A 144,179-nucleotide genomic window follows, 5' to 3' on the forward strand; every position below is an offset into this window, starting at 1 on the left:
CTGCTGCCACAAGTTTGTATCCCCTTGCGACTGTTGCCAATCACAGAAGCCTTGATAGCCCGAGTCCAGACATTTGCGACAAGTCCAGTTCTTGTTCATAATGAAGTTCCTGTCTTGATTTAGTACTTACTCTTGTCTTTGTTGCAGATCCTCTGACCTGATTGTGCTCACCTTTGCTTGTTAACCCCTGATTGTCTTTGTGTAAAACCCCTGGTGTGTTCCCTTGTGTCACCTTGTAAGAGCAGTCATTATTGACACATTTTCTAGTGTTTGACCTTAGCGTGACATTTTTGATCATTGCCTTTTTCGTTCTCCCTGAATTGTTAGCCTCGCTGATTGATCACCTGTGCACCAGCCCAGTGAAATAAATTGCCTTTTATTGAACTCTACTCTTGTGTAAGCCTGCATTTTTGGGTCCATTAATCTGTAAGGTTCCGTTATTGAGCAAGTCAGAGAGAAAGTGAGGCGAGAGAGAGAGCGTGGTGTTTATAAGCCGGGCAGAGCCTGCCTGGAGCTGCCCGGGGTTAGTGACACCCATTCAGGGATATGTGAAGGTGAATTACTGTGGTATTTGCAGCAGAGTTGTTTTTTAGAATCAGAACTCTTTAGGAGGTTAAACTCGCTTTACACTAGCACAAAGAAAAACTAGACTTATTTTTCCTGTTTAAAATGCATATTGTGTTTTCATGCAGTTCTTTTTATTTTTTTTCTGCCATAATTTACATTTCATACTGTGCAAATATTTATTTTATATTTCACAATGTGTTGTGCTGTTCCCTGTAAACAAGTCCTACCACACATCTTACCTTAACTAGGCAAACTTTATATATTCTTCTTTTGCTGTCTTTCTTTTTAACTGTATGCACTTTAAGGTGGAGCCAATAATTTCATTGTACATTGTATAATGACAATAAAGGCACTCTATTCAATTCTATTAAGATGATTAATTATATTTAATTATTATAAATTAATTGAAATACTGTTGCAATTTTCACTTGTGTCTTTTGGTCTTCACGCTATTGTAATGGCCAAAACTCACACATCAACACAGGAATTTCCTTTCCCAGTTGTATAAGTGACGGTGAACATGTCACGTGCACTCGTTGCATTTTGGAAAGGCCAGATAGTAAGAAAATAAAGAGTCATGGGTTGACTTGGCACAGTGAACAAGTCAAATATCATTTTTTATAACGCTTATGACATCCTTCTTTGCCCAGAAAACCTCCTGCTGAAACATCATCTTACCCATTGCACTGGGAGAGAGACACTCAAGCACCTCGTGAAGCTGCACAAAGGCCCGAGGGGATGGCTGCAACTATTGGCGCCATGACCAAGTACTTAAGGTAGTTGCTGAGAGTTTCTCCTCCGCCATAAAAAAAACAACAGGCCCCACTGCCTCCCCAGGAAGCAGATCACATTCATCAAGGCAGGAGTGCAGCTCAAACTGTTATCCAGTCGAAGAAGTCTACAGAAGTTTTCTAGGCCATACTCTCTACACTCTACACCCTGCTGAGCATGAGAGGGTTGCTGAGTGGAACAGCAAACGACAGCAGACAAAGCCTTAAGGTGGCTGTTGATAAAGAGGCGTTATTTGAGGCCTAATGCTGTTGGGACGCAAGTCGGGGCTTACTCTACGAACTACATGGTGCCAGACCTCCCTGGCCTGTTCAATGGTCACGCCTGACCCATGAATGGGCCCGACATGAGGCTGGGCGGAGACAACCTATGAACCCAGAAAAACATCACTGAAGACACGTCCCAATGCATCCCCAAGGTGTATCTTTAATCTTGAAATGTTTGACACCACTCTCAAAAATACAGAAGTTAATAAACTTTCAAATTAGTGCTTGAACCAGATGGGCGGTGTTACGATTCATGTGACCCAGATAATAGGTGACTTTTAACCGAATTGCATCTGAAGTTTAAAACTGGTTGAAAATGAAAAAACCTTCACAAATGTTTCTTTTAAGTGTTTCATTACACATACACTTGAAATAAACAGAGCGCTTAGTGGCTCAGCTGGTAGAGCCATCGCTGATGTGTCCTTGGGCAAGACACTTAACGCTGCATTGTTCCTGATGCTTCTGTGGCGGTGTATGAATTAATTAATTAGTTACTTGTGTTACATAGCAACCACTGCCATTAGTGTGTAAAAGGGTATGAATGGGTAGGTTTGACATACAGTGTAAAAGTGCTTTGAGTAGTCAGAAGACTAGTAAAGCACTATATAAGCTCAAGTCCATTTACCATTCCTGAGGACTCTTGTCATTTTAAACTGGTTATGCTAGGTCTCTCAAGGTCACTCTTTATATTGTAACACAGAGCAGTGTCAGCAGAAAAACTCTGACAAGCAAATGTTGAAGGTAGGAGACCAACTTGGCAAAAGTGGAGGTTTAAGGGATGATCATGAGGACACATTTTCTGAACTAATCCAGATGTTGAACCAGTAGATGTTGCTGAGTCCTGGGATGCTCTCGTCTCCGCGATCTCGGCCAGCTCGTTTCATTCCACATCAGAGTGGAATTGTTGTGACCACATATGTATAAATGAGCCAAGGAGGGAAACACCCCGTTTTGGAACAACTTCTCCAAACAATCCAGATGTGAAATAACCCTACATCCAGATTACCAGTGCTTTAAATGGGATTACATGCTAAATACTTTGTCCGCAGTGAGCGCCAACATCAACACAAACTGAAAAATCCACACAGCTGTTTTGAAATAAATATTTAAGAGCTATTTGATGAACCATTTTCTAAGTATAAAATCCTTTATTTCACAACTTTGGTATCGACTACAGTCTGTCACAGAGACTCGGCAATAAAATGGTAAAATATTCAAAAGATATCTTAAGAATCAAAATTATTTATATGCATAAATGATTATATTTCAGTTAAACTATTGCAGTTCCTATGATATTCTGAATCCCTATAGGCAGCCCCTTACATCCCCATATTTTGTTGGTGTACTTCATATTACTATCTTGTAGGATCAGCTTGTTAGATTGTGCTTGCAAAATAATTAATAGAAAAAAAAATTGAGTGCACAATTACAATAACTTGTGTTCACACTCAATAATTAACTAATGCACACAAGATAAATGTATTCTGTACCGAAGAGAGAAACTTGTGCAAAGAAAATATCAGTTATCAATATATATTAGTTATCAAAATATTTTTTGCTTTATTTTGAAAAATCTGCTTTCAAGATACGATCCATTCACCAATTTGATCTGATCCGTTTATGTTTGGAAAACAAAACCTTGTGATGTTTGACGTCTTTTACAGCATCACATGACTAATTCATTTCAAATTTATCAGAGAAATAAGCACTTGAACACACATTAGCAAGATTAGAACTATTTACTATGTTATATGTATGTACTCGTTTTTAGTGCAATAGCACTGCCCTCGCACAGCAAGGAGGTTCCTGGTTCGAATCCCCGTTGGAAAGGAGTCTCACTGTGTTGAGTTTGCATGTTCACCCCGTGCAAGCGTGGGTTCTCTGTGGCTACTCTGGATTCCTCTCAGAGTCCAAAGACAGGTTTGTCAGGTTAATTGATTCTAAAACTGTCTGTAGGTGTGAATGTTAGTGTGGCTGGTTGTGAGTCTCGAAATGACAGACCTGGGATACACTGGCAACCAGTCCACGGTGTACCCTGTGGCCCCGCCTTTCACCCAATGACAGCTGGGTTCGGCTCTAGCCTCCGACAATTGTGAACGGGAAAGTGTTGTAGATATAAATATATGTAGATGTATGGAAACATGTTTTTTAGTTTGACCTGCCAAATTTGTTAACATGGAAGTGGACTGCTTTATGAACTGAACTTCCACCAGTGTGATCAAAAAGCTTTACATTTTGGCTTTCATGTAATCCGTCTTTGAGGGCAGTCTCTGGTGAGAAAGACGTGAGAAGGCAGAGAGTTAAATTATTAAGAAATTATAAACAAATGAGCACGTGTTATGTGACAGATGCAGTTCATTACTTTACATGTCTGAACCAGAGGTCATTAAAAAGAGAAACAGTAGACTTATACTTTAAATACAAACAGGTTCCTGTTCAGGCTGGTCTTGTGAATGTTGGACACATAGAAGACGACAGTACACAGAACATACACCAAAGAAGAATTAAAGGGACTTTTTACTCAGTTCCACATCATCAGCACCATAAAATACAAGTAGTGGCAGTTTATAGTATACCAAACATACTGTATGTGCAACTAAAACAAAGTACAGTACAGGAAAAATCAATCATATTTGAGCTACATTGGCAAAAAAATAAAATAAAAATAAAGAGACTCATTGATAAGGCATGGTATTAAATAATCCTACAGCATACAAAAACACATAACTGTTAACAAACGGACGACTACTGACAATCAGCTGATTCCACCGAGGTGAAACAGGTCATAAAATAGCACCATTCAACTTGGAGAGATTAAGGCCTTTAATCAACACACACACACACGCATACACACAAACGCACGCACGCACACACGTGAAATGTCATCAACATATTATCTGCACCAGGTGTGAGGGCCAACAGGGTCCTGCTTAATGTCGCTGTAGTTGTTTCAAGTTGATGCCTTTTTGAAAACTGTGTTAACCCAAAAACATGGATCAACTTTGACATTTGTCGGAACAAATGTGATATTTAGTAATGGTCTGGGGTTCAAATTGCCTTTAACATTTTAACTGAATTGTCCACATTGGTTTGGTAGTGTGAATGCTCATGTAACCCCCCAGAAGTGACGTCATCTTTAACGCCACTGTCGAGAACAGGGAGCGCGATGCTGCCTCCCGACAACACAATGATTATTTGATCTTTCTTACACGTGAATGATGGATCCTTGTTCGCATGCTGTACGTAGCAGGCAAGTTAGAGCCAAACACAAGTGCATACTGAAGACACATTACTCAAGCAGTATCCACGTGATCAGATCACTAAATTCACATGTTGATACCAGTTATATACAGGGTCTATACGTCATTTGGTTTACTCGCAAGACTAAGAAAACCTTCATGAAGATGAAATAAAAAACTGATAAAAGCCTGCAAAAAACCAAGCGAGTGAAGTCAAACCCTATTAGCCCTTTAAGTGTTAGTACATACGTGTTTTGAGTTTTAGTGGCTCACTGACAGAAATGGTCTGCAGGGTCCAGATGAGGTTTAGCAGCAGCTGTATTATCAGGAAAGCCATGCCTACTACAGTGGGAGGGGACAGGCTCATCCAATGAAGCTCTGATGTAGTGTTCAGACCAAAAGATTTTCAGCAAGTTTGATGGCAAGTAAGTTTAACAGAACCTGTGACTGTTTGTCCAGATATGTTGGACAATCAAACAGTTCATGTCCCATCTCCTCCTTGATCTCCAGCTGCGCCATGATTAACCATCCTGCTGTTTTTCAGCTTGACCAGGTCACAGTTTGATGGCCTGTTAGCTCGGATCAGTACCGCGATTTCTCATAAGGACACCAATTACCAGTGTTGTTTTTCAGCTTCGGAGCTCCCGTCTATCTGTTTCCACTGAGTGACTGTTTCGTTGTTTGTAACATGTCACACTAAAGCCAGCTGAGATCAGTGTTACTTCAACGCTATGAACCCAAAAGAAACAGATTTTACTGAGATTTAATGACATAAACGGGCTGAACGGATGCTGAAATGCAATTTTTATGAAGAACAGTCTGGAGTCAGGATTTGTCAGGTCTGTCTGCAAGATGAGAAGAATTTGTTTTTTACTTGTGGGGCTCAAATTTGTGCCAATTGTATGCAGCTCTTAGAGTTCCAAAAACTGACTTTTTTTTTGCTATTTTTTTAACACAGTCTATTATTTTATTATTACACAATATCTTATTAAGAAAAAAATATTGTGGAAACTTGTTAACTGTCTTGACCGCACAAGTTATTATCGTGTATTATAGCCCCAAAGATTATAACTTGTGGGCACAATATAATAAAGAGAAATCAAGGTGTGCCTAAATGTGATCATCATCATGTGCACATAATTATATAGTTTCCATAAGATAAAGCATGGTGTTCCACAACATAATTCAATTGTGGGCAAAAAAAATAACTTCTGTGCAAACGATAATACAAAATAATGATCTTGTGCAAGTTATCATATCATTTGTGCGCACAACTTAATAAACTAAACTAGATGGCACATTAAACCATTATAAGCGTGTGATGAATTCTTTCTTTAACCTCAAGTAAAGTGGGACACGTTGGACTTGGCTGTGGTGACAGCCAAGGTCAACATTAACCACGTATGACAGGTTCATGTAATGTTAGCAGATACAGCTACATAGTTCTTTAAGCTCTGTAATCAGGCATTTCATTACATGTTAATGTCAAATTGTCCTCACAAAGACATCATTAAGGAGATCAACTTTGCATTAAAGCTTTCATAATTGACTAAATAAAACTTAATGACAATATTCATTAACTATCATAGAACTTCCTTCATGTTAGTGACAGTGTCACGGAATGACTTAAACATACCACATCAAATAAAGTGTTACCGATTACATTTTGTGACTTTTGGGACGGCATTGTCTCAAGTAATCACCCTGCAGGAAAAGACTTTTGGTCTGAACACACATCTGGATCTTTTTTTTCTGCTTTAACAGGATACTTGTAGCTGGATTTGTTATCAGCCAAAGTGTTCATGTTATCATTACAGCAAACAGTCTGATGTAAGCAAAGTCAAGGGAAGTGAGTCATTGAATCGTTAGGTCACGTGGGAGCAGCCTCGTACATCAGACTCGTGTTTCTAAACACTACAAAAAGCCGAGCAGGCTAAAGTGTCAGTTCTCTCTTCTCACACTGAACCCAGCATTCATATTGGGTTCACCGCTAACTGCATAAAAACAAACATTTGGCACTGATGGTGATCCAAGAGATGACTAAAAAAAATCTTAGGTTAAATCTGAGTAATATTATTTGCGAGAAAAGTTAGATCACCGCCTTAAACAAGACAACCACGTACCCTCAACTCCTCTGCTTTCAACACCAGTTTGGTTGATTGGCTGTATTCTTACAGTATTTCATTATGCATTAGCAAATAATATAATAATACTTGAGTATCATAATTATATTATATGTAAACAATTAACTTGCTTTTTTTTTAAATGCAACATTTGACTATAATACAGTACAACATAGTAATAATAAAGGAGGGAGAGACAGAGAAGTCTTCTTTCAACTCAAGCACATATTTTCAGTCATTCTGTGCAATAAATCCCCCTGAAGTGGAATTCTAAATACTCTCCCATTTTTTTTTTTTTTTTTTTTTTTTGGTGTACAGCAAAGAGAAAAATAGGACATTTTCAAGTCTTCATCAAAATTGGAAGCTTATGAGCCCATTTAAAAACGTACACTTTCATGTACCTGCTTTTTTCTTATTTAAATACAAAAAGTTCCATCTTTCATTAACTGCTTTTTTTATAACATTTACCAATATTATAAAACATTTACAAAAATGGAACGCTGTTTGGAGAGAAATGTGGTTGTGCTGTGGTCATTAGCTCTTGTGCAGTATTTTCTTGGCGTAAAAGTCCCTACAGGTGTCACAGCAGCGCTGGTACCACCTCATGTCCTGGCACAGGTTCTTCTCTCGTACCACGCGACAGTACACTGTCCACTGGTCCCCCAGGCATTTGTAGGTCAGAGCAGCTGTTTGGCAGGGAAAGAAAAGGGCAGTGAGTCAGTTTTCTATGGTTTTTAATTACCTTCCAAGAAAATGAACACTCGCTTTTTTTACTATCTTGGAATTTTAGTTTAATTAAAATGTTTTATATCTTTTTTCAAAGACCACATATTATTGAAATAAGTTTGTGGTCTTTGTACTTGTTTTTTTTGTAATATTAAATTACAAAGAATAAATTGTTTTAATTCTGCCTCTTTTAAAGTTTCAAACAAACAGATTTTAGGAATATGAAGCTTTTGAAGATTGTCTGAGTGATGACATCACAGTAAACAAAATACTAGTACATGGAAGACCATTATCTATAGCAGTTTAAGGCTTAAGTCTGAGTTATTCTATTCCTGTCTATATCTATTCAGCAGATTTCTGTTGTTTAAATTCCAATATCAATTAATAAGGATAAGGATAAACGTTATTGATCCCCCAATGGGGGAAATGTGGGTGTTACAGCAGTTCCAAAAAAATAATAAATAAATAAAAAAATAAAGTTTAACTTAGAACAGGTCTTGACCAAGTGTGTCATTTCCCCTTTAAAAATGTTTTCCATTCTCCACAATGATTATCACAGTGAAGATTCTTCTCCTCCCCTGTCATTGTTCCTGCAGAGATCAAAATGAAGCTCAGAATCTGAATGCTGTGACGCGACATGTCTTACCGAGCCTGGGAGAGGTGATGGTGTTCACATTGATTTTCTCGTTGCAGGCACCTTGGTGACAGGGTCGGTAGGTCGGTGGTCTCAATGTCGATGGACAGTCGTTACCATGACGACCGGTCACTTTGTGCATACACTGAACCACTCGGGACTGCAGGCCCTTCCCACAGGATGCTGAGCACTAAAACAGTCACATAAAAGGTGTCAGCGTGCTGGAGGCTCCTTTGAGGGCGACTCAGAGGCTTCTTACGTAAAGCTCAAAGCTCAATCAATTCGTGGACCCATTTCTTTGGGCTTGTTGGACACTAACAACAATCGACTTTACTTTGTATGTGATGTCTGAATTCATCCTGAGGAGATAACAGCTGGGATGATCCCCCCTCCTCCTTCTCTATTAATGTGTGGATGCTTTTCAACAGGCAACGCAGGCAACTGCTTGGGGCCCACACCAGTAAGAGGCCTTCGAAGACTGAAAAAACTAGCTCAATATGTGGACTGCTAGATTCTAGGATTTTAAGATGTTCCTTTTCAACAATGGAGCATTTGTCCATCTGTCTCCACTGAGTGGCATATTCACGGCTCCCCGCAAGAAACATGTTGTCTGTAATCTGGCTTAATACAGCACGTTGTAAACAAATACACAGACTTTCCTATGACTTTATCGGAATAAACGTTTGAAGAGGAGAGCCAAAATAAACCATTTCATAGAGGCAGTATGAAAAATAAAACATTCCTGTGAGTCTTGGACAGGACATACAAACTTTCAATATGTGAGTTTCCTGAATGAAAGTATATTAACACCTTATTTTAAACTAGGGTGGGAATCAAAACCTGATTCCATAAGGAGCCAGGTCTGCATTTTTCAAAACCCAAAAATGTAATAACCTTTGAGCGTATAAATAATGCTTTCTGGTATCTTGGGTCACTCCACTGTAAGGAAAGTAGCTATTGGCTGTCCTGAGACTGGCTCGAAGCCGCTAAATGATGCGATCACCTAATTTGCATAATTGCTAAAAAAGCATTTAATCAAAATGGAGGGTGTAGAAGAAAAATAATATTTTGGGAGAGACAAAAAGGCAGTAAAAAAAAACATAAATATGTTTACAACTACAAATTAAATCCCTTGTGTTGATCTTCAAGGTTTTTAAGGTTTTTTGCCATCTCAATAGGACATCACTTCTCAAAATAAAAAGTCGCTAGATTTGTCGCGAGTAACTTTTGATAAAAAAAAATTATTCACCAAGAGGATATGAACAGTCACCAGATGTAGCAAGAAAGTCTCCAAGTTGGCAACACTACTTGGGTGCTGTGACGTAACATTACACTATCCATCCCTCGCTTTTTGTTGATTCAGTTTCTTCAGACGTCTGGACCTTCTTCAGACTTCTACATGTTTAAAGCAAGTTTCATTTTTGCACACGCTGGATTCAAGTTGGGTATGTCCAAATAATAACAAAGGAGCATGGTAGTCCTACTCTCTATATAAAATGATTAATTTATCAGTGGATTAATGGACTGTTAACACAAAAGTTGGCAGTGGTAAAGCTGGGAGTTTTCTTTTCGTCTTATATCCAAATCACACGTGATCAGAATTTTTCATACAGGCCACTTCATTAGCACGAGAAGTGTTAACACTACTGCAGAGTGGTGCCAGTAAACCATAAGAACCATAATACCTGCTTTCCTTGGTGGATGGTCGAATCCAGACAAATACAAAGTGGGAATCTTACCACATATCTGCACCTGCATATGAAGCATGCTGGTCTGAAGACAGACGTACCTTGGACCAGTCCCCAGTCTTCCATTCGTAACATTTGGAGAAGTCCTCACAGGGCTCCTCTTTGGTGGGCTGGGACAGTGGATCACACAGATTCTGAGGGTTTGTACACGACACTGTCCGTCTGCGAACCCCTTCACCACAGCCTGAAGAACACTGCAGGGGGGTAACGGATAAAAGGTAAATAAAAAGAAAAATGATGAGGAAGCTATTTGGTTCAAAGAGATATTTTAAAGCCCAACTGAGTTAGCTTTATCTTTTTGTCGGCACCTTTTATATCAAGATGAAGATTTTATTAGGACAAAAAGCTGCAGGAAGGCCAGTCCCCCCCCCGACCCCCCCTTAACGACAGAGCCATGCATTTGTACTACATGCAGATTGTGGGTTAGCGTCGTCTTGCTGAAGTAATCAACTATCAGGCAGCATATGTTGCTCCAGAACCTGTAGACATGGTTTTGCATTAATGGAGCCCCCATGCCATTTGTACTAAACCACCCCCATACTATAAAGGATGCATGCTTTGGAACTGAGCGGTGAAAGCAAGCCAGATGGTTCCTCTCATATTCATCCCTTAGCATGCAGTGTACAGGATTACAAAACAGAAAGTCTATATGGATGTCAGTATGACTCAGATGACCTCGGGCCTACAGAGGCGGCTGCTATTCTGGAATCTTTAAATTATATTATGTTCTGCAGATGATGAAAACCCCAGATTCCTTGCAATTTTATGAATTGTTGCCCTATTTTCCATCAGTCTTTTACAGAGTAATGACCCCCTCTCCACATTTACTGCAGATAGACTCAGCCTCAGTGGGACGCTCTTTTTATACCTAATCATGTCACGAAATTGGAGTCAGTTAACTTCATTAACTTAAAGAAGTTCAGGTGTTTTTTCAAGCATTTCACAATGTTCCAGTTCTGTTGCCCATTTCACAACTTTGAAACATGCTGTGGACTTCAAATTCAAATGGTTACATTTATCTAAAAGTAATGCAATTCCCCTTTTCAAATGTTATCAAGTTGTCTTCATAATATTATGAATTAAATATGGGCTTTACATGTTTTGCAAATCGTTACATTACTGTATATGTTAACAGAGGACACTACATCCCACTTGTTTTGGAATGGTGCAGTAGCTGCATTTGCAGCTGCTGGCTGAAGAAATCTACTGAAGCAAAGAACACAACATTGGACCTTCATGTAGACCCTGAAACATGTAAAACAATTTAAAAAAGAGACTCTTTTTTCCCTTTTCTAAATGCTTTAAGTTGGTCTCAGTGAGCTCAGTGTGTTTGGTACCTTGGACCACTCTGAAGCCTCCCACACTGTGAGGCACAGTCGACCCTCACAGCCCTGAACCACCGGCGGCTTTCCTCCCTGGCAGTACAGATCTCTGGTGTGGATGAGGGAGCCGTTCTGCAGGTGGTATACACAGACAACATCCCTCTGCTGCAGACCTTTACTACATGTGACGGAGCAGGGACCCCACTCTCCGGTCACCCACCTGTGAAAAAGACACAAACAGTGTTTACAGATATCTGATTGCTTAAGGTCTGAATGGAGAGACGATGAGTCTGAGGTGACTAAATGTAATTTCCATCCCATTGGGGGATCAATAAAGATAATCCTTATCTTTAATTTAGCATAGATTGTAATTGAACATAAACCATGGGTTAAAGAAAGAAGCTGTGTGGTTGAACCATACATTCCTCACACAGACAGACAGACAGACAGATAGATTTCCCGATCAAAATGAGTGATCACAGAGTAAGTGACGTATCCGAAAATAGCCAAACAAAGAAAAAAACATTTAATGCTGACAATACATTGTCTAATAATGCTTATTGTAACTCTTTATGCTACATGCAGTGAAACCACTTGAACCCTGGATTGAATTATTTAAAATACTGAAACTACTTGAAATGATGCAGGTTTTTAGTTTACAGACAGTTGCGTTCAGGTACTTAGGCCCTTTTACAGGAGCTCAGCTCACTTCTTTTTTTATTATTATTTGAAGAGCAGAGGTAGGTGTACTTAGCCTTAGATGCATATAGCCTTGTGAAGATGTCATACATCATTGAGATTCATGAAGATTAATTTTTATTTGTAGTTATAAAGCATAGTTTGAGTCACAATTTCTTGGGGAGGAGAAAAGTTGTATCATAAAGACTGTTTTTTTATGTGAGATCTGTAATCCATTGCACCTCTACGACTCATACACGTTTAGGACAAGGTCAGCAAAGAGGTATGTGCTACTGCTCTGTATACAGGGGGCGCCAAAACCAATACAAACAAAAGGTTCTCACAGGAGACTGAGCTCCTTGATTCATGTGATGGCAGAAGTATTAGAAATATGTCATAAATAAGAATGACATAATCTGTTATTTCTTTCATTAACACATTGTGATACAGACATACCTAAGCTCATGTGACTTATGTGACTATATTTATATTTTTACAGCAGAGTTTAAACCTCTAAATGGCAAAATCTGCAACAGAAATAAAGAGCATAGTAAGTGGCTTGTGCACTTGCTCCATGTACAGAGGCCGCAGTCCTCTAAGGGTTCAGATCCAACCTGGAGCTCCTTTCCTATGTCATTCCCTAGTCTCTCTCTCCTTCTTTGATTTCTGACACTATCCATTGTCCTGCCTCTAAATAAATGCCTAAGAAGCCCAAAAAGAAACCTGAAAACAAAACCCCCCCCAAAAAACCATTACATTGATCTTTTACGTCCTCGTCATGTCAAGTGATAAATGTAAAAAAGTATGGCTTACAAAAACAACCATCCTGCATGCTCAGTCTAACACTGCTCTGTCTTCATCAACAAAATATAAAACAGAAGCTTTCTGCTGGTATCTATCCCAACAGGATTCTGCGATTTACATGTTCATAGAATAATAAGAGTGTTGGATTAAAGTCCTCCAAATAAAAGAGTACATTGTAAGTGTGATTGGATTAAAGAATCCTCCAGGTGTAGATCTGCTAAAGCTTCTTCCACCAGCCTTCATCAGGACTCACACAGGGTGACAAAGCTCCTTATGCATGATGTATGAATGTAACATTTCTGAAGGTGTCAAATCTACAGTATGACTCCAATCACACCTAACTTTTACACCAACACTAAAAGGTTTTACTGACAGCATCGAGTGACACACTCACCCTCAGCTTCTGATCGAGTGTACAGTTTAAAACCTCAAGATATCAAACAAATTCTCACAGTCGTTTGACTGAACACTTACATCTGTGTTCAGAGCAGCTAACACCCATTCACAACCCAGCAGCAACTTCAGAAACATAATGTGTGTGTGTGTGTGTAGGTGTGTGTGTGTCTGTGTGTGTGTGTGAGTGTGTGTGTGTGTGTGTGTGTGTGAGAGAGAGAGAGTGTGTCTTACCTGTACTGGCAGGGGTGAGAGTTGCAGTGTCGTACTTGGGGATGTGGTCTGTTCTCAGGTTGACAGTAGCTATCGTTGACCACCTCCATGGTTTTATTGGCGATCCTCATACAGGAGACGACTGTCCTCCTCTCACCTGCAGACACAAACACATGCATGCACACAAACACACACACACACACACACTCCAAGTTACGTCCCCGTTCTGTCAGAGTAGCTCACGTTGAAATACTTGTGACCATATCTCACTCAAGGACACTCAGCAGCTTTTTGGCACTTCTGCAGTTCCCATCTCTCTTCAGCTGTGAATGGACTTCAGATTGTTTAGTGCTTTTCTAGTCTTCTAATCGTCACAGTCATGCCTCATTCATGCACCGATGGCAGAGGCTGCTTTCTAAAGTGTTCATCAGTATTAACAAATCCAATAATACACATGCAGACGCCGTCAATGAAGGAGCCAGAGGAACTTTGGGGACAAGATCGAAAAACCCCAACATTCCACCAATTGAGCCGCAGCCTCCCCAATACTTAAATACAATACTAAATCAATATTTATTTATCCTTGCTTGTTAAAACAATCAATTTCAAATAAAACCATTTAATCAAGTGAAATGAAAAAGGGAAACATATACCTTTAGTGTATGTTTGCAAATGACAGCAACAGTGTAGGTGTCTGCTGTTCTTTACACATGAACCTTTGTTTGTTTTAATTATGTTTATACAAGTCTTTACTAACCCTAACCCTATTCTGCTTCAAATGAATGATTATATCAATAATTTGATGTTTTTTAGGCTGTCTCTTTTTTTGTTCATTTGTGTTACCAGTGTTTGGAGAGGTTTATTAGTGTGTGTGTGTGTGTGTGTGTGTGTGTGTGTGTGTGTGTGTGTGTGTGTGTGTGTGTGTGTGTGTGTGTGTGTGTGTGTGTGTGTGTGTGTGTGTGTGCACTCCATTATCATATGCATCCATCAGCTCGAGGCACAGCGGGAGTTGGAAAAGTTTTGGAACCCCTGTCCCATAACAAGTCTTCAGTTAGTTAACTTCAGGTGTCATGTTCAGTTTATAGATTTCTCTGTTAAAGTGAATAGTTTTTACATCTTCAAATCTCTTAACCTGTTGTCATCGTCTGCTTTCTGCAACGTCAAATTAAATAAACTTCTTCCACAGATTGATATGGTTACATTTAGTCCTCCTGAGTCTGTGATTGTCTGTTCTTATATTCATACGTCTATTCCATGGTTTGGATTTTAGATATTAAGAAACAAGATTCATCCCTCCATTATCAGCCTGATAAACTTGATCATTTAGATAAACATTTAGAACATGTAAGAGAACAGAATACAAAATGATAAATAAAAGAACTAAAGGAAAGAATCACAAAGTATGTTTCATATTTAAGTAGAGTGAAAGTCGTTCTCTTACTGAATACTTTCTGGGTTTCTAAACAATAATTTGTGTTAAACTTGAAAGTTCTTCAGCGGGTGTGTTTCTCGTACAGACTGTCTTCATGAATCAAGCTGCATCATTGGTTCTCCTGTGGAGTCAGCTGTGTATTTACAGAAGCTGATCAGCTGCTTACCATGATGTCAAATCACACACGTCCATGGGATGTGAAGCAGATAGTTAAACTCTAATCCAGCATTAAAAAGAGATGAAGTGAGCAGTGGTGGGCTCGCCCCCTGCTGCTCTACAGACCACTAATCCACGAACACCTGACCTCATCTCCTGGATGAGAGCAGCCGACTGCGACTTCAAAGTGCTCCTCTCACATACATGTGCTTTGAAATATTTTGAGCGCTGGATCCCAATATTACAAAGAAATAAGAGGATAAGAGGAGCTGCTCAGGAGATCAGCAGCAGGGTGCCTGGCAATTAGGTTTGCCCTCTGCTCTCTGTGCGTATGTGAATGAGAGCGATAGAGAGAGAGACAGAGCTGCACACAGGGACCCCTGCTCTGTCTAACATGCTGTTGGTAATTGGCTCGGATTAGCCACTGGCTGTCTCTCAGTCCAAACTCTCTGATATTCTCCCCCCGTCCACTCCAGACATGGCTCCAGTCTGCACATTCACAGCCGTCGCTGCTTACAGGGGAAATCCTGTTTCATAAACTGGGGCCCTGGTGTACTAACAGCTATGAACTTACTACAGTAGAATACTTCAGCCAACAGCCAAAAGACAGACAGTTTTTGGCGACACAATAATCCTTTGTGCAGTGTAGTAGTAGTCGAGTCCAGGGTTTGGACCCGAGCCCTGGTTTTCAGAACATGTGACTCAACTCGGACTTGAGCACTGATGGCTCGAATTTAGGCTTGAGCATTGAATCCATTCAGACTCTGGCACAGTTTAGTTAGTTGTTAGTTTTTTTTGTAAAAGGCACTGATGATACGCTACAGAAAGACATGATAAGACTGATTCAAGTGTTTATGTGGATGAACGTTCATGTGCAGTCTTGTTCAGCATCAGTTTGTGCATTGTGATGATGCCCGGATTGGAGACATTTTACTGTGGATTAGATGAACGACATCATATCATGTACAACTCTGAACAAAGAGGGCTGCGTTGCATGTATGTTTGAGTTTATAAGAAACCAATCCCACTGCAGCATGCGGCCTGTCAGTTCACCAGCGACCAACATTTTTCATGGCCGTTGTCAGTGACTGAATCTACACGCCCTATAATCTCAGATGCACCCTGAGGTCATGTTCACACCTGACTTCTTTCATTAAACTGTCAGCGCCTTTTTTTACATACAACCCTATGGAAAAAAGGATTTGTTATTTTTGTGTTGATTCATTTGAGAGTGAAATGCAACCTTTCGTAACAGGCCTGTTCATAAATGAAATGTAATCGTGCAGACAGTGTGTGCACAGAGACTGTGTTTGCTCTGCAGTGTAGTTAACCCTTTGTGTGATTTAGACAGTATCTTTTCATCTCATTTCCACAGGTTGAGCGAGCTAAATAAGGTGATCAATTATTTTGAAAATCAAGCCCTAAGTGATTGTAACTCCAACAAAAATCTAAATGTTTAGACATCATATAATCATAAAGCCCATATGAGCTCCCTCAGTCTAGTTATAAACCCACATTACTAACTTGATATTTTTATGTTTCATTAATGCAATGAAAGATAACGATACCAACGTTACTATCTTTACACCACCTCCTTTGCTTGTGTGCTCCCTCACCACTCATATCCATGTAAGTAGCTGCAGATGTATTGTCTCTTCTATTTTAAAAAAACACTCTCTCCTCTCAGTTTACAGTCATGAAGCAGCCTCTTGCAAAGACAAAGAACCTAATAAGAGAATGTTCTTCAAGTATTACTCCGTATCCTTACAGAGTGAAAAAACTATAGTGTATCCAGCAGACATGAGGTGAATCCACCACAGCTCAGTTTGTCTCTTTTTCATGCTGAATTACAGTTTGTCGATCTGCTTTAGATCCCATGTAGAAAAAGAGCACACAGCTTGGAGAGGAACATCAATGCTTTAAGACTGGATGCATTGTTATTTCTTTATACCAGAAGTTAGACCTGGTCGTTATTTCCACATTTGCACAAATGGTGCACGCCAACTTGTGAAAGTTTGCAGCCTCGGTACATGAATCGAGTTATACAATTTTTTGCACATTTCAAATACATTGTTAAGTTTTAAAGAGAAAGACTGTATATGCATTTTGTTGTTATACTCATTGAAAATGTACAGTACGTGAATTCTAATTTTAAAAAAAAAATTGGGGGGGAAAAATGTTTTAACAGAAATAAAGTTCTGTCATGTCCCCCAATAAAACTCTGAGGTTGAATTTTTGAATTTCAAAGCATTTCAATAAGTGCCCTATAAAGGGTTTATGTGTTTGCTTTAAAGTGAGCTGATGTACTGTGGATGTGTGCATGTATGACATGTATAAACGTATGCATTAATAATGTTCAGCATTGATCAACTGTATGAGTATTAAAACACTGTGCCTTATAAGACTGTTTTGTTTTCATGCTGCTCGATGAGAGAATGAATTTGCATCAGTCACAAGTCAACACTGTTTTATTGATGCAGAGGGCTGCTTGCTACATTATGAGATAAAAGTGTGTTACCTCCTCCACACTGTACAGTGCAGTCCTGCCAGCTGCTGTGAGTCCAGATGTAGAGGTACTCTGGTTCTTTCTGCTCCTCACTACTCCTGTCCTGCGTCAAGTTCATAGACACGGTGTACTCATAATGGATCCCGTAGCTCTGGTCATGGAAAAGCAGCACCTGAGAGGACCACAGTTAAAGAACTTACTGACCAAACATATCTTTTATCTGCTTTTAGGATTCTCCACAGAACATGAAGGAATAAGGTTATACCCCAAGCCAGCAAACCTGCAGCAAGTTCCGTTCAATGTGTCACAAAGTCTGTTGAATTAATCCTTAGACCTCTACACTAGTATTAGTTGCTTTGTTTTCAGTTTATGGCTCTATATTTTGTGCTGGAGGTCTGGCTTGTGTTGTACGTAGCTGCTGGACTGCTTACTTCTTTTTATTTCATTCTACATTTTGTTATATTCGCTTATTTACTATTGTTTGTTTGTGAAGAAAAACTTAAATGAAAGTCTGGGAAACTAAAATAAGACACAATGTAGCTTTATTCATGTAACTGTAATAATGTAACAGTTACTGTTTTGTATTTGTCTGACCTAAACATCAAAAAAAAAAAAAAAAAAAAAGAAAGAAAAAGAAAATTCCAGACAATTAATTTTTCAAAAATGTTGAAGTACTGGATTCTCTGTCAACAATGTCAGCAGCCAGCCATTGTAAGTGGTTTTAAGGCACCCCCTGCCCCCACAGCTATTTTGCCCCTTATCCCTTGCTTTGCCACCGGCGCCTCTCTCCATGGTCATGGTCACCATTATTAAGAGTCACTGAAATTATCCTCATGCAGGCAGACAGAGGTGAACGCTCCATTCTGGGTCTTCTTGATCAAACAGCAGCCTTGACACCATCAATCATACCATTTTATTTGACAGATTTCATAACTGGGCTGGCATTTCTGCTACAGCCTTAAGATGGCTTTGATCATATTTCAGTAAAAGGTATCTTAGAGTCTGTATCAATCACGTTGCGTCCTCCTCTGCTCGTTTGCCACTCGCACACTCATCAAACCCTGACCTCCTTTGCATCCCACGCTCCAAATGCAAAACTAAAGGTGATCATGATTTTGCTGTTCTAGTGCCTTTGGAATCAAATCCATCAGAGCTTTAGAATCTAAGGAATGTTTCAAAATGCATCGAAAAAACTCACCTGTATGGACAAGCCTTCATGTTGCTGTCAAACCCTGCTGCTTGTGCTTCAGGTGTTCCTGTTTTTGCCCCATTCCTATTTTGCCATTTGAAATTCTGATTTATTTCTGTACATTTTTTCTCCGTTTACCAGTCATTTTCTTTCCTTTTTGGTAATGTACTTTGTAACTAAGTTTCAATAGTCATATATATTGTGTTACTTTTTTTAAAAATTTTACTCCTTTGTAATGTTTTAATTTGTCAATTTTATTAAAACCTTGAGAAATTTTGGATTTGATCATATGTATAACTTTTTCATTTGCATATGGGTCTTACAATGCAGTTCTTGTGCAGGGCTTTACATTGTCCACTAATTAAACATAGACCATTAATTATTCAACCTCAATGGAACATACAGACAAAACATAACAGTATACAGGTGTATATCTAATCTACAGTCTAAAGGTCCGTCCTGTGTGACAGCTGTGTTTACCATCAGGTGTAGGGGGGTCTTAGTGGGTCCCTTGGCAGACATCTTCTCCCACAGTCCTCTCCTCACGTAGCGCACGGTGGTCCCAGCTAGCTCAAACTCTCCTGGGAGCTCGATCTTCCAGTCACTGTTGATGGACCTCTTACTTGAGTCTTTCAGGGCTGTACAAAAGACACAGGAGGTCAGAAGAAAGAGTGACGGAGACACACACACACACACACACTGCCCATGTTACATAATGGATGCATTATGTTGATAATGGACAAAAAACCTGTCTAGTGGCATCACTGTCACATACTAAAAAAACACAACCTGTTAAGTTTTGAGAGCTTTATGCATTTGAGTTTCCTTAAATTAGTTTTTAATTATATCAACAATCTGGACCCTGAACCTCTCTCCAGACTTGTTCAAAGACAGAACTGAATCAGTGTAACAAGAAGCACGGTGAATGGAAACTGTAACATAACAACAACGTAGAACTACATTTGGTCAATCAGATCCAAGGTGGTTAACTCTGGAACACATAACAAGCACAAATAAAATGAGTTTAGAATATGTGTATTGTTATATTGTTGTGCATGCATCATATTATGTTATTGGGTTTTATGTGATCAAATCTTATACATTTTACTCTGTTTACACAAAGGCCCAACTCATGGACATAAGTTGGAATTTAGCAATAGCTGTATACTCTTTACCCAGCACATCAGTTTTATGCTTTGTATTGAAACAATGTTAAATTACATTATATCTATTAAATAAATACATTTAAATTCAAACATTAATCCTTTATTGTCTTCATCCTCTGTGACTGTGTTTCTGATAATTTCTCGTACTTCATAAAGATTTGTTGGTGAGGGTTGAGGTGATGTGCTGCACACAGTAGGATTGGTGAGGGCTGAGACACTGGCAGATGAGGAATTGCCAGTCGTTGTGATTGTCCAGGGTTCCTGTCCAGTTAGGAGCCAGAGTTTAAAGGCCCGAGAATAGAGATTTTTTTTCAGTTGGTAGGATGCGCATGTTGTCGAGAGTTTAATGATGACCAGATTGAAAGAGTCAGTTGCAATAAAACCCAGGTCAATGCCTCATGTGGTTGGGCAGCTGGTGCAGCTGTCCATGTCAGAGACAAAATTGCTGACTCGGAAAGGTCCTTGAGAGCCACAGCTAAATCAAGCTTGAGCAGGTAGGATGACATACAGCTTTGCATTGTTTTGCCTGCACTTGATGGGGGTCTGTGTGGGAAGAGGGGTGCCCAAAAGCCAGCAGTGATGCGATGAGTTTGTGATATTAGATAATGTTGGCGCTGCTGATGTATAAAAAATGAGCAATGTAACAAACAGCATGAATCTCATACTCAAACAGACCTGCTGCCACCTGCCAGCTATGATATATACAGTGACATCATATTGTTGTGTTCTGTTACTACTCTGATGATAGCTTAGCGGTGGAGCGTCTGTGACCCTCCTTATGCCTTTACGTGTTTTTACAGGCCAGCAGACAAGGCATAACATAATTTCCTCACTGGTGTCCTTTAACACTAAACCACTGGACCGACCAATGTTGAATCGTCAACCTCATCCATCTGTACAGACCTTGTGTCCTTTTAATCAGATTGGAAATAAATCTGATTGCTGTTACTTAAATGTCCAGCAAAACAAAAGCAAAATTTGGCTGTGAAAGTGGGGCTCGGTTGGTATACAATACGATGAAAATAAATGGTGAAAGGACCGTAATCAACCTTCAGATAACCTTAAGACAAGGGTTAACGAACAAGCCAGAAGTGGTTGATGACTATTAAAAAGAAATATCATAAATGTCTCAAAAATGTCTCCAACCAATCCTGAGTTATGAACTTCAGAAGAACTGGACTAAAAGACACCCAAAACGTTTCCAATCCATCAATTCCAATAACAAATTAATGTAAATGCACATTCGCTGTATTCAGTGAGGTGCACCATTGGCAGAGGCTGATAAAACCTGTTAAGTTACTTAAGGTCATGTCTTTTTTTTAATGCATTTATTTAGTATTATTGTCATTTCCTGTTATGTACTTTTGTACTTACCCTGCTGCTCATTTTCCCACCTCGTGTTACCTACTCTGATGAAGCACCGTGTCTTGTTTTCGCCTGATTGTCTGTGTATATAACCACTGTGTGTTCCCTTGTGTCTCCTCAGTCCAGTGAGTTCTCTAGTGTTTGACCTTTGTCTGCCTTTCTGACTTTTGCCTACCTCTCTTGGATTTGTTTGCTTAGGTTTTTTGGATTGCCTGTGTACCGACTAGGTCTGTTTAATAACTTTGCCCTTTCGTTGTATCCTGCCTTGCGCGAGCCTGCATTTTTTGCTGTTGTTGATCAATTCAGTAAAAAGGAAATCTTCTCAAAGATTGGCCTCATTACCAAGAAAGCTATGTGATGGTTTGTCCTCCACCACTTTGATCCGTCTGGCTCCTGCAGGGATCACTACGGCCTCGATGTAGCCTAGTGGAAATACAGATATGATCATAAAATGTGAACCCTTACAGAGACAAAGTAGTGAAGAGCACAACAATATTACGACATACAGAGATGGAGACGGGGACAGGCTGGTGACTTCTGGGTAATAGAGATGAACTATCCTGGTCCAAGGGCACCTCAGCAATGCTCAGGAAGTGAACTGGCACCTTTCCAGATACCAGGCCAATTTCCAGACTTGTTCCACACCAGTGTCTCCTACCCTAGCCTTTGACAGGGTGATTATAAAAACCCATCTGAAGTAGGCTGGGTGTTGTTCTCTGCCATTACTGTGTGGAGTACATTAGAAGAGTGACAGAGAATGGAAGGACTTAATGCACATAAACTCCCTGGATGAACTCTCTACTTGGGGCTTGATTTTTCAAAAGCTATAATTTCAGATAAAAATGATTGAGATTTGGTAAAACGTATCGGGTATCCAGCTCACTTTTTCTCCGAGTCCAGGTAACTGGATTGGATCAACCTGATCCAGGTACAGACTCTTTATGATGAACCAATCCAGATTACCTGAGCTTAATACTTTGCTCAAAGGGGGCGAAAAAAAAAAAACATGAACTCAAAAATCCTTCCCGCTGATATAAAGTATAAATATTATTTGTTTGATGTTGATGCTATTCGGTGAAATATTTTACCAGGACAAGCGTGGAGGCTTTCGTGTTTCACCTTGACAACAGCACCAATCAAAGAACCTTCAGAACATGATGTTGAGTTCATTTTACTTGAGTCATCTCTGCCTCACAGACAGACACCAGCCTCTCCTGCACACACATTTAAAGGACAGATACTAATAATACTTACCAACACATCAGAGTCACACAGTTACAGTTACACACCATGAGGACACTTCTGACCGACACTCTGCCACTTTAAGGTGACAAACAAAGACAAACTGACAACACGACAGCAAACATTTTGCCAAATGAACACAAAAGGATGAAATGCAAATCATTTTGTGGACTGTACAAAACATTTTGCTTCTTTAGAGGTGATGTTATAACAGTTCTGCTTTTAGATGGTCTGCTACAAAGTCCACAAAGACAAAAAACATAAGCAGACAACTAAAAGAACAAACAGTGCAATTCAACAGTAACAACATTGTTCAGCTGTTGAAGAAGTTGTTGAATTTTTTGATAAAGAGTTGCACTTGGCTTAAATGTTCAACTCCGGAGGTTGTAGCTTGTTTAAAATACAATCCAAAGTTTATTTCAGGATATACTCTAAAGACAGTCACTACACCTAAGCAGGACTCCAGTCATATTTCTAAAAGGTGATACAATCAACAGTTTGTTAACTTTTTCTTTGTCCACTTCATGTGCAGATGTGATGGTTGCATTTCAAGCATTGTGTTTATTCTACAAAACTTTGTGAGCCTTGTTCTGAAACTGATCCGGCACAGATCTTTTCTCAGGGTTCGGATAACTCCTCTCCACATCAACAAACACACCACCCCTCCTACCGGCCCACCAGCACCATCCAACCGCCCACCACCACCCTGCACACCAACAGTTACACACAGGCGGCCATGGGTTCACCTGGGTTTACACACAGCAAATACCAAACGTGTGATGTTTATACAGTACTCAAATGTCAAACTTGAAACATTTCTAAGGTTTTATTAGAGTCGACCGTTTTCTCCCCCTCCTCTGCTGGCAGGAGCAGCAGGGAGAAGGAAACACTTTGGATGAAAGGAATGTGTCCCTGGCATAACTTTCGTCTGGATAATGAGGTAACGAGGTCAAACATCTGCTTATGTAACTGTTACAAAGCTTCTTTTTTTTATACTCAGACTTAACCCAGGGGAGCCCACAGATAACTGTTTACATCATCTACCTACAGTGAATCACTCTGACAGAGCAGGAACACACACACACACACACACATACACACAGTGCATGCACCTTACATGAGAAACACTTGGGGACAGCTCTGGGTTTAGCCATCACACAGGTAGATACCCTCTTACACTGCCTAGTGGTGACTGGAGGACAAGACAAGGAAGTGATCACATGTCCTGTGGACCACACCAGCATGTGCATGCAGAAGTGCACACACACACAAACACACACACAAGTTCCCATTCCTCTGGGATTAGGATCCTGCTGCATAGAGGGAGGCTGATCATTTCAATTGTTTGAATGTTGCTGCAACATGAACCAGACGTAAGCCTTTCAACATTAGATACATTTGATTTCTGTGTGTGTTAAAGGAATACTTCGCCCATTTGCATTAAGCTTTGTATCATTCGAAACCTGGTAGTATTTTTCAATGGTCGTGCGTCCAGTCCTCATTTCCCCCTGAGAACGGAGAGCTCTGTATTTCTTGTCTTAGAAAGGAGCCTCAGATGACGGACGCTGTGGTTAGAAGGGGTAACACTCCATCGCTAGTTTTCCACCCACTGAAGCTACAGACCTAACACAGATCGGTGGGTGGGACCTCACTGCCAGAATCTAAAAGCGGTCAAGAAAGCTATGCTAACAAGCTCAGTGGAGAAAGCTAAGAAACCGACAATGGCGAGAAAAACTCTTCAAACTGCGGTGCTGTGCGTTCTGGGAGTTGTTGTCTTTCATCCACATGAGCCAAAAAGAGAATTTCTGCCTTTTCTCAGTGCAAAAGGCACCGACTTCAAACTTTATTTCACATTTCAACTATGTATATGACCCAATTTTCAATACACATTCATGCTGCAATGGGTGAAGTATCCCTTTAAATATAATTTTCCCATTTTTATTTACTGGCTCTTTACTACCAGCCAAAATTATGAACATCATGTCGTCTGACTGTTACCGCGAACAGAAGGACTACTCTCGAGGATATTCTAGAGCAGTGGTTTCCAACCTTTTTCCGGTCGTTACTTCACTCTGACTTCACAAAACTCTGGAAAAACATACTGTACTGCTTTTTACTTAAATTAATTTGATTTCATGGAATAATCTTTTTGACTGTCTTGCATGTAAACGTTCATTTTTGATCATATTTAGGCTTTTTCATTTATATTATTGTGGACAGAGGAACAAAGGCTGGCATGACGTTTCTTCTTAATGGATAACAGACGGACAGCGACTCTGCAAGTGTATTGTTTTGGTATTGGCTATGGCCTACAGAATATGTTCAAAACATTTTAATACATAATATATTTCTTACTGATTAATAAATACAAATAATAAGTGACCCCATTTGAAGTACCGTAATTTCCGGACGATAAGCCGGAACTTTTTTCCCAGGCTTTGAACACTGCCGCTTAAACAATGACGCAGCTAATTTATGGATTTTTTTGGGCTAACGAACTTCATGCCGCCAAAACATTTGGCCTTGTCACATCGGACCGATAAAATTACCTGCATTACATGCATTTAAAGCGCCACTCCGAGCTGAGTGGAAGGCTTGGATGACTTGCGGCGTGAAATAATTTACTAAAACTGACTGCATGCGAAGAGCAACTTTTGCTCAAGTCTACCTGTGGATCTTCACAGCGTGGAGCAGTGTCAAAAAAATCACCAACAGGTTTTGAAGGCTGGACTGCTGCATAATGAAGAGGACAGCACAAGCGCGAATTTGCCTCAAGATGAAAGTCTGACAGTGACAACGAAAAAGAGACTGAGGAAGTGAGTGACGAAGTGATCTCATGTTATAATGTGGACCCCTGTGGCTCATCGACGGCCTATATGTTTACAAATACATTTATTTACTTATTTTTAGCCGGTGTGGATTATATCCAGGTGCACTCAATAGTCTGGAAATTACGGTACATGGGGTAGGGACTCGTAGGTCGGTTAAGCTTGTTCTCGACTATTCCAGTTTAGATTTGACGCCAAAGAGGAATCTAAAGCATCGTATTCTGACGCGTTGGCTCACTGACCATGCTGTCTTATTTCAAAGTCGGGAGTGAGAATGGCCTTATTGACTTATGATTTCTTTCTAGTGATCAAAGAGTAAACAATATGACACCCAAACACACACACTCACCCATTCCTTTGGTGTGGTTAAAGTCTCCTCTCACAATCCTACAGGAGCGCCCGTCTCCGTTACACACACCACAGCGGTCCTCTTTGGCTAAGGAGCCGATGATGCCGTCACAGCCGATTTTCTGATCACAGAAAACAGGAAAAAAACATAGCCATATAAATTCACTGATGTTATCCATGTCTTATATCTCTCTCTCTGTGTAAGCGCGACACTCTCAGATGTCTGACAGGCTTAATGTTTCAGCCTCAGATGTAGCCACTTGGATGAAACCAACTATTTTAAATGTTTTAAACTATTTTAGTTAATTATCACTAAATCCTCATTCATGCTAATTACTGCTGCGTTCAAAGAGACAGCTGAATAGCTTTTTTGTTGACCTACTTTTAGCTGAAGTTAGATTTAATGTTGTACTATGACAGTAGATTGTCTTTGAAACAATGTGTTTTTAAGGTAGACAAGTTCACAGGTTGAGATTAGAAACATTGTCAGAATCCCTCACTTCTGTGGCACAGATTCATGAGCCTCTCTGGACTTTCTGCAGCCACATGAGGCCCTCTCCAGGCAGACTTCCAGGGTCCTTCCCGGGTCTATTTTCATAGCTTCACTAAATATATTGCTCTTCCCTTTTCCTGTCTGCTTCCTTTTCTTTTCTCTCTCCCTCTCTCCTTACCAGTGTTTTCATAGCATGGCTGATACTCACATGCCAGGCTTACAAAAACATCCATGACTCCTCCTCTTCCTCCTCCCTCTGTAACCTCAGAATCTGCATATTTCTCTCTGACTCCACTCTCTAACTTCTCCCCTGTTTCTCCTCTTAGGTGTGACACAGAACCAGTGTGCACCTATCCATTCAAGCAATTCATGGTTTAGTGTCTGAAACACTGGACATGTGGCTGCAGGAGCAAAACCCTATCCTTCTGTTTGTGAGATGACCGACTCTGCCAACTGAGCCACAGCCGCCCCAATGAGTCTACTGATGTGGATTCAGGTCTAATATTAATAAGTCAACAGGTCGGTCTCATACAGAGCTTTGCATATGCACACTGGGTCTTCGAAACATTAGACCATAAATGGAAATTATATGATGATATTTTCATACCTTGGTCCATTTGGGCTCAACAAACAGGCTGCCCCTGAAATCTTCTAAGTTGCTTTTTCACACCTTAACCTTATGAGGCAACATGTATGTTTAATATTGTACATGGTCCCTTTACAAACTGCAGTTAAATGCATTTTTGCAGACACATTCACTTTATCATCATAAGAGCAGAGAAGAACTTACTGGTGAACAAAAAAACATAGTCATGCAGATTCATCAAATGTACGGAGATTGCACTCAATGTGTCACTTTCTTGCTTGCAGTGAATATTCCTGAGTATTTGAATGAAAATGTGTCCACATGCAGCTCAGCTTCGTGCACGTCACGGGTGAATGCAACAAACAGTGAACGCACCTAACACTTTATGTACTGTACAGGCAACACATTACCAGGCCAAACAAACGATCAAGGCAGAAGTCAACTGCCAACCTTTGTGTTCTGTGATGTAAAATGATTGATGTAGTCTGTGTTTGTACGAGTGATGTAACAGCTGTTGTGTTGTCAGAATATCAATCCAAAAGCCATTTGTGTTTTGTGGTGTCAGAAAGATTATGCAGCAGCAATAACAGCCCTTTCATGGCTGCTGGCCTCAGAAATATGAAGAATATATTTAACCTAACAGTCAGTATTAAACCCTAAAACACCTAATATAGTTAATATATCACTAAATAAAATCCCTATTCAAACAGAAAACACTGCAAACTTTGAATGTGTGCTTCACCTGAACGTCTGCCGAGGGATCTTCGAAGGAGACATGAGTCATTGCTGCGATGTAACAATTTTGTAAGCACATATGCGTCATGATAATTGTATCCATATTACAATTTCTGGACCGTCCCCCCCAACCCCTCTCCCTCTCTCTCTCTCTCTCTCTGTGTTTGTGTGCCTGGGCAGGGATCAGGGGGAATTCCTCACAAATGTTTCACATCCAACATTTGCAAATAAACACAAACGACTGGCTGTAGTCAAGTCATGAGATCAGAATAAAGTCCTCATTCCTCCGTACGGCGAGCTATGATTAAGTGAATGAGGAGCTCAACCATTCCCTGTGGACATCACAGCTTTGAACCGGGATACATGTTTTTAATCATTTCATGACTGACGATTTTTTTCTGATTACAGTTGTATCAAACTCTGCACAGTTCACTGGGTGCACAAAAGACTCAAGTTTTATTTATGGATCCGTCTTTCTTACAAACAGCAGCCTGTTGAACCAGTTGGACAAAACTTCTCTCTTTAGTTTGGGTGTATACAAAGCCAAGAGTTTAAACCCATAGACTGTATGAAGAATGGATGGCCCAACACGTCATATAACCCATTTGGTTATATGACATGTTGGGCTAACGCCACCCCTTTTTTGTGCTTGTAGCAACTCTGGGTTGACTTATTGATTTTCCATTTTCGTGTGATTGTTTATTGAAGCCAGATCACCATTAAATACGTTTATTTAATGAACAAACTGTACACTGTATATATACTGTATCTTACATTTAGTCATCTTCTAATCGAGAAATAGCTACTGTACTCTACTCTCTCACAGCTGGCTTCATCTCCTCTTGTCCTCTATAAAGTGTGTATGGATCGACTTTCCTGCAGCTTCCAGCTTCTTTAGGCTGACGAGGTCCAAGTTTGATGACCTTACAGAGAGGATGAGTACCAGCGTTCTGTTTCAGCTGTGAAGCTCCTGTGCATCTGCCTCCACTGAATGACAGTGTCACTGTATCTAACAAGTCTGAAATCGGTTTTTACTACAGCGCTATGAACCCAAAATAAACAGATTTTACTGATGCTGATATGTAATTATGAATATTTTCAAAACTCTAAATTGAAGAGGAGGCCAGCAAACTTTTAAAATGTCTGGTTTGGACGTACAGCAAATGTGTTTTTGAAGCAGACTGAGGACATGAGGAGGAGCTTCCATCTGGATCTTTTGATTCACCTTGTTCTTTTAGCATGAGTGCTAAAAATATGGGTTCTCTCTGACTGTACCTCTGAAAAGCGGTATGGCCAATCTGCTCACTGTCAATCATCAAAACAGTTGAGACTTAGAGGAGAACTACACGATTAAAACGTTTCTGTCGTGTGTGTGTGAGTGTGTGTGTGACAGAGGTGCATATGGACGATGCACCTCTGTTTATCATTCTTCTCTTGAAAAATAAATCCCAGGGGGGTCTACATCACCTCTAAAAAGTTCCATATTATACCACTTTTAGGGTTCATATACCTATTTTATGTGTCTACTAAATACGTTCACAATCACTAATGTTCGAAAAAAGGGTGCGTGTCTCTGCCTCTCTATGCAGGCTCACTCATCTGCCTGTAGTTCTAATGCTCAGAATCTCCCACGAACAGAAACCCCCCCCCCAAAAAACAACAAAAAAAACCAAACAAACAAAACCTGTGCCAAGTCTGATCTGATTGGTCGGACGGTCAGCTCCGAGGGAAGCTTGTGCTGGCTACAATGAGCCAATGAGCTTGGATCAGTGACATCTTTGGCTTGTGATGTCACAAAACAAAGATGATCGTCGTCGCAGACTTTGAATTTTGTGTAAATAGATGTGCCTAAGACACCTAGAAAATACACTAAAGAGCCACCAAGCCAAAGACACTCTGATTGTAATACATGTTAAACCATTATATACAACATGACTGTTCAGCAGTGTGTACATCTTGTGTACGTCTTTGTACCTGACACCTCCCGTTAACACACAGGTCAGCCTCGTACGGTCCACAGGGCGTTCCGTCCATCACTCTGTCAGCCATCAGCACCGAAACATCTCGACCCACCGGGCTGCAGAACAACACACATGGCTTCTCTGCTCACACACACACACACACACACACACACACACACACACACACACACACACACACACACACACACACACACACACACACACACACACACACACACACACACACACACACACACACACACACACACACACACACACACACACACACGCACATACACACAGGATGTAAGGCAGACAATTAAATAAAAAAACTAAAGGTGAGCTATGCATGCATTTTTATATTTCCTATGTAGAGTTTGATCTCGTGGGGAGCAGTAATTACTGCTGTTAAACTGACTTTTCAAGATGGGACTGAATGGAGATTTTCTGGCTTTTGCAGACAGCTTTTGAGAAACCTGGTTGTGTTTTCCACTTCTCATGCAGGCTGCAGTGGTAAGATGTGTGTGTGTGTGTGTGTGTGTGTGTGTGTGTGTGTGTGTGTGTCTCACCATCATTAATAACAGCAGTCACCATGCTGCCCTTCTTCTTGCTGGCATGGCGGTCGTAGGAGAGACACTGCAGGTCTCTGAAGCTGGGGGCCCCTTTAGGACAAGGGGGTCCTTCACAGGCTTTGTGCTCCACGCTGGTCCTCTGACAGTGTCGCCCACCAGGACCAGGACTAAGCACACACACACACACACACACACACACACACACACACACACACACACACACACACACACACACACACACACACACACACACACACACACACACACACACACACACACACACACACACACACACACACACACACACACACACACACACACACACACACACAATTCATTTAAAAAAAAGAGCTTGTTTTGGACAGCAGCATAAAGTCTGTTTCACAGTACATTTTTAGCACATCTTTTTTCAAGGGTTAACTCAGATCCAACACAACACAATAATACACAACTACACAGCTACACAACATACAAACTTATCCATCGAGGCTCAGGTAGAGCACAAACTCATGAGTGTCTCTCAATAAGTCTGCTGTAGTGTTCTTGTGTCACTGAAACGATCATTATAAATGAAACAAGTTGATCTCTACAGTGATCTTTTCTGTAATGTTGTCAGACGTTTGGCCTCATTTATAAAAATGGATTGCAGCCGCTTATAGATCCTACAATAGCTCGTAATTTGCTCCCAATAAAAAAAATGTCTGCTTTTTTTCAGGAAACTTTTTCAACTTTATTTTCAAGGCAGACTTGACTTAATGAGTTTTACTGTTTAAAACAAAGTTTCCTGGAGGAAACACGTAATGTAAATTAATATTTACACACTTTGTTCATGGATTATTGTTTAGAGGTGGAAATGGGGTTTTTTCACTGCAAAGTTTTTGTTCTGGTTAGAAATCCTACGGCGCAGTTACCACCAACTCTCAGCAGACAGTGTTTTGTTTTTCATTCTGACTGTGTTGCCCATGAGATTATTTAGATATAGTGCTGACAGGAATTTAAGCAGTTTTTGAATGTAATGTGGAGAATGTTTCCTACACATGCAACCATTTTTTCTCTCCCACGTCCACAGACAAAAACACAGACACACAGACGGACGGACGGACGGACAGACAGACGGGCAGTAAGACAGGGACATACGGAGGGTTGTCACATTTCCTCTGTCTGAACTGGACTCCTGTACCGCAGGTCCTGCTGCACATGCTCCACGGGCTCCATGGACTCCAGTCACCATCCACATGCTGAGGGATGGGAGTCTTACTGACACACTCGCCTGTCCTGCACCACTGACACACAGAAACACACACACACACACACATTTAAAATACACTTGTCATTGTTAGCAGGCATCTTCTGTCGAAAGCTGCTGTCTGCTTGAATATTTTGTACTCTGGATGCACTGATATGATACTCACTCGAATACACAGATTGGGTATCTGTGCCGATGGGCTAATTCAGTTCAATGCTTATCTGTGATTACAGCATGAACAAGCACATACAGTACAACATCACTGTCTTCAGTGGGCTTTTGGGCCCTTTTCATTTCGCCAGTGTTTTTTTTTGGTTGTTTTTTTAACATTAGCTCGAACTTTTAGACTGATTTTAAATGAAAAAGTCATGACCTAAATGAACAGTTGCATAGGAAGGTCCCTTGTATACACTGTACGTATATGATGCAGCTCTCAGTCACCGAGGGTTCACTGTGAAAGCAAAGGATGGCACACAATATAATGTGCTTATATATTGTTTTTTTCACATATTGTTTTACTATTCAAAAAAGCCTGATGCTGCCTTACGCACAAATGGTTAATCGATTCATTCTCACAGTGAGGAACACAGGTTATTTATTTAACACTCAAGACTGAGACTCAGAATTGGCAGATACTGAAAGTCCAGCTATCTGTGTCATTATCGGAAGTTAAAAGTTGAATCAGTGCATCAATGATGTGGACATATGTGTGAATGAAGTGTAGCTGTACCTTGTCTGCTCCGCACTCTGTCCCATCCAGAGGAGGATCCAGTTTAGTCTTACAGGACGAGTCTCCTTCAACTAAACACCACAAACCAGCACACATCAAGTGCTGACACACACACACACACACACACAGAAACACACACATCCTCAGGTTATCTTAAATTCTCATACCAACGTGGGTTTAAACCAGTGGTGCCCAAACTTTTTTTCTTGCGGGCCAAAATTGTCGCTTTAGAATCGCTCACGGGCCACAGGGTTTTTTTGTTTGTTTTTTTTTTAATATTGGAAGGAACTTTTTGTATTTCGACCTCTTCAAAAAATAATGTAAATACACAATAACTAATTGCAGTGGGAAACTGTTGTGTTCTAATTTTTTGGAAAGAATAGTCAGGCTTTTATAGGTCTCCCTCGCTAACATGAAGAAGAAAAAAAGAATGAAATATGCCATCTGATGAGGCCTGGGGCCAAAATCTTCTGATTCTTCGAACGAAGTAAAGGGCCACAAAAAATCCACTCAAGGGCCACAAATGGCCCCCGGGCCGCACTTTGGACACCCCTGGTTTAAACGGTATCCTTGATGTCTTTGACTTTGATGTTGTGTGTCAATAACAACAAAAGATCTGTGTCACATGTTTTTGAAGCTAACTAACTCACTGATGAACGCGGCAGTGACAGAAACAACTTCTTTCAAAGGAGGCTGGTGACTTTTAAGAAAACAATGCAGAAGCTTTTTGATGCAATGATTCTTTCAACCACTAGAGGGCTTCATACAGAACATCTGGACACCTGTTGAGTTTGCATTTAAAGCAAGCAGCATGAAAATAAGAGTGAGAAGTATGTTTTTCTCTGCAGTGAAGGTAAATACATGTTATGGACACAAACAGAGAATTCATGGAACATTTTGAACAAGGTAAACCCTTTACAGACAACCAGGGGTACCCAGGGGTACTCATGGAGGTTGTCTTCAGTCTACTTCTATGTTTCACAGTGAGATGACATGCTTGGAGCTCAGCTGGACTGTGTTTCGTTTGCAGAAGTTATGTATGAAGTCACTAACAGGTGGATACAGCAGCAACCTGCTTAATATCAGGCTTCAGTCACAGAGGTCCCTCTGCTGGAATCTCAAGTATTTTTACAACAAACCGGGATTACCGCCGCATGCTTGTTTTACTCCACCAACCAGTCCATCAGTGTTTCCCACACTGTGACAAATACACTTTGGCAGAACATGATGTACTTAGGAGAGGTTATACTTCACTCATAATTTAGGGGCCATAACAGAAACATATTATACTCTGCATATCAGGGCACTGATGGCCTAGTGGATAGGTCGCACCTCATGTCCAGGGATCAAGACCTGCAGCTCCCTCTTGATTTCATACTCTATCCACTGACCTATCTTAAAAGAAATACATTGACTTTGCTTTTATTTTTTATGTATTTCTCACCCCAGTGTGTTGGTGCGTGTTGTTTTGTTTGTTTTTGTGCTTATTTATTCCATTTATCGTATTTTCATTCATGCACCCTTTTGTACATGTGTTTTTTATTATTCTTTATATTTTATACTAAATTTTATTTCATATATTGGTAATTGCTTCTCATATTTTATTTCGTCTAAGTACTTGTTATTTCAGCCTTGTATTTTCTTTTGCACCAATACACCAAGACAAATTCCTCATGTGTAAATGTTGGCCTACTTGGTAATAAAAAAACTATTCTGATTCTGATTCTCTTTAACCTTTTTAAAATGCCAGCATTTACACTTTTTTCCTTTTATGGAGTTACTCTTGTATAACACCTGGTGTTTGGGAGAGGTGAGCGTTACAATAAATGTGTTGTGAGAAGTTAATAATCTTTGACATTTAAAGCTCGAGCACTGATGAAGTGTGTCCTACCTCCATGTTGTTGCAGAAGGTCGCGTTGGTTCCAAACAGGATCTGGCACTGTTCGTCCACACTGTAGTGCATGCCCGGCAGCTTGGGAGGGAGCCGGATCTGGTACCTGCTCCTGGGGTCTGTGTGCAGCAGGCAGGCACTGGCTTTGGACCTGTTAGTAAGACACACAGGTGAGGGATTCACTCCGAGGTACCGTTCTACGTGCGAGATTTGTTTTCCATTGTACTATCTAAAAAATACAAGGAAGAACATTGTTGTCATTGTGAAAGCAGGAAAAGTACACTCACTGATCAGCGTTAACCCCGTTAACAGAAACATTTCATTCTCGATTATTTTCTACAATGTTTTTTGTCACTGTTACTCCTTCCACACTTTCCAACATACCATAACATTACTATCAAACATTAAAACATTTGTCACGATTGGCACTCAGACGTTTATTATTTGCACAATTTGAACTTTTGTTTCAAATTGGAAATTGTTTCACTTGTTTCACTGAGACACTAACATAAATAAGAGCTCGGAGACTGGTGTCATCAGAGAGGATTATTTAACTGTTCAACCCCAGAGGGAGAAGTGTTTTGTGGTTTCGGCCTCCTGTTGACAGTACATGCCAGAAGGTTTTAAAATCGAAAGGCTAATTGGGGTCCCAGTGACTTAAACCTGGGGGTTATGAAGACAATGGGTCCTATTTTGACGGCGTCAACTGTTTTGTCTAATACGTTTGGCACATTGCAATTTTGGGGCTTGTCCAACTATATTTTGGTAATTAATACTTCATAATGAAAAGTAATTACGGAGGGCCACTTTTTCCTCAATACACTGAAGCCACCCAAGCGATTAAGAATTTCTTCCTACTTATTTGACAGCCTAATATGCACAGTATGCAATGCAGCCAATACAGTCCTTATTACAAACAGGTTGAACTTAATTCTTGGATGAGCAGAAGCATTCTTTAGTTTTGTATTTGCCGTTTGTTTTTTTAAATCATTGTCAGACGGTCAAAACGTGCATTAGAGAGCCTGTTTCTTTGTTTTGACGCGATAGTGTTCCTGTTGGAAAATGTTGACTCACGTGTAAGTGCTCACACTTCCGGAAGTGGTGAGAACTATGTTTATTTGCAACTCAATTATTCCACTTCCCAGAGCAGAATTGCACAAGAATTCTTCTCAAATTCGTTGGAGTTTTTTCGGTTGGCTGTTTGTTGACTTCATCAGCTTCTCACCTGAGGAAGTTCTCCAGGTCATCGCGGCTGCAGGAGGACCAGGACAGGTCGCTGGGGTTTCTCCCTTTCACCCACTCTCCAGACATGATGTGGGAGTGTCCAGTACAGGTGGCGTGATCGTCATCATGGCTCATTCCCATGCTGTAGATGGGACACAGGTATAGTTGTGTTTAAGACAAGTAAAGGTGGAAGGGAGTAAAGTTGTCAAAAGTTTGACACTTGTGGATTCCACGCTTTTTAAAACGATAAAGTCTCTGTGATTTTATTGATTGATAGAATTAAAATGTAATGAAACTTTTATCACTTATTATGTGAGGTGTCTCTCTCTTGAATGGCCTGTTTTTTTTTTTGCACCATGCCCGTTTGTTTGTGGTCATACTGAGTACTTAGTCAAGCAGTTTTAAGTAAGTCTTACTTGCTGCACACTAACTTCTAAGCTTGTTTAAATCACTGTTTTTTATGTTTGTTAATGTTTTATTTTACGTGGTCTTGGCTTTTTAATTGCCTGTTTTAATGATTCAATATAACATGTTTCCTCTGGGTGTAATGGTAGCCTAAGAATATATCTAAATATACATCAATAATATACTCGTTTTCGAACCACTCGCTGCGCCGTGAACTTAAATCTTCACATACGAGCCTACGTACAATGCATGTTACTGGAGGATTCTTCCAGAGGGAGCACCACATAAATCATATTGCGCAAAACATTGAGGTAGACATGATCCGGCGCGAGCCATTTTTAGTAGTTGGGGACTCAATCGGTTAACTTATAAACATTCTGCCATTGTTGTAGCAGCTTCCTGGAGTTGATGATGTTGTCTTTTCTGATTACATAACCATACAAGTGTAAACTGCCGTTATATGCATGCTGCATCTTGTGGTTGCGTAGCTTTAATTTCTGAGGAAGCTCCAAACTGCCGCAGGATACGGGAGGATGATGTGAAGCATATACTCAAGGCTTTAGGGTAAGTGCAGACACCATGTAGGAGGCCATAGCGAGCGGCCTGGATTCAAGTCTGAGCTGTGGTTCCTTTCCCACATGTCATTCCAAACTCTCTTTCCCTCATTTCCAACTATATCCACTGTTCCATTTCTACAAAAAAAAAAGCTTTTAAGCCTTTGTAAATCAATTCAAAGTGCCGTGTTTCTGAAGTGTGCTGTATAAATACACTTGCCCTGACTTATTGCTATTCTCTGAGTCACTGGATACTGGGTGAGATGAACAAACCTGCATCGCAGTGAAAGCACATTTTACCGTCACAAATTTGAAACATAACAACTGAGCAGAGTTAGAGCCTGAATAAGGCTCCAACAGAAATAGTGTGCCCACAATGCATCACTGTATATGTACACACAATGCATGTCTTGAGAACAGATAATAATATACAGCAACCCAGGGTGGAGTGTCGGTTTAAACAGGAGGATTCATTCGGACACTCTGTGTGTGTGTGTGTGTGTGTGTGTGTGTGTGTGTGTGTGTGTGTGTGTGTGTGTGTGTGTTTCCAACCAATGCCATGACCTACATTTGCAAATTAAAAACAACAACCTGTTCTCAAAAGCAGGCACGAACTCAGAAAGTAATAATTCACAAATGCAGACAACTCTCCTCTGGTTCAAACTGAGCTGAGCTGAATTGAATCATATTCATATATTTTATCCCCTGCAGAGAACAGTTCAGAGTCTCTAAAAAAAACCAGACTGGTTGCACGTGTCTGACTGGACATTGGTCAAAGAAAAGAGACACATTCAAGCGAAACATTCAGGTTCCCAAACAAGGACTGTGCAACTCTGGCTGGGGTGGTGGATGTGTTTAAGTTAATCAAATATACTTCAGGGATTGTGTCATCCATAATCCAAACAAAAACATGATTTTCCCACAAATAAAGAGATGCACCACTTTATTTTAAAGAAGGGACGTCATACTGGACATCTCTTTCTCTCTCTGCATGTCTCTGTAAATTGATGGGTGGCCTTGTAATTGTCAGAAGACCTCCTCACCTCGGTGGATCAAACAAGTAAGGATCATATTCAGTGTCCGACATGAACGTATAGTCCGAGTGACGTCACAGAAGTGGTGTCTGAAGAGAAGTTTTGAAGCCCAGTGATTGTGGTCGCCATATTGGAACAGCTGACTCTTTAGATCAATCCAGTAACAGACAATGAGGTGGAGCTGAGATGGGCCTTAAACCTCCAGACAAACCGCTAAATCACACCCACCTGTCAGTCAACTCAGCCTTGCCACTAATTGTGCAAATGTTTGAATTACTTTCAGCCTGCACATGCTTTTGCCAACTTTGAATAAACTCTCCCTCTTAACAGAATTATTAAGTTCTATTATGCAACCATACGTATATCAGCACAAAATCGCAAAGAATGTTAGATAGGTTCAATCTCCTTCTCCTCAGTGCTCTCACTTCAAAAGGACCTAGCCTTTGTAGCCTGTGTAGACGGCTCAGTCCGGGGTGAAATGAGACGTCTGGTTTTCCAATTTGCCTCACCAGCTGATCCTGCCTTTAACCTTGTGTTACTCAAGCCGAGATATACTTCACTGTCGAATCAATGCATGGCTATGACGTAGTTGTCTACAGTGTCATGAGCTCTACATACTTAGTTGTGCATTTGTGTCTGTATCCTTAGCCTAACAAACTAGCTAAATAATTAGCAAGGCCATTTCTATGCTAGTTAAATTCCCAGTTAACACGTCAGCCACATTCTCTGCTTGTTTGTGTAGAGGCAACCATTGCAACTGAAAAAGAGCTGATTAATACTGAGCAGCAGTTGATTAGCCCAAAAATATAAGTATTTTTGAGAAACTGCTTCGACTGTGGAAATGTTGTAAGTGAAGAAAATAAAATGCTAACCTGCGGGCCAGTCACAGGGCTTGCTTTCCATATCATTTTGACACGTAACATTTTTGATGACGTGCACGTTAGCCTTCTCTGTAGGGCCAGGCTTCGCAAACCGACGGTGCAAGATTCAGCAATAGATTCCACTGAAATGTATAAATCAGACAACAGCGCAGTTTCTGTTGTGTAGCAACCATGACATCTGCGTTAGAACTGGACAATATCATTAACGTGTCTTAACCTAATTTTTAAAGCTAATGTCCTGTTTACTTTAAATAGCTTTTCAATAGAGCTGAAACATATTTAGAAAGTGTAATCATCAGCCACTTGGAATGTATTTCAGTTGAATTAGCATGCAATGAATGTTGGGATATGTTGAGTCTGGATGCATCCTTTGTTGCGAAAAAGAAGAGAAAAGAGGTTGCACTTGAAGGAGCATTTAAAATTGGACGGCCTTAAATGTGCCCTTCGAAGGATGCAGCCTCTGTAATGGGACACAAGTCATGTCTACGTAAACCACTTTATCTTCAGGGAATCAGGATCCCATATCGCATTATTTAGGATAGCATCAGTTTAAAATCACAGCACAGAAATGTTTTAAGAGCACACTCACACGAGTGTGTGTACCACTATTGTGCTCCCTCCCCAGTCCCCCACTGGCTGACACACACTGCTCCAGGCAAAACTGAGCCTGAGAAGGGTTACATCTTTACATGTAAATACGTCATCACCATATGTGTTGTACTGTCTGAGCTCACGGAACAGCACTTTTTTCTCCTGTAGTGAGGAAATAGAATATTTGAACTTTTCAAAATCCAGTGGAAATTCCTAAACACTTTTTTGAGCACTGCATGATGTGATCATCTTTCAAGTGTACGCCAGGCAAAAGAGACAAACACTATTGTCAGTTGTCATTTTGACATCTAAGGTGGCTTTAGTGGTTCATGACGTCAAATGAGTGCTCTCTTTTCTCTCGTTTTACAATCGAGAACAACACAGAGAACATGTCTACAACTATACTGACTGTGTGGCTCATATTGAGTTGTTTTGTTTACAGTAGCCCTCTTACAATCCTGGACTTTTAACTATACGAGACAGGGATTGACTCAACGTCACGCCCGTGTTGCCACTCCATGTTTGTGCTCATGCATGAGCAACAGGACCGTGCCAATGCCCACCTCTTCCAACCATGCCAAAGATAATGAAGTGTACTGTCCTTGAGCACAGTACAGAGCTCTCACACAAGACGAACACTAAACGAACTGGACTTTAATGCCAAACATGCTTAGCCACGGTTTGAGTGTGCAAACAAGTTGTTTACCTCTCCTATTGTACTTGACAATCTAAACTTACCAGATAATTATTCATTCGCATCGACACAGCCTGTTGAGGTGTACAGTTATGTGTATTTTTGTGTTCATCTCATAAAACATGGTGTACTGTGTCTGCGAAACATAGATCCATTAAACCCTGGACACGATGCCAACCTGAGCTCACAGTTTATACGACCGCATTAGCTCGTTAAAACACACACAAGACAATCATTTCATTTAGTGCGTGTGTGTGTGAGAGAGAGAGAGAGTGTACCTGTGTGTGCTGACACTTATTCCATAACACACACACACACACACACACTGGCAGCATCAGAATCAGTGGGTGCCAGCCTGGTACCTTTTCTGGCCCCAAACCTGGAACAGCAAAAACCGTTCAGGGAAAGTGTGTGTGCGTGTGTGTGTGTGTGTGTGTGTGTGTGTGAGAGAGAAAGAGAGAGAGAGAGAGAGAGAGAGAGAGAGAGAGAGAGAGAGTTCTGAGGGGGTCGGCACAGACTGAGCTGCTGCAAAGCTTCACACACTTCATTGTGATTCTCAGGTAAATGTGTTACTGTGCTGTCAAGGAGGGCTTTATATGCAGACTTTATATTTCCAGCTTTAAGTACAAATTCATGAACAGACGTGACTGTGATAAGAATGCTAACTGTCTAAAGGGCCACTGTGAGGGGAGTTTTACAATAATGTATTGGTGATCATTTCATGTGTGGTGTCTTCTTTCCTGCAAAGAGGCAGAAGGCTGAAGGAGAGGGTCTGTATTATTGGAAGAGAAACTGAAGCTCCTGCAAAGTTAAGCCATTACATGCGTCACCTTAAAGGTTTGTTAGGAACATGAGGAATGTAGAATTTAAGGGCGCTTAACAGTGGAGTTAATTTCATAACTGTAAATATGTCATGTAATGTAATGTAATGTAATTTCTCCATGATATTAGATAATAAAAACGCTGACGGTATACAAGTTTTGTTAATAAGACAAGATAGGACTGAAATGTTAGTCGGGGTCTGTCATTTAAAAATCAACATTTTCCCCCCCTGTGAATGCAATGTGTCCGTTAATAAATTCAAGCAGGAGAATCAAGAATGTGTGCTGCTGTGCGTTTGTTTTTACTTCCAAATCTTTCATTGTGAAGCACTTTTTGCATTTGCTCTTGAAATGCGATATACACATTCAGTTGACATTGTTACTCACATGTTGCTGCCTGTCTGGTAAGTAATGCCACTCATCCCAGAATGCAATGCGGAAAGCTTGACATGCAGAAAAGGCTGGTGGCGTCACTTTTTAACATCTTTCCTCCCTCATTACGTCAACATCATGCACACAGTGTAAACGCTGGTATAATGTTTAGCACTGACTCTATATTCACTTTTTGTATTTCCTTCTTAGGGAAGACATTTCAAATGCTGGTGCTGTTATCAATCTGATATTCATGTGAAAGCCTCATGGAGCTGTATTTTAGAAAGTCAAACAGCGAAGTGAAGAGTTGTTGCTCGGCTTGTCCATACTGAAGTAAACTGTTTTAAAATTCTTTCAGCCCCGATGTTGTTCTCTGAAGTGGAGCAGCCATGTGGTTAAACTTCTTGTTTTTAAGAGAAATGTGGACTTTATATAAACAGTCTGATCACACCGCGGTGTGCAGAGTAACTTACTTGTGTCCCAGCTCGTGAGCGATGGTGAAGGCCAGATTGAGTCCGTTGTCCTCAGCTAACACACACTTCCTCTTCGCACTGCACACTCCGCCCAGATAAGCAATACCTGAAAACATGGCAGTGTGTCAGAGAGCTGCAGATGTAACAGGAACAAGAGGGTTTGACATGAATGGACGAGGTAAGGTTACATGTGTAGGGATGCAGTGAATGTACGCCAATTCTTCATTTCTTCTGATGTATTTGATCAAAATGCATAAAACCCAGTGTTTCAAGAGAGGTTAAAGCTGAATGCATCCACAACAGACTTCATTCAAGACAACCACATCTTGTTTTGTTGCACCAGGTCTAAACTCCACATGTTCCTGGCCCAGAGTTCATATCTTTGCATATGTGTGGCAGTATTAGCAGCTTTAATTAGAATAAATGACCTGCCGCAGTTGGTCCTCATAAACTGCTCAGATTGTCTTTGAATGACACTGGACGCTAGCAGCAGCCGGCACAAAAAGCCTGTGTGAATCAAACAATGCCTGACAGTGAGGTCAGAGCGTGCCTGAGATTTTCTGCAGCATCAAAGATCCGTTGAAGCCAGCACTTCTGAGACTAAAGCCCCTGCACAAAGAGCTGCGATCCACGGCGCTGCGTTATCTGTGCTGGCTGTTGACCCGGCGTTAGGGGCATGCTGGCTGATCAAACAGTGATGTGCTGGCTCAAAGAGCTGGCAGCACATCCAGCCAGACAGCCTCAAAAGAGCCATTAATCCTCATCAGGCCCCTGCACTCACAGCGCCGCACGGCCTGCTAGCAGCGCGGGCCGGCCATTTATGCTGGGCTAATTAGCCGTTAAAACATGAAGGGCTTTCCATAGAGCTGCTGAATCCTGGACGCTCGGAGCTCCAAGTGATGACAGCACAGGCCTGAGTCAGCCTGAACGAGATGCTTTGTTCACACACACACACACACACACACGTATGCACGCGCACACACACAACTATGCACACATGCTTGCAAATAAACACTTGCAAATACTTGGTCACCTTAAAATGACCCTGTTGACTTTTGTGTTTCATTGACCACCCCTGTGATAAACACACACACGTTTATACAGGGGTGGCCCTAACAACATATCAACTCTTTCAGTGACAGAGCCTTACATCCTGCATGACATACAGTGTGTTCTTGTTGGCTTTCATTGGGTCACCTTTTAGAATAGCTAGAAAACCTACCAAACATATCACACAGTCTAATGTTTGAGGTTATCTGCAGATGAAAGCTCCGGGAGAGCTCCGCCTGATTCTAACTTCACACACACTACACATCAGCTGATGACATCAGTGCGAAGCGCATCATTTGCAGATGAGCCGATTATCAACGGTGTGATATCGGCAGATACAGATGTTCAGTTCATACATCACTACATCTGTAGTTTGTGATGATCCATTTATAAAGATGCACTATTATGATTGTTGATCCTTGTTACATTCTACAGGCCGTTGAGATTTCACAGATAACCTGATTTACCTGACGGTGGATCAATTCTCACACTGACCATCCAAATGATACAGTGGAACTAATCTCTTTTAGACAGTCTCTATACAAAAAAAGACTCTTCACTGTTCACAAGGATCTGTACCTTCATCATGTGAAGTTCTCCGGTTTCTGTTTGTAGTACATTTGTAGAAGCAGCTGTATTGACCAATTGCGTTTCAGCAGCCTTTTAGTGTACAGGAGAAACAGTCTGTGTAGACATCAAAAGCAGGCATAATCAAATCTACACTAATTACATCCAGGCTCCCATCAGAACTACTGACAATTATGTCTCCAAAAATAGATCAAACATTTCTACGTGAGTGCATAATACTGTGTCCGAAATCCACTTAGTGTTTGATCTCCCGACTAAATGCTTCAAAAAATAATCAATCTGAACCTCATTTAATAAACAAATATTCTAAAAGTTGTTTTCTCTCCTCTTGAGGGTAGATCTAACAAAGCTTGACTTTTGAAGTAAGCCAGAATGCAGCCCACGTAAAACTACTATCTAATGTTCAACTGAGATTCATGAGAAACAAATGAACTGCTCTGGGGATTGTTATGGGCCAATAAATCATGTCTTTAATGTTAAAAAAAAGAAATAACTATATTGATTTGTCTGTTTAAATCTGGATGTGGTCTGCTATTGCACAGCAGTATTCTGATGTTTCTCATTCATGTCACATGTAAAATAAAAAGCATATTAAGTTTATAATCTCCTATTCCTCCATCAGCCTCAACTGCTCGTTTCTGTATATTGCAGCTCGTAGAGATATTCACAAACATCCACTTAGAGCACAAGACCTTCAAAATCCCCTTCATCCTATTAGTTTGAAGTTGAAACATTGTTGTTTTTCTGACTTGTTGGTTTTTAGCTTTCTCCACAGAGCCTGTTAGCATAGCTGTCTAGCAAGATGGCGGACATTGCTTTTATATTCTGGAAGTGAGGTCCCACTCACTTTGATTTACACCAAACCAGATTTTTCAGACTTTGACCAACAAACAAACAGCATCTTTTAACTTATCTTTTGAAGGTTTACTGAACTCTACTGATCACAATATCTATACCAAGGTAAGTCATCATGATCCAGTAAAAAATCCAGTAAAAAATGACATCCAAACACATTACATCTATATCAATCCATAGAACTACTAAAAGAACTCCTATATTACTCTACTGACACATTGATTCATAACAGCCTATAATAGCCAATGAGAGCCTGGCTTAAAAGGAGGTGCCTCCCCCTGCTGACGGCCACTTGGACACAAATGAGCTGATGACATTGATGTGACCTGATATTACTTGTCGCCAGAAAACAGAGAAAACAAATAAAACATCCAAGACTGTGCATGCGTAGAGACATACAAACAGAACATGGGTGTGACCATGCCAGTTGGAAAATTGGCACTTCGAACCCTGGCTACTCCTGTCTTCATGCATCATTGTGTGACATACTGAACAAAAAGTTGCTCATGAAACGTCCCATGACATTTTTTTATAAAGTAAGGACGGCAGTGACTTGTGGCTGAAACAGAAGCAAACCAGGAAGGTCCTCATTCAGCTGCTGCTCCTGGAGTAAATAGCAGCAAACAAATCCATTCATCCAATCCACAACTCTGTTTACTCTGCTGGAAAACTTCTGCACTTTCAACCGATTGCAAATAGACTCATAAAGCTTATAAAGCAGATAACCTCAGACCTCCCATTGACACTGAAACAACACTGTGTCTGTGTGTTGTTGTATCTCTGCTCAGGCTCAGTGCAGCGTCACCTCTCAGCACAAAGTCAACCGTCAGTCTCCAGTCTGGCCTTGTTTAACATCAACATCCCATCGAGCTCTAATCTCCCAGTTACATATCTCCTCCAGCAAAGCAAACACAGGATATAGGATACTGCTACAAATATTACTGGACCCCAGTCCCACCCTCCTCCACCACTAACTCTACTTGGTCCTTTTAATTGTAGACCTCCATCAGGCAGCTCGTATGAGGACGGGGCTCAACTTTCTTTAAATATCTTTTATCAGTCAGCTTGTACTCTTGTCTGCTGCTGGAGAACATTAATAGACAAAGGTTAAAACAAACGGGTACATTGCACTATGTGTCCTTTCAGCAGCAGTTATGACTTCAGGAGACAGTAGACTGAAAGGATGCCATATCCACCCATGTGTATAGGAGGTTTGATGTCAATCTTTCTGGAACCACACAACATGTTGAGCTTCAATCTTAAGACACTCTAAGTTGCAAAAAGCTGCTCAAATAGCACAGACAACCCTTGCAGAGCTCAAACAAGTTGGTCCTCACTTATCACATGTACGTAAGACAGAAAAATGGTTGTACGGCCATTTCCACACAAAGTTTGACACTTATCAATTTGGAAGTATATAATAGTACCACACCAGGTCTCAGTTCAGAAGAAACTAAGTGTTGGCTTGTGGTGCAGCGAATCTGTCTGTGTCAGAGAATTGTGAAATCATATTGCAGTGCCTGTTAAGACAAACAGATAGAGGTTCACAGATTTATTGTTAGATATGTATTACAGGACACTGAAATAGGAAATATTTAAGAATACAGAACATAGGGGGCACTGGAGGCTATGGCTTCTACGCAACAGACTATTCTTCAGTCTCTCCCTGATTTCCAACTTCATTCAGACACACAAGCTGCCTACTGGTTCAGTTTTTTCTGTCAGTCACCTTTAGGGAAGAGGGTATGTGGACTATACTGAAGGCTTGTGATGTGACTGGGCTGCTATTGTAATGTAAAGTCTTGGGCTAGTTCACACCAGTCCAGATGACATATTTGTGTTAGTCTGTGTTACATTGGTACAATGGCTAAAGGAGATGAATTTATGGACTATTTTGGTTTTGGGCCTGGCCATGAAGTTTAGTTGCTGGGTGAAGGGTACTGGGACCAGTTTGCCTCAAGTGTCTGTAACTGATGAGTGGTGGTTGAGTAAAGATTTTGCTATGTATTTTATAACTTCAAATGATCTTTTATAATGTTTTCTGCTTCTGTACTTTAGGTTGTGACAAATACCATTTTGTCCTGTTTTCTTTTAGGTAATTTATTTCGAGCATGTACTGTTTAGTGGGGAGGCTGTGGCCCAGTTGGTAGTGTTAATTGTCTCTCAACCAGAAGGTTGGAGGCTTGATCTCCAGCTTCTACAGCAATGTGCTTGATGTGTCCTTGGGCAAGACACCCCTAGTTGCTTCCACTGCTTTGTCAGTCAATCTGTATGAAGGGGATTACTAACTTCTGATGGTCACTTTACATAGCAGCCTCTACAACCAGTGTGTAGTCAGAAGACTAAAAAAGCCCTACACAAGCTTAAGTCCATTTACCATTTAAGCTGTTAGGCTATATTGTAAACCATCTTAAGTCTTTGTAGCCCTGTTCTTGAAAGCCTGACACCGTTTCCTCAGACCTGACAACACAGTCGTGTTCCTGGTTTCAAATTCTATGTATCTAATGGAACTGTCCATAAGGTACATTTTCTTCAAGCCAATTTTGATGGAAGCTCCACGCATGTAAAATAGTGTTCCTTTTAGGAGTTTTTTTATTTTTAATTATGTGTGCAGAGTCCCTTTGTTGTCTTTTACGGTTGTGAGATCCAGAAAATGTACCGTAAATTCCGGACTATAAGCCGCTACTTTTTTCTCACACTTCGAGCACTGCGGCTTCTACGCAAAAACATTTGACTTCGTCACGTCGGATCTTAATATCAGTCATTTTGCGCTTCATGCACGCACCCTCATCATGGAAAACACACAGAGAAATACATATGATGCAGCTTTCAAGTTAAAGGCGATCGACCCGGCTGTCAAAGAAGCTAATGGAGCTGCTGCACGTTAAGATGACACTGACAGCGACAACAGAGACTGAGGAAGTGAGTAATGAAGTCATTCTGAGGCAGTGAATGGATGGACTTTTTCTTGTGAAATATATTACGGTCATCTTTTTCATCAGCCGTGTTACAGACACCGTCGGCTAGGCTTCGTATTGTAACGGTTCAGGTTGTAAAGTCAGTAGTTGATAATGTGTTCATAATTCCGATTATGTGGAGAGTCAGTGAATGCACCAGCGAGAACGTGTTGAGTGGCTGTATGAGAGAACGCTGGGGGAGAGAGTTGGATTGTTGTTGGATTGGAGTCTATTCTGTGTCAATATGAAGTCCGCAGGTAGCGCTTTAGATTCTGAGCGTGTTCTTAGGCATATCTTGGGGTATGATCAATGTGTATTGATCATGTATATATTGATAGTCTATATCCATAGCGGTCACTCTCTGTGCCTATGTTAAACTAATGTGTAACCTTGCTAAGTATATTGGTTGTGTCTTGCACATAGACAGATCATTTGTATCAATACATGATCCAACTGAAAGAATGCTCACACAATACCAAAGTATCCTTATTTCCTTGGGTATATTTTACAATTAGTAAACAGGTCACCCCCCTGCACCTCATCGATCTTCAGAGTCTAATCAAAAAACTGCTCTACTTGTGCAAATCTCAGGTCCTTGTGACATAAAAGAACCTGAGATGGACTAAAGAGAAGAAAAAGGGAGGGGAAATGTGGGTGGTAGGGCTTTAGAAGCAGAACCTTTTATGAGTGCTGTGATTACAGTGAGGCTCAAAGTAGGTCACACACTTTGGGCCTGCTCAAACAAAGAGCAGGAGTGTTCTCATTGTGCGCGACGATTAGCAGGTTCAGAGTATTATGGTAAGAGAGAGCTGAGCAGAGCCAGGCATGGCAAGGAGGTGCCACAATGCTGCACAACACACAGCGCTGCCTCTGTCCTGATCTACTTCCATTACCTCATAGCTCTGCTGATAATAAGTGATAATGTGTGCGAAGGACATCTATGTAGGGTAAGACTCAGTGACTCTGCAGGACCTGCAGTGGATACATAATTCAAAACAAATACACTTTGAGATTCTGATACCAGAGATAAAAAAATATATTGGACTGCATACAGCAGGGAAATGCATAGACTCTTGAGAACAAGCTTTATCCGAACAAGAGCTGTTACATACAGTATGTGTAGTCCAAAGTGACCCCAAACTGAAATCTGGCAACTTCGTCAGTTCCAAATCTTTATTGTCCCCAACTGTTTGTCATGGAGGTAAGTATGATGGATAATTGTGGTAATTGGTTTACATATGTATGTTAGTTAAGGGATTTGATTAAATTAGGTACTTAATTAAGGCACAAAGTGCAAATACATTTTTTTACGATACCCTGTATGTCCAACAGTAAACATTTTGACTGTTTAGCACAAGACAGACTGGTTGGAAACGCTGCATCAGATTGACCAATATAGGTCTGGAATTGCCTTTTGCACAACAGCTTGCTTTCTCTCCCTCACCTCAAGATGTGTGAAAATAAACACATTCATTTGGGCATGTGTGCAGTTAACAGTGTAGGGGACAGTCTGACAATGTGCACAATGCTTCCCACACAATGAATTCCTGGTGACCCACCCAGTTATCTTTAAGGCCGTCAATGTAGAGTGTGTATGTTATGAAGTGTTTAAATGTTTGTTGTTTTGTGTCAAGGTGTATGTTACAGCAGTACCTCACAGATAGTGGGGCGGGCTTCCCTTGGGGTGCATGGTGAGGTGTTGGGCGGGGAGAGAGAGAGGCATGGGGGACTTTCAGTATATGGAGAAGTTTCTGACAGCAGTGAAAAGAAAAATAAAGCATGCATCAGAGGAAAGAAAAGCAAGTGATGGGAACTACGATGTAATCTATTCTGATAATCAGTTGATTGCAGGGTCTAAAATTAACACCTGCCAAGCCCCAAATGAGAGTAGATTTTCCGTTTGGCAAGTAGGCTATATTTTAGAGGGATGTTCACCATAAGGGAGGTAAATGTTTAACAAAAAATTCATCAAAACTGGAAACTACCTATTTAAAAAATAAAGGCCAGCAAATATATTTTTTAAATTTCTTAATTTACTGATCTGATAAAATTATTGACTCTGTGACTTAAATCTGTTATTGATTCAACAGAACATAATGTTTTCTCAATTACATGTACTTTAACAGACGTATATGCCACACAAAAACAAATTTTAATTATGTGAATATATCATCGACCAGACACCTTGTCCGGTGAGACAAAAAGGTAATTTTGGACCGTGGGTGATTTTATGAAGGATTCTGGTGCCAGCAACTCATACAGTGCTTTATACAGATAAAGTCATAAATATTATGAAACTCCAATATTACAGATTAAAAAATGGTTGAATAGTATCAAACCTAAAATGTAATTTCATATAGGTACAATCGAGCAGGAGAAAAGCAGACTTGGAAGCAGCTTAAAATGAAATATAAGAACAAAGTTCAAACAAGTGAGGCTTAGACATAATAGACTCATGGTGCTACCTCTTCTAATCATATTAAACATATTAAGCAAAGAAAATAGTAAATGCTCGAATGTAAGAGCAGATCCCTGATGGTGGTGATGTGAGGCTGCATAAGATTCTGCAGATAGAGTGTGAAGAAAAAAACAGGGTAAAGACTCCAAAAAGTGGTCATCTGGAAATGATAACACATGGTCTGCTGGGGAGGAGGTAGCACAGAGAGAGAAAGGAAAAACTAAACAGGAGGGCCGTCTCTGTCCTGGACTGTCCTCCTCCCACCTCCTCTCCTCTGGAGAGGAGGTGGGTGAGAGGATGATGTTAGTGAAGCTGTCATCCATCAAGGACAACCCCTCTCCCCCCCTGCATGCCACTGTGAGGGTCCTGAGCAGCTCCTTCAGCAGCAGACTCAGACTCCCACAGGCCTACATTTTATACACTAATCATTGAACAGAGTTCATGATACAACCTGGATTTGTATTCAAACAGTGAATCTCCACTCACACTGTAGGTTATGTAGTGTATGAATGAATGGTGAAATGAAACCATGATTTTGGCTCTACAAGAGAGAGGAGAAAGAGAGACACTCTGGGTTAATTAAGTAGATGACCAAGTTAGGTTCAGACTCAGATACCATCGTAACATGAACAGAACCAAGTTTATCTCTCATTCTGGAACATTCTCGAGTTACACCACTTTCATGGGTTTGAGTTCATTCTGTGTAAAAACACGTTAAATACAAGAGTTTCCCTGATTTCAGGATCAACACTCAGGGTGTGCACTAAAGCTGCTTGCTGAAGATGGCCCCAGATCCTGTTAGGTTTGATGTTCGACATTTACAATATGGAATGATTGTTCTTTCAGACGACTACAAGGACAAGGCCAGCCCTCGTAGGGTCAATGAAGAAAGCACCACAGTATTTGCACCACACCGCAGAATAAGATTGAGGGGAGAAATCAGCAAACAACTCCTTTCTCAAAAGTTTTAGAAGTGTTCTTTCCAAAAATTAATTGCTGAACAGTTTCAAGCACAGGAGAACTTACTGTAGTACACAGATCACAAACTGCAGCTTTAAAGCTAACACACACTTTTGTGAAATGCTCACGAGACTAGTTTAATGCCGTACAGGGGTCCTTCCTGAGCCGCAGGTGTTGGCTTTGTATGGAACTCCTCCCTGGTATTTCAAAGAGGGGAATTCCTTTTTCTAAGTAGATCTGCAGATTTACTGGACTCTGTTCAAAGGTGTATTCCCCATGATTGAGACCTGTGAGATGCTGCTGCTCCCTTAGGAGCTCTTGTTTTCTGTGTGTTACACTACTCAGATGTCAGTGTACAACTTGGGTATGTTTACTACTTCCATTTTTTTCTGTGTCATTTATAATTCAAGGAATGTCATTTATAATTCAGGGAATGTTTTTGCCTTCTGGGAAATATCCTATGATAAACTGAGCCAAAACAAACCACACTCCAAGTTCATGTGGTCAAATGGAGAAACAAGCAAAAAAAAAAAAAGAAGAAGAAGAGAGAAAAAACTGCTTTGACTTCTTTGGACAGAGGCCAATTCTTTGACATCCATGGGCATAAATCACAGTGTTAGTTAGAGATTCAGCCTTACATAATACAGAAACACTGAGGCACAAGATATTCATGTAGTAAAATGATCCTGCTTTAAAAGCCAATGCTGACTAAGTATGGTACTTCTTCTTTTGTTGCACATATTCTTGAGTAAACACCACTGCTGCCATCATAAGTATGTTCACTTTTTCAAACTCCGGAAATGTGATGTTATTACACAGGTCAGTGGATGTTTTTAAGTTCAAGCTGAGGAACCACATCCTCCCGCCCTTGTGTTGTTATGTTTAAACAACATGAACAGTTGGTTTAGGTTAGAAGATTCAACTTCAGAAAGTCTACACATGCTGTCTACTTCTTCCAGTGAAATGTTCTTTTTAAAACCACAACTGAGAACCATTGAAATGTTAATGATGCTATTTCTGCCAGTGGTAAAATAGTAAGAGAAAACACATGCAAATCGGTTTGATTTCTACAAAAGTAGAGTATGATCAAATGTTTCTACGTGTCAACTGATTTATTACATCAGTAAACATTTTCCTAATGAGTTTATGGTCCTATTCTCTTGTTTCAAGTCTTCTTCAATACAGCTTGATTTTCACATTTAGTATATTATGGTCCCATTTAGAGTCTAATAGGCCAGTCAGAAATGCTTTTCAAAACAAAATGAAAATAAGAACGAGAGTAAACATCTGCTTGGCTAACTTTTGCGAGGTGTGTGAGAAATGCAATCATTTTTAGTGACTAGAGAGACTAGATTCTTGCTTATGTTGTACTAACTCTCTGATGTACAAAATCATCTGCTAAGTGAATTGTAGAAATCGAGTAAGGAGAAAAGTGAACAGGTATCACAATTATTCAGGGTTTGGATTTTCATGGATTGGTACTGATGTTGCTCCACAGTCACAGTGTATCATTTGCAAAGAGGTGCTAGCTAATGACAGTATGAGACGGTACAAACTCTGGTGTCGTATCACAACCAAGCACACAGATTTGGTGGACTTCTTGATGGTTGAACGCTCAAGGAATCATGGTCTGGGTAATATGTAATGTAAGATGTAATGTGGACTTTAGCCAAAACATGAGCAAAATGTCACTTTATCATTTGTGTCTATGGAGACTGAGAGGCCACATCTATAAAGGGTATAAAAGTGCTTATAGCCTTCATCTCTACTTACCTGTGTCAATGTGGGTTTTACCCCTGACTGTTATCCAAAGTAAGCAATGGTCAGGAGGATTTCAAGGGTACGATAAATTAACATTTTGCAAATGATGTGGCTATGTTGGCTTTAGTTGGCTTACCATTTTGTTGGCAGTTTCCAGTCAAGTGCAAAGCGGCTAGGATGAGGGTTAGCACCTCCTAGTCCAAGGCCATGGTTCTCTGGTGCAAAACAGTGGATTGCTGTTTCAGGGTGGGGAGTGAGTCCCTGCCCCAAGTAAGGAGTTCAAGTTTCTCAGGGTGTTGTTCATAAGTAAGTGTAGGATGGACTGTGAGATTGTCAGACAGAGGCTCGGTGTCAGCTTTAATTCCCTAACCCATTGTCATGACCTATGGGTAGTGACTGATAGAATTAGATCGCAGATACAACCCAAACAATCCAAAGTGAGTTTCATCCGGTGGATGGCTGGACTCAGCCTTAGAGATAGGGTGAGAAGCTCTGATATTCAGGGGGAGCTCAGAGTAGAGCCGCTACTCCTTCGCATTGAAAGAAGTCAGTTAAAAGGTTCAGGCATTCAATGAGGACACATCCTGGACACCTCCCTTTGGAGGTTTTCCAGGCATGCCCAACTGGAAGGAGACCGCGCTTATTGTAAAAGTATTGGAGTATTGGATGTATTGGAGACGACTTGCTTATTGTAAAAATGTGAACCCTTAGTATGAGGAAGGTGATACCAGAGAATGCCAATCTCTTCCTCTTGCTTTCTCTGCCGGTCATGTTTTGTCATAAGACCTTCTCACCGTGCACAACAAACAGGTATGTGAGGTTACCTGAGGCATCACACCAACTTCAGTGCAGACCCCCACATTTCCTTAGCACACTGCTGTTTTTGTTCAGCGTGCTCATTGTGAGAAAGCTGTCGGGTTCTGCTGACACCTCGGGGTTAACATCCTGCTCACCCTCCAGGAAGCCTGTCAGCTCAAGGTGCTCTGACTAAAGCAGCACCCAGAGTGTCCTTGAGTAATGTTAATGCACAGTAACAGCAGACAGCATATATCCTGACAACTTTAATACATTTTTAGGAATGGTTTTGAGATAAGGAAAAACATAAAATGGGTTTGTGGTATTGAAGAACAGTCCTTAAGTAAGTATCTTAATAGTGCAAGAGTCTCAAAATGCCCTCAATCCCCCACCTCAATGTCTTTAGCATAAATAGCAGACATGACTTGATGAATGTTAAAATGATGTGCTCCTGCACTGTGCTGCAGATTAATAAACATCTCTGTCCTGCTGGTTTGAATGTCTACAGGTATTTATTGAAATGAAAGAGTATCTTCTTCTGCAATAAAAAGCAGCATCCTGTTTGCATCACTCATCGTTTCCAATGAGCCCTGCAACAACATGTCAAGTCAACCAATTCCTTCATGTACCTCGTAAGCTTGTGTCTGTTTTCTGCATGTGCATCCCTCTTAAAGGTATAATGTTCAACATTTTAAACATAAACTAAACTCAGGACTAAAATAAATATAGCAGATATTAAACATATATTGTGGAATAATGACTTCCTTAAAAGATAGTGAAGTCAAACTCCTTTTGGGGTTTGTTGTTCTTAGCACTGTGTTCACACATATGTATTTCTTTAGCTTGTTTGTTTCCCTCAGAGGCTCAAACATGTTTTATATGCGTTGGCTCTTTATTACACGAACCCCTACCTGACATTGGTTGTATAATGGTAGACGGTCACCACAAAAGTACAAGTGAAGGGGGTCTAACAGACAAAATACAGAAGAAATTACAATTTACATAAGATCATCGGGCTGCATATTAGGATGAAGATCAGTCCTTTAAATGACTGCACTTGGTCAGAACACCGAGGGAGGGGTGAGGCGGAGGGGAGGTATGGCAGCAAGTTTGTTTTTCTGAGAGACCTGTGCTAACGAGCAACATCGATGAGATTAGAATTAACACAATACCTGTGAGAAAAACCATAATGTTAATGTGGGATGTCCTCGTGGTTGACACCCATGATTTTGTTTTCACAGCTTCAGCTTTCTGGCTTGAACTGTCAATGTCTTTGGCGATTCCAGCCTCAACCTCCTCGATGCTATTTTCTCACGCACCCACAGCCAGTCCCCGTATAGCTCTTCATTTACTGAAATAACACCAGAGATCGATTTTTTTATCACCCTTGCTTTCCCATTTAGAGAATCACAAGAACTGTAGAAGTCTTTATTTTTAAATTTGCATCATCATTTCTCTTTGTGTGCTCTCCTTCTATTCAAGACATATCTGACACAGTCAAACACATTACAGATCAAACAAACGGAAAAACATTATAGTTTTTCTATTAGTCACCTGTCGGGCAAAGGCACCACACTCTGGACACGTTGACAAGCTACATACAGAAGAGTGAACTTGTCAGGGCTTAAGTATGACTGAAAGTTATTGACCATCCATCATTAAAGGTATAATATGTACAATTTGGTTGCTAATGTTTAGATTAAAATATAAGATAAGATAAGATAAGATAATCCATCATTAAAGGTATCATTTTTAATTTTTAATTTAATTTTTAATTCAAAATATTTGGGTGAATTAAAACTGGACTAAACCCATGTTTTATATATTATGTTATTGTGTACTTACATGATCTCAAATATTTTCAACAATTATCACAGCCACAGAAATCAGTAATTTTATAGTTGTAACAGTTGTAACAAATGTGTCTTGTTGGTGGCTGCCATGACAGACACGAATTCTTGATCATTGCCAAGTAAAGCGGGAGCTGCTACTGAAAGCTGCTGTATGTACTGCTTTGTTAAAAACGTCATGTAAATCATACTCAGATACATCGTTGGTAAAAATATTGTCTTTCTAAGGTCCGTTTCTCCCGTTCTTATTTCCATCAAGTGGTCCAGTATGGATCAGTACAGTTTGGTACGGTTTGGTTCGATAAATCCTGATCCTGTTTGCGTTTCCACAGCCAACCGTGCCGGATTTGGTAGGCATTTGTGTAAGCCGGATGCCGATAGTCGTGTCAGCTACGTAATTGCGTGAAATTATAGCAAAGCAACTCAGTGTACCCCGCTAATAAATTCACCAAAGAAGAAAAATGCGATAAAGTAAACAAAGACCCACATCCAGCAAACGATCTACTTTGTATCTGCAGTGTTTTCCTATATGAATTTAGCATTCGGCCGCTGCAGCTGATTTTTTGTTTTTGTTTTTTTTTTTTTATGAGAGGAGAAAGGAAAGGGAATAAAAGGAGAAAATGGAAAGAAAGTACAGAGGTCCAGCTTATCTCTTTAGAAACTAACATTATTAGGGATCAAATGTCACCATTGCTGCTAACTTGTTTCATTTAAGAGAGAGGAGACGTATGCTACAGACGCTTAACACACCTCTGAATGAGAAACTGCCTTGGCATGTGGCTCTTTGTTACAAAACGCAATCAAGCTTTGTTTCAGAGTAGGCTGTGTGCCTTGAGGAGAAATACAGATGAAGAAAAAATCGACTGTGTATTTAAACACGGCTGGATTTTGTTTGTCTTTTAATGCCGCTGTCGAACGGGAACAGAACAGGCTGTTTCTGTGTATGTAGCTTTAAATGAAAAGGATCTGTGTTCGACTACTGTACGTCCCTTTCGTATAGCTCAGGGAGATTTCTGACTCCATACCCCAATTTTTAAGGTGACAAGGCAGACTCAAAGGGCAGAACAAGTGTCACCCACCTGGGGGAGGGGTTACTGCCCTTTGTGATGTCACTAAAGGAAAATCTCCAAACTACCTGTTTAACACATTTTCTGAAAAGTAGAGCAGGCAAAAGACAGAGAGGATGAACTTTTCCCATATTTGGGGGTTTGTAGACAGGCTAAAGACACAGTATTTTCAGAAAACATTGTAAAGTCTATTTTGCATAATATGTGACCTTTAATCTCCAGCTGAGCTCACCTCATGCCCAACAATGAACACACAGTGACTGTAGACACATGAAGACACACACACACACACAAGTATGTTTATGACAGGACAGCCATAGTGGTACTCACCCACAGTATCACAGGGTTCGTCTTTGTGAACACAGAAATCTGTCCTGAAAGAAAGAAAAAAAAAAAAGAACAGGTTCACTTTGTCCAACCCTTTCATCATATTTTACTACTTAATAAGAGCACAAAACAGATGTCACACATTTCCATTTGAATGAGGACACATTCATGTAGAATCCAACCACACCAGACACGTCTCTTTTTTAGTCTCTGGGGATTTTTACACCCATAAACACCACATATGCAAATAGCTGGTGACTTGAAAAATGTCAGTCCTGTGGTTTTATATATCTCTGATCTGCAGAGATGTACTGCACAGCCTGTCTTTCGTACAGGCACTCCTACTGGTTTCTTAGAAACAGGGACAAGGTCACAAACATCTCCTGCAGAGATGCTTAAACTTCACTTCAACAAATCAGAACTTTGCCTTTTATACAAACTGTGTAGACTCGACTAAACAAGGGTCTTCCACATAAGACACGGACATCAGATCATCTGTGAATAAAAGTCCATTGACTGATTCAAGAACTTTTATGAATCTTTATCGAAGAACCTACAGATGACTTCCTTTAAAAGTTAAAGTCCATGTTTCCACAGCAGAACTCGGACATCCTTAAACAAAGACAAACATGTCAAATCAGTATCTTTTACAACATGTTATTAACTATTACCCCGACCTGTGATTACATTCAAACCTTCATCCTCACACTCTCAGACACTGTAACTCAGCCTGACTCAGCCTGCTGGTGGCTCAGCTCTGTTCTGCTTGTGTAACGGCTGCTAAACAGTGAGCACAGCTGGCTGCATTTCCGGACTGCAGCCTCTGACCAGCTGGAAGTGGAAGCAACATTAAGCAAAGCCGACTCCCGTTTGCAAGGAGGAAGCACTAAACAGATTGAGAAGGCTGCAGCTGCACAAAGAAATGCATAACAAAGACAGAGAGCTGGTGATAATGAAGGAAGATAAAAAGACAAAGCTAATGTTGAAATGGTCTAAAACTGAAATCAAAACACAGCAGGACATGCTGACTCTAATGTTAAAAAGTATGACTATGAGGCGAGTTTATGATGGGGCCCCTTACTCACAATTAATGCACTTGCTTTAAATGGATCGTCCACACTCAGACATCACTCATACAGTTTTAACCTTAAGTTCAGAATGAAACAGAAAAAAAGTCCCTGAAGAGCTTCAAGTTTTGTTTGAACCAAAGCAGCGTCATTCTTCACCCAGCCTGATAACATCTCAATGCACCTTTGCATTGTATTTGTAGTTAAAACAAGTTAATACATGAGCAATGTTTGCGGTGCAACATAAACCATGCATTGCAACGCTCGCAAATGTGATCGTTCAAACTTTTGCAAGACTAACTTTAACTTTTGTAAGTGTAGGTTGGAGAGAGAGTGAAGAGAGAGAGCAGGAGATTGAGAGTGCATGTCGGTGAGTTTTGCGTTGCTATGACCTGAGCAGCAGAGAATGACAGATCGGTAGCTGCAAGATTTATTACGACAAATTCTGTCTAAGCTGTGTGTGCCAAAATAAAAGCCCCAACTCGCTAATACTCAAGGCTGTCTCTGTGTCCTGCTGCTGATAGTTCCTGATGAGTGACGGGGTTAGCACTGAAGTTAGCAACTTCCGCCCAGGAGCAGACCAAAACGTCTACCCAGTGCTTTCTCACTAAACTCAGGACTCTGCAGCAGGAAAATTCATCAATTCTATTTGCAACACTGAGTGCTCGAGAGGTTAGATGGCCACGTCAGGCCTCAAAACACAAGAACATCTATAAGGACACATTAGGTGACCAATAACTCTGCTCTGAAGAATGATTTAATGTCTTCGCACAGCAGGAAAAATCTTCAGGTAAACATAACCAAATAATCATTGGTGATCATTTTTGAACGCAACTTATTTTTTTATTTTAAATTTAGTCAACAAATCGTTGCACTGGTTTGTAAAAGGTCAGACATTGGGCACCGGCCAGGCCTGCTGGAAGCAGCAGGAAAGATCTTCCAGACAGAAGCAGAGGAGCATGACCCAGCTGTGACGATGTAAACTCAGACATCAAAGAGTTTGATTTTCTGTTTACGATGAACTTGTGATTATCTAATGCAAAAACACACAAAGATCCTTCAGTCAAACTCTGTTGAGAAGCACAAAGTGAAAATTAGCTTCACTTGTGGTCTGAACGTCGGATCAAAAACCTTTTTCATGTGGCAGCAGGCTGATACCGATGCATATTATATGAAAGACAAGAAAAGATCACAGGCCTGTATCAAATATCTGACGATCCCCTCAGAAGAGACTGTTAATAAGCTGTTTGAGACACTAACAGACATTTCAGATAGATGAGACTCCAGCTACAGTAGTCGCACACACACACACACACACACACACACACACACACACACACACAGACACACAGGCGGGCGCTGAGTGACCGGGCACAAAAAGGAAACCAGAGAGTGCTGTGACACGCTTTAATTTGCCCGCCCGCCGCCTCTCTATCACCCTGACTGCTGCTGGCAACATCCCTCTCTCCCCTGCTCCCCCCGCTCCACGGCTCCAGAACAAAAGACCCCTGTATTCACCCCCCTCCCTCCCCCTTCACAGCAAAAAGAGACAGGATAGGATCTGACAGCAGACATGAGTACTCATTTAACCCCCCCCCCCCCCCCCCCCCCCCCCCCCCCCCAAAGTACTGGAGTTAGAGCAGATAATAATAGCTAATCCTAAATTAGGAATGTGTCATGTTGTGCCAGATGCTGCCGTGTCGGGATTGAAACATGAGGATGGAGAACAAACCTGCCTCACTGACAGACTAGGGGAGACCTGAATCCTCCCCCCAACCCACCCTGTGTCATGAGCAGGACCAGGATAGTAGAGATTGTCTTAGGGTGCCCAGCTCCTTTGAAGGAGCAGCACGAGGTCGCAACAAAGCAGCCCCACCACAGTTTTGTTTTTTGGAATTTAGGTTTAGAGTGGGCAGCGTGCATCCATCCTCACAAATGACTAACCACCAAATTCTTCTTTCTGTACTTTCATATATGTTGCCTGGACATTCAGTCAATGTATGGTTGTACACCAGTGATTTGATTAAAATGACGTAACTCGACTCAAGACGTACCGTTAGGTTATAAATCCTTCGAGACTGGATCGCAGACATAGAAAAGCTCAAACATTATCCCTTCGCTTGTAATCACGAGTTAATTCATCTTCATTTCGAAGATGAATGAAGCTGAGAGCACATTTTATACACTTAGTTATAGCTGCCTACATACAGTACCTGGTGACCAGCACAGCAGTGTCCACAGGTGGAATGTCGTCTCGTCCACCAGGAACGTGGTTGGTGCCCAGGTACCGCGGCCCCCCAAACTCCTGATACTGCCACTGACAGAAGCTCTCCAACGACCTCTCACCATGATGACCCACTTTGAGCTTTTCCTAAAGAGCAGACACAGATTAACCTCCTCGTCTCCTAGTGCTGTGTGTTTATCTTAGATTTGATATTACACGAATCCCAGGAGTCCCACAAATACTCAAAGCTTGTTAAATTAATAAATAGTGACAAGATAGATGTTAAAAAATGACCATGTGCAATCTATCGCTGGATGTGATATCCCATGTACCCTGTTTTTACACATTTGAGGGTCCAGATAATTAATTATAGGTACAACCAGCTAACCCTTGTAATAGCTTCAGGTTAATACTACAACTACTTCTGCCTGCAGCAGTGAAATAGGCTGAACCATTATCAATGGAATCAAATGGAACCAATAAAACTATGTCCACTAACTAGTTATTGTGTTTGTCACCGTCTATATTGCACAAATGAAATGGCATCGTTTCTGTACCGAAATGTTGCTCACTTATTTGTACAATTCAGACAGTGTGCAGGAGTTTGCCTGCATGTTTTTGAGATCAAAACAAGAAATTATGATGAGGGATGTGTTTTGTTAATGTTAAGATATGTTTTGTTAATTCACTATTATACATCAACCTTTTGTTTAAATATAACATGTAACAGAGACATTCCACACATCTTCTTGGTAGCATCATTTAACTTTCCGAACTAAAATCACGTGAACACACCGAAGTCGGAAGAATGACTTCCCGACTCTGAAACTGGGACAATCAGAGGAGCAGATGAATGCAGTAATAGTCTTTTGTGTCAGTTCATACTTCTACATATCAGCGTTCCTTGTTGCTCATGAGTCCTAGTTTTATACTTTTTTGAAAATGTTGATTTAGTTTCTTTGGGACCTTTTTGTTTATTAAAATATTTAAGTTGTCTGTAATTAGGTCCACGTCGTTTTTCTAAAAAACTTTTATTGAATCAGATAGAAGTCTTTACACGCTTTTGTAAATTATTGCATGCTGATATTCTTAGCGTCTTTAACATTTAACACATTTTAAAGGAAAACAGGTTTAAGTAATCTTAACAGACAGACACTGGGTGGGGCAGTATCTGCTGTGGGGGTCCGACAGAGAGTTTTAAGAGGGGTCACAGATGGTAAAAAGTCAGGCTTACTGGGCGGCTGTGAAGCAACACCAGCTTGGTGACTCGAATGTTGATCCTGATCCCCAGGCTGCGGTGGTGGAACATGTTGTAGACCTGAGCGAGACAGAGACACACTTTTCAGGTTCAGGAGAGACCAAAGAGCTGAAAGGAATGCAGTGAATGTTTGATACAGTTTAAAGGCCTCGCACAATCAGGGATGCAGTGATGAACCAGTTTCATTAACTGTGGTTTAATTATTCGTAAAGGCTCCGCTAAACAGGGTGTTTCTGTTCTCACCAGAGACTTCGACAAATCTCAGTGAAGTCAACCACTGGCTTATGGCCAGATCAGCCAATGCCCTTATTATACACAACACAAACAGTTAAAATCTGCAGTTTTTTATATTTCTGCATAAGCTTAATGTTCATGCCCGAATACTTCAGCTTGGTTCTGTTGTGTTAAGTGTATATGGAGAAAAGGCAGTGGTACTTTGTTATGGGGGCAGACAACACACAATGTGACAACAGCTGTGGTGCACAAGCTTAATGTCCCAGGTTTATCAAGATGCTATACTATATTAACATTACTATGGCAGAGGGACACAGTGAGAAGTGTGTATCTATGAATAAACCTCTGAAGAAAACAGAGCTCCAGTCGGCAAAACCTGTCTGTAAACAGTTGTGGCTAATGTGCCAAACACTTCAAACATCATAAAGTATCTTCACCAAAGTAAAGGTGATCCATAATAACTGAGTTATTATATTAGTGAGAAGTTACTTCATGAAACATGTATTTGGTGAGGCATCAGTGTAAGGTAAACAGACATCAGTAATGCTGCATGTCATCTATTAAAGACAAAATAGTCCTGAGAAGGATTTCCGTCACGGACCATTTCTATTAATGTTACTTCCTCCAATACTCCACATCCTTCCTAATAATAGACTTAAATATTATTAATATTATTATTGAGTGACGTCAGCTATCTGTTACTGCAGGGGGCTCCAGAGGCTCATCGGCAGCAGCTGTCATGCTGGAAATGCTGTCTCAGCCTAACCTACAGTTAACCTAACAACAGTCTGAGAGCGTCAGGACAAACCGTTACACAGCACCCACCTGTCAATCACGTCACCTACGGGTCTAACTATGGATGACACGTATCGTTCATAAAATCAAAACAGACCCAGAGCACAGTGTATAACCATGAGGACCACAACTCATCGGACCTTGTTTGTTTTAAGAACCAGGCTGTAAACACGTTTATTTCTGCTGTCAACTTTTTTGGCTGTTATGAACAATCATGAAATGGAAGATTTTGCACTTTATGGCTTAAATCTTTTAAACAAAGGTTGACACTGGAAGTAAATACCCAGGGAGTAAAAGGTTAACATGAGCTCACTGCACCACATCATGGAGTTTAATACATTTTCAAGAAAAGAAATCAAACAGACATGTAAGATTAGATGAATTACTCGAAATATATTATTAACAAATAGATGTATATAACTGTTAATGACATTAACACATATTTTCCTCTGGAATCTTAACAAAGTAAATCATAGTGTTACTTTATTAATAATTAAGATACAATAATGAAAATCTAATGAAAGCTAGACTTGGCTTGGCATTTAAATTCAAAGGATGTCCATGTGATGTTATCATACATGTGTTAATTGTGGAACCCAGACTTTTTCTCAGATTATAACCACACCATGATAATCTTGAATTATTGCATCCCTAAACAGAATGTTAGTGAAGTGCAGTTTTTGTGTAACATTTATTCATTGACAGTATAAAAAGTTTAATAATCTATAGTCATGTTGTAAGAAGACATCTGAAATGTACTTGTTATCCCTGGGAAGTGGAGTTTTAGCAAATATATGGATGAATGTCCGTTTAGGTCTTCCGTCATATTTGTCTCTGACTCTCACCATGTTCATGACGGTCAGCAGGAACCTCTGGGCCGCCTCGGCGCCGTGGTACTGCACCATGTCGGAGTCAGCCACCACCACCGTCTCCACAGTGTATGCCTCATGCAGCCTGATGGCGTTTCTCTTCCCACGACCGTCCTCACCCATTTTCGTCACCTTCTCCTTCTTCTTCCCTGCAGACACAAACACGAAGCAGGATTATTTAGTAAAGTGAACCACAAAAACGTCTTGAGGTCAGAACTCAACAATACAACAACTTCACTGCTCTGCATTCATATCTACTGATCGGTGTTTAGAGACTGACCCCAACCTGAGATGAAAAAGTAGAGTTTAAGTTGAGAGTAGATGTGGATGTTAGGAAGGTCGTCTGCTCTCTTATGCAGTCATCTTTGAAAACAGTTTATTAACAACCTTATTTGTCGTCTGATAATAATCACTTTTAAGGTGGGCTGAAATAGGGTGTCATGGCTAACACGTAAAATCAGAAATTTTTAGATCACTCTTAGTTAAATATTTCAAGCAACACTATGTAACTTCTCCACCTCAAAATATTAGTTTCAAAGTCAATGAAACAGTTCAATCACCTTCAGGGGGAATAGTGTCTCTTCCATTTCCACAGAGTGCCCTACAGTCGTCAGCTGTTTTCAGCACTCTGTGACTTTAGCCGCAGCTCTATCACAAAAAGCGCTTACCTTGTAGGGCACTAATCACACACCAACCTTCAGTTTTAAAAAGAAACCAGTAAGCCCCATTTTATAATGTGTGATACAACGTCTGAGGCTAATAGATGGAAGGGGACAGTGACAAATGAAGGAAAGAGGAGAAAAAAATAAACTGCTATTTCTGTCCAGATGTGCTGCCCTAGCGACAGCCTCTGGTCTTGAATGATGAAGCCAATGCAGAAAAACAAAAAATGCTGCAATTTATCGAGCGTCCACTTGAGGCTGAGTCTAGGAACACCGGAAGTCCCATACAGACAACAGCATAAATTATGTTTACAGCCTGGTACAAAAAAGCAAATAGGTCTGATACGTTATTGTCATCACTGGCACACACTGTACTGAGGGGGATCGGCTCCATTCTGATTTTGAAAAACAAAATCTGTTAATTAGGGGCATAGCTGACACGATTAACAAGTGGGCCTGTTGTATTTTTGTTGTATTAGTATTTTTGACATTGCAATAAAAAACATCTGTTGTTACGATGATAAGTATAACGACAGAAGCAGTCAGCTAAAACAAGTCATTTAACATGGTCAGTGTTTAATCTTTTCGGTTAATTTGAATCTGATCGCACCAGTGTGAGTGCTAAGACAAAGATGAATTGGATATTTGGCCAATGTTGTTCTTCAGAGCTCTGTTGTAACTTCAGGGTTTTCATCTGATGTCTTCTTAGCTTGAACCAGTCTGACCATCCTGCTCTGACCTCTCATTAGAAAGGTGTTTCTCACATTAGCAATGCTGCTCAGTGGAATTTTTTTTTTACAACATTGATGTAAACTCCAAAGACTAATGTGAAGAATATCCCAGGAAAGCAGCAGTTACTGTTTCACTCCAACAACTCTGTCTGGCACTAAAACCATTCCACAGTCAGAGCCTTTTTACGTCTGATATCCAAACACCACCATGTCTGTGTTCATAACATCACAGCTGGGTTCATCTCCCCTCCTAACTCATGTGTCTGGTTGAACTTTCCTGCAGCTTTGAGTACTTGAAGCTGACCAAGTCCTAGTTTGATCGCCTGTTTGGTAGGATCAGTACCAGGATTTATGAGATGGACACCAACTACCAGTGTTCTGTTTCAGCTGGCGCTGAGTGACAATTTTACTTTATCAAAGTCGGCTGAAATCTGTCTTAATACAGCACTATGAACCTAAATTAACAGATTTTACTGAGATTGACTTAAAAATGGACACTGAAATGCTCATGCTTGCTGTATAGATCACTGTTTCTCAGGGACGGGATTGGCAAAGGACAAAAAAGCAAAAAAACACTGAGTATGGCGACCATTGGCCATAGTGGTCAAACGTGTCAACAGATAGAACTCGCACAATGCTTTCAGTGTGATCAATTAAATTACACAGAAAGAGGACAAAGCTGCTCATAAACACTATAGCTGAAACATAACTGTTGGATCTGGATTTTAACACAGTACTGAAGTTGCTCCAAGTTTCCAAGTCGGAATTCCGACTTAAGGAGGAGTCTTCCTGATGACTTATCTGACCAGCAACTCAGGATTTCTGACTGAGATCAAATGGAACGCGCAATAAGCCTACAAAAGCAGCTTATGTGATTTCCTACTTGATAGTGCATATTAGGATTCCAGATTTATTTCCTGATGTTTATTATTACACATTATTTCGAGAAAGGAAGTTTTATCATTTAATAATATTTAAATATATGGGATCAGAATCACCGTTTGGGCCTTCCTAGGAGTTCTGGAATTCTGGGAGTTTGAGTGTTAATGCACAGAGTTGCTGCCACATCATTGGCTGATTAACAAGGGGAGGGGAAAAATAAGTCAATCCACATGTGATAATGTCCTTATACTGTATATAATTTCTGTGATTTGTTATGCCAGCATACTTTCCACAGCTGCAGCATTTCCACGTTTATAGAGGGATTTAGAAAGACGAACACATTTTCCATCAGTCACACACACTTATTCAATTTTCTCTGCAAGTGTACAGAGTGAACAATACCAGCAGAGAGATGATATAGTATTTCAGCCAGGGTAATATGTTACAATAAAACTTTATGTAATAGGTATCTTCCTACATAAAGGACAAAAAGACACAAACAAACAGGACTTCTTTGTTTTTCTAACAAACCAAGGACAAGTTTAAATTAAACACATTCAACCCAGGGTGAGGAGACAGAAATGGCACAAATATATTTTCTCTGACATATTTGGCAGTGTCAGAATATAGTATGTACAGCGAGAGACCAAGAGCTGCATATGATAGCAGCACTCTGCATGCGGCTTAGTGATCATCAGTGCTGAATGCTTGGAACAGCCTCAGAACATGTGTTTACACTACATGTCTGTTTCCATCACTCCCCCCTCGTCTCAACTCTGTCAAACACAGCGGCCTGCTGGGGGATCTCGCCCCTTTTTTCTCCACTAACACGATTCTTACACTCTGTAATTACTGGAAGCTAAGACTCAAGGGGGGGTCTGAGCTTTTCTTAATGCTCTATCTGGACTGAGTGGTGTCATGGGAGCTCTGCAGGATCTGGCTCTGGGTTTTCTTTGTGCTGCAGATTCCAGCAAACCCTAAATGTTTGCATTTCAACAAAAGAACACAAAATACTAAGGTAAGAAAATAGCCAGAATTAGAAGAATCAAAGCATTACAATCCGGCAGTGCATGCATTCAGAGCGAGGTCAACAGAAACCGGTAACAAGGTGATGCTAACGTACAACATGACAAAAACACCTCTGTGCTGCATGTTGCAAGACCTCAGTAACTTCTCAGGACTGACCACACTGTGCCTAAAATGTTTGGATTGTAGGACAGTCAGGTGTTTAAAATCTGTGACTTGAAGTTTGACCACAACAGCACCAGTATACAAATAGAAACCCAAACAGAAAATCTGTGAGGTGTTTAAACTCTTTTAGCCCCTTTCTTAAATGCACCAGTAAAGTTAAATTTGCCCCAGTCGTTTTCCAGAGTTCTCCATTCACACACATCTCCGACAGCAATGGACACAAAACATGGCATAAAAAAGAACTGCACTAAGCAGAGTCTTATTTTTACTACATATCCAAGATGGCGGAAGAAGCAATAGAGTCCATCACTACCGAGTGCTGGCAATGAAGATTAGCTATACATCAATCCAGATAGGGTCAGTTGTATTTTGTAATTTTGGTAACTTTACGAAACTCAACTTAAAAATCAATGACAATGTTAGTGTATGCCATAGTTAGAACATCATTAGTAGCTTTAGCCCAACTTTGTGATGAACCAAACACGTGTTCACCCTCCTGAAGCAGTCTGCAGAGCTCTAGCTCAGTGAACCTCTTTAACAGCTGACACATTGTTTTTGAAAAGGTAAACATATTGTATGGGTTGATTTATTATGGAATTAAAAAAAGAAAAAAAAAACAGTCGAAAACTTATTTTGTCAAGCCTCATATGTGAGGCTGAGAAATTACTAGATACAGCCTCCATGTATATCCACATTGTTTTTGAGATATTTTTCCCAAAATAAGCAATGTAGCAAAGCATTAAAAGTTACTGCATGGCCCCTTTAACACATAAGAATGGTTTATAGATTTAAAAGATGTTAATGTTAAAATCAATTGGTAATAAATGATGAATGCACTTTTGATCCAGCAGATTAAAACTGAACTTAGTCAAAGCATCAATCCACTCCCTTATTTTGCTCCTCTTCATCACTATAATTAGTGCTGACATTAATTCGGCTTGTTAAGGGTGTTAGGAGGTTTTTACATTCCTCAATGTATTTAACTGGGGGCTGCAGAGTCGATGTGGGTCTACTTCTTTGAGGCCCTCAGCAGACACCTCTGCAGAGGCCAAGTTCGAGCTTGGAAAGAGCATTGTATTGTTTGGCCCATCTGGTGTCTGTTTAGCTTGTTTCCTGGGGTGAACAAATGTGACTGATAGATGTTTTGTTCTCAGGGAAGCTCTGACAGGCCAGTGACAATGCAGGGGGCTCTCAGTAACACTGCATTAAAGATTCAACCAAGTCAGAAACCCTTAACCAAGAACCAAGAGGGCCCCAGAGTATTGAAAGCCAAAGGGCCAGAATAATTGTTGCATACATAATATATCAAGCCTTGCATCCCACACCTTGGTTTCTGCACTTGTGTTGCTCTCTGTTTTTGATGCCCTGGATTTTCTTTCTTTGAAGTTGAATACCTTCAAGCACAGCTACTGCATCAGTCTTGCAAATTATTTAAGAACAATCATTTTAATAATGTTATATAATTAACTGCATAACCTAATGACAAAACGTAAGCACTCCTTCAAACGGGATCAGGCTTTACCGAACCAAACTGTACTGATCCGTACCAGACTGCTGTGTGGAAACGGGGCTTTAATGTTGGGTCTTTGTACATAATATCACAATGAGTAAAGTCTTTACCTGCTTTTTGTGAAGTGTCTTGAGATAACATTTTGTGATAATTTAGTGCTATACACATAAAGATTGAATGGTTGATTTACTGAATTTATGTGGCAGGATTGCTATCAAAGAACAAATGGAAACACACTGCTGTGATTTTATTGTCAGAGGTTGTCTCTTAGGGAATGGCTGACTCATTGTGGGCTATATTGGTAGAGGTGAAGGGTAAGGGATATCCCCCAATACTTTTTATCAAATAGCAGCTCAATATGCAAGAAGTTAAGGTTAAGCAATGTCCATTACCAGATTCATCTGTAAAAAAAAAAAAAAAAAAAGGCATCTGTGGTTGATCTGTAGATATTTCTTAAGGTCCTGCAAACTTTTTGTTGTTCTTAACTTTAAGACGCAGGTCATCCTACATTATACTGAAGGTATGCGAGAGAACAATACAAAAAGACAATTAAAACTGCAAGCGGTGATGAAGGGCCCGAAGCAACACGTGCATGTCGGGGTGTGTTGCGATCACGGGAGTGCAACCGCAACACGTGACCAAGCAGCAGGCATTACAGTTTGATTTGTGTAAAACTCAAAGTATGACGGGACGCCGTGGCCACACTGACATTGAGTTTGTGATGATCTGATGATCAAGGTCTGGGGTAAAAGTATTAAAAAAGGAAGCTTTAAAATGTAAAATTGGGTCATTTTTTATACATTAAAAAAATTATGGCGGACTTCCTGTTGGGATTTGATCATGGGTGCAAGAGGATTTTTTGTAGGTCCTGACATGGTCAACATAAAAAAATTGTCATGCATATCGAAGAAAAAAAACGTATATGGGGAGGCCTTTTGAAAAGGTAAAAAATGAGTGTGCCGAGGCATCAACGTTTGATGGCCACGCCCTTTAACGAAATAACGTGCGGAGCACAACAGGAGATCTTCAACATGTCTAGAACACACTGACACTGAGTTTAGGATGATCGGTTAAATGCTTTTGTAGGAGATCGTTCAAATAGCTAACCTGTGAAAAATGAATTTCGGCCATTTTTCTTGCATTCAAAAAAATATGGCGGACTTCCTGTTTGGTTATGACTATGGATGTAAGAGGATTTTATGTAGCTCCTGACCTGCCCAATGAGCATAAAAAATTGGTGCATGTAGGACAAAAAAAACTCACTTATTATACCAACATGACTAGTTTTAGTTTTCTACTGGGATCATGTGTGTGATGTTTGGTGAGTCTACGCCTATATTAAGCTCCTAAACAAACTACTTCCTGTTTGTAACGAACAACGTGTTCGTATGACCACGCCCTTTGATGAAATAACATGCAGAGCACAACGAGAGAGCTTCAACATGTCAAGAACTCACAGACACTGACTTTGTGTCAATCGGATAAACGCTTTTGTCAGAGTTCTTTCAAATAGCTAACCTGTGAAACGCGAATTTCAGCCATTTAAAAAAAATATGGCGGACTTCCTGTTTGGTTTTGACTATGGGTGTAAGACGATTTTATGTGAGATCTCACATGCTTAATGTGCATAAAAAATTCATGCACGTCCGACAAAAGAACCTCTATGGGGAGGCCCTTTTGAAAATTTCAAGGGGGCACGAAACTACAAAAATATAAATTTTTTCTCCAGACCTGATGACCTTGGAAATGTTGCCGAGTTTTGATTCATGTTCAGGCAGTGAAAAATGGCGTCAAAGGGGCGGAAGGAAAAAAAGAAAAATAATTGGAAGGGATACAATAGGGTCGTTCGCACTGGTCAGTGCTTCGGCCCTAAATATGGTTTAAAAACATGACACTGAATGCCCCGATATGACAGATGAGAGCTTGTGGGAATATCAACAAAAGTAGCTCCACTTCCCCACCCAGGAAGAAAAGTGAGAAACCCCCACAGGGATCACAAAGCTGCTCCTTGTTTGGAAGGGGAAATCTGGCAATAAAAAACAAAGGGGACGTTTTTGAGTCATACAGTGACAAATTACAGTGTTTGAACTGTGAAACGAACACCAGCACCAGAGGCAAACAATGACTCTGTCTGCTCAGCACTTTGTGTGAGATCATGACTCACACAGTGCCTGATCAGCTGCTGTTTCTGGGGTCAGTCCTAAAGTCATCTTTTTCTGTTCAGGAGCTCACAGACAATAGCCACAGAAAACATCTTAAAAATGTTTTTCAATGGCATTAATCAAAACCAAAGTGTAACTATTCAGATAAAAACTTAAAGCTTTAAAAAGGGTGTTAAAAGTGTGGTGGTGAAGGATGTTCCTGAGTTTGGACAACAAAATTTATTGAAATTCCCCAAAACAATAATAACACTAACATTTTGAGAAATAAATGTTTTAGAACACCCACTTTGGTTTGAGATGGAAGCTAATCAATTTAGAAAATTCATCTAATGTCAACTGTCTAGATTCAGTACAGAGATTGGCCGACGACTCATACAAAGTACATGGAAAAAGTTAGCAGCTGTCAGTCTTAGAAGATCAAATTCCTATAAGGTCAAGTGCAAAAACGTACATTTTATAGTGAATGTTTGTCACAAACTGAATTAGGTAACATCAATTCGAAGTTTGAGTAGCAAACTCTAGTATTGAGAAAATGAATCAAACACAGAAGTGCAAAAACACGCAGTTCCTTGAATTTCCTCACAGGTCTTTCTTCTGCAGTGAGTTAATCCCCTATACATGTAGGTCCCATTTTAAAATGTCTATTTTTACAGCAGAGATGACAAGTCTTACAGACTGGCACAAAAAAAAACTTTTTGTTTTTATCACTCCTTTCTCTATTCATTACAACTAAAGACTGTTAAAACAATCAGTGTTGGTAACCTATAATATAATCATTTAAAGAAGCCCACACACTAATTTCATTTCAGTTTAAACAACTCGATTTTTTAAACAGTTTACCGGGGACTGAATTTACATAAAACTCATCCATTCTGGTTTTATTGGAAGAAGAATTATTCAAAATTTGCTGAACTAAAGCCATGGTTACGTTGACTGAGAGATGGGGGTGTTATAGCTGTTTCACAGGACGCTTAAGGCCCACCTCCTCCGCTCTACCTTCCTGTCTATGTCTGTTTCTAGATTCATCTGATGTGGGGTAGAATCAGAATTTCCAATATGGCAACCCGAACACACCAGAAACCATTGGGTGACGTAACGCAGAAGCAGTCAGTCTATGGTCTATTTTGTTTTGGGTTTACGTCAGTGTTTTTGAATAAGGTACATTCCTTCTGCACCAGGTTTATGTGCGGTCCAACTATCAACAAGGTCAGGCTGGACACGCCTCAACATGAGCTTGAACTGAGCAGTTTAGACCTTTTTCTATGGTTTAAATACGATCATGATGAGAAGCACTGCAACATTTTTTTTTTTCTATGTGACGCATGACCGGCAACTGGAGCTGCAATGATTTCACTGACATGCGTCACATAACGACCACATCCTCCTAATTGGGCAATCTATTTAAGCTGAAGGATATATGGTCTCTCCCCCCGCCCTGCTAATTTCCAGTACAGACACCAGTTATTTTCTACCCCACCACCTCCCCAGCATCGACCTGTAGGCTCTGGGTTTAGATATTATCATATCCCTCCTAAAATTTCTGCTTGTAAAATAAATCTGTGAGGAGTGAAACTAGCTTTAAACAGTTAATAGATCAGTACTTTGTAGTCTACAGTCTATAAAAATAGCCTGTTTTTATTTGGTTTTGGCATCAATAAGAGATCAGCCTTTTATTATTTTTGAACAAAACACTTGCAAAGGCAAGAAGGGTAGACTATTTCCCACTATTATATTTGTATCTTGCTTGCTTGCTTTTATTCCTTTTTTTTTTATCCACAAACTATTATAACACTGAATGCATAGGTTGAGACCTATGAGTCAAAACATGTGGCAACCGCAAGCCAGTAAAGGCGACTTGGCCATATGTTCTGAAAATGGTAGAACGAGATGAAGAAATCCTGCAGGGTTGTTGTTTCTTCAGAGTAAATCCTGATCAAAGTAACCTGTGTGATGTTTCTCCCTCAGTGAAAGAGGATCTCCTCAGGAGCAGAGGTAAGCTGCTCCACACTTGAGGAAGCAGATGCCGAGGCTCCACTGTTGCCTTCACTTCCTTTTGGTTTTTCCTGCAGATTTAGAGACAGTCTCAGATTCCTTTCGTGGAGCAGGAATTTCATTAACGAAGACGGCAGAGAGCAGGGGACTTCATTAAGAACTTGAATCAAAAAGTCTCCATGTTTCAAGATCAGACACAGCAAGTGGAGGACTGTTCTCTTTTTACTCACATGATACTTGATGCTGATTCTTAATGGAAATAAAGTCTGCATTTCTCTCCAGAGACTTTGTGGTTTTGAGGGGGGAAATGGAAGCTTTGGCTGAAAGGGGGCAGGACATGAGAGGAGGACTGAAAGAATATACTTTACATAAATGCATACACACAAGCTTTTTGTAGAATCATCTAAGAACCCGTCTAATTGAATCACACAAGTGTTAAAGCCACAAAGAGTTAAAGTGGAAAATTATTTCAGCTTAGAGTTGGTGGTAACTGCACCAAAGTATCTATTAGGGTATGTCGCGCTCAAACTTTCCAGTAATCAAGACAACAATAAAGGATCTGTAAATTGAGTCTGTAAATATTACATAATAATAAAAAAAATTATTTGTAGAGCAGTCTGGAGCAGTTTGAACAATGAGCATGTCCGTGTTTTTAACTGCTTGTTGTTGTTTTTTTTGCTCCAATCAGCTGGGAAATTTTGTTTTAAATGTGAAAACATTTCACATTATTTATAATGAGTCAATCATGGGCTTTGTATTGGTGGTGTCACTGAGACTACGCACGTTTTATACAGACTGTGACCTACACTTGTGCTGTGGTTTTTTGCAATGTCACTATTTTGCAGTTATGTAACTCCACTTCATAAAAGGATTATGGGCTGTTTGGGGATGCTGGACACTTGCACTTAGCTCCTTAGACTCATTTCACATTTTTTGAGCCTGGCGACACAATAAACTTGAAATAAGTTCGGGAGGCGGGGTTCTCATCTGAATATTATTAAAGATCGTACGCTTGTTAGCGCTAGAGGGAGCAAATGATGCACAGTTTTTGGAGTTATTAGCAGCCAAAAAAGGTCAGTGCAGCCATTCATTTGTGTCTGAGGGCATAAAATCATGCTGACAGTTAACATGGCTCTAAGAAGTGATAATAAGGGAAATTTTAACTTGACTGTATGATTTCATTCTTTAATGATTACATGAGTTAGAGTCTGTTGAGATTTCCACAAACCACTCAGCATTAGCAGTGTCTTTCCATACTCAAGTACTGTTGATGCTTTGATACTTTTTTGATCCCACCTGTTTTAAAACTACATTATTTTAAGGATATGAAAAGGTGCGGTAGAGAATTTTTAGAAAGAACTTTAGCTCTAGAGTCATATTTTTACCGAAAGCTTCAGCTAGAAAAACAAAGAGTAGTTTTAAAATTGTTAAAAAAAATGTGCATCCTTTATGGGGGTTTTTTGTGTGTTTTTTTTAACCTCATATTGGGTTCCAAGAACTTCAAACTTTGTTGCTACGGTATCAAACAGGTATCAGTATCTTTAGACCATTAAGATCAAATCTAAGATGAAGACTCAGGTATCACATTGCTGTATAGGTACCTTATACAGCATTCTGACAGTGTGTCATGTGAAAACGTGAAAAACACTCACCGCTGTAAGCCGGCTGGAGACATACACGCAGAGGAGCTGCAGCTCTGCACACACACACGCACGCACACACACACACACACACACACACACACACACACACACACACACACACACACACACACACACACACACACACACACACACACACACACACACACACACACACACACACACACACACACACACACACACACACACACACACACACACACACACACACACACACACACACACACACACACACACACACACACACACACACACAGCAATCTGCACATTTTTCTTCTTTCCTTCTAAAGAGCCGTTCTGCGTTTTTGAGTATGTCCCAGTTATGAACATATGGAAATCATTTATTTATACAGGTTGTCAGAAGTGCTGGTGGTCTTTAGCTGGCCTGGTGTTACATAACTTTGGGGGTGCAGCTCAGTTCTCAAGGTCAGCTGCTCTAGTTAACGACTGAGCACAGGGAGAAGGTGGAGAACTTCAGAGAGGGGGTTATAATTGTCTGCATGCTAACAGAACAGCAGACAGATCAGACACAGCACACATTACCCGCTCCTGAAGCTTGAATGCTATCTGTCGGCTGGAGGAATCTGACACCGATCATTCCTGCTCTGTTTTCAGAATGTTTTTTTTTCTCTCTTCACTAAAGCTCTTTCAGACAGCGATCAAGCCCCAGTGCTTTACTCCACTTTTTCACTTTTACTCTGAACCCCACAGTGGCATAACATCGGGGCCTCAGCGTATCATTTTAACCAGTTAGAATGTTTACACGCACAGAAAAGTGGAGCAACAGTTATGAGCCTGTTAAGGTCGTTGAATTAATCTTTTGCCCTTGTCTCCTAATCCATTAAAAAAGCTAGTGGGAGAATACATTCATTGACTTTAGTATGTTTGACTCTTCTTCAGTAGGTTGTGATATATCCCTTTTTAGCGAGTATCTACTGGGCCTTCTTCTATAGTCGACCTACTGCGTCACGAACCAAACAATCATAGAAGTTTACCAGGCTTCTGTGATGCATCTAGGTGGCCGTAATCTTTAAGTGGGGTAGCTGTAGTTATATAATAATGAATGTCTATGACAGCAGGAGGTCTATAGAGAGTATGCACGTGACAGTAGATGGAGTCAGTGACTGGCAGAAAGCAAAGACTGGTGAACCAATAAGAAGTCATCAGTAAAGTCAAATACGTGAATGAAATAAATGAGAAGTGCGGTCTGTTCTGATATTAGTCCTTGACTTTGTTCTCTGTGGCCAATATTGATCCTCAGGTGACGTTTTAATAGAAACCTTTATATATGTACAATAACATTGCGTAAATTAAAACCACAGGAGGGAAGAAGTGCAGTTACAGTTTAATACTGTAAACAGGGTACAGCACATCATGGAGACTACAAACAGAGTCAAAGACTGATGGCTCAGCATCTAAGCACCACAGAATGTGTATTTATGCTCCAACATAAACTCTGATTAACATTTTACATCGACAGATTGAATAAAACATTTTGGTCCATAAATATGTATTACAGATTAAAGTAAATCATTGACTTAACTACACTTATATTTGGTCAAATACTAAAGTTACTTCGACACATGTTTCAGGAAGTGAACGTATCTAATCCAATTAACGGTTCCTGTTTATACTACTGACTTTTAGTCAGATTAACTTCTATTTTTTCAAGTTGCCTTCACACAATAACAGGACTCTGTTATCCCGACAATGATTCACAGACTGTTTAATTTCACTAAATAGGTCAAAATGATGCTAAAATAATGACAAAACACACAACAAGCTAGAGAAAGAGTTGAGAGAGGCAGCAGTTGACCAGCACTGTCTTTTACTGTCGGGTTAAAATTATTGTTTTTGTCAATGGAGTCTCAGAGCTTTAAAAAGTGAGAGAGAGAGAGAGAGAGAGAGAGAGAGAGAGAGAGAGAGAGAGAGAGAGAGAGAGAGAGAGAGAGATGTTACAGCTGTTTCAAGTTTGACAAAGCTATAATTTACTGAAGTCAGACACACAAAATCTGAGCCTGAAAGTGACAAAAACAAGAAAACTTGTTGGATTATGTTTGACTGATCACGATGATTATGTTGCAGTCATACCGGCATGTTACAGCTGCTGACTGAAGTCATCTACGGGAGCAATTCTGAAATGTTTCAAGCTATTAAAAGGCCCTGTTTCAACCAAAGGCCCCCAGAACTAAATGGTTCAGGGTCTTCTCTTGAAGGACCTAAAAGGTTCCTTTTAGGGATTTTATGTAAATCAAGCTGTATTGTTTTGTGAATGACTTCATTCATTTACAAAGGAAGAGAGACAAGTGCTGTGTCTAGTGCCATTAAAGGAAAGAGGACTCTGATGAAAATGTTAGAAGAATTAGCCCTGGATACCTCACTCCCCTCATTTCACCAAGACACACCTGTTAGGAAGAAAAATGATATTAACCCCTGCAATGAATTTCTTAAAGTTAATATTTGGGTAAGGTATTTATGTGATTATGAAGTTTAAACTTTTGAATATCAGATTTGTTTTTATTGTGAATACTTCGTATTTTGAAATTGGATTACTAAAACAGATTTTCTGTCACCAAAGTTAGAATATTTCTTATTTAAAGATGTTTTTTTATATAATGGAGAATAATGTCAGTCATTATTTTACACAAACATAAATGTTGATTATTTCTGTAAAAGTCAAACCAAGTTGTTTCATCTCCATGAGTGAATAACTTCAAATGCACTGAAAGTAAAACTAACCATCAGTGTGTATTCACACACACACATTGATAGATAGGTGTGACCTGTGATGTCAACAGACTGGAAAACGCTATACAAGCTTAAGTCCATTCACCACTGACTTTAGATACCTGACAGGTAATGTCAGGGCATTGTCTGATCATTGGAAAATTACCCTTTTAAATGTTCAGTAAATTATGTAGAGTGGTCCAAAGTATGGTGAACAGATCATATCCTGAGGTCCTTGCCAATATTACACTTTTAGAGTTCCTTATTTAAAAAGACTCATAAGTCAGTCCTTTATTCAAAGGATGTCATGCTTCTAGGTGGATCCCAAACTAAAAGCGGCCTCTGTTGTGCGCTATAGACAAAATGAAATCTTTGATGTAAATTTCTCAAACCTCAAAATTCCAAAATCTTGGCGAAAGAGACGATAAGTGTTGGGGGAAAAAATGCTCACCATTGATGAAAGATCCATAAAGATCAGAGTGAGTTGGCTCTGTGTTTGATGGTGTAAACAGCGAGGAGCTCAGCAGGTTCCAACAAGAACGTAGCAGAGAGGAGATCCACATTAAATAAGGGAAACATCTGTATTTCTTACAGCCTCTCTGACTACACGGTGGAGCTGAATGAACATTAAAGAGTTCTGAGTGCTCTGATACTGATGATTTATCAGCTCTGACTCCGCGGGAGGTTTGACTGTCCTGTTTTCAGAGTGCCTTGCTCTCTGTGCTGTGTGCTGCACTGACGAGGCATTTCAACGATTGTCTGGGGTTTCTGAGGTGAGCCACTTTCTGCAAAATGACACCACACCCATCCACTGTAATCTGACTATTAAGAATTAAAATATGTCTTGCCTCAGACACTGGAGCCCCTCCTGTGTCAGTCGAGTACTGCCGCTAAGAAAGTCTGAGATCCCTTTTCAGGAGCTATTTGTGCTTAAAATCCTGATTGAAGAAAGTTAACTTTAGTCAAATTTAAAGAAAACATACATGGCAACTGTTCGGAAGTTGTTCAGAGACGCGTTAGCAAGCTGATTATCAGCAACAGTCTTAAAGAGCACAGCAAAGACACACAGCCGCGGTGAAGCTCTTATATGAAGGATGAATACTGTGGGACGCCTGTGGTCAAGTGGTTAGGGCGCTCCCCATGTACAGAAGCTGCAGTCCTCACAGCGGGTGGCCCGGGTTAAAATCTGACCTGTGGCTCCTTTACTGCACGTTATTCCCCATGACATCTGTCCTTTATTTAAAACTCAATGTACTATGTCCTAGCTCTACAATAAAGACATAAAAAGCCCCCAATTAACCTTAATAAACAGTATTCTATTAGAACGCTCTTCCTCCTAAATACTATGTGTTTCAAAACAATCTCTGTTGTTTTAATCGTATCAAAAGAAGCAACCAGAACTTTAAAAATGATAGATCCATTTCATAAAACTGGTGAAACACTGGCAATTTAGAAAGTGTGAAGGAGCTCCCTTGCACATTTTGGTCATTAAAAACAAGCTGTTACCCAATCGGCTGCCTAGGTCCTGTTTTGTTGTTGTACTTGTATGTATACAAGCACTGTATCTAAATAGTTTGATTTTCCCTTAAAGTAAATCAAAGTTCAAAATTCTAGTATCGTAAAAGTCCTACTCTCAGTATATGTTAGTCTGAAGGCCTTGAAATTAGTGTGACCTCTCTCTCACCTTGCACAGTCCCACAGTAGACGGGCTGCTCAGCATCTGGAGCAGAGCTGGACTCTACAGAGCGTCGTTGTCGCTGCAGCCGGTGTTTGTGTCCAGAGAACGACTGTGACGGCTCGTATTCCCCCAGCGGCTGGATGAACAGGCTTTCATCCCCAACCTGGATCAGTCCAGTCTGTGCACAAAACAGAGACATGTATGAGAAGAAACCATGACCATCCCCTGGAAAGAGTTCACAAGTAGAAGATAGATGTTGTTTAGAGAGAGCTTACACTTAATGTAACCTTCAGGAAGATGATGTACTCGTTCAACAGAAATAATTCTCCTGTGTCTTTATTACCTGTTTTTGATGTCAGCTATTGTTGAAGAATTAAGAGACCCAAACTCAGTGCTGGGCAGATTCCTAAAGTCATGCCAACATCCTGACAGTGTGACAGTACACCAGTCTGCAAGAGACCAGGACCCTGATTTAATAATACACCAATGTTTAGTTTACTAGCTTCTTTTAGGCTTTCTTTAAATTGAAATGAGGAAATGTTTTCTCTGGCAGTCTCAAGAAGAACATCCATTTCTCTTCTCTTCTGAGGACTTGACCTTGTATGGCACTTTTTTCGTTTTCTCACTACTGAAAGCCCTTTTAAGCCGCATGTCACACCCACTACAACTTACCACCTTTCTATTACTGAGAGGTTCAGGAGGTTCTTTGTCCCCACAGCCATTAGGCTTCATAACACACAGGTCAATGGTAGCAGCTCAGGACTGGAGCTGTGACCGTCACTGCCTGCCTTTTTCTTGTTTCTCTACCTAACACCCTGGGGAATTAGTGCCATGATAACAAGTATTTAGGACTGCAGAAACGTTCAGTGTTTAATCATTGATGAACTGCTTCTATGTTTTAAATGAACATGTTTATGTTCAGTGTTTGCCTTTTTAACTCATGTGCAGTGGGCCACTCCTGAATTTCCCAGAGGGGATGAATAAAGTATATATTCACTCAATGATGAGGCTGCTATGTAAAGTTTCCATCAGTATCACTAACTAATCCATTCTTACACATTCATACAACGCCAGCGAACCAGCGGGATCACTTCAGGTTAAGACTCTTGCCTAAGGACACATAGAACATGCAGCTGCATGCTCTCGCTCAGCTCAAAGTTCAGTTCTGATTCAAATTCATTTAAATCAACTAATTCATAGTTCCCCATTTAAATTGTAAACACTTTAGTTTACAGTCCAAACAGTGAACTAGCTCATGTGCAGTTATTTATTTTGTCTGATTTATAAGCTGCACTCAGCTACTCTTTTTCAGTTGTATGGAAGCCCTAAGAGGACATGCAGCTATACATTTTACTTTTTTCTATAACGTTTTTTTTTTTTGAGACAGCTGAAAAAAAACTTTCCATTACAAGAAAACAGTAAGTAAGACGTTTTAACCCCTTGAAGCCTATTGTCACGAATTTGCATCTAACCGCTTCTGCTCCAAATGCAGCCAAAATAGCGTCTGTATTCCTCCACTGCACTTTCAATACATATACAATACGTTTCAATACGTATGTATTTTATGTTATTGTCAAATAAACATTCTCATCTTAATTTAGCATCTACTTGAAAGCAGAAACATGTAAAAGAAATGTTTTAATACTTGGAAACAAATTCAGGCGTCAAGGAGTTACGGCTATAAACTATATATGATGAACATATCTTGGTTTTAGTAGTTATTCTTTACAGGAAAGAGAGAAAATGTGCATATTCAGCTGTGAATTTAATGCATATTAATACAATACATACTTATGACATACTCTTTACTTTAAAAAAAGCTGTTTTCCATATTTGCTACATAATATCTATACACAATATGGATTGTACACAGAAGAAGGCGAGGAGGGAGGGAGAGAATGAGAGGAAGATCACACAGTAATAAATATCATCTGTAGCCATAGCATATTGAAGGCCATTGTTTTTTTCTTTAAATATAGAGTCAGCAGGGACTCAAAGAGAGTCTCGTGGAGAGAGTCAGGTTAGTTCTTTCTCTGTCTCAACAAAGAAGATGCCAACCAGCCAGACTGCAGCTCTAACCACGCGACTTCAAAGCTCTGCACTTTTCCTTTAAAGCTGGAACACTTCCTAACGTCTGATGTGGTTTTCTTAGGACATTTCATCTCATGTCTTTTCTTGGGATATTGTCTGATCTGAGATGGTTATTTTTTTGGGAGAATATCAGTATACCAAACGAAAGACTTATACACACAAACTTACATACATTGTGTTCACACTTGTGTTCATGTGTGTATTTATAACATATAAAACGTTTATATGTGAGTATGTCTGAAAAGAGTTGCAGAAAGAAAGGGAGAGATGTCGATATGAGCAGAGCCATGATGCTTACAGCTGATTGGTTAAGGACGTTAAATCACTGCAAACAGAGGCGTGTGGTCGGTCACAGCCTGGAGTCTCACTTTAAATTTTCTGATTTATAAATAACAGTAACGTAAACAGGAGGTCAAGTTTGATCATACATGACTATAAAAAACAAAAAAGAAAATTGTTAAATGTGTTTCTAAGTAATGTTGGTTACGATGACATAACATTATATATAATGTTATAATACATATATATATATTATGTTATATGTTTTAGGTAGAGTTTAAAAACTTCCAAATCATACCTTGTTGAAGTAAGATCTCACAAAGGTTAAGTCTCTATACAACAACAGCAGAGCAAACAAAGCTGGTCACTATGAACAGAGCTGCTCTGACTATGGCTTTGTGGCATGTCAGAGAATAGAACAGCAACTCAGTCAGTCTGCTCTCAGCTGAGCCCCAGAGCTTATCAATGGTATTAAAAACGTGTGATGATGACTGGATGATGGACTGTAGCTAGAGTTGCTAACTGTCCCATATTAGCTGAGAGTCTGAGACAATCTGTATTTTGAACCTTGTGTCTTATATTCAGAAAACTTCTCTGTAATCACTACATGACATGACTCAGCCAGTACCCTTCAAACAATGATCACATCAGTCAACTGACAGCCGTCACCCAATCACAGCCCCACTTATGTGCAACAGATTGAGAAGAGCTGCAACATTGATCCGATGGAAATCATTACAAAAACCTTTGTTAAAAAAATGTGATCCTAATTTTGTTGCCATATGTTAATCATTTCTTGCAGTGGTGTGAAGTTGTTAAAGTCACACTGCGATGACAGTTGCACACAGTGTTGTATAACAATTGGCCAGCTTAGGTTTAAATGTGCTCTATGAATAAACTTTAGAGTAATTTATCACAATAATGATAACAATTTAATGATTTAAGGAAAACTATTCGAAAAATTGTTCATCCACAACTGTTTTTCCGTGACGAAGCTGGATGTTACCAACCTAAAAAATAGATCTTTGATGAAACTCCGACAAAAGATATTTTTTGTTTTCGGTAATGAGACGAAATGTGATGAGAACATTTATGGTGGGCTGTCGGACAAAAGCCATGTGCGCTGCAAGCATGGAGCAAGAAGAGCAATTACTCTATGTGTGTGTGTGTGTGTGTGCGTGTGTGTAAGGGGTTATGTCTGTGCTCTGGGGCAACCAGGCAGACTGATCCTCAGGGTTAGGGACAGCGTCTGTGACCGGGTAGTGTTACAGGCTGCACCATATGGAGACCAGTGTCACACATTCAAACTGTATAACTTGTGTTTGTGTTTTTTGCTTGTCCTACTCAACGTGTCACTGAGCATATCCTGGTTTGTTCCAATGAATGAAAATTAGGTTTAAAAGCATTTGAACATTTTCCCCTCACATCCAGCAGCTGTGATGAAAAGAAAGACGAGGCAGGAGAGGATGAACCAGCACAAACACAATACAAAAATCTGCTCTGGCCAGCAGCCAGTTGCAGATTTAGTCTGAGTTTAAAGGCATCTGGGGTACTCACTGTGTGTGTGTGTGTGTGTGTGTGTGTGTGTGTGTGTGTGTGTGTGTGTGTGTGTGTGTGTGTGTGTGTGTGTGTGTGTGTGTGTGTGTGTGTGTGTGTGTGTGTGTGTGTGTGTGTGTGTGTGTGTGTGTGTGCATGCGTCTAGTGTGTGTTTGTGTGTGCTTGTTCATTTGTTTGTGTGAAGTCTGGACAAATACAGACGGCTGAGATGAAACACACCATATGCACACGTATTAGGCAGAGTGACAAACCAATGTCTGATAAACTCTTATTTAAGGTTTAAGGTCAAACTTTTCAATAGCATATGTTAGTAAATGATACAACTCTGTGACTCCCATGTTTAATGACTAAAAGATAGAAAAAACAGAGCTTTAGTCATATGTTTAACCAGAAGCTGATGTGAGAGAAAGAGAGAGAGTGCTGTCTAAATTAGAGCCCGACTGGTTAATAAGCCACCTGATAATATCAGCTGACATTAGCATAGCAAGTGACTTTTGGTATCGGTAAATTTTACTGCAGATGTGTCACTACGTTTATTTACCAATCAAATCACATTTCATTTGAATTTCTTCCTGGCTGTTGCCAGCAGAGTGTGCTATATGGATTACAAGAATCTTTTTCACTCTGACCAGCTTGTCTTCTTCTTAAATATCTTTTTCTCAAGTATTTCAGAACGGCAATTAAAGGGTTCAACACAATTAATATGTAAATACATATCTTCATGTTTCAATCTCTATCGGCCAATATATCAGTATTCCATTTTTTCTCTTCCCAATATTGATAGAGACATCAGCCCCAAACTTCTCATAATGGTCAGGCCCTCGTCTGAATTGCACAAATATGTTAGCATTACAGTACCAAAATATTACAAATGTATTGGTGCAATTTTGTGCAATGCAGTTTGCCAGCAGTTTTTGGTCATTGAAAAAAAAAAAAAAAAGAAATTCCCATAAGTGCAAAAAGTTCAGAGAGCTCAGTTTTAAAGAGTAACACTTGCATGATGGCTGCACATCATGTTACATTTGACACCTTTCATGAGTTTCTGCGAAACTACAGCAGGGAAACTGACTTTTACTTCTATGCATGATTAGTGCAAATCATGTTTTAACTGACTTTTCTTACCTTGCCTCATTTCTCTTAATGTACGGAGGAAATAACGGAGCTCAGTTCACTTTCAGAGCCGGCCTGTTTCTGCTGAGGAGCCTTCCCTCCTACCTGAACACTCACTTTACATAAGAGACTTAACCAAATGCCTCAGCTAATGTGGACCTTCACTGCTCACAGTGGGGAAATTCATATTTTCTTTAACCCCCCTCCACAGGGAGGTCAGGCTGTTACCGAACAGCAGAGAAGAGATGGAGAGAGCAGGACAGGGTGAAGCTTTCTCTTTCCAGATCTTCTGTTTTCTAATCATTCTCATTCATTTACTTTCATCTCCACTAATCCAGATTTAGGACCAAGCTTTACTCACAATTTCTGTTTAATAGAATGGACAACATCCCATTAAACCGAATGAAAAAGGTGGCTGAACTATCACACTGTTTTCATGTGATAAATAATTTTGGTCTTCTTGAGATCTTAACTTACTCATCTCTTATCTGTGAACAAAGGCATCGTGGTATGTTGTGGTCTGGCCTATCACGGTAACCAGCTTGAGAAAACAGCAATGAACAGCTTCGGTCTTCTGCAGTTATGATATCAGCTGTGATGAGAGTCTTGTTCTCTTTTCTTTGGTTTTGACTTCACCACTGGAGTTACATACGGTTACAAGACAGACAGACAGACAGACAGACAGACAGACAGACAGACAGACAGACAGACAGACAGACAGACAGGGTTTACACATTATTGAGAGACATGCTTCTCACACACACAGGCCCGAGCGGTTGGGTGTAACGTGCCTTGCACCTCGGCAGCGAAAGTACAAGAACAACTTTCGTATTTTGGTCCACACCTGTGTCGGTGGAGGAGAGCAGAGGCTTTAATAAAGCGGAGGTGTCACCAAACAGTAGTTTGTTTTGGTTTTATCTACTGGACCAAAAAGTCACACATTCTTCCTTTAACCTTTCATAACACTTTCATGAGCTATTTATCATGCTTTTAATATAGATCACAAGTTAACTTGAATGTTTATTCTTTTGTAACCCGAGAATGTGTAGCATTATTTATTATTGCTTATCAGTCATGCATCATTTGTTATGGCTTACAAGCCTCACTCACTCAGCACTCTATGACAGCACTTTGAATGATGAATGGGATGTGTGTGTGTGTGTGTGTGTGTGTGTGTGTGTGTGTGTGTGTGTGTGTGGTTTGTTTAATGAGCTGTGCTGTCATTCATGTGAATTATGTTCAGGCTGATACTTTTTTTTACACAACTGAAGTTCCAAACAGATAAATAAATACAGTTATTTGAACTGAATTGATTTTCAGCGCCGACAGTAGAAACACTGAACTGCTTATTAGAGCTTTTTTTTTACTGGATTTGATCACCAGATCTGTTGTGAAACATCAGCAGAGGACTTCTGCTTGAACTTGCTGAATGATGAAGCTTCATTTGATCACTCAGTTTCTTAAGTTTTAAGTGCAAACATGTGATGCGAGTGTTTTCTAACCAGTGGTTAGAGACGTGGACTTAAATGGACGGTCATAAAACAAAGCAAAACGTTAAATCCATTCCCTTACATAAATACTTGTGTAGTTTCTTTTCAAACGCAATGTGGTTCGAGCTGTGTCACCTTCAGGTTCAGTGCACATAACCTCACCCTGCAGCAAAAGGTCGACCTGGTCCCCGCTCACTATAATGCCCATGTAGGCTTGGTGCTCGCTCTGTGCTGTTGTAGCATGCTGTCTGCAGAGACCTTCAGTGGTTGACGAATGAATGTGTGAAAGTGGAGGAACGAGCTGCCAGTGAATGTGGATCTGTGAAAACTATGACCACAACACTGCACTCCTGAACACTGTGAGTTTAGCAGGAACACATTAGCTGAGAAGACCTTAGATCTACAATTCTACAATCCATTTAGCCAGACGCTTTGGATAAAAGTCGTACATGAGAGAGAAAGTGCAACACAGGCAAGGTTCCAGAGGAGGAAACAAAGTAAGTCAGTGTAAATAAACTGCTTTAAGTCTGATCAGACACAAGGTGCTGAAAAGCGGTGCACGGAAGCACAGCACTTTTTTGTGTTATAATCAAGTTACTATGTCATCATCAACTATATCGACAGCTGTTCATCAGAGTTTATGTCAGCATAAAAAAACATCCTAAGTATTATCATCGGCTGCTGAATGAAAACGGAGAGGGCACTGTTTTAACTGTGCCAAAACATTGGCCACATTTCAGTTCGAAACATTGGCAACACGTTTGTGCAAATTAGAGTGTGCAGGAGTTTGCCTGCTATTTTTGTCATTTAAAGCAAGGAATTACACCACAGGACTTGTTGATGGGGTATCAAACAGGTTTCAGGATCATTACATTTTTATTTTTTTTATTTGCTAATGTATAGAAAGTTTAAAACAACCCTTATCTTGACTGTGAAATGCATTTGAGAGCTCCACCGAAAGCTTCGGTTTGCTCCCTCTTAAAGAAGAAAAATTAAGATTGTTGAAATGACTCCAGAAGAAAACGTTTTTTAGCAACACTCTGGGTCGATTCTCAATGCAGCCTTATGAATTCATCTTTGAAATCTGAGATCTCTGCAGGCATGTCAAATACTCTGCCGGTTGAAGAGTGTCGGGGTTTTTTTTAACTGGCAGGTGAGGAGGTTTAACAGATTAACTGAGTGAAGAGCCAGCAGCCCCAGTTAACAACCTGCCTTTCCATGGTTTTACATTTAAACGTGTGGAGCTCAGCTGCTTGGACTGCATGACATAAGAAAGAAGATGGATTTACCAGGCCTCCACAGGTGCTCACTGATGCCAGAGAGTCCGTGTGGTTGACGACGGATCCGGAGTAAAAGCAGCGCTGATTGGTGGATAATCTGCTCACAGCTGCGGGCTGCTCCCTCCGCCTCTCCTCCACCACGAAACCCCCCGACAGAAAGTCAGTGTCCCGCGTCAGGTTTAGATACAGGGTCCTTCCAAAAGCGGGCACTGACAGTATTATATGACCCGGGTCACGCTGCCCTCCCCCCGGGACGTCAAGGGAGCGCTGACCGCGGCGCCGCAGCGTGTGGACGGCGGACAGGTGCGCCTCCTGTCCGGACAGCAGCCAGGGAACCACTTCATCTGTGTCCTGCTCAGACTGGGCTGTGGGGAAAGACACTTTCCATCAAACAACGGCCACATAGAAGAAGAAAAAAAATCTCCTGTCCTGACTCCATGAACTGGATGAACTGTCTGCTCTAATGCTCCGTGACTCGCTCAGCCACGTTCAACTTAAGAGCTCAACTTGCAAAAATCCGCAGAAACTCCGTGCAAAGCATTTCTGCAGCGATTACTTCTGCTCTCTTTCGTGCACAATCTTACCAGCACACTGTCGACTTCCTCCATCTGATAAGTAACACATTGAGTCCCTGAGCTGAGGAAACGGATTGCTGTGGTTGACCTATATCTAAGAGAAACAGACGGAGCCTACATGGCACAGAGCTGAGGCGGAAAGTCAGTACTCACCAGCAGATCCGATGCAGAGCAGAGAGAGGAGCAGATGGGGAACATGGCAGTGGAGCATGATGAAGCGACGCAGGCAGAAGAAGTGGGGGAAAAAGAGTGGATGAGTTTACTGTGAGGGGCTTTGCAAGGCGCAAAGCAGACTGCGCAACTCTTTCAAAGTTGGATAAGTTGCAGTAATTCAGTCTGTAGTGAGTTTATAGCGCAGGACACGCCTCCGCCGCCCGGCACCGCCTCATCTCATGTCACATTGGTATCTGCAGGCCCTGACCCGAGAAAACCGGAGGAGTTCCGGCCTCCTTATTGGTCAGAGAGGATGTCTGTCATTTTCGGGGGTTGAAACCCTACACGTGGTTTCAAGTGGAGAAAAAAAGTGCAGCTTTCAATGGTTTTGTGTGTGACAGTGTGTTCGTGGCCATTATAACCCCACTTTATTATAATCCGACTTTATTATAAGCCCTCTTTATTATAACCCCTCTTTATTATCACCCTTTTTTATTCGAATCACATTTAACTCCACTCGATTATTAAAACACTATTAAAACCCTCCTCTGTCAAACAAGAAAACACTTATTATAATCCAACTTTATTTTAATGCACTTTTATTTAAACCTCGCTTTTTTCAATGCTCATGTTTTCTTTATCATGAAAGTTTTGGTGCTGAAGAAATTCTTTTTCATCATTTTAGGTTTGTAGGAGTAAACTTTTTCAATAATAATGAATACAAGAAGAATAAACTGTAAATAAGTGTCACTGATCAGTGATTGGTGGGGGAACTTAAAGACCCCTAGATTTAAAAAGTAGAATGTCAAATAAAAAACATCTCATTATCACATGATAACAACATAGTTCTCACGTGATAACCCGTGAATTTCTTGTGATCTCGAGGAAAACGATTGAAAATATGACTGACAATATGAAGCCAGTGCTCATCAACGCCATCAGGCAACATTTTGCAGTGCAACAAGTGTTTGCTGTCAGATGGGCCCTCTTTAGGGAGGTTTCCTACTGTCAATGCAAACTTTGCACACTCTGCGAACCTGCAGAAATCCATTGGCAGAAGATGTGTAATGTGTAGGTCAGAATATATAAAGTCAAACAGCCACCAACAAATTAATCTCAACGTAGATATAGGTCCCACATGGAGGTTTTAGTAGTTTTAAATCCTCTAAGCCAGGGGTGTCAAACTCCAGTCCTGGAGGGCCGGCTTCCTCAGACTGTTAGACGTCTCCCTGCTCCAACGAAGCTGAATCCAATGAGTGACTCGTTATCAGGCTTCTGCAGAGCTTGATGACAACACAAAAGCAGGTGTGTTAGAGCAGGGAGACATCTAAAAGTCTGAGGAAGTCAGCCCTCCAGGACTGGAGTTTGACACCCATGCTCTAAGCCGATGGACCAGATTCAAGTAATACACCTCTCCCCCTCTCTGATTTCCCACTCTCAGCTGTCCACTTGAATGAAGGTAACAAAAAGTGATGGAGGACTTTCAGAGCCTTCATTCTGAGTAGTCTGAAGGCAACAATTTGTGTCAAACATGAATTGATTTACTATATGAACACTGCTGAAAATATTATACTGTACGTCACTTTGATCTTGGTCTGCTTTTCTTTGATTCAACAAACAAAGAGAAAGGCCCCAGCCCCTTGGCAAACAGCTACAACGCTATCGCTTGCAGTCAGATTAGCCACCACTTTAAATTATGCTTTTAACTCTTATCCTTCACAAAATCAAGACCAATAAGTTACAAAAAAAATCCACCAGGCTAAAAACTCGTTTTTATATCTTCTGTCAAAACAGGCATTTTAAAATCGCTCTTTGTGGTTAAAAAAATCAGCTTCTTCTACGGAGACCAAAATGTTTTTTTTAACCAGGATGTAAAAATGTTTCTGCTGCAACATTTAATATTTTAAGATGGGACCTGAGTGGGATGCCATGGCTTTTTCAGAGAGCCTCAAGTGGACACTTGAGTAACTGCATTTGTCTTTGCACTTGTGTGATAGCCTCATTGTGTTTACACTGGAGCTTTTCATTTAGGATAAATGGACTAAATCCAAATGTATCTGTTAAAATGTGATGACTTTGTCACTTGTGTGCTCAGAGTGTATCTTAAGTGTCTGACAACATAACTGGAGTAATCCAAACACTATATCTTACTATCTACTTACTATCTCTTGGCTTCGTTGGTGCTCAGGTTTTTTGAGGTTTTTTTGCTTGTTTTTTTTTTAATAACTCAATTTGCATTATTTGGAAGTGGCTGAGATCACTGACAGGTCAGTGTGTTGTAGCTGTTTTTTAGTTTATCTAAGGTTTGGCACTGTCTGAAATACCTATATGTGGCAACTGCTACGGTTGGTAGGCAGAGATAATGTCCATGTTTTATACGGTAATGATACTGTACTGTTGTTAATATCCCAACCATACACCAGTGCTGCAAACTGAAGAAAACCACTGGAGCTATTCTAATCTTTGTGCACCTTTAGTCATTTCATCCCATATGCCAATCTGCCACCTTTTTGTCAACAGTTCCAACCTGACACAAAGCCCCGCCCATACAAAAGTTATTGTCCCTTTTTTTTTTTTTTTTTTAGAAAAAATTGACTTGTCTAAGCAAAGCAACAGCTTTGAAAATAATCTTAAAGGGACTTTAGTCCAAGTCTTAGAATCCATTACCAGTGTCATTTCTTCTACTCTTAGGGCCAATTGGTGTTTAATCCCTGCTGCCAGGTTCAAAAACCAGGGGAAGTCCTGAAACCAGATGAGAGGAGGCTGTTGGTCTGCTTCTTCACAAGTGCTTGTCGGATGGTTGACTAGCTTTGATCCCCCTCCCCCACACCTTTTCTGTTTAACCATTCCTGTAACTTTTTGAAACTTACAACCCTCCACCCACCCCCCCCCCCCAAACTCACACACCCACATGTTGTACAATCACTCCGTTAACCTGAAACCCATCCTGCCTTTTCCTTCCATCAATGACTCCTGTAGCTCCTGAGTTAAGCATGGCATGTGTTTCCACATCTCCGCAAATATGTGTAATTCTTGCTCTAGAAATCATAATGTTGATACCTTCAAAGACATTTAACTCAGGATAATTTCTGTTAGACTTACATATACATGTATTTAAAAGTGTAGTTTTAGACTGACTGACAAATTAATTAAATCAAAGTTAAGCTTACAGTATCTTAAGCCACTTCACAAATACATGTCGGAAATCATTCTGATTTGGTTGTTCACTCATGCACATCATATCAGGAGACTGTCCCTATTTTATGGGAGGGAGGGAAAGAAGTCTCCTAAGGTAAGACATGATTTAAAAAGAACAACATGGAAGTGTTTAAAAGGCACCTGTATTTCGACATAATCCCAATATTATGGGCGGCAGTAGCTCAGTCTGTAGGGACTTGGGTTGGGAACCGGAGGGTCACCGGTTCAAGTCCCGGCACGGACCAAGTCCGGAAACTGGTCTGGTAACTGGAGAGGTGCCAGTCCATTTCCTGAGCACTGCCGAGGTGCCCCTGAGCAAGGCACCGAACCCCAAAACTGCTCTGGAGCGCTTGCTGTGGGCAGCCCCCTCACTCTGAGACCTCTCCATTAATGCATGTCACTAGAACCCTGTTTGTGCATGAGTGTGTATCTCGGCCTATGTGTGTGTTAGACAGAGTGTAAACCGAATTTCCCCTCGTGGGATTAATAAAGTGTAAATTATTATTATTATTATTATTATCAAAAGAGCAGAGAAGAAGATTCTGGCAAAACGAAAACATAATAGCAGGTTAATATCATACTTGGAGATTGTACCAGTCACATGCATTTATGGTTGTTAAATTGATTGCAGTTTAACCACACACCAGTTGCTGCTGTCAGGCGGGAAATGATGATTCTTTCGATCAACCAATGGACTGCAGTGTTCAGTGCTCCCTTTCAGGGTCGGCTCGATAGTCTTGGCACCCCGACAGAAGGGTCCCAAAAAGTAGGACGGTACGGATCAGTTATTTATCCCGGCTTTAGTCTATGAAAACGCCACAAAATGCATGCCATACTGAGACAAACCGAACTGAACCGTGTGGTGGAAACGGGACTCAAGGGGCTGTTTACTGTCATACATGCAGCTAATCCTGAAAACAGGAGATTCTCAAGAATTGTTAATATGTATGTGCCAAAACAGTTTCAGTCATACTTCTTGAATACTGTTGGTGTACAATCACAGAGAATGCATGTTCTTGCATTTCTGATAAAAAGGATGTGAATATAAAGCTGAAACACATAGAGTGACATGTGCGTATGCAAATTCAGTAAAAATACGGTATACTGTATATTTAATGTAAACAGAAGGAGCCCTAGAATGGATTCATGGAGTACTCCTGTGCTGAGAAGCATTAAACTCAAAATGACATAATCTGCTTGCTTAAGTTTCTAAACAATTTAAACACAATCATAATAAATATCAAATGACTGCAATCAGAGCAGTGAAACATAATATTCTATTGGAACCATATGTGTCATATCAGGAAAGAACATAAACAATGTTGTTGTTTTTTCCAAACCTCGTTTAGATTTCACCTGTGTTCATGTTGAACAGGGATTTTAAACATCACGTCAAAATGAAAATGATTTAATATCAAGGAGGTTTAACAAGTGTTGTAATATTTCAACACCCTTGTCAGTCAAGGGTCCTAACTTTTCTCCCTTGCTGACCCTTGTTGAGCCATTGTCGTAGGGACTACCGTGGGACGTCAACAATTTATAAAGTACGTGTGATGATCATTGACTGCATGAAAAAGGGTCAACGTGCCTCCCCTTCTTCTTGTGGTACAAAAGTGAAGCCAAATATTGACAGGAGTCAGTGTAGTTAAGTTATGTTTTGTGTTTCTTCTTGTAATTTTCACATTCATTATTTATTGTTTTATTTACTCTTACTATTTGTCTCTGGGTGGCCTGGTAGCCTTTTTTCCTTAACCCCGGAAGCAGTTAAGTGCCTTGATAAGAGCCGTTTGAATTCTCTAAAAGTTAAGGAAAGGTAGCTCAATGCTTCCTTTATAACCTCCTTTAGCATAGGAAACACTGCACCATCCTTTACGAAAGGAGATAAGAAAGTGCTGCCCCACAATTCATTGCGACCATAACTTTTAAAGCGACTCGCGCATCCGACCCATATCCCAGCGTTCACGAAAACTAACGCTCTGTCAGAGGAGAAATGTGGAGACGATCTGCACATTGATTTGACTTATAATTAGTTACAGGCTTTGTATTTATTTCATTTCTTTTTATTGAGATAAACTCTGAACGTGATTTTGATGTTACAAAACCATCAAAGTGAAGTTTCCTGGTATCTAATAAAGCCTACCTTTTATTTTTATTCACACCCTGTGGTTTTAATGATTATTTCACCGGTAAGAAGGCACAGGGGAAACATTTTTAGAGGAGCTTTTTGTAGTCCATTTTTTGAAAACTGTAGTTCCACCACGGCAGACTTGCGTCACTAACCTCTGCCGTCGTCACATTATTATGACGTCACCAAGTGAAAGTGCAGTCGGATTGACAAAACAACGCGATCGCCTTTTCCTAAGTCCTTTATGAATTCTCCTAACACCTTTCCTTAACCCCATGATGTTTTCATGGGGTTAAGGTAAAGTGGATAGTGAAAGTAGATAGGGGCCTTTTTCAAACCAACTCCTACACACTCCCCCTCTGTGACGGAGTGCACTCCGTCAGAAGTCACACTCGCAGCTGAATGAAGTCCCCTCCATCCAGGTGTAGGGTAGAAATACAGCAGCAGGCAGCAGTTAATATTATTATAATATCAAAGAACAGGTTGTCTTAAATGAAAGCACAGACAAGGAGACTATAAATGAACATCACAGCTGCAAGACATTTATTTTTTTGTTGTAGCTGAAATTAAGTTTTACAAAGAAATCAAAAGTAGAATAATGATAAATAAATAACAGTGAGAAGTTTTCTGCAACATAATTGAATATTCTTAGTTTTTGCAACAGTCCCTTTAAATATAAAACACAATCAAATAAACACGTCAACAGAAGGAAGAAAAGAAGAGTAGGCTTTTATTTGATCCTCAAAATAATAAACAGGTGAAGTTGTTCACATCTGTATGACGAAATTAAATGTCCATCTTAGTTAGAGCAGTGTTTTGGTTTGTACAAACACTTACACACGGAACTTACTTTTGTATAGGTCACTCCTTCTGTGACTACCGGACGCAATAGGCGTTACACGTGATCATCAAGTCGGCATCAGTGCTGACTTGCTGGTGGAGGGTTTTATGGCTCACTACCACTCCCCGCTAAGTGGTTTAAGACGGACTTAATATGGCGGGCCCTCAGTGTGGACGCGCAAACAGAGGGGTAGTGGGTAGGGCTAGGGTGTTGTGGACGGTTTGAAAAAGACCCTAGGAGGGACAATCCGAATGCACCCTCTGTGTTTCAGATCCTCCTCCTGTTTTTACCTTGTGTGTCAAGTCCCCGCCCCTAATTACCTGCACGTGTGTCTTGTCACTCCTGATTACCAGCACCTGTGTTTCGTGATCCCTGACTGTCTGCCCAATATAAATCTCTAGAGTTTCTTTAGCATACCTAGTCCTAGTGCTTATCGTTTGACCTTGTGTATTGCCTTTGTCTGTCCCTTGTTATCGACCTTAGCCTGCTCCTTTGGATTTGTTTGCCTTTGTGTATGACTCCTGCCTGTTTTTGTTACCTGCCCTTGCCTGCTCCACTGGATTTGTTTGCTCTTCTGACCTCCCTTGTACCTTACTCGTTTTGTAATAAAGGACTGATTTTTGGAAAACTCCACAGTCCTCACTGAGTCTGTGTGCCTCCATACTCCTGCCGTTGTGTCAAATATGATTTAATATAATGACAGAAACCACGTCTGAAAGTGTTTTATTTGGCATGTATTTTCATTAGGGTTGGGGCTTGATTAAAAAAGTTAATCTAAACTCAGGGCTTTCTAATTAATTAATCGCATTTTAAGTGCCTCACAATATTTGCTCTAAATGAGTGCAATGCATTCAATTTTCCTTGCTTTTCAGTTTCATAAAGCTGTTGGATCTTGTTTGAAATAGTTTTTCTGCACAGCAGCTTGAAAGTTTAATCGCATGTTCTCTGTAGCACATTTTCTAATCCCTTATCCTCTACCACTAATAGTGGTCTACTACAATTTGAATGTGCTGTCAGATGCTGAATTATTAATTTTGGTCCTGAAGCCATTCATTTGGTCTAGTTTGGGCTGCAAAGGCCTCTTGTTTGTATTTGTCATAGAGCTAGCTCAGAGTTAGCGTGGGGCTAGAGCGGGGCTAGCGTGGGGCTAGAACGGGGCTAGCGCGGGGCGAGAGTGGTGATAGCGTGGACAATGACAAACAGTTGTGGACTGTTTATGAGGCACACTGTGATTAAACGTGTTAAAAAAAAAATGAATTTAACGCAGTATTTTCTTGTAATTAATTAATTGTAATTAAGACACCACACACACACAAGTGCCACCCCTAATTTTCATTTAATAGTTTCAACCCTATCCCATCTGCTAACATGAATGAGCTTTAATTCCATGCTGCAGCCAGTCAGCAGAGGAAGCTCTGATTGATTTGGCTTCATTTTTGGGGAACTGACATGTCATCCTTCTTTTTACACAGAATCAGACTGTAATGATGATGGGTAGGTGGACATGTAAGCACAACATGAGTTATCACAGGTTTGCAGACTCACTTCTTGCTCTGTGTTATGGGTTGCCTAAGTATGAAAGGATGAAAAATTAAGCCTTGCCATCTTTCTGCAGTCAACATCAAGTATGCAGGACCAGAACAGAGGCTTTGGACATTGTGATAGCTGAGCAGGGCTTTGGGTTCCTCTTAGAAGTAGTAGTGTTAACAGGGTGCACGAGTAAAAAACCTCCACATAAGATGAACTTCAGGCTGATATGATTATTCATAAAAGGCCAACATAATGTATCTCCATTTTCCTGAAATGGTGTGGGCGACATATTGAGCTGATTAAACAGCAGTCACACAGAGCTCAGTGGGAATCTGTGCAGAACTGACCACAGATGGCTCTTTATGGAGGCAGAGGAAGTGATCTTTCTGAGCTTTTAGTGCATGTCTGTGTTCGGTTGGAGATTTTATTTCACAGGCAGCTCAGCACCTCACGCTGTTGCTGAAAAGTCCAGAGTACCTCCTTTTGGATGTTGTTTTTGACTTGATATCCTGGGAAAACAGAATTAAAGAAATGTATGTACCCAACTAGAAATGTATGCAACTTTTTTATGCTAGGGCTTCACTATTTGAATTTATCAATTGTTTGCTTCTTATTCATCATACATTAATTGTTATCTACGCATTTATTTATTCATAAGGATGAGTCTTATGTTGCTGTTGTCTTTAAATTTAAGTTGATTTATGTATATATGTACACATTTTGTGTAACTGATCACACTTCATGTGACTTCTGCATCAGTCTTAGCCACTGACAGAGCAAAGTGTTGTGCTCCCTCTGGTGGACGATTTCAAACTGACAGTCTATTTTAATTAAAAAAAACCAGGGACCATTCACAAAGCCTCCTAAGTATAAAGGGTTGCTCCTAGTGACAAAATCCTAACAAAATTCTTAAAATCAGGACGTTTTCTAATAATTTCCCCTTAAGGTTAAGACAAGATTCATGATTCTTGTACTCACAACGTGTATTAGCCTTCAAAAGAGCTAAGGTGACCATCACAGTTGTATCCAATCACTAATTAAGACCCTTCACCTGACCCAATCACCAGCAGGTGAATAAGCGGCTGCACAAGTGGGCATGTGATTTCAAACATCTTGTAGGCGGTATACTTTTAAAGCTAATTAACACAGAAAGTTAATTTCATAATTACAAAATGCCTGAAGCCCATGCTTGACTTTTTTCTTCTGAAAAAAGTTGTCATACCTAACAAGAGGGTCAACCCCGCCTCATCACTGAGATAAAAGTTTCTATCCATCCCTTGTTCAGAGTTGCTCTGGAAATTAATCCAGAACATATCAAAGTTTCAGTTTCAATTTCAATGTTTCCTTACTCTGCTTTTTTTCCAAAGTAGCAAAAATAAAATCATCTCTGATGGACTTTTGCCATTTTTGATGGCCATACACAGGTCCTATGTTGCACTTCCTCTGTAGTGTAATCTACTTATTTTAACCCTTTTCTGAGTATAACAAAAACACTTTACCACCCAAACATAATCAAACTGTCACAACATTAACATCACATTAATATGTCATTGTTGCATAACTCAGAAACCATCATGGAACGGTAAAAGAAAGGAAACGAATACAAAAGTGTTATTATGCTTAATGATGATTGAGTTTTTACTTTTCTGTCATCTTTGATTGTCTTTTGAATAAAAATGCAATTGTTTTAAAACAGAATTGTTGTCCAACAGGGGGCGACTTCACTTGCTGCTAAAAGAAGTCTGATTGTACAGAGGTCACTGAGGTTTTTATGTGGTTTAATAAATGTGTGTAACGTTTATAAAACCTTTGTTTGTAGTCTTTTAAAGGTACTTTGTTTCTGATTTTCTGATTAACTCAGCGGGAAATAGAATATTCATTATTTCCCTCTGATATGCAAGTTAAGCAAAATTGTTATTTCATAGAGATACTTGAGTAAAATACAAATATATAAAACTCCAAATGGTGTAATGGTCAGAAGAGTACACATTAAAGTAGCAATCTGTAACTTTTTCACCTATTGTAAAAGTGGTTTAAAACTCTAAGAGCACAACAGCTTTCAGCAGAGAGAATTCTGGCTCTCTATGATCCGCACAGCAGTCCTCTCGCCTTAACAAAGGCCTGTCAAGTCTGATAAACCTATAGTTTAAAGACAGACCTTAATATTTGTGTGTGTCCAGGTAGAATTGTATTTTTTCTCTTATGAATTAACACTTCAAATGTACCATGTCCTTCATAAGGCTGTCCAATCTATGACAACTGCACAGCAGGAGTCGACAAAACATTATAAAAAGAATGAAATGCACCAGCATGACACTTCTGTCATTCTAAAGCCTCCGTTTTCAATACACTTAGCCTATATGACATCCAAATAAGCAGTGAGTAGGCTATGTTGTTCTTCTTTCCTCTAGTTTTTGACAATAACAGCTTTATGTGAGGTCACCCCGTTCATATAAAAATGATGAAAACACGGCTTAAGCATCATCACAGTCAGCGGGACTCAGCGTCGACAGTCCTGACTCCGAGATATTTACAGAGGCTAAACTGGATTTCTGCTTTATTTATGTGAAAGTGTTGTTTAAGATAACAAACAAGAAGCTAAATGAAACAAAATGAGACACAAATAAACCACTACACTCAATAAATATAAAATTAAAAGACATAATTAGTCAGGAGCAGAGCAGGAAATTCATTCATAGTTTATTTAAGTAATATTAATATAACAAGAAGTCATCAAGTTACAATACAAGTAAAAGTTGCTTGTATCTACCTTTACAAATAAAATATTATTTAAAAAACAGGCTTCCTGGCCTGAGAGAAAAGATGAAAAATACATTTCACAGGTGAATTGTTTCAATCAGATGGAGCTTTGAAGATTAAAAACAACATTGAGGGCCTGGTTCATCAAAAAATGGATTGTGGCCCCGATTAGCGTAGTTTATCTTTTTCTTTTTAATCTATCTCCACAGTCGCTCAGTCTGTCGTGACTTGGGATGGAAACCGGAGGGTCACCGGTTCAAATCTGGTAGCTTGGGAGGTGCCAGGTCATTTCCTGAGCACTGCCAAGTGCTCTAGATCGAGGCACCTATAACCTTCTTCTTAGCTGTGTGCAGCCCCCTCTAGCTCGGTTGGTGGCGGCGTCTCTCAACATGCAATGGAACATGTAAAGTTAAAAGAAACAACCTCATGGTATTCAGACTAGATGGAAGCATACTGGTTTCATTTAGTGACTTTCATACAAAATGAATACTAAATTGGGAATAGACTAATGGAACTGAAAATTCTGTGAATAATGCCTAAAATAATCTTATGTTAAACATGTCATTTGCATAAATTAATCATTATTAAATCAGAGTGAGAAAGACTTTAATGACAATGTGTTGGGAAAGCCCATCTGTGTTGAGATCCTCCTGATAGTCAGAAATTGCACAACATTTCCTTTCCTTTGAAAATGAAGATGGTAAAAGTTGTTTAGATGTCTCTTCTTGCAGACTGATCTGGATACGTTCTTGAGTTCTTAAGAGGTCATGATGACTTAAGACAACTTAAACTCATGTCTGCAAACACATCTAAAAACAAAATAAACTGTCACTACTGTTTTCCCTCTTGCTGCGCTTATGAAGTGCCTTCATGTGTGTTAAACAGGATTTCAAAATAAAAGCATCCTGAGTAGAGATGGGAGTTATGGCTCGTTATCCCATAAGCTCTCTAAAACAGTGGTTCTCAACTGGTCCAGAGTCAGGACCCACCAACTCCTTCATGAAAAACTGTGTGCCCAAGTTCATAAATATAATCAGATTCATTTAATAAAAATGGATCACAGTCTGTGCAAAACAAGTGACAGAAAAAAAGAAACAGAACCAAAGAAAAACATGTTGAAGAAAAACTTCATCGATTTCTTGACACTTTTTTTTTTGCAGGCACACATTCGCGACCCACTGAAAACGACTCTGTGACCCACCTACAGGTCCTAATCCCCCAGTTGAGAACATCTACTCTAATGTGGTTTATATGCTCTTGCTTAGGTTGTCTGCGGATCATCTCAACATGTATGTGAGAGCAAGGTGTGAAAGAAAAAGGGCCTTACATTTACTGGAACTTAATGGTTTCAATAATTTGTTTTTCAAATTATCGTCCACATTAAAAATAAATAAAAATATGAATGCGATAAGCAACGATTAATGGACATGTGACCAGCTCTGTCTTTAACCAATGCACATAAAAATAAGTTACTAAATGTGATAATTTGTTCCTCATTTGATCATTGGGGGTTTGAAACCTTCCTTAATTAATCTTTATGATGTAATCTTATCTCTTAGAAATATACAAGAAGCAAATGAAAAAGGGCAATTGGACTGTGTTTCAAGAACAGACACCTTTTTGTTTCAATATTACAGGAGTACCAGAGACAAACTGAGGGTGATGAGTCCATCCTGTCTGGTGTGTGAAAGTTTCAGCTCCTGATCTTCATACTGAGCCGCAGTCAGCAGACAGTCTTTGACCAGCAGACGTTCTCTGGTGGAGACAAAGACCCAAAGCAGCTATTTTTGTCCTCCTTCTCATCTGTTGCTCGTCCATTACCGAGCATGTGCTTTTCTTCAAATTCATCCTCTGATGGGACACTCTCCTCGTCTTCATCTTCACAGTCACTCCTCTCATCTCTAGTCAGCTGTGACAGGAGAAATACAGAGTTACAGTGGCTGTTAGTAGTCAGAGGAGTCAGATATTAAAAGCTCATAATACCATGTGTTTTCAAAAGTCGCTCACTTTAATAAACCATGGCAACAAAAAACTCAGCCTTTAAAAAATGGCTTATTTTTACTAGAAGTTGCCAACAGCAAAAGAGAGAGCAGCAGTAGTCCAAAAACTGACATTTCTCGAGTCCAGATGGAGTTGTAAAATATTGTGTACCGAGGACTTGTTGCATTGGTGCCAAAACTGGTGACAGCATCATAATGAAGTTTAAGACTCTGGTGTTGTGACAATCCTAAATGTGATATTCATGTTGATTATCAAACTTAAAGGATAATACTCATCTACAGCAGCTTCAGTCTTATACTGTATGTGTCCTTCATAACTTTGAGTTTAATCATTAATAGAAAAGACTATTCATTGTGCCATTTAATGCATTCATAGTGTTCAAACACTATTCATAGTGGAGTCGCCCCTGTGATGTCATTGAGGTAACTGCTGCTTTGAAACTATTGACAGAGGACATGTTTCTTAGTGAGCATACTTACTTTGCCGAATATAAACTTTTTGATCATGCGGAGGATGAGATAGGCCCAGAACATGTGCAGACAGAGGAGCACCACCAGCATCACGTTGAAGAAGTAGTAGCCAAAGAAAGGGGGGTAATGGTGAACAGGATACACCCAGGTACAGTGGATCAGCCTGAAACACAGCAGACAAACAGCAGATTTGAAATATTCCTCACTGGGTTTACTGACACATAAAGACAAATGCAGTAAAAAGATTAATGTGAGCTGATTGGCACAGTACTCTGAGCTGTTGACCAAAAGGAGGTTCAGGAAATAAGACTGGATTACTGCAGCTAATTGCACCATGATTTGTACATCACTTGCAACTACTACGTATCTGCTCCTTCACAAGATGGGATAAGCAAAATGCAAATGGGGTAATAACCTTCTGTGTGAATACGTTCAATACCATCCTCCTGTTAGAGGAGGAGTTGGGAAGGGAGGAGGCAGCTGTTTTTCCCAGTCTTCTTCCATATTGCGCTAAATGTATGCCACGTCATCAATTGCAATATTGCATTCAGGACAAAGGGGAGTCGGGGGAGTGAGAGCCTGCAATTCTTTGTATGTGATTTCAGAGGGGGAAAAATCATTGGAACCCTTTTTTTAGGGGCATTGTGCTGTTACAAACAGTAAAAAGTGCAGGGCGTACAGGAAGCCAGGGGCTATCGATGGAGCATGATATGTTATTGTCAGCAGCTTAAATGCATACTGGCAAGCAAGAAAATACAAAAAGTTGTAATGATTTCTTTCCAACATTGTAAACTTGTTTATGTCTTACAAACTCATGAAAAAGACACTGAAAGATGAAACTATAGTAGTAACTAATACAGAAATAATATTATCTCTCACACACATACAGCACACATACATTTGCACACAACTTACCAGAATGGGAAAATGACGAGTCGTGTCACCATAAACACCACAGCAAACAGAACAAAGAGAGTTTTACAAGTTTTCTCCCATTTGGCGTAGTTAAATAACTTTGCAGACTGAAAAAAAAAACAGTTTTTTTGTTAGTTAATTATTTTAAGGATAAAGACCAAAATGAGTTTGTGACTGTGTTGTTTTTATTATCTGGATAAATAAAAGATGGGAGTAAGGTGCATTATCTTTAAAATCATAATCAGCCAATTACCAAGCCTAAAGATATGCTGAGATTTTTGTCTATAGTAAAAACTTTTGTACACTTCTGACCCCTGAATTCATGAGTCAGCCAAACATTGGTGTCTGATAAGAGAGGGATCTAGATTTTGTCAATCAACGCGAAATATTGATCCTTGATTGTTCTAAATGTATAATCTATTGTTGTCCCTGATTAATTGACTAAATCAATTAACTTTGACACCCTCAGATTTACCCATTTGACAAATCATTGGTATCACCACCTGCCACCAGGGGGCTGTAGCTCTGTGTTAATGGGCCAGCTCTACTTCCCTGATGTAAACCAGCCATAGTAGATGAAGGGCATCTCTTCAGCGCAACACAAGTAAACGTATACTTAACCACTTGACAGAAGCAACGTGTAGCCATATTTACTGAATTTTGATCTTTTCTAACACCCAGTACATTGTGATCAATTTAAATTTGTGACTAAGCACATTTGAAAAAAGCCTCTAGGACATCACAAATTGTAGTAAAATGTTTATGTTTTAATGCTGACACTGATTATAATAAATGTTGAGGAGGGTTATACAGTATCACCATGCTCTGGGGTTGTTACATGTTTGGGACTAACCTCGAGTAAAACATCAGAGGCATCATGGACCAGCATGACCAGAGTCCCAACACGGATATAGTTGACACACCAGGAGAATGATAAGAGGATCAGTGTAGCCAGGTGGTGGATGATCTGTTCCTTAAAGTCCTAAAGAAAAGAATGGTCATTCAGTTTCCCTTTAAACCATAACAGCCATTACTAGACTTCTGGATTCTCAACCAATCAGGCTGCCCACAGAAAACCTGTATCATGGAGCTGTGAGTGAAGGAATAACCTGGAGGGTTAAAAAGACACATATCTGTCAGAATCCATGCTCTGGAGACCGTTAATATCTCATCATGTCAAGACACCTCACTTTTTCTGTGATAAGGAATACTTTTTCTATTTTCTCATAATCTCAATTTATTTATCTTGTTATTTTTGAATAAAAATGCTTGTTTCCATGTGATAACGAATAATTTCACAGCTGGAAAAGGAAAGCAGCTGCCTGACAGCTTAAATTAATTCGATATAACTGAGAACCAGGATTCTTATCAAAATAAAACGGGATAATTAAGTCGAGCTAATGCATGAAACTACGGAAAACCTCCGTTATGCTATAACGAGACAACTACGTCATGCTCTCAAGAAAACTGCTGAAATCAACTTGGTATGATGATAAGAAAAAGGAAATACATAAAACATATTGATGCATGTCCACTTCGGGCTACCGTATATTTAGCTCCAGCTAATGTAAAATAAACTATTACGCGTTGGAAAATCCAGAACATCACTTGGTTTGGTCAGTATGCATCCATTCAGACGCTCCACACGCCCTTTTAAAGCTTTAAAAACAGTCTTATTCTGTGCTTTCCCTCTCTAGGTAGATGTTTTGTTGCTGATAGTTTCATTACAGTCTCTTATTAATGTTAATTTTACTGACCAATTCACAGACTGATGCTAATCCTAGGAATTATTTTTAATTTAAACAACCAGTCTTCAGTCTTCTGTAATATTTAAGGCCCACTGGTGTTTGTGTGTCATCTTCAGGTTTATTCAAATTCTTTTTTTTCTTTCATTTTTAGTTTATTTTAGGAGGCTTTGTTTTAGTGAGACATCAATGTTTTTTTGTTTTGTTTAATATAAGGTCAGGGTTGTTCAGTAAAAAAAAAAAAAACTACTCACCTTTCTCTTGACATCAAAGGTAACGCTGAAGAGAAGAGAGGCGTAGAAGCTCATCTGCAGGATATAATACCAGTACTGAGACTGCAGCATGGACTGCACAGAGAAGAGAGAGAGAGAGTGATGAATGTGATACATGAAGCTGCAGTGAGTCTCAAGTTTGAACCTTCAGGCTGAGTCTTTGTCCTCATCGCTTTTATCTATAAGAATATGCAGCATCTCTGTTCACCTGATGACATCATATCTCTCCTATACAGTTTTCAATCAAAGTGCAGGCTCATAATAAAGCTATGGGATAAGAAAATCCCATATTGCATTAGCCGTAAAACATTATGGATTTATAATGAACTCTAACTCCATCTGTGGAGATACAAAAAAATGCAGCTCCCAGAAAGATTGTCAAACAGAGACAGAAAAAAGCACAGCAATTGATGCAAGTACAGTATGAATATATATATATATATATATATATATATATATATATATATATATATATATATAGATAGATAGATAGATAGATAGATAGATAGATAGATAGATATAGATATATAGATACATAACAGGAAAATGTAAAAACAAACAATAACTATAAAGACATTTTTGGACTACAAAGACAATATAACATACATCAATAACCGTGCAATATATTTATCTGTACAGTAATTTCACACATAGCTCTTGTTTTACATTCATTTATATCTGCACCTTATTTTGTAAATGCAACATTCCTTATGTAAATACTTGATCGAAATTTCGTTCTTATCTGCACTGTAAAGTTCAAATTTGAATGACAATAAAGGAAGTCTAAGTCTAAAAAAATGTAAAATAGTAGGGCTGTTAAAGTCAGCGCGGTTATCATGATGTTTTCCTTTTTTCTGTTCCTAGCTAGCAGTCTTTGATTGCTTGCACTATCCAATGTTATACAAATACATTTGAAGGCATATGATTGGACGGTTATAATACTAAACACTTTGTGGCACTGTGATGTGCAAGAGGTCAGCTATTGTGAATTAAGTAGGTTGTGTGTGTAATAAGCAAACACAAACAATTGAACATTTTCTGGGTTGTAACGTGCATTTCCATTCATCGAAACCTGAATAAAAAGCTACATAACAAAATAGATTTTATTTCCTTTATCAAGAAAGCTTTCCAATGAGAAATCCAAGGGTGTTTGAAAACAAAAAAATGGATTACATCTCCTTGATGCTTACATTTTACATACAAAAAACAAAACACCTACTGTCCCAAATCAGACGATGCACGACAACCATTGTAAAATATAAAAGGCTCTAAAATGGGGTTGTTTCAGTGTGGTGTCCACAGCCTTTGTGCATTGTGTGACAATGACAGTGAGGCTCACACAATAACACTTGATGATTGTTAACTGACAGTGCAGAGGAAGATGTTAACAACTGCTGCTTAGAAACAACATTGTGTGTTTCAAAACACTGAGCAGCTCTTTTTTCCTTTAATGTGTGTGTTTGTATGCTGTCGTTGAGTTTATGTATCGCCTGCAAATGAGTGAAATACTACATGAGACAACTTCATGTCTCATTCAAGGCTTGATAAAAAGTGTGAGCTGACTCACTAAGTTCAAGGCTCATAAGGAGGTTATTCAGAAACAAATGTCTTGGTTTGAGGCCCTGACTGTACCACAGGAGAATATAAAAAATTGACAGCATAATACCTCCCCTTAAGTGAAGCCATGCAATCTTCTATCAGAGAAGAGGAGGGATGATGACAGGTAACTCAACAAAGAATAACACAAGAGTCATTGAACTTTCCATAACTGTTAGTATCTGCTTGAATTCCTATGTTTTTAAAAGGGTAATTTAATGTGTGTTTTGGAAGTAATCGATTTGATGTCAATGCTGTTGTTTTTGATTCCCTACAGTGCAGACTGGTTGTAAATTCTAAATATATCAGCACCCATTGAGGGTAGTATGGCTTCATCCTGTTCAACAAGAGGCTGAGGGACGCTGTCCATTTGTATACACAGCCCATGGTCTGACATGAGTCAGACGGGAGTTGACTGCAAAATGGGGTTCTAATATTTAGTGTGATAGAAAATTATCTTCGGATAAGACTTAGACTACTTAGGTCTACATGGAGGAGGCGGTGCTTATGACCTATACTACAGCCATTCAGTCGGGGGAGCTCAAAGTCTTTTAGCTTTACTACCAGGAAGTTGTTGCTCCGTCCATCAAAATATACAGCTCCCTTTTAAGGTTTTAAGAAAGTTACTTTAAATTAATGTATACCAAAAGTTACTGAGAAGTTGTTATTGTATTACAATAGTACCAGTAACATTACATTAGTAAAACAGAATTAAGTGTAGGAGAAAGAACACTAACCTGCTTTGGAAAACCAGTCCAGACTTCCTTGGTATCATAGAACCATTCTTTCTGCATTAAAGAGAGAACAGATGTTGTTAGACATGCACGAGTAATTGGAATTGGAAAATGATATTTTCTGAACACTATATAGTCTCTCTCTCAGATCTGCAGATTAAATAAAACCACATCTGTGTTAAGTTGGTAATAGATTTTTTAAGATAAGTTTCGGACTTCTCTAAAAGGATTCTCAGAATGTCTCTAAATACGAGCCCTGGTTTTTCTATTTACTGCCAATCATTTTAGATAGAGTGTCCCACCAAAAGGGGCGGAGCTGAGATCGTTTGGGCAAAGGACCTGGATGAGGTACTCTCACAAAATACTGTAAGATAGAAATTTGCACAATAGCAGAATTATTTCTTTACACTCTCCACATTGCACATATTGTGGATCATTATTGTTTTGGACCATATTATCTTATTTTTTACTGTTTAATTTTTTTCTCTTTTGACGGTCGGAGTACTGCTGTTCACTAGCTTTATAGTAATGTATTATACTGTAATGTATTTATGTTTATTTTATTATTGCACCAGAAACACCAAGACAAATTCCTTGTATGTGTTAATGTACTACAATAACAGTAATTCTGATTCTGACTGTTTTTCATGGTTAAGGGATGATAGTATAGCTTGGTTTGTTCTTTCTACTCACATCATACAGAGCTGCTATTCCACCGAGGAACGCCAACAGGTAGAAGACAAACCTCCAACTGTGGAGAGCAGAGAGAGACATGGAGACTACAGCTGCTGGGCTTCATCAATATAATCTTGATCACACGCACACACGCGCGCGCGCGCACACACACACACACACACACGCACCTAGCCTCTGTGAACTTCTTGAGGACTCCCGGACGGTCCTGAGCTCTTCTCTTCCTGAACCATCGCTCCACCTGTCTCACTGACAAACTGCTCTTCTTGGACAGCCCATCAATGTCTGCCTGCAAGTGTGTAAACACACACACACACACACACACACACACACACACACACAAACTGTTGGAAAAAATATGACCAAAGGCAAAGAGTGAAAAATCACATTAGTAATGGTGACCTAGTGGGAAGTAAATCCTGTGTTTATTCATACAGCTGATGTGGTGGTTTAAATGACAGTTTATCCTCTGAGTCTGTTTTTTGAAACCCGCTACTGCTCAATCTTGAACGTTGTATAAGTATTAACAGCATAATGCATTCAACAGTAGTATGTAGAATGACTGCCAGTTGTGGTGGTTATTTTGCAGTATGTCAGGCTTGACTAAACTTGTTTGTTCCTCTTGAAAAACTTTTTATATACTTATCTGTATAAACATCAACCCAACTGAGGCAAACAATAAAAAAAATATTTTAATGTTCATGATTTTGAGAAGCAAAAAAGATCATTGGTGATATCTTTGTGTTTTGGTCTGATTGTGATTATTTACCCTGTAATGGCCGTCAGTTATTTTGATCTCTGACTTGGCCCTTTGCATTGTGGGAAACAATATGCAACTGGAGACTGGTGTAGATTCTTCCCAAATCTGTACACATCGTCCGGGTATTTGTGGCATACGGCGGCTCTCACATTTGTTTGCATACTGCATTTAGGTCAAGTCAGTATTTATTAGGACTATAGCAGGCGATTTCGAAAACAGCCTGAGGTTATTTACCTGAGCAGGACTTCTGCTCTGACAGGTGTAGTAATGCTCCAGAATGGGGACATGTGCTGTTCTCAGGCAGACTCTCTGTTTGATCCCAGCAGACAAAGCTAAAGGTGTGGCTATCCACCTGAAACACACCAAACACACACAATGACATACACATGCATGTGCACACACACACACACACACACACACACACACACACACACACACACACACACACACACACACACGACGTGACATGAAGTGTGAGATGGATCACATCTGAATTATGAAATATATCTAGGAAAAGAAATAATTATTTTTGTAATAAGAGTAATAATCTCCAAAAATATTCAATGCAGCTAGATAATCTAATTGAGTGTCTAATGTAAATTAAAGTAATAACGCCTGATATAAATAGTGTACTGTTATGTAACTCTGACTTATTACTCTAACTCGTATTGTCCCTGTGGTCACAGTGGCTTATGTTTAAAGATAGCGGTTTGGGTTAAATATTGAAAATGCAAACAAGTCAGCCTGGAGTCAGTGTTGACTTTTCAATGTTTAACTAAGACCACCTTCTCCCTCTTCACTGTAGCCCAAGGACAGATGTTGAAAAACTCTTCCATCAGGCTTGATCGTCTCGCGTATATTATTATGGACAGCCCATTTCTGTCTCTCTTTGTTTTTACTAAAGTGAAGCTAAGAAAACAACGACAGGTGCTGTCATATTGCACCAGTAACTTGGTGCAAAGACATGCTTAGAGGGGCGCTGACTAGCTGACTCCTCTTACCAAAACACACATTTAACTTCAGAAAAATCCACACTTGGGCATAAATCAGAACAATAAGAACTAATTATGACAGAATGGTGTGAGAATCTTTTTACCTCTAATTTAGCTTTAAAGATTGACTCATGTTCTGTGAACTTGGAGGAGGCGGGGTTTATGGTCTATAGTGCAGCCAGTCAGCAGAGGGAGCACTTATTTGGCTTGTGAAAGACACAGCTAAGTTGAGTAACTGCCTGATGCAAGGGACTGGGACCCAATTGTGATCATCTTTTTTTTTTTAAAGGTTTATTTTTGGCCTTTTAGCCTTTATTGTAGTACAGTGGATAGATTGGAAAGTGGGAGAGAGAGTGGGGAAAGACATGTTGTACATTTGAAACGGGCCTGGCGCGAACCTGTGTCGCCCGAACGAGGACTGTAGCCACGATACATGGGGCCACGCGCAGAGAGATTACCACGAAAAATGATTCAATCGAAGGGTTAAAAGAAAAGCTCACTTGAAATTACATTTATTCAGAGGACTAGAGAAGCTCTCTGGTTTGGGTCCCAGCATCAAAAACTAAACTCTTCGAGCTGCTGTAAATGTGGAAAATCACAGAAGAAAGTTTAGGTAGTTCTTGTGTTGAATTAGAAGAAGAAGATTCTTTATTTGTCATTGATACAGTACAGGTACAACGAAATTGCTTTTGGTCGGATGACCGGTCTGCAGCGATACTTCGCGCTGACCTTCATACACCCCAGACGCAGCAGGGGGGAGCAATTTTGGGGTTAAGTGTCTTGCCCAAGGACACAACAGACATGTTGCTCGCAGGAGCTGGGGATCGAACCCTCGACCTTCCGATTGAGGGACGACGACTCTACCAACTGAGCCACAGCTCATTATATGTCTAAACGACACAATAAAACTCAAAGAAGCTCCCACCATCTCTGTTGGTAAGACAATACCTAGAAGAGCACATGTTACCTAAAAGAACATGTTACTCTGCTGTTTATCTCCTTTCACTGGTTCCCAGTTACTGCTCATGTCAAATTTAAAACAGTGACAAAAATGGCTTCTCTCTATAATCCAGGTCTACATTCCCCCTCCTGTCCTCTACGCCCTGCCAATGAAAGGCAGCCCGGTGGTTTGAACAAACTTCGAAACTCCATTCGATCTGCAGAGTCCATTTGCCCTTTTAAGAAAAAGACCCAACTCTTTCAAGAACACCTATACGATCTCAATGAGGATGATGATGATCTTCTCGAGATGATGATGATGTTGGTAATGATGATGATTTTGTTTGATAAGGACGACTTTTAAGATGGTTTCTATACTGGTTAGAGCTCTAAAGAACTGCCGTCAATGATGTTCTTTGCCTCTGTGTCCAATCGGACTTAAAGCCTGTTTACACTTACTGACATTGTTTCCTTTTTTTCTATACTTTGTTACAGCTACTCTCTGATGTACATCACTTTGGATAAAAGCGTCTGCTAAGTGAATAGTAGAACAATAAGTCAGCATAGAGTGCTGCAACCCAAGGGTATACTATAAATACAGTAAGCTTAACACACCTGGGCCCAATTAAGTCCAATCCGTCACACACACACACACACCTGACACTGCACTCAGATGATTCCTCAGTGAGTGACCAGTCTGAGCTCCCTCAGTACAGTGGGCTAGCTAGCTATCTTTTTTTTTTTAACACTGTTGCCCTATGACAGGGAACAGTATAGTAACCATGACTTTAAGTATTAGCTTGCTGCAAAGGGGACACAACTAATCGTCTTCTGGGTGAGACAGAAATAAATGTAAAGGTAAAAAACACTTCAGGCTGCTCGGCGTGTTGAGTCAAATTGCTCTCATGGATGAAATATAATTTAAAAAATGTTCCTTAAGTTATTCTTGTTGAGGCTTTATTTTTCTGTGGTTAATGTCAAACTGGTAATAAAATGAGATTGATGAACATTATGTGCTACAGAGAGACTCTCTGACCTTTTAATATTAAGCAGTGTTTTTATGAAATCGTTGTTTCTTTTAAAGCTACAGTTGTTTTCAACTTTGAAGCTTGGACTACCTTAGTTTTTCATGGGTCTGTCATTTGTGTAATGGAGGTGTGGTTATACGTTAGAAATATATCAGGGTTAGCTAAGGCCATACTTGAGAAGCCCAACATGAGATCTTTTTATGGGATCCAAAAATCCTGGAGATGATCCGATGAGTAATATTTTAAAAAAACTCATAAATGTACATATAAGATCAGCTAAAACATCTGCATAAATCCATCCGTTATCTTTATCATCTTTTTCAGTTTGGAGTCACGGGGGGCTGGAGCCTGGGTACACCCTGGACTGTTTGCTAGTCAGTCACAGGGCTGACCTATAGAGACAGACAACAGTCAAACTCAAACCTAGGGCAATTTAGACCCATCCATTAACCAAAGGAGCATGTCTTCAGATTGTATGAGGAAGCCAGACTATCTGGCAGGAATCCACACATGCAGCGTGAGAATATAACAAATATTCAGGGTGTTCAGGTTTGCAGTTTAGACTGAAGACTGATCCAGGTAAAAATTGGAGTGTGTTCAAAGAATGAAGGTTTATTTTATTATCCTAAATGACAAGTGCACAGAGTAAGGACCTTACCTCTCAAACAGGTATCTGATGAGCAGGCAGGTGAGGGCGTAGGGAATCGTAACATATAGATGTGAGGCTTTGGCGTAGACACGTCCCTCCCTGTCCTCCAAGTCGGACCACGTCAGGTTTACGGGCAGCCAGATTCTGTCCCACCAGAACCACTCGTACAGCATGTCAAACATCGCTTCACCCAGACAGAGCCTCCTCGTCCTGACAACAAGAGGAGGGAAAGGATATGTGAGGGCTACATTTACAGGTGAGTAAAAATTGACCAAAGTCGAACAAGTTGTTTCATTTTGGGCAGGGAAAATATTTTTCTCCTAAAAGTGTAATGCTTTAGCAAAAAGGAAGTACATTTTGTTACATTATTGAACAGTTCTTAGATTTGGGGTTTTATCATTTTTACATTTTAGGTAGTTGTTACATTTCTAGCCCTGACAAATGTGCACTAAAGTGCGCAGTATGTGCATGTGAGTTTTGTTTTCTCTTTGTCCCTGCCCTTCAAAAAGTCTGTGCATGCCACTGGACTGACAAATGATAGTGTTTAAGTTTTTTAGACGTAAACACTGCATGAAAAAAGGAAATCTTCCCAGAAGTAAATCAAGTATAACATCTGGCTTCATTGGAGAATTTGTCATCTATTCCTAGAGGCATTGTGTTGTTTATCAGACAGAGATATGAATATTGATGGCTTGTAGCAATCTGTTGGAGAAATTTGAAATAATAATAAACATAAACAAATTCTCCTTAAATATTCAAATAATGTGTACAGTCCTGTAAAGCACTCTGAAATGCTCTGTGTCTCAACCCCTTGACGCCTATTGTCGCAAATTTGCATCAAACCGCTTCCACTCCAAATGCAGCCAAGCGTCTGTATTCCTCCACTGCTGGTTGATGCACTTACAATACATACCTAGAAACCTTTTGCAAGCATGAGTTTGTCAAAGGACCAGTTGGAGACAAAACAACATCCGTTTGAGGTGCTATTGTCAAATCAACTTTCTCAACTTAATTTAGCATCTACTTGAAAGCAGAAACACATGTAAAAAAATGTTTTTAATAGTTACTACAAATTCACGTGTCAAGGGGTTAAAGGTATCGAATCAAAGAAGGGGCCTTGTCCTCCATCTACATATATTCCTTTTATTATTATTATGGAGTCTGGTCTGAAAAGTGTTTGATTTTCTTAAGTTAATGTATCAAATATTTTAAAGCCTCCATTAAAAGAACCAGCATCTATAAGAACAAATGAGAACAGTACAAAAGTCTCAAAGAAGTTAAATACACTATATCATACTGCTGAGTCAAGATCAAATATCCCCCTGACGTAGGCCATGGGAGCTATATGGAAATGTTGTGTCATGTTTAAATTCAGCCATGTTTGCTTCTTTTATTTCCCTTTTGCTCTGTGTGTTCCTCCTTTAAAGCAGTGTGACTTTGTCATACAAATCACATTCAAGAAACCTACATTTCTTATTAGGAAATATTTAATCACAAACTAGAAAGGTTGAAGCTCCTTTATGATAGAAGTGGATGTAAGAGAGATAGTGAGTGTGCACTTATACAGCTACAGTTACTGCAGTGTACACACAGCACTGTTTCTGTTTCCTAAACAAATATTGACCCAACGTCCCGCCCTACTCTCCAGATCACACACATGCCCATTACAACTGCTTTAACACAGAGTGTGTGTGTGTGTGTGTGTGTGTGTGTGTGTGTGTGTGTGTGTGTGTGTGTGTGTGTGTGTGTGTGTGTGTGTGTGTGTGTGTGTGTGTGTGTGTGTGTGTGCCAGGACGGCACAGGAAAAACAAACAAATAGTCCGACAAAATTGGCAAGACAGCACAATTAAATGAAACAGGTATATATATTCAATTAAATTATGTTATTTTATGGACATGTTTTTGTGGATACGGAAGCCCAAAGCGGACAAACCATCCATGTATTTTACTATTTCATTGTATTTACCCTGATAATACATTTGGGTTTTCTCCAGATTTTCATTGAGTTTTCTTCTCGTTGTTGGAGCTAAATAACATCCAGATCTTAATGTCTTTGCAAATGCAACAAAAGTTAAAATATAGCCATTGAGACAATTATCAGTAAAGTACATTACTAGTAAACCGGTAATGTACTCATAACTGTGCTCCATGGCTCTGATGGATATTCTAGTTTAACCTGACATACCCTACATACAACTTTATCTCCATGTTTTAGATCAAAATACTGACAAAGAGTTTTTCTCTCCTGAAAGATGCTATCTGTAAACTGTGCTTGTTTACATCTGGATTGTAGAGTAAGGAGTGCAGGCCTGTTAGCCAGAGCTTTAACCCCCATCTGTTAGCTGTGCTGCAGTTTGAGCGTGACATTTGACCAACATTGACAGGCAAAACACAAGTTGTTTTTTAACCGATTATTTCTACTGTTGACTATTAAAGGGTGATGATATTTAACCATTTAATCAATTAAATGTAAACGTCCCTATTGCAAGCAGGAACATTATGATCATGTTGAACTTATAGGACAGATATACTGTAAGCTAGAGATGGCTTCTCAAAATGCAAGGTTATGATTACAAATGTCCATGAGTAGAAAATAATGATTAGTTATTGAAACATTGTCAATGTATTTGTGCAATTAAGACAGTGTGCAGGAAATGGCCTTGTAATGTTCCTACATAAACACTACAAAGCCATCTCAGCTCTCCTTTATTCATTTGTCTTTAAACTGAATGTTTGAGACCTCTGATGTTATCACACTGACAAGCTGCTGGTCAGGATTTGGATTACAATCTCTGATAAATCATCCTAAAACCCTCCCTCCACCAAGCCCACGTATCAGCAGCATCTGAAATTCTCTTTACAGATTCTACATTCTACATGTAGAATCTGTACGCAGGGGTCTAGATTTTCAGCATGAAAAGTGTCCTGGTTTCCCTTTGTAGTATATTTGTAGTCCACACTGTATCAAACAATAATGTATCAATAGGCTTTGGTGTTGACAACAAAAAACAGACTGCGCTAATGACACGCAGTACCGGTCCACCTCCCATTGATGGTAATGTGATGAGGTTTTATTTGTCATTATAAAACAGCTATCAGCATAAAAGTTTAGTGAACAAACTGTTCAAACATTTTATCTTGAGCCACAAATCAGCTTGACACTGTGCTCGCAAAGCCATCCAGCTGTGATTACTGAGTTTTCTACAGCACTGCTATGAACCTGTAACCTCACCCATCAGCTTTCACACCACTAACACATCATCAATGCATATTCAAACACATTTACAACCTATCCCTTGACAAGGCGATCAAACTGACAGTTTCTTTTTCTGTCATCTCTGTTTGTGTTTTGGGATTCTGTCTTTACAAATGTGTTCATCTCCGAGCCTATGTCTTGTGCTTCCATAACTGTCTTTATTGTCCTCCAACACTCCAGTTTGTATGCTTTGAATTGCTGCACAAAAACAAAAAGAAAGGTCTTGGACTCAAAGTGCTGCCACATCTTCAGCTGCTTATTGATTGGAGTGAAAGCAGCTGAACGTTTGGCTGCACTTAGTGTCCAAGACAAATTTCTCCAAGAGGACAATAAAGCGTATTGTATCATATTGTATCGTATCGCCTCATCGTTGTAAGAAATCACCTCATTGTTGTGACAGCCCTGTTGTTTTTAAAGTGATATAATTGTTTTTAAGGAGGTGTTCGCACATCCCACTATCTCATGAAGTAGGTGCAACTGTTGATTGAAAAGAAAAAAAATCCTGCTCACTTCTCTTGCTAAGCATCGGCAATTTATTAGACAAAAAAACCCCACAATGTTTTGAGCCTGCTGAAACTTTGTCAAGTGTGATATCAGCCAAACTCAGGACTTTCAACTCTGGATTTACTCACCAAAATGTCTGACAAAATGAGACATTATAGAGTAAATAAAGTAAGCAATGTAAAGTCCAACCTACATGTTGAATACTCCTCAGGGCTGTTTTGGTCATTTTGAAACTTGAAGTTTTAAACACAAAGTTAAAACTGCAGAGTCTCCTTTAGTGAATTAAAGGAGCAGGAAAGACGACGTCAAAAGCTTTTTTTCATAACCTCAGGCTCCACAGTAACACAATAGAGCTGTTGACGCATCTGTTGTTTACAGCTTTACAACACATTAAAAGGAGATTAGCCTTCAGTATCAGTAGTCATTCCCCCTTTTCTTATAGCTTCGGGCCCTTCAAAGGTTACCTGAGGAACAGGTGCTTAACACAGAACACATCTGAAACCCACTCGACTAAACTGAAGCCAGACGTTCTGATCTAAAGTGGGCCCAGCTCGGCTCTCACAGTATCATTGTGTTGATCTGTTTGTGTGAGAACAGTTACTGCTTTCATCCTCGCTGGAGCTGTGACAGAGCAAGCTGAAAGCAAACTTTACCAACAGGAGCAGACTTCAACTTCTAACTTCAGCACAACCATTGACATGAAGATTAAAAACAAATTTCCCTTTCAAGTCGAAGAACAAGCACAACAGATTCCAATCACACCACAAGGTCACATAAACAAAGACTTACCTCCCCTCTGTGTCTGTGTCTGTGTCTGTGGGTGTGTGTGTGTGTGTGTGTGTGTGCTGTCAGAGCAGGTACAGGCTGCGTCCTCTCTGCTCTGTTTGCTGTGAGAGAAAAAAAACACAGAAAGAAATCCTCTATTCCTTCACTCCAGCGAGCAGACACACACTCTCTCTGTATTTGACATTCTTCATGTCACACCCAGCACAGGTACAATTACCTGAGATGCTTTTTTTCCCCCCTCCCCTTCAGGAAGTAGATGTAGGTTAGCGGATCGACGCAACACACACACACACACACACACACACACACACACACACACAAACACAAGCACTGCCCTGCAGGGATCCAATAACCGTTCCTGTATTGTGTTGCGGAAAACGTACAAAAATCTGGTTTTTCCACCAAACAAACCGTCAATAGAAAAACAAGGGGACCATGGTTGTTGTAAAACACTTAACATTTGTACTGTATACTAAGATTATCTCATGTAAAATAAATTATTCTATGTACTGAGGCTCAATAGTGTCTGAACTTGTTACTGCTTTAAAGTCTGACTTTTTAACCAGGGCATTGTAATGTTTGTCATTACTTTAACAGTTAACATGCTTTTCATTGTTCTATCTCTTATTGTATCGCTGTTGGGCACCTCTTGGAAAGTTTTCTTGCCACTCTAAGTTTCACTAAATAAAGTGTGACGCTCATGATTGATGAACTCTGGGTCGATGTAATACAGCGATGAATGAGGTCTTTTACCTGCTCTTTTGTAAAGTGTCTTGAGATAACACTTGTAATGAATTGGCACTACATGATTGATTGGTTGATTGATAGCTCTCAGGGCTATCTCCTGACGAAGATAAAGAATTTTAAAAAAGGCCAATACTACGTATTTACAATCTCTCTTGTTTTAATGATAATAATCAGGTCAAAACAGGTTCAATGTTCATGGATAGCATCTTCAGTTTTAAGTGCAACTTCAAAACCTTTCAAAGGTTCATCAGTTCTCCAAAGAGATTAGCCCTGACAAAATCTGTAGTTCTCTCGTGTGCTGACATCATGATGACACAGTGCAACGATTGGAGGGTTTGTTGGCTGTATGTGGGCTTTCAGTCAGCTCCGTCCCTCGGTGCGTTGGGTGTGTGGACTCACTGAGCAAACAGCTCTAGCACTCAGTGTCAAGCTAAATCAATAGAGTGCTTTGATGACTCCAAACTAATAATTAACATGATAGTCACACAGAAAATATGAATCTGGAATGTTCCTATTGAGTCAAACAAACTGTGTCAAAGTTAATGTAATTCTTACTACCTTTCCCTTTCTTTTTTATTTATTTTCTGTTTTTGTTATTTAGCATAGGCTATACACAAAGTTATGTGACAGGGAGGGAAAGGGGGTTATGATTTACTACGGTTACATGGAGGAGATGTTTGAGGGGTATTCCTACATGTTTTGTAAGACTGGGTGGATTTAAGGACAAAAACAGTCGAATCATTTGCGTTTCAGGCAGCGACGGCATGCTGCAGTGTTCTCCCTAAAACAGAAAATACTTCATTTTGGAGTTATTCAGGTTTCATTTTGCCAAAGTTGTTTTAATGACTTGATTTTTTTTTGCTTCTAGAGAAGAAATTGTAGTCCTACCTTCTCCGAGGTATGCTCTTTCTTCTCTGCCACTCCAAAATGCCACAGGATGAGGGTTGGCCATGAAGGCCAGTCTGTGTAAAAAAAAATTGGACTTCTGCCACCAAAACACCAGGTGCAAGCCGTGGGGGGGGGGGGCACTGTGCTTTTGGCATACATAGCATGGCATGCCCTCCTCGCTGTGTCTGAGCCAGGTGAGGTTTTCTTTAGCCATTTCAGGGCGAAACCACTGGTTCTTTGTTAATTCCGTTTATAATACACACCTATTGTCACTGCAGCAGAATTCCTATTCCTTGCCTTGACTCCTCCTTGTCCAAGAGCTCAGAACAAGTTGAAAACAAATAAATATCTCAGTTTCAACATCTAATGTTGCCTTTGTGTGATTTTGAAATCATTAGACTCTATGTACCAACTGTTTTGGAAATGGGACTTCACTTCACTAAGATAAGTTAAACCACAAGCAACAAGACAGATTTGTGTATATTATATTATATTAAATCTATTATCAGATTTGGGTTGTCATGATACCAGAACTTAAAATTTGTGTATGATTCTGGTAAAGATCAAACTATATTGACACTGTTTTAGAATACAATGGGATTCAAACTAGAAGTTCTAGACACCAAGTATTGGTCAATTTAAGGACTAAAAACTGCAGGCAATCTTCTGCACACTCACACATTTCCAATCGTTGTACTGCTTAGACAAGACATCATATTTTGGAAAGCTTTGGTTCTTTATGATTCTATCAGCCATGCAAATCAAAGATTGTATAGTTTTAAAGACAAAAACAAAAAATGACAACCTTAGTCTAAACAAAAGATTGTCTAAAAAACAAAACAAACAAACACTTTTTTTTGTCATGTTTTATTGAACTGGGACAGGTGCTGAGAGCTGTTCTCCACTTGTACTAGGAGCTTTATAAGAGAGGACGGGTTGTAAGGGAAAAGTTTCTTCGCATGCAGCCTGGTCAGCAGCGCCCTGAGCTGAGACAGACAGAGGACGGCTCTCTCTGAGGTGTCACAGCTCACCTGTCCTGACAGAGCAGCCATGCTTGGACCCGTTTGCTCACTGTGTAGCGCAGATGACGATGATGATGATGATGATGATGATGACCCATCTTGTTTCTGTCTGATAGGTCCCGGTGGTCCACTTATCTCCTGTTTGACATCGTCATCTGCATTTAGACGACTGTTCTCACAAACTGACATCTTCGATTCATCATGAGAAACCTCCATGTCCTCTGGACCGGACTCGTCAGAACTACCATACTGTACCAGACGGAGCCCACCTGGCTCCCCTTCACACTTTTGTTCCAACACATCCCCATCACATGAGACAGAAGAGGACCGCTGCAGGGAAAGACAACAGCCGATTCTTCCACATGCTGCAGAGAAGCCTGGCCAATCAGCTGAGAGATACTTGAGGTACCGAACAAGGAACTCCAGAAAACAGGTTTCTGTGGAGATGAGGAAGTCGAGGAGGATGCTGTGGTCGAAGGAGACGCTCTGGAGCAAAAGCAGGAAAATGCAGTGAGGGTTGTTACCAGAGGCACAGGCTGCCTCCAACTCAGCCGAGTCATCCAACCCAGAGCACCGCCTGCAGGCAGAGACAGGTATTGCAGTTTACTCATTCTGAAAACATGACACTGCAGCACACCTGCACAGGCTGATTTCACTAACAGGTGTTTGTTCTGTCAATAACATTAGGTCACATTACACATCTGACTTAACGTGTTTCCCTACATACCACAGACATTGTTTTTTAGTTTGCAAAATGGAAAATCTGAGCATGACTTATGAAGTTATTATCGTGCGAGTCTCTTAGGAAGGTTAGACTCTTCAGTCAGTGACTGCAGAGCACTTTAACACTGTCAGGCTCTCAGAACAGATACAACATTAGATAATGTGTTTTAGGATATTTTTAAACTCAAAATTCTTTGATTCTAAAAAAGATTTTTTTTAATTTCTTATTTTTGCTTAATATCAGATTTCTCAATATTCTTCAGTATTTTATAGTTTAACATATTTCATATTTGATCTTCTCTTTGATTGCTCATATTTTTCATGAATTTCAAATGTCTTCTTTAAATGTTTCTTTTCATGCTGTTTTGACATCTTATGTGAAACTCTTTGACTTTACCTTGTTGCTGAAATGTGCGATATTAACAGACATGCCTTACCTGAACTTAACCACATATTCTATTGCACAGCTATTTGAATGTGTGAAGCAAATTTCCGTGACATCCCGTCAAATCTGTTGTATTTAAGTATGTTTTCTTCCCAAGGCCTGGAAATAGCCTTTTCCAAATTCTGAGATTACTCTAGGTTTTTCATGACCATACGAACCCCTTACACAGATCAACATATATGTAGGGAATCTGTCAAATGTGTGTTTTTCTCAAAGAGCTAAAAAGATAAGCTAAGATACACTTTAAGATTTGCTAAAATTATTGTATTTAGGTCCTGACAGATTCATGTGCTCTGAAAAAGAAACAAAGAAAATCTGTCATTTGTAGCAGTTGTAAAAACGTGCAAAAACTTCAACCAATGTCTGCATTCGGAGTTCTATGAGCCAATCATGCCTCCCTGTCGCTCGTTCTCTACTGCATGCACGCACGAGCCCACACTCAAAGCATGAACTGAAATCTGCTTCTGGTTCAATAGCACTAATGCATATAAGTGAGGGGCGTGGCTTCTGAGGGAAGCCACGCCCCCCCCCACCATTTATTGCAATAGGTTGCTGGGATACCTAGCGACAAGCTAAGAGGCTAGCTTCGTTTTATAAAAGCTTTACAAATTGCTCTACATTTAACAGATCTGTATAAGAATATGTGCATCTATTTATGCATTTGTAATTAGTTCTGCAATAGCTCCATTATTACTTTCCTGTGTTGGTGTGATCTTCTTCATGATCCCGCCTGATGTGAAAAGTGGTATGGAGTGTTTTTTTTATCATCGCTGTAAATTGCTTCATAGTTTGAGAAGGCTCTCATCAACATTAACTTCTGATACTTTAGTCTAATCACAACCTTTTCAAGACCAGGGACACTCCTAGGCGACTAATTACCAAGTTTGTTAAACAGACATTTCAGTTCAGCCTAAAGGACAAGACTGAAGGCAAGAAAACAATAAGAGAACCGTCAAACCTGAGCTCAATTTATTTATTTCATGCTAAATGCGACGCCTTTGATTTTTTAAGTTATATGTAAAACATATTCAGCTTTCTTTATTGTTTGCAGATCATGTTGATAACAGTGAACTAGATGGGATGTGATGAAATATTGACGCAGCCATATACTGTATTATTGTCATTGACACGCAGGAAGCAATGACTGATTTGCTGGTGCCATGTTTCAGTATTCTAATAAAATAAAGGTGCTCTGTACAGGTTTCACTGCCGTTTTGACTCACTGATTCACCACTCAATGACTTCTTATGTCATGCATGAGGATAACGTAAGAGTTAGTAAATTTACTTCAGCAGACTGTGGCAGTAAGGGAAGAGAAGAAGAAGACGGCAGGATCATTTCAGTGAGTGGGGAAAAAAAGAAGTTCAAAGATGAAGCTTGATAAGTAGAGAAACTGACAACATATTTCAGTAAAACATGCATTAAACCTTTTTTAAGTGCATTTTTATAATCTTCAGTTCAACAGCTATTGTGATTTATCACTCGTTTGCCATAACTTAATATTCAGGAATCTATTTATATATAACCTTTATTTAACCAGGAAGAGAAACTCATTGAGATTAAAAATCTCTTTTTCAAGAGTGTCCTGGACATTTCATGATATTATTATTATCCTGGGTCACATTTAGCATATTATGTCATATTGTACTATGAGTTACCCAGAAATTCCCATCCCTATAAATTAGACACAGTCTGTTCTTGTTATCTACCTGTGATGCAGGAAGATGGAGAGAGAAGCTTTGGCCGCCTCCATCATGTCGTCATCCTGCTCTCCAAACAGCACGCTGATCCAGCAGCAGCGGTGAGTGAGTGCACTCAGCTGGGCGTTGCACCTCCTCAGGAAGACCCACAGACTCTGCAGAGACCCAGAAACCTTAGTGGCTCTGCTCAATCCTGCTGTGAGAGGACACAGGGAGGCTGTCAGCATAGAAACACGGCTGTAAGCCATGGGCAGTGCGCCCCCTGCTGTAGATGTGCTGTATCAGAATTTCTCCCCAAGCTTCATTGCTAACCTTTCAAAAGGCTACAGCAGTCATGTGTGTCACTAAAGTGACTGATTTATTCTGAAACTACAAAACGTTGCTAAAATCATTAGCAACGTTTTGGTAACTAAAAACATTGCTAGTGTTTTTGAGCAGCGCAGACAGTGCAGGAGTTTGCTTGCAATTTTATTTTATGGACTCATTCCTCTCCTAGAATTCTACTTTGTTTTTGATAAGCAAACTGCACACAGTGTTGTAACAGGGAGCTGTTCTTTGATGCCAAAAGGACTTGAGAAATGACAATATTTCTCAGTCTGTGAATCTGAATGGCCCACCACCACTGTTGTTATTTCTCTCATGGCAAGTTTTCGTTGAGTTGAAGTTTTTTGTTTGTCATGATTATTTTCCTGTGATCTTACCCGTCTCAGCAGCTGATTGGATGTAAAGCTCTGTTGACTTGAGAAGCAACAGACTGACAGCTCTCAGCACCACACAGTCTGGCTTCTGGTCTTCATCATCTCTAACCGCCCTGGTTCCCCCAAAGAACGAGGCAGATTTGACTTGAACAGTTTCCAACCAACCAGCAGCCACTGCTGTCAGCACACTGTGAGCCAGGTGGTTCATATCAGAGCTGAGGTGCTCATGTTTCAGCCTGCTGAGCAACACGTCTCCTGATGCCCAGTCCTCTCCAGCCTTCTGCAGCACGGCTCGCTTTAAAAGCAGCAACGCTCGCTTCTTCACAAAACCCTCTGAGGAGCCACTGACTGTTTCCAGGAGAGCTGAGGAGTGAATGTGTGTTATTTTTTGACTCCTGAAACACAAAGCAGCTCCAAAGATCAAAGTGGACGCAGTCAGCACCTCCAGCAGCTCCAGCAGGAGGCAGAGTGTCGTCCCACGGTCACACTGGGTCCCTCCGTCCTCTGGAAGAAACTTTGAGCATAAAGAACTCAGGGCCGAGTCAAAGGCTGAAAGGAAGTCCCCAAAGATCTCTGATGAAAGAAAATGCATGCATTAAAAAAAAAAGACTAATTACTCAGAACAAAGACAAATCTGCAGGCAACCTTAGTCACTACTTTCTTCCCATGACAATATAATTGGTTAAGCTTTATGGTCATTCAGTGTAAATAAATATATTAACCACTTCCTTTATTAGCTCCATTAAGAAGCTGTAACTTCTGCAGTGCGTTGTGTTTTAGTAAGTTTGGGGTTTTGAGCTTAAAAGAGGCGACTGTAGAGTAAACGACTGATTGATGGAGAACACCAAGCAGATATTCAGGCAGCACACTACATAAATACACTTCTTACAAACTCTTTGCCCAGTTTAGGACAAGTTTGAAGTTGTGATTTTTTTAATTTTTTAATTGTTAAATATTTATTTTTGGCCTTTCGCCTTTATTACAGAGAGAGGAAGGTGGATAGAAGCGGGGAGAGACATGCGGGAAAGGAGCCACAGGCCGGATGCGAGCCCGGGCCGCCCGCGCGAGGACCATAACCTCGATACATGGGATGTGCGCGCTGCCGCTGCGCCATCAGCGCCCCGTGATTTATTTTTTTTTTTTTTTTTTTTTTAAGAGGATAAATTTCTAGCTGTCAATTTAGTGAACTGAATCTGCAAAACAATCAAGAAAAGTGTCATCAGCGCAACAATTTTACAATTTTGATCTGATGAGTTAAAACATTCACATTAGAAATTGTGAAAATAGTCCACCGGCTTCAGGAACTCCATTTGTCATAAGGTGAAATAATGTTGACACATTGCAACCTATCAGATCAGAACTTTATACTGTATCTAGTGTTAAAGGATGAGTTGCCATCTCGTAAAAGTATTTGTTGTCATCTAGTGCAAGGACGTTGTTCTTTAGAACGATGGAAGTCGCAGACATTGTGCTTTGCTCAGACAGGACCATAGCTGACATCTTTAAACTCTTAAACATTGCTGTCAGTACTGGCTGTAATAACTAAGTACTGTAATTGAAGAACTATAGTTTGACTTTTCATCTTCTCCCCCTGACAATTTGTATAAAGACATGTGTTAAATTACTCATAATTTTTGGGAGACTGATAAAAAACTGCTTCACATTGTGTCAGACAGTCCTGTATTGTATAAACCAAACCCAGGAAATCTTTGAAATTCAGTGAGTTGATGAAGTTCTGATTTTACCTTGATGAGTTCCTTTAAGAAGTTTTTTGCAAACTTCAGTCAGTGACCACAGACAGGCGTCCAGCTCAGCACCGGGGAGTGATCTGTGAAATGCCATCACACACGTTTGCCTCCAGACTGAACAGATGGTTCCCTTAGGAATCAAAGAACAAGAATCAAACATTCAATTTCAGAACAGAGTACAATATGTATATAACAATGTATTACAGGCTCTAAGCCCAATAGGAAGACATACAGCATATAAACAGTTGCATAAACAATATGTCAATGCCAATCCACACAGTCAATTATTTATCTCTCTCTAAACCCTTTTACCATTCTGCATGTATCTGCTGACATTTCAACTTTGTATTTAGAGTCCATATTTTTTAGAAAACTTCTATGGCATGTGTTCACTGACCCTGTGTCGTACATTTCATGTGTTTCATAAAACTGACTTTAACAAACACTAGACCTGTCACAATGCTAGATTTATAAACTTGCAAAAAGTTCTAGTTAAAATTAAGCAATATACATGTTATGATAAGTCCTAGGATTCTTATGTTGGGTGATTTTTTGTTTTGAATTATAACCACACTTCCAAATAGTTTGGAGGTAGTGTCAAAAAAATGAACAACACAGAAAGTAATGTTTGTTAAAATTGTTATTTTGGGGCTTTAGAAAAGGAGTCAGTAAAGGATAGTGAATAGAGTCTGAAATCTGGGAGAGAGTGAAAAATAATATGCAGCTCAGGCTGATCCATATATACAGGCTTTGGAACAACTTCTTTTTCACATTCCTCTTTCAAAATAACGGACTTCCAAAGCCTTTTTAAAATGCAAACAACTGAACTCACTGATGTTTGTAGAGAGTAGAAAACACACGTTGACACACTCTTAGCAGCCAGGTGTGAGACGATCAGATCCTCAGAATGGAACTGAAGCACCTGTAGAGAGGTGGGACATATTTGTTATAGTAGAACATAATAATAGATCAATCAATATCGAAACCAGTTTCAAAAACAAGGCAACAAAACAGAAGTTCTAGGCGCCCAACATTGGAACGTTTATTGTTTTTCATAACCAAAAGTTTCATGAAAAACTCCTGCACACGGTCTGCTTTGCACAAAATGTTGGAAATATTTTGACTAGATGGAGGGACTGGAAAGGGTTTTCTTCGCTCATCCTCCAAGTTTTGCATGCTTTCTCTCTCTTTAGTTTTAAAATATGGCTGTAGATCTGTAGTTTCAGTACTTTAAAATACTATTTAAAACATCTTGCATGGATAATTTTCGTTTAGACAGCCTGAGCTCATAGCAATCCAGTTAAATGTTGATAATGAGTGTAGAGTCACTTACAAGCTGAGACATGAGGTCCCTGTCTCCAAACAGCAGCCTCAGCATCTCCTCACAGTATGACGTCACCGCAGGACTCCAGCTCCGTGACGTCAGGCCGGAGGCAATCCTGTCCACCAGACTCATGCTCATGCAGGACCGCTCCACGTTGTTGTCATGACAACGCTGTCTCTCCTCACCGGACACCGGTCCGCACACCTCGGAGAATATGACATCCGCCACCTCCGCTGCGGACAGGTCCGGGCATCGGCCGGTCAGGAGACACCTGTACACCTTTGTGAGCGGGGGTCCCTGCTCCATGCTGCTCGAACTACCGGATTCACCTGCCACATGATCCACCACCGGTCATGTGATCAATACGGAAGAAACAAGATTTTTTCTTGAATGCTTCTTCTTCTATGAGGTTTAATGGCGGTTGGCATACATACATGTTGCATTACCGCCCCCTACTGACTTTTAAAACGCTTGATAGGTACAGACCATAGACTGTACAGACTTATTTACAAAGTCCACCCATGGTGCTTCCCTATGTTCTATGAATAAGTCTCTGAGTCTGTGCAGGATCTTCCATGAGTGTTCAGTCAAGTTCCTCTCTGGTAATATCCGTGATGTTCATAAGCCTTATTACAGCATCCAGCACATTTTTCAGTCTCTCTGACTTCCTCAATGTCTACGGTCCAATTGATTACCAAAGCCTTAATGCAAAAAAAAAAAAAGTTTTCTGTCCATGCAAATTATATTTCACTTCACAGGCTTTCTGTGCTCATTTTCCCGATGTAGGCTACTGTCAACCCTTTTTTTTTTACCCATTCTTTGAACAGCTTAGGCATAAAAAAGTCCTTCCTCAATTCTGAATTTTAATTAATTAATTAGGCCATGTTCACCTCCTAATCCTTTGGGACAAATGTAGAAGCACCATCACTTCTGACAAAAATACTGAAGTGAATGAAAACAACATAAAAGTAAATCAACAAGATAATACACCAATATGACACAAAAAGGGACAAGAAAGCCACAAACCAAAAGGGAAGTGACTAAATAAGGTACATATAATAATAAGTTTTAAGTCTAAGTAGAAAGGCACTCATGAATGTATACAGTATTTGTATATCTTGTACATTTAAACGAGTGTCAAGAATTGATCAATCCTAAGAAAGACAGCCTATAATTCATGCATGTTGCCATCTAACTTTTATGAATGTATATTCATTCAGAAAATACAAAAAAAAAGTTATTAAATGAAAATGCCAACATTGTGTCCTCTGTTTAAAAAACAAATAAATGTGACGTAATTTGCCTTTTAATCAAGTGACGTGGTCTTACTGTTATATAAAGTTTGGTAACATACATTAATTTAATATACCACACTGGTTTTTTTTACAATGAATAAATTGTTGTTATCGTGTTGGAAGAGGATCTAAGCTAATCATGCACACATTTCTATTGATTATGAACTGTATCACAAAAACAAACAGTTCTGGTGTCTCTAAATGTGCTTTAAGTGACAGGTTTCTGCTGCAAATTTAATCTTGTTGAATTCATGTGATTGGGCCTTGATGACATTGATAGTCTTTAAATGCATGTACTTTTATTTTGGAAGTTGGGACACAAGCCTTTCGTTATTGGCCACCGAAGGTGGCAGTAACCGATGATGTCTGACGTCAGTGACGTGAAACTCAACCGTAGAAGAAGAAGGCGCTGTGTTTTTATTCTGAAGGATTGGAGGTGGAAGTTTTATTGTTTTTGCTGGAGGGTCAAACTTAAAGAGACTTTGAGGTAAAGCTGATGGTTGAACAGCGACATGAAGCTCAACACTGCAGGGACAGACCTGTAGTGAACTTTGAGCTGATGTTGATGAGGTGTTTTCTTTGAGGTGAAAACATCAATGCAGCTCTGCCTGCTCTCATTCTTCCGTCTGATTGGCTGAGTTCACCGTCGGCTCACTGTCTGTCAGTAAGTCTTTGTTTTACTTTTATCAACGCTGCCCTCTATGTCAGTAAACACACGAAACCCCCTTCATATCGATACAAGCTGTGTATTTACTTTTACGTGTTTACACTGAAAATAAAATGACACCTCAAGCTATCGAGCTGCCGCTGAGTGCGTTAGCTTGTCGGCTAGGCAGCGTTAGCTCACAACCTGGGATAATAAGAGCCGAAATGAAAACGTTTTTATGAAGGGATGTGGTGTAAAATATGGTATACTTGTGTGAAACGTCTGGTTTTCATTTACCATACCTGGCCAGCTCAGTTTGTGTTAATTGTCGTTCTTTTTTTCGGATTATGTTAGCAAATGCAGCCATTCTTTTGTCCATTGTTTTTCACGTTGAAGCTAGCGACACAATACTAATGTTGGATGTGTTAGGTTTCAGTCAGCTTCAAACCCGTGTTAAACAGCTTTAAAGAGAGATGTCTTTCTGAACTAACTAACAGGGGGCCTGTCATCTTACTTTATTTGTTTTTACATTTATGTGTGGTATAGAAATATATTCATAATACCATTCTAATGTGATGCTTTCCTTTGTGATTAAAGGCTTGTCAAAATTGTCGATATTTGTCGAGCCTACGTTTTTTAAAATGATCCAATATTTTACTTTAATGATCAATAGTATTCTAAGTATTCGTGTCTTACCATAAATATTTAAAAACAGCTGCACACTGTTTAATTGCACTAAAACGTTTCCAGTTTTTTTGCAGGAGTTTGTCTCCAAAGTTTTATCCAGACTATGATCCACAAAGAATCTACCTAGTGTTGGTGCATTATAGGACTTTTTTCCCCCACTGTAGCATCAAAATAGGTATTGATACCTTCAACCAAAACAGAGAAAAAGCAGCAATGATCCATTAAATTACACGTCATTAAAAAGTGACATTTGTCAAGTTCTGTACAAAACTTGTGCACTGATTTCATTCTGTTGGTTGGGCAGTCATCCTGTGTGTGCAGTCTGCAATCCTCTCCTCACTGCTCGCTCCTCTTCTCCGCAGAGTTCCTCCGGTCTCCCCTCTCTGTGGTGCAGCTGTATATTTACAGGTGCAGCTCCGATATGACTAAGAGAAGCACGTCTCTGCAGCTTGTCAAAAGGTACGTTACTGTCCTCCTGCTTGATTTAGACTCTGATCCAGGTCAAGAAACCAATGGGACATTGATGTACCTGAAAGCGTAAACATTGCATGGAAAATTTGCAGTTTATGCAACTACGTCTCCAAAAGATGTTTCATAAGATGTCAAAGGAAACAGGACGCGATGATTTTCAAAACATTCAAAACCATGTTTGATTATAATGTGCATGCCAAGTAGATGTTGTGTTTTTTAGTGAAGGCCTGGCTGATTTATACCAACCACCTTTCTGGACGCATTACACCTGTATGGCTCCGTGGAAAGAGTCTTCCAATACCTGACCTCTGTACAGTCCTGGCTTGTCACTCCTTGATTTAGCACATAGTGAAACGTTAAATGAGACTATGTAGTCCCTAAACAGTTGAAAAGCTGACATCCTGCAGGAGGAGAGATGGAGGGAGATCAAGTGGAGCTGCATGTTTCTTCATAAACTTTTATAAATAAGCTTGTTACAGCGTTACTTAAAGGCAGCGTAGGTAATTTAAGGTATTGTTTTTGCTCCCTCCAAAGCCACGCCCCTCACTTACATGCACTAGCGCCATCGGTCCAAACACAGATTTCATGCTTTGAGTGTGGGCTTGTGCATGCCTGGAGTAGAGAGACTTGATTGGTTCATTAACGCGTACCGAGTGCTGACATTGATCAAAGTTTTTACAGGTTTAAGGCTGCGACAGATCACAGATTTTTTTCATTTCTATTTCACAGCACATAAATATTTAATGGCTGTCAGGACCTAAAGACAATTTCACCCCAAAATCTTAAAAACTGTATCTGGAAAAAGATTCCTACGCTGCCTTCAAACGCCATCGACTTTTAAAAAACCAAAAGTCATTGTGTGAGCTGCAGGTGTAGCTGCTCAAAGTAAACTAAAAGCAACACATCCACTCTGTTATGTGGCTAAAGAATCAACAAGCACTTACTTCATTTCAAGTGTGGACCTGTCGTTGGACCTTTATTGTTACCATGATGAGAGTGCAGCTTCACGCAGCAGACAGAAGAAAAGTAAAATCAAACCAACAGCACGGAGCTGCTCCTCTATGTGGACGTGTTTGCACCTTTGTATCGTTCATGCTTATGTTGGTGTCGTACACTTGACCGTGAGACGGAGCAAACAGCGGGGTTAGATGGAGCACTTAGCCTCATCCCTCAGTCCTCTGTTGGGATAAGAAATATGAGAATGATAATATCTCCACAGGTGGACAGTTATGTAGTCTCTCATTAATTTATCATGACGTTATGAGTATTGATTTGAGTTTCATTGGTTTGTCTATTATTTATGTTTTAGTCTTTATCAACTTATAGTTCAAAATGTTGTTGACAAAATGAACACTGCTCAAGTGTGCATGAGTTCACTGTCTTGTTTGCAGGGTGCCTGTTTACCAGGTGTGCCTAGGACTCCAGGAAAGATTTAGCTGCTCCTGAAGTGTGGGACTTGTAGTTTTTGAATGGTAGACTCAGAGGCTGTATTTCAGCAGAAAGCCTCTGATGTAAACTTTCCCTCCTAATGTGACAGGATGCTGAACCATCAATGCAGAAGGAACCCCGAGCTTCATGAGGAGCTGCAGATTCAGGCCGCTGTGGCAGCGGGGGACGTCTACACCGTCCGGAGGATGCTGGAGCAAGGATACTCGCCGAAGATCCGAGACGCCAACGGCTGGACGCTGCTGCACTTCTCTGCCGCCAAAGGAAAGGAGAGATGTGTGCGAGTCTTCCTGGAGCATGGAGGTCAGACACACACACACACACACACACACACACACACACACACACACACACACACACACACACACACACACACACACACACACTCACACACACTCACACACTCACACACTGTCTCTTTTTATTAAATTGAAGAGTTTTCTGTCCTAACACTAGAGGGCCCTATAATACAGAAGGATTGATAACTATGGGAGCAGAAAGACTTTCAAGTGTTACATGTAGAGTCAGATAACGCTGCCCTTCAAACAAAATGTAGATTTGTATTAAATCTTTATCTTCATGTTCTCCTTACACATATACATTAGATTATACATAGTTTGATGTGTTTTTATCACATCAAACTTTAAAATCTGAAATATGTTGCTGTAATGAACTCTTAGTAAACAGAGGTAGTTTGAGTTAAAGACCTTGAGTCGAGTAGTAATGACAAAGAGAAAACAGGTTTTTATAGTTGAATGAAAAGAAGAGGGGTGGTATCAGTGACCTCTGTTGTTAGGCAGACTTCAAAGTTTAATGCTGAACAGAGTCTAGACCAGAGGTTTCTAAACTTTTTAGCCCGCGACCCCCAATATAAAGAGGCTAGAGACTGGAGACCCCCACTGTCCCTGGAGGTGCTTCAAATAGTTGACATTGCACACAGCCACTCACACTGTTAGACCTGTCCAAACACTGGTATTAGAAAACCACACAATAGCCCAAACACCATCATATTTGGTATCATATATTTTAGAGCGCTGCTGTTTAATGTGTGTGAGGGGGATAATGAACAGATCTGCTCCTAAGAAGCACAAACAATCACAGAAATGAACCATTAAGTGGTTTTATTGATGAATTTCAAAAGACCTGATTGCTCTGTAAATTCAAGAAAAGTTCAGATTTTTCTCAGATTAGTGTGCTCTAAACTCTTCTATAGTATTAATCTTATGTTGTATAATCAGGTCAGAATTAAAGGTGTATTTAGTGTGGGTGAGTTAAAACCACACATCACTGAGTCTCAGAGGAGGACATTCAGAGTTTCAGCTGATCAGTCTGTAAGCTCCTGTTCTCTCTGTGTGCAGCCGACCCCACAGTCAAGGACTTCATCGGAGGCTTCACAGCTCTTCACTACGCTGCCATGCACGGGAGAGCGCGCATCGCTCGACTCATGCTGGAATCGGAGTTTCGCAGTGACATTATAAACGCAAAGAGCAACGACGGCTGGACGCCGCTGCACGTGGCTGCCCACTACGGCCGAGACTCGTTCGTGCGCCTCCTCCTCGAGTTCAGGGCCGAGGTGGATCCGCTGAGCGACAAAGGCACCACGCCGCTGCAGCTGGCCATCATCCGCGAGCGCTCCAGCTGCGTACGGATCCTGCTGGACCACAGTGCCAACATTGACATTCAGAACGGCTTCCTGCTGCGATACGCCGTCATCAAAGGCAACCACTCGTACTGCCGCATGTTTCTGCAGAGGGGAGCGGACACTAACCTGGGACGCCTCGAAGACGGTCAGACGCCTCTGCACCTGTCGGCCCTCAGGGACGACGTGTTGTGTGCCCAGATGCTCTACATGTACGGGGCCGATATCAACACCAAGAACTATGAGGGCCAGACACCCGTCGCTGTCTCTGTTAGCATGTCTGGGATCAGCCGGCCATGTCTGGACTTTTTGCAGGAGGTCACCAGTGAGTCACACATACACACAGACACACACACACACACACCCACACCCCTGTTCCACTCTGGGAGTGAGAACAGTAAACTCACACAGTAAACAAAGTACATGTATAGAAAAAAAAAAATTGTACTAGTGCTAATAACACGTTTGATAAAACTGCAGCTCTTCTTCTTTGGGCTTTTTAAGTAGATTTCTCGAGTGATGAAACGGCTTTAGAATAATCACAAAATATTCCCTTACAGTCACCGAGTGGCTCACATTGTTATTTTAAGTGACCCAACATTACAGAGAGGATCTTTAGAGAGGTCGACTTTATTATTTTTTCAATCTTAAATAACAATGACTTTTTAATCCTCTTCGACACCTCCTGTTTTAAAACGATTAAATCTCTGTAATGTTAATGATCAACAGTTTTGAAAATGATCAAATCTTTAGTCTTACTGTGACCAACGCTGAGAGAAAGAGAGACACACCTGTCATAAATCTACAAATACATCGGCATCTTTTTTTTATTTTTAACATTGATAATTTTTGTTGTCGTTCAAAAAGACAGCTAGTCAACTTTCCAACACCAGAGGTTACCACGGCATGTGCAGGTACGACGAGACAGAAACACCTCTGGGTGCTGACGTAAATATTTGATGGCTAATGTGAGGACAGTTTTGCAGAAATGTTTCTGGTTGACGGCGGAGAGTGTTGGACTTGAACGTGAGTCTGAAACCTGGTGAACCTCTGCCTGCGATATTTCACGTGACGACTGTGAGTCTCACTGTTACAATCATTTTAGCCGCTTTAAATATGAAATTCATCTTCATTTAAAAAGAAAAGAAAAAAAAAACATCACAATGTGTGAACGTGTTATAAATCCTGCGGTGACACAGAGATGATAGTCGACGAAAACTCAATCCTGTTTGAAGCGGTTTAAAACGTCTTTCAGTGACGGCCGTAGAGACTTCTCACATGACTTTCAAACAGACACGAGCTCGCTTCATTTCAACCAGAAATGTACAAAAATTTAAAAAACCTGCCTATAAACACCAGAATTCTCCTTTACTTTGAAAGTGAACGGTACGATTTGAAGGCAGAGTATGAGCCCACGTGACCCGCTTGTTCAGTCTGAGTAATGAAAAGAAATGTGAGGGACGGGTGGGCTGATTCCCATTTAATGCAAAAAGTGACGAAGGCTTTTTTTTTTCTTTTTTTTTTTATTGTAAGCTGAGAGGGGGGAAAAAAGTGAGGCGTGTAAAGAGAGAAACACGAGGTTATAATGAGCAGTGTTCAGTCGCAGAACAATCCCAGGTAGGACGAACAGGAGAGCACATTACCCGAAGCATTCTGATTTCAGGGAACAATGGCTGCATTCCTCCTGCCCTCTCAACTTTGATATCAAAGATATCAAAGGGCTCTTCTCTGATTCTGACAAGGCCTTTCAGAGACTCCGAACCCTCAGACAGATCACATATCTGCTGCCTTATTGATTACACCTCTGCTCCTGGATTAACTCATACACCATGAAAGGGCTCGTCCCACACCGAGTGACAGGCACCCAGCTCTTTTCAACAGCCGCACACGTCAGTGCTGCTCCCTGCAGCTTTTTCTCATGTCACCCACTGAAACAGGACCTACCTCTCTGTTTTACCCCGAACCTGCTCGCTGAGTAGACGCAATGGGGGGAAATCTACTAAGACAGTGCAATGACTATTTTCCCAGCTCCCTGTGACTCTGAGCATGGTAAGAGTGATGGATAGTGGAAGGAAGCGGTGACACTTAAAGCAGGTTGACTGGACAGTTTGGAGGCTGCAGATGATTCTCTGTGGGAGAGATCGATCTGAGCGTCTCTGGCGTTTGAGCAAGACACACCGACATCATAGTCTTCTTACTCACCAGGGCTTTGATTCTTTCACTTTGATCTGGACTTAAATTGTAAAAAAGTGTTGGTCAACTATAGACTATATCTGGACATGCCTCTCGGGTATATTTCAGGCCTCCCAGGTATATTTTGACGACTATTTTTTGTAACTTTTTTTCCTCTGTAAGAGATCGCCATCTGAGATCGATGAACTGCACACGCTCTCACTCACACTCTGATTGTTTTGAGAGTCGTCAGTGTTCTCTGCAGGTGATCAGAGAGACAGAGCGATCTCTTTAACTGTAGGTCTTCAACTTATAATTATTTAAATGTTTTATATTTTTCCTATCCCTTTTATTTAAAAAAAAAAAACTGTTAAAGTGAAACTATAAATCATGATTTAAAAAAACCTAAATGACAAACTAAACGTTGACTTTTGTTCCAGTAAAGCTTTAACAGTCCATGAACGAGCACACAATACAAATAGATGTTCTACAGCGTGTCTAAAAGACTGTTACTTTGATCAGGTTAATGTTAAAGCTTGTTGTCTCGTTGGCTGATCATCGCTCTGCTGTTCCTCAACAGGTCAGTTCAATGAATCTTTTCACACTGGGTCAAGATGTAGGAGGATGTTTCAGATGCTATATGAGTACAGTGAAGGTCAGTGGATGACCTCAAGTGGACGGTTTAATGTCAAACTGTTCATCCCACACACACGCACACACACACACACACACACGCACACACACACACACACACACACACACACACACACACTCGGATTTCTTTCCCCGTGTTCAGGTCATTCTGTGCCCTGATAACACGCTGCACTTCCTGGACACACGGCTGTTCTTCCTGACTGTTTGCATACAGCTGATAACACGATGGGTGGGAACGTTAGCTGCATGTGGATACATGTTTGAAAACTGTACCAGAAGAAAGTTTAAAGCTTCATGTTACATTCAGTGGTAACGTTCCCACTGGAAGAAGACAAAATCAGAATTGTAAAATCTGCGATGACTATAAGAGCTGCCTCGAGGTCGCACAAACACTCCTCCTTATGTACTTCTGATTTACATCAGAAGATTTTGATGGCTAGATTTCATACTTGTGGTTTGCAGTGATACAATTTAGATTCACGAGGCGGCAAATTCAGATTTTCCTCGGGTCCGTTTGATGTCTCACGAAGTAACATTTATGTTTGGTGACCAGACTGAGATCAGACGAGGAGACGTCAAGGTTTCCAGTCTATTGCTACAATTCAGACAACGTGCAAGAAGACTGTCTGAATTATTCAGTGATGAAAACCAATCATTATCTGGTAGGCTGTGAATCTTTTCAGTCAGGATTTAATTCAGAATTGATTTTCGATTCAAAGTCTACTTTTGAATGAGTCCATACTTCAGCATGTACTCCAGTCATCTGTCAGACTCTGTTTGGTGTTCGACTGAGTTAAAGAGCCAGATTTGGCACTTAACAGAGAGTGACTGATTAGACTACAAGGAAAAATCGATTTTTGAAAGTTATGAATCGATATTAAACCTTACAAGAGAAGAATCTTGAAGAAGAAAAAAAATTGACCTCAAACTACCCAGTATTGGGTGTCTCCGACTTTTTTTCTGTTTCTTGCTTTGGTATCAAATCAGGTAACTTTACGATACTAGTAGTGTTTCAAAGAATACAAATCTGGTATTGTCATTTTTAAAAATCTATATTTTCACATTTCAAAAAGATTCAGAATCTTAGAAAAGAAATGGATTTATTTTTGCCACACCTGGTGGGAATGATCCCAACACAGGCGATCATAAGAAACCCTTCGGTCTGCGTTTATTCAGCTTCAGTTTGGTGAAGCTTTCACGTCACACCTTTGATGTTCTTTGTCTGGAGTCATAATTATTCTTCTCGTAGGTTTTTTTTTCTTTTCCTGCAGCTGACGTATCAACATCGGTCACTCAGTGATCTTAACTGTTAGAGGAAGTGGAAAAAGAAAAGTGTAGATTTTTATAAAGGTGTGTTTCTCCATCACTCATGGACGGGGCTTTCTGAGCTACAAGCACAAACTTCAGACCACTACTTGAAGGCCAAAAGAAGAAGAACAAAACTACAGTAGTCAACATGAAATGTTACATTTGACCATCCAGATAAAGTTCTATTTGATCCTTTCAATCAGATGCAGCTCATCTTCAAATAGCTTCAGTCATTTAACAAACATGCTTTAATAAGCTTCTCCTCAAGCGTTTGTTTTTCCTCTTTGTGTAAAAACATCATTCTGTTCCTCTTTCAGGACAACCTCGGACTCTACAAGACCTCTGTCGAATGAAAATCCGCCACTGCATCGGCCTTCAGAGCTTGAAATTCCTGGAGGAGCTACCGATAGCGAAGGTCATGAAAGACTATTTAAAACACAAGTTTGACAACGTGTGAACAAAGAAGAGGAGACAAAAAAAAACTCTGTGCTGTCATATTTAAAGACTATGCAATAACCCTGCTCCTCGTGTGGAGGAAAAGCCCACAGGTCTGAACGAGCTCAAGTCATCCAACAAAACACCTTCTCATGATTCTTCATTTTGAGCCGTCTGATCTCAGAAGAGGTGTCGAAGAAGTCCACCTCGTGTCAACAACTCTTAACAGTTCCTGTCAGGAAAAAAAAAAGGAAAACCTCAATTCAGTGGGGAAAGCATTGTTGCTGCGGTTACCAAGGAAATGTGCATGTCGCTGGGTTGGATCATGTAGTTTAACGACTCCCTGACTTTGTTTTCATGATTCAATTTGAATCCATAAATAGCCAAAAAGCACTTACGATGTGCACAGTGCCAACTAGTCCAGCGTCTGTCCTGCATGAGCAGATCATGTCGGGTTCTGGAGTCTTCTTTTTTTTTTTAACTGTAAAGTGGATTGAAATGTGAAGTTCAGGACCGCTACAGGGTGCTCGAACAAAGTCAGGGTGTGTGTGTGTGTCTGACACACAGTAACACGCTGGATTGGATTTACTCAAATTTAAGCATTTCAATACCAAGTGCTTTTAAACGAGTCACAAAAAAGTCAAAAGTGTCACAAAACTACACATCTTCAGTCATGTTTTCAACGCAGGCTGCTGGAAACAAAAAAGAGAGAGAGAGAGAGAGAACAGCAGTTTAGACAGTCCGCTCTCTCTCGCTCGCTCGCTCTCTCTCTCTCTCTCTCTTTGGGTTGAAGATATGACGAAAGATCCTGACTGAAGCATCAGAATGGGAGCTTGTATCTTTGGCAAGAGAGATGAAGTTTTTTGTGTGCTGCAGTTGGTTGGTTTTTAAAAACAGGAAATGACCTAATATTGGGCGTCTAGGACTTCCATTTTTGTTGCCATGGTATCGTAACTGGTATCGATATGGTTATGTTTACTGTAATTGTATCCGAGTTTAAAATTCTGGAAATGAAGACATCCATAACTCAAATATTGTTTCGAAGAATTCCAACATTTACAAACCTGGGATGTATTTAAACATATTTGCGTCAACATAAAGTTTCAGGACGACTTCAGTTGAGAATTACACGTTTATGGTTTATCTGTCTGATTTGAATTACTCTTTAAAACTCACACAACGGTACAAATGAAAGAGGATTGAGGAATCAGTAGATGAGCCACTTGTGTGAGATATAATCCGAGTTATTGTAAATCAGACTGATGAATAATTCTGTTAAAGAAAACAAACGACAGCTTTTACAGCCAACAGTCACTCTGATTGAGGGATCCTTTCTGTAAGCTTGTCAAACTCTTAGATAACAATCTGTGCCTGTCTGGAACTAAATAAATAACTTTTAGTGGACACTTAGATCGGGCACCAGAGTGTGTTCTTCTTATACCCATCTGTCAAGTCTCGCCGCTTTGTACGACTCTGGACTTCGGTTTAAACTGTCTTCCTGTGTGAGAGTTTGCATTTTCGTTCATCGAAGACCACAACATGCAGTTTGTGTGCAGCTGTTCAGCTCTGATAGTGACATCTGTTCTCACCATGTGGAGTCTGTGATCCTGCTAGCTAACCTGTACGCTCGCCGAGCTGACCGTTTACGCTAACGTTGATCGTTGTTGAAGTGGAGACGCACAGCCGGCGAGTCTCTTCTCCTCCCACCTCCTCCGGCCACTTCCAGGGTTTATTTACTGAACCGTGAACCACCCTTTTCTGTCAACGCACCATTATGACCTCATGAGGGAGAATAGATGGTAACGAGCGGCGCTGCCTGCCTGGTCCACATCGCTTTGTATTCCAGCACGCCTTGCGCAGTGAAGAGGCGCTTCCGTTTTGTAATTCACCCCCTATCATTGTGTATCGCATCAGGTGACATGCAGTGGGTGATGGTAGCAGTTATTGTTGTGGTGGGGCATGACTCAGCATTTTATACTGGTCGTGTTGGTTTATAGGACGCAGCCAACGTTTAAGATTGTCAGAGGTGTTTTTTTAACATGCATATTTTTTATTTTACCGTAGATCTCAGGTTTAAAAATAATAATTTCACACAAACATTTTGTTTCATAATGACACGAGCAAGACTGTGACATGCTCATGTTTTTGTGACCTCAGTGCAATGCTTCTCTAGACCGACTTGTTCTGCTTTCCTCGACCAGAAGTTCTCCAAGGAAAATATGAATAAAACAACATTAACACTATCTCGAGAAGCTACAGTCGATGTAAATAAGTTACAACAGATATTTTTGTAGAGTTTATTTAAGCAATGACCTCTGGTATTCTTAATGTATTTAAAGTTTGGAAAGTGTCGTGATCTGTTTGGTGTGAATTTCTTTTTTCTGTGTGTCTGATTGAAACGCTTTGTTGTACAAAAATAATTTGGAATCAAGTGTTTTATTTTGTCGTTTTTTTTTCATTTTTAAAGCAGAAATGTTGGGTGCTTTCTTAAAATTCATCATCTCTTGCAGGAAACTGTCATGGAGATTATACTGTGAATTTTTCATTTTGACAATTTAAAATAAAATGTAGGATTTGGGGCCTGAATGCTGTCTACACATAATTGTTTTATGTGTGCTTTGTCTGTGCTTGTGTTTAAACTAATGAAGGCCCTGCCGTTGTTTCTCTTTTTCCCTGTTCAGCAGCGTTATCATGGGAGTTTTGTTTTAATATTTTCAACTCGCATGTCAGTCTGTTCAGGTAAACAGAGAAACGAGACGGGCGGTGTTTAACACAGGACAAACACAAAGCAGTGTGTGATGTTTAACAGAAATGTACTCACCTCAGTTACTCACATAAGCTACGACTTAGTTTTTCATGACAAATATTCCTTATAACGGGAGTGGCAGGCGCCACCTCCAGCCCCTGATGATGTGCTTCAACGCCAAACATTCACTCATCGCTCACTTTGTTCGCCACACCTTGCTTGTAACGGGTCTTTGTGGCACCGATCGAACAACGTGCTGGAATCATTTCTGTAGAGGTGTTTGGTCGATATTGACATGATACTTTCAAACAGTTGCTGCATATTCGTCGGCTGCACATCCATGATGAGACCAATCTCCCGTTCCACCACATCCCAAAGCAGTCTCTTTTGGTTTGAGATCAGGTGACTGGAGGCCATCTGAGTACAGTGTACTCATTGTCATGTTCAAGGAAGCAGTTTGCTTTGTAACATGTCGCGTTATCCTGCTGGAAGTCGCCATCAGAAGATGGGTACACTGTGGTCATCATGCTCAGGTAGGCTGTGGGGTTTAATGATGCTCAGTTAGTACGCAGGGACCTTGAGTATAACTTATTTGAGTTTCAAACTTTTGTATTCCAACCAGTATGGTCATTCTCCTCTGACCTTGGCTTCAACAAGGCGTTGTTGCCCATGAGAAACAGCCGCTCACTGGATATTTTCCCTCTCTGACTATTCTCTGTAAACCTTTGAGGTGGTTGCGTGTGAAAATCCTAGTAGATGAGAAGTTCCTGAAATACTCAGACCAGCCAGTCTGGCACCAACAACCATGCTACCTCACTTAAATCATTTTTTTAATACCCATTCTGGTGCTTGGTTTAAACTTCAGAAGATTGTTTTAGAGTTAGAAAAAATACATGAGGTCATTTGTATTATGTCCGTTGGAAACATGCTTCATGGCTTATTTTTGTGTTTGATTTATCACAATAAATGTAAGTAACATTGGAGCACTAATGATTGTGTTTGATAAAATCCTGGGATTAACCAGTGTATAATGTTATCGCATGTAACTCTACAAGACTAATGTCTCATTAAATTAATATGAATACTAAAAGTAGTAATGAGAGTAATGAAGGCTGTCCTCCGACAAATGCTGCATGATGGACAATGACATCTCGTGTCTCTTAAAAAACTATAATCTCCTTGTTCCCTCTGTCCTTTGTCTCGTTTCCTCACATCTCTTTATGCATCTCTGGTGTGAGGGACTGAGATGCAAATGAGGGAAGCATCAGGAGGTTGTGTCTTTGTCTGGTTCCACAGCCAAAGTGTTCATTAGAAATCAATCAGAAATCAGCCCATATAATATTTTACAGTGAACTCTGAAACAAATCCAATCACAGTGTGTGACAGTAGGGAGGGATCAGAGGGTTGAATTCACAGAGAATCGAATGCAGCCTCTGACACTGATATCTGCTGTCTCAGGGTCTCAGAGGGTATTGTGTTGATGAAATAAGACAAAATTGCCCAAAAGTTTGCAGTTCACTGCAAATTGTTTCTGATTCAGGAGCTGTCAGCTGGCTCTTTGCTGACAGGTGCTGGACTAATCTGCTGATAGAGCAAAACAGTCCAATAATGAAAGTTGAGCTTCTAGGAAAAAGTCATACCTCTTTTTCCTATTTCACCGTTCATAACGCAGATTTCTCCTGCAGGCAGTCTGAGAGTTGCTCTTCTTGAGCTACATCTCAGTTCAACTAACTGAATCCACACATCCCTCATATCACTGACCTCCTCCACTTGCATCTAAGTTCATCTGGAGAGATGCAAAAAAACTAAGCAAAGGAGAGAGTAATGCAATAATGCAGTAAGTAATGCTAACCCACAATAGAATGCAAATATCTATCTGTCTGTCTGTCAGTCAGTCAGTCAGTCAGTCAGTCAGTCAGTCAGTCAGTCAGTCCGTCCGTCCGTCCGTCCATCCATCATTTGGATATTTAACGTCAAGATTAATAACCACTTCAGATCAGTACATCTTTACACTCATAAACTACATGCAGTTTTAATTCACAGTTAACTGTGTAGAGGATGATACAAGACGGCATAGTGAATCATCGTTTCAGATAAATGAAACATTTTGGTCCTCAGGAGGAGACATTCCAGCAGCTTCTGTCGGCTCGTTCCCACCGCTCTTTCTCAAGGGACTCTTTATCTTGTTGCTTATTGCTAAAACAAAGAGGCCCTTTCTGATTTCCCCTCTGTTAACATAACCAGCTGTTAGGTGCACCCTTTTATTAAGACTTGATGTTGTGGTGAAAGCACTTCACCGTCCGACCAGATGCACCGGTCACTGAGGCAGAACAGAATGGCAGAGAGGCAGAGCAGGAATTCACAGACCCCTCTCCGACCCTTCGCTTCCTGCTCAAACTGCAATCACTTCATTTTATTGTAACCCTGGTCACATCATGTGTAAGTAAGAAAAAAACAATCAACAAAACAGTAAAAGTAAGGCTTTCCTCTTGAAGTTCTAACTAAAAATCTACAAGGACGAGTCACGAGGATGTACAGCTAAGAAGACGTATGACATCCCACCGAATGGAAGGAACATTGAGACTAAAAAGAAACTAGATAGAAAACATCCCATCTGTTAGGATCCGAAATAAGAAGGCAGCAGTGGCCATGGCTTAATACTGGGACACAGGAGAACCAGTTGTCACCAGAACTGCCAAAGGTGAACCATTAGTCACCCAGATCACTGATGACCTGTTGAAGGGGAACGAGGATGAACCTTCCACTTTACAACAGGGGACTGACGGCCCTTAGCGAGAGAAGGGGGCTGAAGGCACTCAGCTAAACGAGTGGGTTGACGGAGCCCTCCGAGCGGGCCAACTGATATGATTGGTTGGTGGGCCGAGATTTTCACAGGTCAATATCATATCTCAACATAACCTCAACTTAGCTTTCACTAACGGTTGGATGCAAGGAATTGTGAGGCGGAACTTTCTCATCTCCTTTGGTAAAGGCTGGTATCATGGCCGCCACTTAAACGCTTCAGGGGGTTAAGTTAAAAAGGATAGTGAAAGGAGATAGGAGGGACAATCTGAATGCACCCTATTAACAGGGGTATACCTAGACATGATGTAATCAGAAACAGGTGACACAGGTGAAGACAATCAGGGCAATCAAAACTGAAGGGAAATGCAGAGAGGCATTGAGAAACACTAAACAAGATAGACAGAGAATAAACTACACCGGAAACAGAGAAACATGATGATACAAATAATAAAATAAAATTTAACAAGAAGAAAACCAACTAACAAGAGTTAATCTCAACACCATGGGGCAATCTGTATAATACAAACACAGTGACCTGAGACACTTTTCAGAAATTTAACCAAAATAAACATTGACTGACACCTGTTTAAGTGATGCATTCATTTCTTCAGTACAGTATTGTTGAAGTCAAATTGATTTAAACCCTTGATTTAAAAACAAGAAATCATTATTAGTTGGACTTTGAAACTTGCAGCAAATGTTTTAATCCTTTAATACAGACTTTTAGGAATGATTGATTTTTAACCCTTCAATTCTCTGACCCTCCATCCTTTCATCCAAATGTCACATTTGGCTATGATATGATGATTTTTTAAAATATATATACTTTGTTAATCACAGAGGGGATATTATGGTTTGCACTCTGTTATTGAGAGACATACTTCTCACACACACAGGCCTGAATCACACATATGCACAAGCAGGACCTGTGGACATGCATTAATGGAGAGATGTCAGAGTGCGGTGTCTGCCTATAAGAGGCGCCCCCTGATCTGGTGGGGATTCTGTGCCTCACCCAAGGGCACTTCGGCAGTACTCGAGATCTGGTATGGCACCTTTTCAGCTACCAGACCATATTTGTTCCACATCGGAACTTGACCTGGTGACACTCCGGTTCCCAACCAAAGTCCCTGCGGACTGAGTTACTCCCATCTTGCATGATCTGGACCCATATCATGTGTAGTTTAAGAAGTGGCTGCCTGAAGAAAACACTGCTTTGTAGCCCAAACAACTGGAGTGCTGTATCACAAATATATGTTTAAAGTCAAGTTCACGCACATGAACAATTTCTCTAAGATATGCATCTTTCTGCCCCCACAGATCAGTGCAGATGAATGGAGCCTGATGCTGCTCATAGGGACGAATTCACTGACTCATAGAAACGGAAAAGTCACACAGTCATTAACCACATTCACCAAGCACTCATGTAAATCTATGCCCACACATGCACTGCTCACAAAGACTGTTTTTTCATTTTACACCTTTATGTCCATTATTTTAAAGGTTAAAGACAACATATGGAGTAGTCTCTTTTTTTATGTTTGTTCGCCCAGAGCCCTGAAGGACAAGAGTCAAACTCCTTAATTAAACAATGACACAAACATCAAGTGTTTTTTTATATTCATATGCTATATTCATTTTCTAATATTAACATGGCTGTTTGACCATTGCATATCAGTCAGCTCAGTAACTTGAACAGCGGAGAGCGTATTAACATACTGTATTTAAGGGCCTGTTTCCACTGATGACATTTCTTCATGCAAAACCAATTAACTCAGCAATCACACCCTAGTCACAAAAACAACAGTGTAGAGGGTCCATTCAAAATCAAAAGAAAACGAGCCATAAATATCACCAAAAAAATCTTTATTACTTTTACATTACTATTACAAAGAAGAACATTTTAGGATTTTTGAGATAATCAAGTTGTAACTTTGCAGGAAATGTTAGTCAGAACTTTTTAGTTGATAAAGTCTTTTTGGACATTAAAGTGCCTTGGTGTCAACTGTAAATGGTCTCAGTCGACACAAGTGCAAATTTTGGAACACTGGAATTCTCCATCACCAGCCAATCAAAATCAAGACGGGTAGGACTACTGTTTTGAGCTCTGTCAACAAAAAAATGCCTGAGGAGACAGAATTTATTTACATTGTTTTCATGGTAATATAGTATCTAACATAAAGGGAAATCTTAAGCACAGACATGTTAAAACAGACCCATTGCTTACTACAGAGTGAAGTGAAAGTCAACTTTAGTAAGTGCAAAATAGACAGTTATTTTAGAAAGACCCTAAATGTCTAGTATGATAAATTGCCTGTTTTGTGTGTGCAGACTAATTTCCTTGATGTTTTAATGTCTTCACATCAAGTTGGAGATGAGGACAACAACTCGCTGAAGAAACCTTTAAGAATGTTTAAAACTCGGAGAGTTCCAGGAACTTTAGGAGTATAAACTTTCTCTTACATTGTATCAGCACATTGGAAGATGTTTCCGCTCACTAATTAATTTCTTTTGTTTAAAGGGGTTTGGAAATAGACTACAAGAAACTTCTGAACAGGGCAGCCAAAGCAGACTGAATGCCTCATATGAATGAAAGAGGCCAGAGTGAACATAGCATAGAAGAAGTTGCTGAGCACAAATAAACTGTTTGTGTTCATACAAATACTGTAAAATCTTTGAACAACAGTCCAAAGAGCTCCTGAAGAGCGCACACAGTGAGAACAACACACAGTTGATTGACAGCTGACTGTGCTTCCTGTACACATGGGCTCACTCAGCAGCTATTTACAGTTCTTCCTTTGTATCTGTGCTGTGACGGAAGCTCAAAAATAGAAACTTTCCTCTCCTCTTCTGTGTTCAGCTTTGTTCACATGAAGTGCTCTCCATTCTTTCTTTAACCTCTCCTTGAGTCAAATCAAATTCAACCCTCCATCTCTGTTCCTTTTATAACCTTTTCACCTTTTCATCCTTTTGCAGTTACAGTTAGATAATCAGTAGCTGTAATTATACCACATTTTGGTTACTTGTGTACAAAGCAACCAAAGCTAAGTGAAATTTAAAGTTAATATTTTAATATGTATGTATGCTTGTATGCATGTATGTATGTACCGTATGTATGTACCGTATGTATGTATGTATGTATGTATGTATGTATGTATGTATGTATGTATGTATGTATGTATGCATGCATGTTTGTATGAATGAATGTATGTATATCATGAAACTTTAAAGGCAGGCTTGGTAATTTTCTCCCGATACACATCCTGACTGAAATTAATAATGTGCGTCTCCTGAAAAAGGAATTAAGAAAATTCATCATCTATAGCAGCTATAGGTGTCTAAAACTTTAAACTTCAACTCAAAGTACTGACCCTGCCTTTAAGCTAACTTGCTAGTTTGAAGTGCTGTCTTCTCTGACAGCAGTGCAGCAGCCAGTATTTACTTCTTCAAAGTTTACATTCTGGTCCAGAATATTCTGTTTTGGTTTTGACCGAAGACGGTAGGCAGGTTAATAGCACCCCCACATGGCCGTTTTGGTCACCCCTTGGTTTGCCAGGCAAACTGCAAACCAACAGTTTTGCAGTGATGGAAACAGTACACACTTCCAAAAAAATCCTCTACATTTCTTAGATAGGCTCCTCGTGTTAAAACTAGGATAAATATTGGAAATGCTTTTGAAAATGGAATGAGGTTAGGACACCTTTTGGCAAACTCCAAGCAGGCTTTTATGTGTATTTTACTGAGGAAAGGCTTTCATCTGCCCACTCTGCCATAAGACCCAGATTGGTGGAGTGTTGCATCTCCACACATCTCTGGAGCTCAGTGACCATCAGGATTCTTGGTCACCTCTCCTACCAAGGCCATTCTCCCCAGATTGCACAGTTTGGCCATGATGCCAGCTCTAGGAAGAGTTATGTTGGTTCAGAGCTTCTTTCAAAAAATTATGGAGGCCAACAGGGGGGCTGTGGTTCAGTAGGTAGAGTCAACCCAATCTGACTCTTAACCCCAAATTGCTCCTGCTGTTTCGTCCGCGCCATAAATTGTGTGCATAAATGGGATAAATTACTTCTGACGGTCGCTTTCCACTCTGCCATCAGTGAGTGAATGGGTAGGTGTGACATGCATTGTAAAAGTAGTCAGAAGACAAGAAAAGTGCCATACATCCTCAAGTTAATTTACCATTTACCAAATGTGCTCCATTGAACCTTCAATGCAACATTTTTGAAGATGTTCATTTTTTGTAGCCCTCCCTAAATGAGCTCTAGCGACAGTTCCATCGACCTCATGGTTTGGTTTTTGTTCTGATAGGCCTTGTCAGCCGTGTGACATTATATAGACAGATGTGTGCCTTTCCAAATCATGGAACAATTAAATTTACCACAGGTGGGCTCCAGTCAAGGTGGAGAATATCTCAAAAGTGATCAAAGGAAATGGGGGGGGGGGGGGGGGGTTCCTGAGGCTGGAAGAAGTCAAGACGAATCAGCTTCTTGCATTCACATCAAGCTCAACCAATATGTTTCCTTCATATTTCAGACGTAAGCTAAAGTGATCCTTTTTCCAAACAGGGAGAGTAAAACATTGAGGTTGACTAACGCTCCGTACACACTGATCCAGGATCTGCTCATGCTTCCCTGATCACCACTGTGGGAGTCTGTCATTGAGCTGCGCTGAGGTTCACACAATGAAGAGTATTGATTCCACACGGATCCTTAACTGTTCCTCTGGAGCAACAGGAGAACAGGTGATATCTCCTCTGTGGCACTGACCAGCACAGCATTACATTTCTCAGCAGAAAAGCAGCCTTGTGTGTGTGTGTGTGTGTGTGTGTCTCCACCCATTGATATGATTGGTCAGTGGGCAGAGATTTTCACAAGTCGATCTCATATCTCAACATACCGTGCTCCGGAGCAGGTTAGGTGTGCAGCATAAGTAACTGTGGTAAA

General features: G+C 40.2%; 4 protein-coding genes across 6 annotated transcripts; 1 reads left to right on the forward strand and 3 right to left on the reverse strand.

Annotated features, from left to right (window-relative positions):
- Window positions 1-6,397: 6,397 nt before the first annotated feature.
- adamts17 (ADAM metallopeptidase with thrombospondin type 1 motif, 17) lies at window positions 6,398-86,346 on the reverse strand. Of its 2 annotated transcripts, XM_079339971.1 has the most exons (24): window positions 85,844-86,346; window positions 85,125-85,480; window positions 77,315-77,486; window positions 62,089-62,261; window positions 60,191-60,274; window positions 58,946-59,103; window positions 55,669-55,712; window positions 40,998-41,103; window positions 35,174-35,314; window positions 33,949-34,099; window positions 32,058-32,159; window positions 31,219-31,364; window positions 30,079-30,248; window positions 29,523-29,650; window positions 25,736-25,856; window positions 23,676-23,750; window positions 21,659-21,739; window positions 19,266-19,423; window positions 17,609-17,768; window positions 13,524-13,659; window positions 11,430-11,634; window positions 10,134-10,286; window positions 8,357-8,534; window positions 6,398-7,670 (listed from the first exon to the last, which is right to left on the reverse strand). In XM_079339971.1, the coding sequence occupies exons 1-24, from the start codon at window positions 85,899-85,901 to the stop codon at window positions 7,519-7,521; spliced, it is 3,408 nt and encodes a 1,135-aa protein (XP_079196097.1). In that variant the 5' UTR covers window positions 85,902-86,346; the 3' UTR covers window positions 6,398-7,518. The 2 variants fall into 2 exon arrangements, with proteins under 2 accessions (XP_079196097.1, XP_079196098.1); XM_079339972.1 differs by lacking the exon at window positions 23,676-23,750.
- A 10,783-nt stretch (window positions 86,347-97,129) lies between these two features.
- cers3a (ceramide synthase 3a) lies at window positions 97,130-109,285 on the reverse strand. Its single transcript, XM_079340212.1, has 10 exons — window positions 109,101-109,285; window positions 105,718-105,835; window positions 104,894-105,012; window positions 104,724-104,781; window positions 104,034-104,084; window positions 101,683-101,775; window positions 100,537-100,665; window positions 99,684-99,790; window positions 98,778-98,931; window positions 97,130-98,206 (listed from the first exon to the last, which is right to left on the reverse strand). Exons 1-10 carry the CDS (start codon window positions 109,271-109,273, stop codon window positions 98,021-98,023), a joined length of 1,188 nt encoding a protein of 395 aa, XP_079196338.1. The 5' UTR covers window positions 109,274-109,285; the 3' UTR covers window positions 97,130-98,020.
- Window positions 109,286-116,132: 6,847 nt separating this feature from the next.
- lins1 (lines homolog 1) lies at window positions 116,133-123,341 on the reverse strand (the record flags this gene model as incomplete). Its single annotated transcript, XM_079340067.1, has 6 exons — window positions 122,942-123,341; window positions 122,441-122,530; window positions 121,606-121,738; window positions 119,864-120,433; window positions 119,172-119,358; window positions 116,133-116,871 (listed from the first exon to the last, which is right to left on the reverse strand). The coding sequence occupies exons 1-6, from the start codon at window positions 123,236-123,238 to the stop codon at window positions 116,133-116,135; spliced, it is 2,016 nt and encodes a 671-aa protein (XP_079196193.1). The 5' UTR covers window positions 123,239-123,341.
- Window positions 123,342-124,590: 1,249 nt separating this feature from the next.
- asb7 (ankyrin repeat and SOCS box containing 7) lies at window positions 124,591-136,271 on the forward strand. Of its 2 annotated transcripts, none has more exons than XM_079340001.1 (5): window positions 124,591-124,714; window positions 125,923-126,019; window positions 127,569-127,780; window positions 128,836-129,441; window positions 133,568-136,271. In XM_079340001.1, the coding sequence occupies exons 2-5, from the start codon at window positions 125,982-125,984 to the stop codon at window positions 133,705-133,707; spliced, it is 996 nt and encodes a 331-aa protein (XP_079196127.1). In that variant the 5' UTR covers window positions 124,591-124,714; window positions 125,923-125,981; the 3' UTR covers window positions 133,708-136,271. The 2 variants fall into 2 exon arrangements, with proteins under 2 accessions (XP_079196127.1, XP_079196126.1); XM_079340000.1 differs by having other exon boundaries at window positions 124,592-124,891.
- The last annotated feature ends 7,908 nt before the right edge of the window (window positions 136,272-144,179 follow it).

The sequence above is a fragment of the Symphodus melops genome (genome assembly GCF_947650265.1).
Source record: "Symphodus melops genome assembly, chromosome: 3".
Classification (NCBI taxonomy): Eukaryota; Metazoa; Chordata; class Actinopteri; order Labriformes; family Labridae; genus Symphodus; species Symphodus melops.

Bases quoted from the DNA above. Each gene is read 5' to 3' on its own strand.
- adamts17 (XM_079339971.1), bottom strand. From the start codon at position 85,901: ATGCTCCACTGCCATGTTCCCCATCTGCTCCTCTCTCTGCTCTGCATC. The intron at 34,100-35,173 runs GTGAGAAGCTGA...TCTTACTAACAG, and splicing joins GACCTGGAGAACTTCCTCAG to GTCCAAAGCCAGTGCCTGCC. The intron at 32,160-33,948 runs GTAGGACACACT...TGTGTGTGTCAG, and splicing joins CCTTCTGCAACAACATGGAG to CACTTGATGTGTGCTGGTTT.
- cers3a (XM_079340212.1), bottom strand. From the start codon at position 109,273: ATGTTTGACATGCTGTACGAGTGGTTCTGGTGGGACAGAATCTGGCTG. The intron at 104,085-104,723 runs GTGAGTAGAAAG...TCTTTAATGCAG, and splicing joins GAATAGCAGCTCTGTATGAT to AAAGAATGGTTCTATGATAC. The intron at 101,776-104,033 runs GTTAGTGTTCTT...TTCTCTGTGCAG, and splicing joins GGACTGGTTTTCCAAAGCAG to TCCATGCTGCAGTCTCAGTA.
- asb7 (XM_079340001.1), top strand. From the start codon at position 125,982: ATGACTAAGAGAAGCACGTCTCTGCAGCTTGTCAAAAG. The intron at 127,781-128,835 runs GTCAGACACACA...CTCTGTGTGCAG, and splicing joins AGTCTTCCTGGAGCATGGAG to CCGACCCCACAGTCAAGGAC. The intron at 129,442-133,567 runs GTGAGTCACACA...TTCCTCTTTCAG, and splicing joins CTTTTTGCAGGAGGTCACCA to GACAACCTCGGACTCTACAA.